The sequence below is a fragment of the Rhinolophus ferrumequinum genome, chromosome 18 (genome assembly GCF_004115265.2).
Source record: "Rhinolophus ferrumequinum isolate MPI-CBG mRhiFer1 chromosome 18, mRhiFer1_v1.p, whole genome shotgun sequence".
Taxonomy (NCBI): Eukaryota; Metazoa; Chordata; class Mammalia; order Chiroptera; family Rhinolophidae; genus Rhinolophus; species Rhinolophus ferrumequinum.
The window spans coordinates 8,694,947-8,839,125 of NC_046301.1; the positions used below are offsets into that span (position 1 = coordinate 8,694,947).

The 144,179-nt window shown below is 36.0% G+C and overlaps 3 protein-coding genes across 7 annotated transcripts; 2 read left to right on the top strand and 1 right to left on the bottom strand.

Moving 5' to 3' along the window:
* The first annotated feature begins 324 nt into the window (after positions 1–324).
* On the top strand, positions 325–96,390 carry LARP1B (La ribonucleoprotein 1B). 5 transcript variants are annotated; one of them, XM_033134139.1, is made up of 19 exons: positions 325–948; positions 9,015–9,073; positions 9,454–9,513; positions 11,287–11,461; positions 14,306–14,446; positions 16,914–17,060; positions 17,288–17,453; positions 25,209–25,353; positions 31,715–31,889; positions 36,679–36,851; positions 38,364–38,726; positions 61,144–61,267; positions 76,435–76,604; positions 77,061–77,167; positions 86,733–86,893; positions 87,281–87,425; positions 92,238–92,347; positions 93,443–93,570; positions 95,132–96,390. In XM_033134139.1, the coding sequence occupies exons 1-19, from the start codon at positions 468–470 to the stop codon at positions 95,375–95,377; spliced, it is 3,276 nt and encodes a 1,091-aa protein (XP_032990030.1). In that variant the 5' UTR covers positions 325–467; the 3' UTR covers positions 95,378–96,390. The 5 variants fall into 5 exon arrangements, 4 of the variants coding, with proteins under 4 accessions (XP_032990030.1, XP_032990032.1, XP_032990033.1 ...); XR_004425582.1 differs by lacking the exon at positions 92,238–92,347 and having other exon boundaries at positions 95,132–95,269; XM_033134141.1 differs by lacking the exon at positions 9,454–9,513.
* LOC117037752 (glutaredoxin-2, mitochondrial-like) lies at positions 79,560–80,936 on the top strand. Its single transcript, XM_033134144.1, has one exon. The coding sequence runs from the start codon at positions 80,200–80,202 to the stop codon at positions 80,578–80,580; it is 381 nt and encodes a 126-aa protein (XP_032990035.1). The 5' UTR covers positions 79,560–80,199; the 3' UTR covers positions 80,581–80,936.
* A 21,052-nt stretch (positions 96,391–117,442) lies between the features above and the next one.
* On the bottom strand, positions 117,443–132,386 carry PGRMC2 (progesterone receptor membrane component 2). The gene is made up of 3 exons (XM_033134985.1): positions 131,921–132,386; positions 120,057–120,212; positions 117,443–118,673 (listed from the first exon to the last, which is right to left on the bottom strand). The coding sequence occupies exons 1-3, from the start codon at positions 132,336–132,338 to the stop codon at positions 118,576–118,578; spliced, it is 672 nt and encodes a 223-aa protein (XP_032990876.1). The 5' UTR covers positions 132,339–132,386; the 3' UTR covers positions 117,443–118,575.
* Between the last annotated feature and the right edge of the window lie 11,793 nt (positions 132,387–144,179).

The window sequence follows — 144,179 nt, forward strand, 5'->3', positions numbered from 1 at the left end:
CGTCACGCTCCTCCGGGAGGCCCCGCCCCCGCCGCCAAGCCGTCCCCCGCGGACCTCCCCTCCACGCCCCCGCGAGCAGTTACCCGCTCTCGGGGCGCGCGCCTCTCGGACTCCGCTAGAGGTCCTCCAGCCCGCCTCGCTGCACCTCCGTCGTCGCCCGCGCCAGGTGAGGGCTCGCGGCTCCCGGCTGCGGCGCCCGGCACGGGTTGGCTGGCTCGCGGCGTGTGTCGCTGAGGCGGCGGCGCTGGCGGGCGGTTAGCGCTCCGTTCGACGCGGGGAGGGGCGGCACGCCGGGCGCTGCACGGCCTCGGCCAACGCGGGCGGCGGTGGCGACGGCGGCCGGGCTCTCGGGCTCCCTGCCTCAGGCCGGAGCCAGTCGGTGCCCGGGCGGAGAGACGGGCAGCCGGGCTTCCTGGCCCCGGGCTTCCCCCGGCTGTGGCGGCTGTGGCGGCTGGGGCAAGGGGACGATGTCTGCTCGCGCCCCGGTGCCCGCCGCTCACTCTCGGGATGAGCCGCCCGCGGCGGCTGCTGAGGAGTCGCTGTTGCCCGCGGCGAGCCGGCAGGCCGGGCAGCTGCCCCCGCCCGAACGGGAAGGCAAAGAGGCAGCGAGGGACGAGAGGGCGGCGACCGCTACCAGCGCGGGGGCGCGGGGAGAGCCGTCCCCCGCGCCAGTCCTGGGACACAGTGTACCCCAGGCGGCGGTGCCCGTGAGGCCTCTTGCGCTGCACCTGGCGCACAAGGCGCGCGGACAAGGGGGCCCCTTCGGCGGGGAGCCGCTGCCGCCGCGGGACCCGGCAGCGGATGACGCCCCGGAGGAGGAGGCGGCGGCCGGCCCTGAGGAAAAGCCGCGGCCGCCGCTGCCACCTAAGGAGAACCCCTGGACCAGAAAGCCTCCTCAGCACCTGTCCCCCGCCGCGTCGGGGCTGCTGCCGCCCCCGCTTGAATCAGGTCTGTGGCTTTTCTGTGGTGGGCACCGGGGGGCGGGGTGTGCACGGGCGACGCGCGTGGCGCCGGGGCTGCCGCGGGGCGGGGGGAGGGGCAGGTCTCCTTTCCCTGTCAGTCAGAGGTATTTTGTTCCAAGGTGTCATTCCCTCTGCCAATTTACATAAATGGGCATCTGGGACGGGAGCGGCAGGAAGAGGTGGGACCTCTTGACGGGTGGGTGAACGTAACTCTGGCTCTGCGGGCGCCGCCTCGATTGTGTTTTGCCCCCACGTGTTGAGTGCCTTGGGAAAGCTAACTTTAGGGAGCTAGCTATTGCAGTTCACCCTGTAGAAGGGCTTTTTCAACAGAGGTGTGAAGCAAGGGATTTATTTGTGTGTGGAAGCGCAGTAGTGATTTTTTGTTAATTGTGAAATAATTGATAAGGTTAAAATTTCACTGTTTTCAAAACACCAAGTAGTCATTAAAAATGAGACTTAATGTTATACTTGCTACTAAAATGCCTTGAGTTATGACTGTGGTGGAAAATAATTGAAGTAGGATGGTTGACGTGAGAGTGGATTGCACAGTAGGTAAAAATGGTAGTCTTCTCACATGCAGTTAGTCCTCCTTCCCTTAGAGATTAGATTATGTCACTGCCTTTGCGTGCTGACCAATACCGGATAGCCCTTGGTGCTTTCTTTTCGTTATAGCAACAGCGTGTTGTTTTGTCTTTTTTTTTTTTTTAAGTTTACATGGAAATAGTAAATGGAAGCAAGACAAAAAGTAATGTCTTCTAGTTTTTTCTTTTTTTGTGGAAAGAAAAGCAGGTTCATTCAGAATGCCAGCATTCTGTGATGGTGGAATCCTGTCCCAAATCCATCCTTTTCCTAGTTTGTCTTTCTAAAATTAAGTTGTAGTAAATTAATTGAACTTTTTCATATAGACATTACAGCTGTTTACTTGTAATTCTTCACTTTTTTAAAAATTAAACGTTAACAGTGGGATAAGAAAATTTGAGCCTATTTACAGGATTGTGAAGATAATTGAGATGAAGTGTATGGTATAAATGTAAGGTGATAGCATTCGCACAATTAATACTCATTCTTGATAAATTTTGACACTTGGCAGAAAAAACTACTGAAAAATTTGTTCAACATTTAATGTTGCAACTATTCTCTTCTGCAAAGATGTTTGTTTACTACTATATTACTACTACTGTTACTAACTGAAGAGAACAAAAATCTTAAAGCAAAATCTCCATAAAATTTAGAGAAGAGAAGGAAAGCCCTGGTGATTTTTTTTAACAGGACTTTATTGGGGAACAGTGTGTATTTCCAGGACTTTTTTCCAAGTCAAGTTGTTGTCCTTTCTTCAATCTTAGTTGTGGAGGGTGCAGCTCAGTTCCAGGTCCAGTTGCCAATTGCTAGTTGCAGGGGTCGCAGCCCACCATCCCTTGCGTGAGTCGAGGAATGGAACTGGCAACCTTGTGGTTGAGAGCCCACTGGCCCATGTGGCAATCGAACCCGCAGCTTTCAGAGTTAGGAGCATGGAGCTCTAACCACCTGAGCCACTGGTTCAGCCAGCCCCGTGATCTTAATGGCTGACTCACCTCCCTACTTACAGACCTACACAATTATACATTATATTCAGTGAACTACCAAAAACATTGAACTCTTTGTAGATTGTAAAATCAATTTGACAGGTTTTTAAATCATTAAGGTAAAACCATTTTAATTGCAAATGACCTTGTGAAAAATATTTAACAGTTTAATATAAATTAACCTACAAGTGCCTTCATTGAGGATCTTAATCTTTGTTGGAAATTAAGAACAAGCTGATGCTGGATGTATTTATGATGTGGTTCATGAGAATTTTAGTTTTGCTGATGTCTCTCTGTAGGCAACCCTTCTGTTCTTGGCATCTGTTCTGTTCCCGCAAGTATTCTGTTCTTCAGACTTGGAGTTGTATAGTAACTTAAAGTCTCTCTTCTGTACTGACTCTACACTGTCTACTACAACTTCTGTTTGCAGTTGATGAAAAACTTAGGTACTGTAAGTAAGGGATAGTGCTGTAGAAATTCATTGTCCGAGACACTTGGGGTTCTAGTCCAGATATTGTTAATACCTAGCTAGTTGACTTCTGGCAAGATTTCTGAGCCTTGTAAATGAATGGAGTGGATGAATTCATCTCTTCCTATTCTTAATAACAGAGTGCCATATATAACTGGGTGCCTTGGATTCCTATTTTCCTAAGTGAATTTACAACTTCTAGAATAATGAAATAGGAGCAGAGGACCTTTAGGGTCCAAAATAGGTAAAAACTAGGGAATGTAAAATTAATACAATTATCTGTTAGTAGGAGGCCTGTATAATTTATCCTATAGACGAGCATATTCTTGAGGGAAAGAGAAGTGTATTAATTAGGCTGGTATAATACACTTAAACCCTGTCTATCCAGGCCAAACGTGGATTTATTGTGACTCTCTTAATGAGGTACAAGGATTCCCTCCACCAAACTTCTCCAGAGAGTTTATTACCACAGAAGCATTATAGGAAATGTAGAGGAGTATTTCAGATTCTGTAATCATGCGTTTTCAGGTGAGGCATTCTTGCTTCTTCAGCCCTTGTGAGATGCTTTTGGGATGGTTCTGGCTTATGCATAGCTGTTTTTGGTATTCCAGATAACTGCCTACCTCTTTCAACCAAAGCCTGGCCCACCCAAGAGGCCTAAAATAGTTTCACTGCAGTTTTTAATTATAAGAAGTCCAGAAAGTATTGTTCCTCAATCTGTCCTAACCTTGTTTAAAGTAGTTTTATTTATTTGGGGGCACCTTTATTAAAATCACAAAATGAAATTTATTAATTGCTTACCTGTAGCCATGATTACATTTTACATATTAAAATTAGCTTTCTAATATTTTAATTCTTTTACAGAAACGTGGTGTATAAAAATAGATTTTTCCCCCACCTTTTTTATCCTTAGTCTATCTCTGACTCCATCAATCCTTTCTCCCAGTGTCTGCTCTACAGCTGTTATTACCCTAGTAACATTTTAAGTAAGTTATATAAATGATACCTAAATATTTTCTCCTTGTAAAAACTGAGCTTTTGATGTCCCTTTCAAAAAAAGATAATCATTTTACCAGTTTACTGAATATCCTTCTAGATCTGTGCCATTATTTACAAATATAGTGTTTTGTATATGCCTTTAGAACATACTGTCCTCTGTTTTTAATTTTTTTATTAGTTTCAGGTGTGCAAAACAAGATAATGATTAGACATTTATACCACAACAAAGTGATAACCCCGCCAAATCTATTATCCATCTGACATCCTCCATAAAACTATTAAAATGCCATTGACTATATTCCCTATCCTGTACTTTACATCTTGTGACCATATATATGTATATGTATATGACATTCTGTATTTTATTAGTTTCAGGTATACAGCGCAGTGGTTAGGCATTTATATAATCCATGAAGTGATCCCCCTGATAAGTCCAGTACCCATCTGACATCCTACATAGTCTCTACAACATTATTGATTATATTTTCCATACTGTGTTTCACATCCCCGTGACTATCTTGTGACTACCAATTTATATTTCCTAATTTCTTCACCTTTCTCACCCATCCTCCCACACCCTCCCATCTAGCAACCATCAATTTGTTCTCTATTTGTAAGTCTATTTCTGTTTTGCTTGCTCGTTTGTTCTGTTTAGATTAGACATGTAAGTGAAATCATATGGTATTTGTCTTTCTCAGCATCCTCTGTTTTTCATTTAGAGTATTGGTTGATCCTTTTTTCTTATTACCATTAATGAGGTTTTTAAAATTATTTTTATTGAGGTATAATTGACACAACATTTTTAGGTATATAACATATGATTCAATATTTGTATATATTTCAAAATGATCACCACAATAAATCTAGTTAACATCTTTCCCCATACATATGTAGTTACTTTTAATTTTTTCTTGTGATAAGGTTAGGCCTTTTTAAACCCCTTTAAAAATTTGCTGAGTAGTAGTCCATAAATACCGTGTTTCCCTGAAAATAGGACCTAGCCGGACAGTCAGCTCTAATGTGTCTTTTGGAACAAAAGTTAATGTAAGACCGGTATTATATTTATTATGTTAGATTATATTTATTATATTTGTATATTATAGTATAGTATAGTATAGTTTATATTATATTTATATATTATAGTATATTTTATATTATGTTATATTTATATATTATGTTATAATGTTATATTATAGACCCGGTCTTATATTATAGTAAAATAAGACCGGGTCTTATATTAATTTTTGCTCCAAAAGACGCATTAGAGCTGATTGTCCGGGTAGGTCTTATTTTTGGGGAAACACGGTAGTTAATTTAGCCATTTATCTGTTGATCAGCATCTTGGTTGTTTCAAAAATTTTTGTACGTACCTCTTGTATGTCTGACTTTCTCTAGAATAGATGATAAGTGGAATCGTTAGGTCATGGGTATTTGTTAATTGATAAGCTGCTCTCTAAAGTGATTGTACAAATGGATGCTCCCACTGTTAAAGTATGAGAATTAAGTATTTTTTTTACTTTTTTAAAGCACTGATTTGCTGTAGAAACATAATATTTTTCTCTTAAACATAGATTTCTCTCTTAAATATAATAAAATATGAAATACTTATTGCTGTCAATGAATTTTATTATTTAAGACTACTAAAGGTTATGGTCATGAAAATTAAAGTGAGTAAAATCGCTCGTTATGTTGCAGTTGTTGTTTGTATTATTCAAGTTCCTGAAATGAATTGTTTTCCTGATCTATTTAGAATTATTTCCTTATAGATTCTTAGGGTTAAAGAGTAGTATTTTAAATAGTAAATACTGGAATATTGGGGTGAATATTGGAATATGACTCAAAAAAGTTGTGCTAGTACAGTGTTTCACTAGTGATGTTATATAAATGGAGATAGGAAGATCACACACTCGTTTATGTATATTTATATATACTTGAAGTAGCTAGCTTAAATTTGTTTCTTAGGTTTCCTCTGAAAAGATATACATATTTTTTAATGTTAAATTTTATAGGTTGGCTTTTTCAGTCTTAGGTTTTCTCTAATGACATGCAGGGCAGTTTCCTCCCTGTTAGTTAAAACATGGAAAAGTAAAAAAATTTCTTTGTTAGGCTTGTTTTCCCTGTTTTCTGTGTGAATATAAAGTTATATTTAAAATCTGGTGTACAACTTTCCATATCAATACGTAACAGTTATCTTATTTATAAAAGTTTTACATTATTTTGTATGGATGTGCCATAATATAACTTTCCCATATTAATGAATATAGAAGTTATTTAAATATAATTACCAATTTCTGTGTGAATATAAAGTTATATTTTTAAAACCTGATGGACAACTTTCCATATCAATACATAACAGTTATCTTATTTATAAAAGTTTTGCATTATTTTGTATAGCTGTGCCATAATATAACTTTCCCATATTAATGAATGTAGAAGTTATTTAAATATAGTTACCAGCAAAGCTGCAGTGAACATCTTATATAGACATCTTTGTACCTTGTCTTGATTCCCAGATAATTTCCCAGGAATGAAATTGCTTTATTAAAAAGTATATACATTTTAAATGATAGATTATTCTTGAAAGATTACATTACTACACATGAGAGAAATGTCCATTTTTTTATAGGCTGGCTGGCGAACGCAGGGCATTCCCTTTTTTCCTCAATGTGATAGGTGAAAAATGTTTTGTTTTAGTTTGCATTTCTTTATTAGTGCAGTTGAGTATCATTTCATGTTTGACCATTTGTATTTCTTTTTTGAATCACATTAATCTTTTACTCAGATTTATTAATTAATTAATGTATTTATAAAAGCTCATCATCCTTTTAACGGAAAAAGACTGAGTTGATGAGGTGGTCTTCTTCATGTTAAACTTGGAATTAGACAAACATGTTCACACAGTTGGCATCGCACAACTGTAGATCCCCCTTCTACCTCTGCTGGGGAGCCGGCCCCTGTGAAGTTGAGAGCACAAAGGAGCAGATCAGAATGCTTGTTTTTTTTGTGGACTAGCTCCCCAAGAAAAAGAAAAAGTGCTGGCTTTCCAAGTTCAATTTTCCTAAACTCATTAATCAGGAAACATTGTTTCCGTGGAAGGAAGTGGACCTTGGAATGGGAATGCTTTCAGGAAAGTCTTCCTCTTGGAAAAGTAAATTAACTCGAATGGCCATTTAGTAACCAATGGTAACAAATCACTCTTATTTCCTATCTCAGAGTATCTTACCACATTGGCCGAAATAGTTTATCAAAATCCTCTGTGGTGAAATTAAATTATGTAAGGATAAAACATACATAAACATCCCAACTACAGTGTATACATAAAGCTAGTCCATTAATAAAATGTCAGCATTATAGAAAACACAGAATTAAATGTAAATTTGTTTACATTATATTTGCTGAGGAATTAAAATTTTTTAAAAATCCAAAAATTTTGAGTCCAAAATAATTGACTGAAATCAGAATCTCTTCCTTGTATTTTTAAACATGTGTGGAAATAAAGTTCAACATTCTTCTTCCCCAACTTTTTTGCTGACTTCTACCTAGAGGTTGTAATCATTGTCTGGATAGAGTTTAAAGCTGTATTAATTTTTAAATCAATAGAACGATTATTAATTCAGTCACATTCAAATTTTTTTCTTCTAGTTTATTAATAACTTAATTGTGTCATGAAGTATTGAAGTTAAAAAGTTTGTTTTTATTTACATATGGTCAGAATAATTTTTATCTGTAATTTCTGACCTTAATTTTGTGATTATTTATGTCTAATTCGTCATAAAGCTGTGTAAAACTTGCTTGTGTGGCCTACCCCTTATTACTTTCCATTATATCAAATATTTTGTATAAGGATGTATTTTGTAACTTAATTTACTTAGCTTAGCAATAGTTGGGGGCATGTTTTGAATTTTGTTGAGAGAAAAGTTATACAGTTTTGTACTGTATAACTTGCATAAAATATACATAGTATTCACAGGACATACTTCACAGTCAAATTCTAGATAATGTTCAGGCAAATATTGTTCTTTAGGTTTTCTTTTTCCTGTACCCATTTTTTGTCCTATTTGTCTATATATTTTTACTACCATCTCTATTTTTTCTTAATGAAATACTTTATTCTTATGCACATTTAAACATGTATGCACATACACATATATGTATGCCTAAGTATGAAGGAGAAATAAATACCTGTGTACTCACTATTTGTATTTTATTCAAATTTGCGTCTGGATTTTTAACTCCTATTGTTTTATTCTATGAATTGGTCATTACCATAATTTTTGGGATTCATATTTTGCTGGATTATTGTGTTTTCTGTAGATGTAGATCCCAAGTATATTCTACTCTTTAATATTTATTTTAGATCTTGTTTAGTTAGATGGTAAACCATCGGTTATCTTGCTAGGTGATAAAGCAAACTAAAAGACAATGTAAAGCTTCATTTGGAGACAGCATAACATTTTATTTATTTATTTATTTATTTATTTATTTATTTATTTATTTCACCCACTGTTATTTAAGATAGGGACAAGTGGTGATTCCATGACAGTCTTATACAAACTTTTACAGAGACCTGTTTTTTATGGCTTGAACCTAGTTACAACTCATGGTTGCCAAACTTGTTTGTTTTCAAGGACAAATAGTTTGAAGTCTTCTGACTTGTTTTCTGAATGCTCCTTGATGAGTGTATATTGTATAGAAAAATGTATCCCATTGGGAATTGTGTTTCTAACTTTAGTGTATGGAAACATACTTCTAATTTTTCATGTTCTGTTAGTGAAAGGATTGCTCTATCATTGTAAGTAAACTGTTAATATTTACCACTTCTTTATTTGAACACTGAAAACCAGTTTGAATCTACCTTTGAAATGTAGTTGATTTCTTGTTAGGAATTTGAGTCTTAGAATTTTGGATTTTTTTGGTAATGTTGACTACACTGACTTACTAAAATTGGTACTATAGTAGTGATTTTGTTAAATAATATTGAATGAAGTGGTTGTAACAACAATTTTTTCTTTTTTTTTTAAGAGCTTAGTTCCCCCAAAATTATAAAAGCAGGAAAACTCAAGACAAATAAATCCGACAAGGTATGTCTTTACGTGAAGTAGTTCTTAATTACTGTATGTTCATTTTGAAAATCACTGTGTTCCTAGGTTATTGTGTATTTTTCTTGTAGTTGTATCATTGATGTTAAAGTCAATATACTAGAGAATTGTAGCCTTTATGCAAATCCGCATATGCCTCCATTTCTCCGTATCAATTCTATCAGTGTCATTAAATAGCGCTAGAAATTGGATTATAAAACCAAAGCATTCAATGTTCCGTTGTTTGGAGAAACTTTTAATTTGGCAAATGCCTGCATATAATTGAATGTAGGTGATTTTTTAAAATTGCTTTCACTTTCAGAAAATTTCTTCTATTTAAAATTTCTAATTTGCAGACATAACACTTATTTATTACTTCTTAGGCTAGTGATTTCAGCGATATGGCGAATTGGCCAACACCAAGTGAATTAGTGAACACTGGAGTGAGTACTGTTTTAAGGCTTTTTATATATATGTAGGGAAAATTTTAACATGTAGAATTTATTTTAATATGCAGAATTTTAATAGTCTCATTTTAATATGCAGAATTTACTTCAAATTTTAGAGAATTACACTAATAAAGAGGTGCTGAAAACTCAGCAGCTACCCTTTTTATAGTTTTACCCATTTTTCAGGTATCTGATTTCATTCATCACACTATCATCTGGTTGTATTCTTAGGAGGTAAAGTTATATTTGTAAGGGGTGGGTACCATGCTATTGCATATAATGGCTACAAATAAAGAGAATAATGTTTATTGTATTGTGTCCAATTGAAGGCCATTTTATGTTTCAGAATTTATACTGTTTTTCTGATTTATAATCTTTTCAGTGTGTTGAAGTGCTAACTATATACAGATGGTGCCAAAAAAATGTATACACATTTTAAGAAAGGAAAAAACTGTATTAAAATTGTAATACTCAATATATACCGATACAAAAGATGACTGCAAGTCATGTGTATACATTTTTTTTGGCACCCCCAGTGTGTACACACACATACGTATTTATTATGTATGCATATCATATTAAGAAGTGTTCAATGAATGAATTTTTTGTTTAATTTTAACTATGAAAGAAGCTCTAAAAGATGGGTGAGATTCTATTACAGGACTGTTGAGAGGAGTAGCATGTGAGGTTTTCTGGTTACATGTTTTCATTTGACACTGTACGTACACTTTGTTATTTGTAATTTGTGCAATATTATCAACGTATAGTTGTAGACAATATATATTAATTTCAACAGCTTAATTGGCATATAAATGGCATATAATGAACTACAAATATATAAAATGTGAAATTTGAAAATTTTGACCTGTGAAATCATCACCACAGTCAAGAAAATAGACTTAACTATCACCCCAAAAGTTTCCTCACACTCCTTTGTAGTTCTCTCCCTGTCATATTCCCCCCATCATCCCTGGCGACTTTCTGCCACTTAGAGTTAATTTGCTTTTTCTACATTTTTATGTAAGTGGAGACACACAGTGTATGCTCTCTTTTTCTTTCACTCAGCTTAGTTATTTGGAGATTTATTTGTGTTATGTGTATCTGTATTTCATTTCTTATTGCTGAATAGTATTCCATGTATGGATGTAATGCTATTTGTCCATTCACCTACTGATCTACATTTGTGTTGATTCTACTTACTTTTTGACTGTTAGAAATAAAACTGTTATATAAACTTATGTGTGTACCAAATTTTGCATGGATGTATGCTTTCGTTTTTCTTGGGTAAATACCTGGGAGCAGAATGGCTGGGTCCTGTGGTAGCTATGCATTTAGCTTTTTAAGAAACGACTAAAGTTTTCATTCTCACCAGCAGTGCATGAGAATTCTAGTTATTCCACATCCTCATAGGTATGTGGTGGTATCACATTGTAATTTTAATTTGCATTTCTCTGACTAAAGATAGCAAACACCTTTTCATATACATTTGCCATCAATTTATCTTTTTAATGAAGTGTTTTTAAATTTTTTTAAAAAATTGAGTTGTTTTCCTGTTACTGCATTTTGAGAGTTCATTATATATTTTGGATACAAGCAAGTCCTTTATCAAAATACTTAGGAAATATTTTCTCCCAGTCTGGCTTAAGTGTCTTTTGAAAGCAATTTTTTTTGAGATGTTGTCCTTCGTTTTGCAATGCTTAAGGTGTATTACCACAGATTTTTGGATATGTTAATGAAAACCATTTCATTCAGAAATACTTTTTGCAGTATCAGAGTGTCATCAACCAAGGAAATAAGAAGACACAAAATAAAAAAGAAAGAGAAGACAAAGTTGAAAAGAGAAGTAACAGTGAGAGCAAAGAAGGCCGGGAAACAAAATTAGACGGTCCTGTTGAAAATGTCAGCGAGGATGAGGCTCACTCAAGTAATCAACGAAAGAGAGGTTTGTTCATCTATAACTTCATTCTCCCCCAGTTTCATTGCATTATAATTGACATATAACATGGTATTAGTTTAAGGTATAGAACTCAGTGATTTGATGTATGTTGTATATATTGCAAAATGATTACCACAATGTTTAGTTGACATCCAGCACCTCACAGTCACAATTTTTTTCTTGTGATGAGAACTTTTAAGATCTACTCTCAGCAACTTTCAAATATATACTATAATATTTTTTAACTGTTGTCACCATGCTGTACATTATACCCCCAGGACGTATTTGTCTTGTAGTTGTAAGTTTGTACCTTTTGACCACCTTCATTCATTTCTGCCACCCCCCAACCCCCACCTCTGGCAACCAACGATCTGTTTTTTTCTTTGAGTTTGGTTTTTTAGATTTCACGTATAAGGGAGTTCATACAGTATTTGTCTTTCTCTGTCTGACCTATATCATAGTATATAATCCCCTTGAGGTTTATGTTGTTGCAAATGGTGGGATTTCCTTCTTTCTCATAGCTGAATAATATTCCATTTTGTGTGTGTGTGTGTGTGTGTGTGCGTGTGTGTGTGTGTGTATAGTTTTGTTATCCATTTATCTGTCAGTGGCCACTTAGATTGATTATTTCCATGTCTTGGCTATTGTACATTAAATGGCCCTAGTGAAAATGTCAGTGAGGATTAGGCTCAGTCAAAAGTAATCAACGAAAGAGAGGTTAGTTTATCTGTATCTTTATTTTGATTTTGTTTTTTGGAAGAAAGCTGTAGTGATGAAGAATTGTATTTAATCAATTGATTTTTGATAGTCACCAATAAGTATTTTTGGATTCTTCAGGAAACCACTTGCAATGGTAACTGATCTACTCTTGTAACATTTCTAACTATTAGGCTTTCCTTTTTGCGTTTGGCTTGTTTTTTTATGTAAGAATGGAATGAAGTTGCACTTATAGAGATCGGTGTAGATACGTGATTGGAAAGTTGTGTGATAACTATTGTTTTTTAAATCTGCATTGGAACTGCTCCTTATCTTTCAGGGAGTTCTGAGAAAATATTTTTCTAAGAGAAAAGTGAGAACAATTTTGGTCACTGTTTTTCCTCATAGCATTCCCCCATTAAATTACACTTTGAAGAAAAAAATATTGTCTCTGCGTTCTTTTCCATAGTGTTTTCAGAACTTTTCATGTGTCTAGGAACAGGTTACCATTTAACTGCTTTGTAAAAACATATATTCATCTGTGTTCTGAGCCTTAGTAAAAGTGTCTTAGGGGCCTTTAGGCAGAAACATTCTTTAAACTGTCAGAAAGTCAGTAGCTGAGGTGAGGTGAACATTGGGAGAGTGGCAGGAGATGCTGTTAGAGAGGTAGGCAAGGACCCCGTCATTCGGGGTCCAAACTTGGAATTCACATTTTATTTTGAGTGCCATGGGAGGCATTGAAGCATTTCAATTCATGGAGGTGATACAGCGTGAGAAGGGGACATTTCATGAAACAGTAGTTGCCAGCCAACTTCTTCAGCAATGGAAGTAACAATCTACCATGTATTGAGCACTTACTTGATTTTTTTTTTTTTAAATGTGTATCTAATCCTTAGGTGCAGGGTGAGCATTCAGCTCACTTGGTATAATGAGTCAAGGTTAATTGCGCAAAAGTAGTGTCAACAGGACAACCATGTGGTTATTAGAGAAAAAAAAAATTCCCCATTTCTTAAACACTTTATCATCACTTAGCTTTTTCATCCTTCTTAGATACACAGTAGTCTTTCTGATTGTCTAAAATTCATACAGATAACAGACCTGTTGTCCTCCTCTAAAGTTTGTCTTCCTTGGTAATTGCTTCAATTAAAACTGGTCAGCACTAAAATCCAGGTGTTTATATAGTTAGAGTAATTCATATAATCATGTCATGAATTGACTCTCATCAGAGCACACATCTTTATCTTCAAATGAGAGGCTTGTTTGTGCCAAAGAATCTCTTGATAGAATTTATAGTACAGACTTTGAAGAGTTTTTAGATCTTTTCCTGTTCTCTTTTTCTCATCTGTCCATATTTTGCAGGATTTGTAGGAACTCGTTACTATAGTTGCAAACTAATATTTCCTTTTCCGTTAGTTACCTTAGTAATGTTTCCCTTGCTCATGAGTCTTTTTGTTTTAGTTTAAAAAAATATATTGGGCAGAAGACTGAACAATTTGAAACCTTAACTGTGGAATCCATGAATAGGTAATCTTTAGAATTACACTGTAACAATTAATTACACTATCTTTTAGTCAACGAGTTAAATTGCTTGTATCTCTTAAGTTAGGAAATGTATAGTAGGTATAAAAAGATTTATCAAATGCAGTTAGACGGATTTTACATTTAAATTTAATTTTGAGAAACCTCTTTTAAGAAACCTGGATAAATCAATATTTTAGACAGTGATTTGAATCTGAAAGTGTTTTGAATCATTAGCCAAGCTCTCTAATGTGTGCATTATAATGTCTTATCACGTATACTCCATTCTAGAGCCTAAGAATCAGGTATTAGACAGCAGTAGTGTCTACACATACTTTTTTTGAATAACTTATCCATCAGAATTAAAATGAAGAGTGAACATTTCACTTAAAAGCAAAGAATTCCTATGATACTTTTATCACTGGCTTTCCACTTGATTTTTAGAAATATTGTTTGCATAAAAAAGTTTATTAAGGAGCTGTGTGAGAAGAAAATTATTTTGATAGTATACAAATAATCCCTTTAAGGACAAAGTAAATCTCTCATTTAATTAAAATTTAGAGTCCTTTCAAAATTGCAAAGCTTTAATGAAAATTATGCATTGTTATTAAATGTTTTTATTTTGTTTTCTTCAAGCTAATAAGCACAAGTGGGTACCACTCCACTTAGATGATGTAAGACCAGACAGTCAAGAAAGACCAGGATCCCGGAACAGCTCAAGATGTCAACCTGAGGCAAATAAAGCATCACATAACAATAGGAGAAATGATACACGAAGTAAGTTACATTCTATGAGAAAAAGGACTAAAGAACTTTGTCTTAATAACCATGTATAGTGTGAACTATTTGAGAGTAAGTTGCATACATTGTGCCCCTTTAACCCTAAATACTTTCAGAGTATATATTGTAAGAACAGTAATACGATATGGCTATCCACGGCAGATTTTCCCAATAACGTTCTTCAGTCCCCCCCTGCCCCCTTTCCAGGATCTAATCAGGGATCACACATTGCTTTTAGTTGTTTTTTTTCTTTTGTTTCCATCAGTCTTGAACAGTTCTTTTGCTTCTGTCTTAGAGCATCACATGGAAATACACATGATCTTGTTTTATCTCACTATTGGTGGTATTAACTTTGGGCACTTGGTTAAGTTGCTGTACTCCAAGTTTTTTTTATTGTAAAGATACTCTCTTCTTCTAATTAATATGTAATTTGTGGGGAGAGACTGTGAGATGTGTGAATCCCCAGTTTCTCATAAGACTTTTCACATGAGCTTTAGTTGCCATTGGTGATTCTTACCTGATTCAGTTATTACCATGATGGCTGCAAATACTGATTTTTCTTACTGTGTCATTCCTTCTGTATTTATTACTTGGCATTCCACTGTAAAAAGCAACTTCCCATCATTATCAGTGTGGACGTCAGGCCTCTTATTTTTTTCAATGGGTTGTGATTTGTTACCATGATTATTTAATTTGATGCTCAAATTATCCCAGATTTGGACCCAGATTTCTAAGTCCTTTTTTAAAAAGTCAACTTACTGAGTTATAAATTATTTATATTAAAATACACTTATATTACTGTCACTTCCCCCAACCATGAATCTTTCTGTCAGATTAGATTTACCCTTTGTAGAATTTCATATGAATTGAACTGTACAATATGTATTATGTAAATATTTTATGACAATTGTGTTTAAATTACAAAAATTTTTTTGCTTGTATATTAGTGTAACATAAAAAAAGGATTACTGTGGATTCAGGCAGAAATATTGGGAAAAAACGATTACTGGGAGGAATTGCAGTGTCTAGGTCAGTGATTATCAATGAGAGTGTTTGTTTTTTTCTTCCCAAGTGGACATTTGGCATTGTCTGGCGATAATATTGGTTTTCACAATCTGAGCAGGGAATGGTGAGTGAGTGCTACTGGCATCTAGTAAGTAGAGGTCATGGATGATGTTTAACATCCTATAGTACACAGGACAGCCCTTCCACACACACTCAAGAGTTATCTGTCAATAGTGTCAAGGTTGAAAAACCCTGGTCTTTAGGAGGTAATAACCTTTAAATATATTAATTATTCCAATTTTTTTTTTTTTGAAAGTGATGTGCCTGTTTTGGCTCTTAGTAGCAGTATACAAGTGTTCTACCTTTTCTGTCTTGGTCCACATTTCGTATTGCAGGACCTTAAAATGTTTGTCAGAGTGGGGCAGATGAAATGCTCTTTCATTATCTTAGTTCGTATTTCTCATGGCCACTAAAGCTGAGCACTGTTTTCTGTATTTATTGTTTATTTGCATTTCCTAGTTTGCCCTACCTGTCTCTTAGCCATTTGCTATTGAGTTGCCATGTATGCACATACGTGCTTTTGTGGGTTTGTAAGAAATTGTTTGAGTTGCATATGAATTCTGGATATAATTCCTATATTGTGTTGCAGATATCTTTTCCCAGATACCTTCTTACATTTATTTTTCAAATGTATTGTTTTATTTTTTTTCTAAGTCAGTAACTGTGTGAAGGGTGAAACAGAATACCTGATTTTAACAAACTGCTGTTCATGAAAATAAGAAGTCATTTATATTTAGCAGTCATAATGAAAAAAGCAGTTGATGCTTTGTTCCATTTTGTTTCTGGTAGTGTTTCTATTTCAGGTTTTAACATCAGGAAATGATAATGAAACATTGTTGAAACATCTATTAGAGGTTACCTCCAAATGAATAAGTACTTTTTCTATCTAATACGACATTTTGTTGTGCTGCATATCTAATTTACTCAAAATTAAAATCAGATAATTGACATTTACATTAATTCAATATATAGCCCCTATGCTTTTAAAAACGTGTATGTTACTGTAATCAAAATACTTTGTAATGTGTTTTCATTTCTTCTTTAGAAGAAATGTCTTTTACTTAAGTAGAAATATCCTTCCCTTAAACAGTTCATGAAAATAAGTGTTCTGTATGAGTTTTATATCTAGTGCAAACTTGGCTGTCTTGGAATTTCTTCTATCTTTAACAGTGCAATCTTAGCAAAGGACTTATTTATCATTTTAGTATGTTATTTTTACTTATTAGAATGTCTTTTTATATATGCAGTACTTTTGTGGGCTCAGGAGACATTTTGACAAATTTCTGTGAGCTCTGTTAAATTTGCGTCTATGTACTAACAACTAGTTACAAAGTGGGGAGGCGTGATTACGATTTTTTAATATGTTATTCATAGCTGCGAATATTTTTATTTTAAATAGGTTGGAGGCGTGAGAGAGAAAAGAGAGATGATCAAGATGAAGTTTCCAGTGTGAGAAGTGAGGGTGGTAACATACGAGGTTCCTTTAGAGGCCGAGGAAGAGGCCGAGGACGGGGCAGAGGAAGAGGCAGAGGAGGAAATCTTCGATGTATGACATTTTTTATTTGTTAAATTAGATGAACTTTGAAAAAAGTGTGCAAGCCCTCTGTTAGTTTTCCCCACTATCTCATAAAATGATTTAATTGATTTATTTGATAATAGTTGTATATTTGTCATTCCTTGAAATATTTTACTTTGGATTTTTCTTTATAGTAATGATTTTTTCTGTTTTTTATCAAATCTGTGATCACTTTTCTTTTTCTTATTCACATCAAGTAAATTTTGATTATTCATATGGTTATCGAGAACATGGTGAAAGGACTGATCAACCATTTCAAACAGAACTCACTACCAGTATGATGTATTACTATGATGATGGAACAGGAGTACAGGTGTATCCTGTGGAAGAAGCATTGCTTAAAGAGTATATTAAGCGCCAAATGTAAGTGGATCAGATATAAGCAGATGGATAGTAAAATCTATTGCAATATCAAATTTTAACATCACTGATAGTGAATATGTTCTAACACATTTTCAAAGTTGTTTTTTAGTAAACTTGGAGGATCTTAATAGTATTTTGTATTACATTTTTTTCTAGGAAATGTTAGTAAAGTGTGTAAAGTATTTAAAAATTTATGTTATTTATATGACTACTGCTTTCTCTACTGTTGAGGTATTTCTCTGCTTAAAGGATATTAGTTATAATGTCATGGCATAATGAGTGATTAAATATAAGAATATAAAACTGCAATATATGTATTTGAACTTGAGGACATGAAACTTGGCTTATTTGCAAATAAATGAGTCTATTGAAATTTGCGAATAAATATAAAATGGCAAAAAAGGAGTGTCTTCTGACTTTGCTAGCAGTTGATTTGAAAATTCTAAGTTTTCTTTAACTTTTTTGATATCTTTGTTATTTAAAAAATTGTTTTTAATTATAGTTGCTTACAATATTATATTAGTTTCAGGTATACAACATAGTGATTGGACATTTATGAGGTGTAACAATATAGTGAATGTTTAAATTAAAAATAATTATTACAGTAAAAGACACATTGGCATTAATCCCCCTCAAAATACTCCCCCTTGCTTAGAACACACTTATTCCATTATTCTTGTCACTTTCTGAAGCAGTTCTGGAAGTCCTCTTTCGGAGTGTCTTTAGTTGCGCTGTCATGGCTGCCTCAATGTCCTGAATCAATTCAAAACGTTTACCTTTCATGGTTATTTTGATTTTGGGGAACAGCCAGAAGTCACATGGTGCCAGATCTGGTGAATAAGGTGGATGAGGACACACCGTAATGTTTTTATTTGATAGAAATTGCCGTATCAGAAGCAATGTGTGACATGGAGCCTTTCTGTTGGGATCAAAAAATATGGTGAATGCTGCTTCTGAGTTCCATCCAATGGAAAGGCAGGGATCTTCAATATAGGAAGCGGCACATCGAACCTTAGTAACAGTGTGTGACAAGTTTCAACTTGTTTGGTGCGTTCAGTTGGATGTGAACTGCGATTGAGAGAAGGTGTATTTTAAAGTGCAGTAAATCATCCTCAGTCATGAGTACACTCCCTGTCACACATCACTTCTGGTATACAGCAATTTTTGTCAAATAAAAACATTAAACTGTTTCAGGAAGTGACAAGAATGATGGGATGAGTGTTCGAAGCGAGATGGAGTATTTTGAGGGGGATTAATGGCAATGTGTCTTTTACTGTAATAAATTTCTTTTATTTAAACATTCACTGTATTGTTTAATCACACCTCGTATATAACTTATAAAGTGATCACCTGATAAATCTAGTACCCATCTGACACGATACATAGTTATTACAATATTATTCCTTATGCTATACCTCCCTGTGATTATTTTGTAACTACTAAATTGTACTTCTAATAATCCCTTCCCATTTTTCACTGATCTCCCCAAACCCCTTTACATCTGGCAACATTCAAAATGTTCTCTGTATCTATGAGTTTGTTTCTGTTTTATTCATTTATTTTGTTCTTAAGATACCACATATAAGTCAAATCATGGCATTTGTCTTACTCCACTCAGCACAGTACCTTCTAGGTCCATCCATGTTGTTGCAGATGGCAAGATTTCATTCTTTTTTATGGTTGAGTAATAGTCCATTGTATATATGTACACCTCATTATCCATTCATCCAGCGATGGACATCCATGTTGCCTCCGTATCTTGCATATTGTAAAACATACGGATGCACATGTCCCTTTGAAGTAGTGTTTTGGGTTTCTTCAGATAAATACCCAAAAGTGGGATTACTGGGTCCTTCTTTGTCCCTTGTTATAGCCTTTGTTTCAAAGTCTATTTTGTCTGGTATAAGTATTGCTACCCGAGCTTTTTGTTTGTTTGTTTCTATTTTCATGAAATATCTTTTTGCATCCTTTTACTTGTAGTGTGTGTATCTTTAGATTTGACTTGATTCTCTTGTAGGCAGCATATGTAAGGGTCTTGTTTTTCTTATCCATTCAGTCTGTTGATTGGAGCTTTTAATCCACTTGCATTTTGTAGTTCTTGATACATATGTAGTTATTGCCATTTTATTACTCATATTTTAGTCTTTTTTCCTTCTTAAAGAAGTTCTCCTAACATTTCCTGTAATGCTATTTGGTGATGATGAACTCCTTTAGCTTTTTCTTGTCTGTGAAGCTCTTTATCTGTCCTTCGATTCTCAATGATAGCTTTGCTGGGTAGAGTAATCTTGGTTGTATGTCCTTTTCATCACCTTTAATATTTCACGCCAACCCTTTCTGGCCTTCAAATTTCTGTTGAGAAATCAGCTGACAGTCTTATAGGAGCTCCCTTGTAGGTAACTAACTACTTTTCTCTTGCTTCTTTTAAGATTCTCTCTTTGTCTTTAACCTTTGGCATTTTAATTATGATGTATCTTCATGTGGGCCTCTTTGGGTTCATCTTGTTTGGGACTCTCTATGCTTCCTGGGCTTGTATGTCTATTTCGTTTGCCAGGTTAAGGAAGTTTTCCATCATTATTTCTTCAAGTAGGTTTTCAATTCCTTGCTCTCTCTCTTCTTATGGTACCTCTATGATGCAAATGTTGGTACACTTGATGTTGTTCCAGAGGCCCTTTAAACTCTCCTCATTTTTTAGATTTGTTTTTGTTTTTGCTGTTCTTATTGGGTGTCTTCTGCTACCTTGTCTTCCAAATCACAGGTTTGATCCTGTGCTTCATCTAATCTATTGATTCTCTCTAATGTGTTCTTTATTTCAGTTATTGTATTCTTCATTTCTGACTGGTTCTTTTTTATGTTACCTATCTCCATTTTTATGTTTCCTATCTCTTTGTTGAAGTTCTACCTGAAACCATTGAACATCCTTATAACCAGTGTTTTGAATTCTGGTAGACCGCTTGTCTCCATCTTGTTTAGTTCTTTTTTTTTTTTCCTCTTCTTCTGACTTCCCCCCTACTCCCCACTCTGGTTCAAGCCGTTGTTTCTCAGTCTAGTTGTGTAGGGCACAGTTCCTTGGCCCATTGTGGCATTATGAGCCTTGTGCTTTCCCCAGCTGAGGCAGTCAGTTGCCTGTCATTGGTCGGCTGTAAACAGCAGCTCACAGCAGCTCTTGCCAGCCGCTGGACACTCACGGTAGCCCAACTCACGGGAGAGCCATTGTTCATGAGAGAGCCATAGTTCACAGTCTTACTGTAGAGGGCTCAGCTCACTGACCCATGTGGGAATCGAACCAGCGACCTCGGTATTAGGAGCACGGCGCTCCAACCACCTGAGCCACCGGACCAGCCCTATTTAGTTCTTTTTCTGGAGCTTTGTTCTGATCTTTCATTTGGAACATGTTTCTTTGTCTCATCTTGGCTGCCTCCCTGTATTTGTTTTTATGTAGTGGGTATAGCTGCTATGTCTCCCAGTCTTGGTAGAATGGCCTTACGTAGTAGGTGTCCTTTGAGGCCCGGTGGTACAGTCTCCCTGGTCACCTGAACCGGGTGTTTCAGGTGTGTCCCTTGTGTGGGTTGTGTGTGCTCTCGCTGTAGTTGGGCCTTGATTGCTGTTTGCACATCAGAGGGAGGGGTTGACCCTCCGGATAATTGGTTGTGAGGACTGTTTGTGACTATAGTGGAGGAACTATTGAGCAGGAGCTGACCGTACACAGTAGGATTCACTTTAGTGGGGCTCTGGTGCCTTGCTGAGTATGCCCTTTGGATGTGTCATTTGTGGAGATCGTTGGATGGTATTCTGGTGTGGTCTGAAGCTGGTCACTGGCTGTGATGGTTCTGGGGCTTCTTGGAAGGGACTTTGGTGCAGGCCAAGGTCAGCTGCTGCCTATGCCCTGCTCAGGGCTGCTTGGTATGAGCTGTATTTGCAGATAGTTACCACTTGTGCTGGGCTTGGAAGTGCCTGGAAAAGGACAAGCTGGGAATTGAGGCTGACTGTCACTAGTGCCAGGCTTGGGGCTGCTTAGCAAGAGGTAGGGACATGCCGAGGCCAGATACTGCTTGTCTGGGGTTTGTGAAGCTTTGAGAGATTGTAGGAAAATCTGCAGCATGAGCCAAGACAGGCCGTTTGTATGGAAAAGCCACTGGAAGTGGTTTGTGTAGGCCCAGCCTGCAAGTTGGAAGAGGCAGGGTTTCAGGGAATTATTAGGGCATGGAAACTGGTGTTAGTTAGGTTGATGGAGACTCAGATTTGTTATCCCCTATGTGCTGGGTTGGGAGAGAGCTTGACAAAAGAACAGTGGCTTCTGCCAGCACTTCTGTCTGGGAGGAAGGTGCCCCTCAGCCCTCGTCCTAAAGCCAGACAATATCCTCCCTGTATGTCCCTGGCACCTTTTGAGCTGCTGCCCCAGTGCTAGAGCTCAGAGCAAGTGAGTCTGTGCTCGGGCCCTTTAAGAGGAAAACCTGAGACTCCCATCACCCCACCTGTTGACTCATCCACAGTCTCCTCTGGTTTTCACAGCTAGAAGTTGCAGGGACTTTTCTCTCTGGCACTGGAACCCTGGGCTGGGGAGCCTGCTTGGGGGGTGGGACCCCTCCTCAGGGAGTACCTCAGCAGCCAAGATCCCTCCTGATTTATATCTGCCACACGTGGCTGTGGAACCAGCATGTTCTGCATCTCTGCCCCTCCTACTAGTCTCAAGATGGCTTCTTCTATATTTCCTTAGTTATAGGACTTCTGTTCAGCTAGACTTCACTGATGGTTGTTCTGTAGTTTCATTGTAAATTTGAGGTGGTCATGGGAGGAGGCAGGCACAGTGTTTACTTACTCAGCCATGTTGATTGGAATCCAAGCTCTTCTTTAACTTTTAAGTTGTCTTTCTTTGTGACATAGTAAATGGGTTACTTAATCATTTTTCAGTTCAGACTCCTTAGTCATCTAGTTCTCAAAATAGTTACTTTCTGAATACTGAAGTTGAAGTTAGGCGAATATTCATTTGTTCTATTATCTTTAAGAAAAAATAACCCCTCTGCATATTAGTATTATATAGGTGTTTTGCATATTTATATAGTGTTTATATAGTGGTGAGAAAAATGTTTCCAAGTGATTTGCATAACTTATTTTCTGAAAGTTGACATTTTTCATCCTTACAGTGTGAAGGCAGAAGACTATTTTTGAAAGGGCATAACATTGTTAAACATTTATCTTTATTTAAGAAATAAAATGGACCCTACTCCATTAATAGAAAATAATTTCTTCACCAGCATCAGCAGGCATCCTCCTGGGATGCTTTCATGGTAGTTTTGATTGGCTTACAATATGAAGCACCTTGTTTATTTTGTTCTTGCTTCTTTTGTTACAGTTGACGTAAACACTGAAGAAAAGGGCCTTTTTAAGGGCAGAAAGTGCCTGGCACGTGGCCATCAACTTCAAATCACTATTCCTGTCTCTCCCTCTCTCTTTTTTTTTTTTTTTTAAATCTTGCTACTGGGTCCCTTCTGAGACCTGGCAGTGGACATGCAACTCTGTGTCAGGATAAGCGGCCTCAAATGTGCTCAAACAAGTGAGGGAGGAGCAGAGCTACTTCAGTGTTGACAAAATTTCTGATCATGCAGTATAGAATCCAGAACTTCTAAGGTAGGACATGATAGTGTCCCCTAGGACACTGTACAAAATGTCAGACACTGTACTGGGCATGGCTCCTTTTGTTGCTATTTTGGCAGTAGGGTTTCAGCAGATGTTAGAGCACCAGATTTAGAATGGATTTTTACTGTTACCGTTCTTTGATTAGTGGACCTCTGGATTTGAGGAGTCCTGCTTTTGACTTTGTGTCTTTGAGGTTTCTAATACATAGGTAGGCTCATTGATTAAGGTTTAGATTTTTCTCTTTGAGAAGTTAACCGAAAAACTGCCTTGTACTTGTGGACAATTATGCTAAATGTATTTTGAACTAAAATGCTTAGCTGATTATGGATGGTTGAGTTTTAAAAATCATTTTAACCGAAAATGTATGTTAATTTTTTGTTTGTGATTTCAGAATATTAAAAATTTTCGGTCTTGATTGTTTCTAGGTAAGACAGTCTTTTCGTGGCATTCATACTTATAGATGAGTGTGTTTGTACCCCATTAGAAGTTTTAAAATATATATACTATAGGTAATAAGGTGATTTATGAATTTATTTAGATATCATGGTTTTCAAAAAGTACTAAGTTGAAAGTTGTCTTAATGATTCTGAGAAGTTTTTTTCTAAGAACAGTTTTAACTTGTGACTAAATGAAATGTATTAATGTCTGAAAATTTAGAATTTAAGCATATGTATCATGTGCCCACCACATCAGGTATTGAAAAGGGCGTTTCAAGTGTAACAAAAACTCGAATGTTTTATTTTTTCAAGACTTAGATTTTTTTCTTCCTTGTTAAAGAAGAGTAAATGATTTACTAGTGTTACTGAAATGTCAGTAGTATTTCACTGACTTAAGGGAGCTTTGCATTTTGGTAATTGGATAAATATCAGAGTATAAAGAAACAACTTGGGTATTTACCTTTCTAAAATAAGATATTTTTTCACCCAGTACAATAGGTCAAAGCCAGTTTTCATTTATAGGTGATTATTTCTTCAAAGTTAGAATTTCGCCTAAATGCTTCAAGAGTATCTTTAGTCACCAGCCTTACACCCAAATATATGAGCTGGTGTGCTTTCTCATAATTTGGCCCCGTCTTTGAAAAATTTCTCTGTAATTTGGAAACAGTATAGGATTACTAAAGTGTAGGACATATGTATTGTCACTGATGTCATGTATGTCTTTTGTATTCTACATTTTCCTCCATTTACCTTGTTCTGTCTTTCTAGAATCCTATTTTCATTATATGGAGGCTATAATTTAAACAGGTGTTTCTCAAATGCCGTTATTAAATGTATTCTTCATATTTGTATCTTGGAACTTGCAGTTATTGGTTATACATTTTGTCCATTTACTTCCTTTCTATACTTTCCTAGAGAAGATTAAAGTGCCTAAGCTTTTTCTGTATTTTTTGCCCCATGTACCTTGTGGTGTTGTAAATATTCTTTGATTATTGACTGTTAACTCTTAATGTTTTTTATAGTTCTATCAAAGAAAGGGGGAAGATCTTGAATTGTTCAAATATATAATTGTATGTGTGCACCTGTGTCCCTGTATTCACTAAAGTTTTACTAAGCATTGTGCTGATTAGAAGTGCTAAACAATGTCAGTACTGTGTCAGTTTAGAAAACAGAACAAACTGTAAAATCTACTCTGTCAACTTAACAAAGAATACTTCCAATATACCATTCTTTTCAGTGATGGGAAAATGTTGGAAGGCACTTCGTTGACATATGTTTAACTTTGTTATTTAGTGCTTAAATTAAGCAAGTAAAAGTAACTGTAATGAAAACTTGCACTTAATTAACTCATTTAAAAAAATCAGTTATTGAACTCTTAAAATAAAATGCTGGTTACTTCTTTATACTTAGATAAAGGTGACCTAAATAGAAGTTAGTGTTGGTTTTTGGAAGATAATCACTGTTCTAAATTTATTTCTACTCGTGGATGAGAGAAATTAACTCAATAGGATTTTGCTGTTGTTTCTTATATTTGCCCTATCAGTGTTGTATTAAATATGTATACTAGTGTTATTAACAGATTTAAATAGTGTTTAGCTGTTGATATCATAAGCAATAGATATTTTTATTTCCTATTGAAAAAAATGGATGAAATTTATATTTATTTTCTTATTTCTTTTTTCAGTGAATATTACTTCAGTATAGAAAATTTGGAACGGGACTTCTTTCTTAGGAGAAAGATGGATGAACAAGGTTTCTTGCCTATTTCCCTGATTGCTGGTTTCCACCGTGTTCAGGCTCTCACTACAAACCTTAGTCTCATTTTAGAGGTAATTATTCATTTACAAAACAGTTACAAAGCAATCTGCACTTTTTGTTTATGCTATGAATCTTAAAACTTCTCTATAAAATAAAGTCTATTTAAAAATGTAAGGAAAAAAATTTGAAAAGAATTTGTAGTTGACTAAGGCTTAGACTGCATCTCATGGCTTTTTTCCATTTTATAGAACTCAAAATATGTGTAACCTTTGAAAACCCTCAAAAATTACTAGTAATATTTCCATGTATTGCCTTTTCCAGAATATCATGTTAATAAATTATAGTCTTTAGCCTTTTGTTTCTGATTTCTTTCACTTAGCATAGTGCTTTTGAGGTTTCATTCATGTAGTTTGTTATTGTTGATTAGTATTCCACAGTACAGATGTATTGCAGTCTATCCATTCTCTTGTAGACATTTAGATTGTTTCCAGGTTTTGGAGATTATGAACAAAGCATAAAGGTCTTTGTGTGGACATATGTTTTTACTTTGTTGGGTAAATATTGACGATTGTGATTGCTTGAATGTATCTATTGTCCAAAGTGGATTTGACCATTTTGCATTCCACTGTTTTGTATGAGGGTTCCATTTGAACCATGGCCTCGTCAGCACTAGGTATTGTCAGAGTTTTTGAATAATTGGTGTGTAGTGGTTTGTCATTGTGGTTTTAATTTGCATTTCCTAATGACTAATATGTTGAGTATATTTTCATGTGTTTATTTGCCATTGGTATACCTTACTGAAACATCTGTTCAAATCTTTTGCGTATTTTTATTGCAGTGTTTGGTGTTTTTTAATAATAGAATTGTAGGAGTTCTTTATTCTGGCTACACATCCTTTATGTGTATTTTAGAAATTTTTTTCCCCCAATCTTTGGCTCATCTTTTCCTTAACATACTTTAGCAAATTTTTTGAAAACATGTACTCCATGCTTTAAAAACTGGCTATAAGGAAGTCTAGGTTTTCAAAACACTATAAACTAGTAATTTGTTATTTGTTGATACATATTTAATTAATGATTTTTGTTTTATGAAAAAAATTACTTCAAGCAATGCTGTTATTGCATGTTTATAAATACTATTTAAATAAAAGTTTCTGTATACTGTAATTTGAAGAAAAGTTTGGTATTTTTCCTGCAGTGCTTATTTTTAGAAGCAAAATATTATTACGTTCATAGTAGAATGAGTTTATTAACTACTGCCATTGTCTGTGCCATAGTAAAGACCAACTAAGCTGTCATTTTCATTGACATTGATACCTATTTCTCCCACTCTCTCTGTACTTCTGTAGGAATCCAGTTGTAATTTCATTATTGTATGGTTTTTGGTCTGTTCTTATTCCCATTAAATCCTCAGGCACAATTTTCAGATCATTGATTACTGCCTTCAAAAACTTACTGTATTTTGCCATGTATAATGTGCTCCTATGTATAACGTGCACCCACATTTTTGGTCCAAACTTTCAGGGAAAAAAATCTTCTGCTTTAATTCAAATTTTTATTTGTTTACTTTTATGTACTTGTTTTTTATAAAAGGAATTTTAACATTTATTTTTTCACATTATGGCACAAGAAATTTTATGTAACAAATAATTGAACACAAGAACAGATACAAGGTATAAGAAATTTTATGTACTGGTAACAAATTTAAGATATTTACACATTGTAGAATGCCAGGAACTCTTCGGCATAAGTTCAACAAAACTGATTATCATATTCCACAGTATTATTTTGCATACAGATATCATTATTGATTTCTAGAGTTACACTTTTAACTCATAAACATAAATAAAAGAATTAAAAACATTTATATAGATACAGAATTAGTACTACCCATGTATAATATGCATCCTTATTTTTCCCCTCACAAATTTGGGCAAAAAAGTACGCATTATACTCAGCAAAATACGGTAATAGCAGTAGAGAAGGAATATTAAAAGACTTTGTGTTACTAATATGATTTGCATTTTTGATATAGTAGGTGATGATACAGTAAGAAATAATACTGTTGTGAAATACAGAAACGCATAAGCATAGTGATTTAGAAGAACGTAGGCCTATATTCACTGAACATTCATCACGCACCTACCATTTGTTAGATTGGGAAAGGGGTCCTTTTACTGTTAAGAATGTAAAACTTCATTAGGCTTTGCAATATATACACTGATTTAGAGCGTGGACTTGAAAACGTGCATTTCATCTTTGTAGGTCTGTGACCTTGGAGAGTGTCACACTTCAGAGAGAATTCTCTAAAGTGGAAATTTTGACAACATACTTCATAGGGTTGTCATGAAGATGAAATGTGTAATGACATTATCTGGTACACACATGAAAGCTCTGAATAAGAATTTGCTATTATTGTTAGTCTTTGAAGATGTACTTCTATTGATCACTTTCTTTTATCTTTATTTCATTTCAATCAGCTCTATTGATCACTTTCTTTTATCTTTATTTCATTTCAATCAGCTTTTTCTTATATGCGTTTGAATATGCTCAAGTTGTTACTTAAAAAATATCAAAAGCCAAATATACGTTAGCTAACCCCTGTATCTGCCCTGGTTGAATTTGTCTATACAGCCAAACTTATTGAATCCATTTCCTTCTATTTAGCTTATTTTTTTTTCTTTTTTGCTTTGATACATATATTTTGTCATATGATTACTGTTGTAGCAACATTTATCTATCACATTACATATAGTACCATATAGTTGCATATAGTCGTTACACTGTTCATTGGAGCTGTATAGTTTGTTTAGTACTTGCTGCAAGTTTGTACCCTTAAACATCAATCTTGTTTCTCCCACATTCTGTCCCCTGGTAATCACCATTCTACTCTGTTTATGAGTTTGACTTCTTTAACTTCCACATATAAATGATTATCATACAGTACTTATCTTTCTCTGTCTGTCTTATCTCAGCATAATGTGCTCAAGGTCCATCCATGTAATCCCAAATGGCAGGAAGAATATCATGGCTGAATAATATGCCATTGTGTATACATACCACATGTTTAAAATCTGTCTATTGATGAGCATTTAAGTTGTTTCTGTATCTGCTACTGTAAACATGAGAGTACATATATTTCTTCAAAATCCTATTTTCATCTCCTTTGAGTATATACCCAGAAGTGGATAGTATGGTAGATCCTGCTTACTGCATTCTTGACTTTTGTTCTAGTACTATTTTGAGTCTTCCTTTTTTTGTTAGATCCAATTTATCCTGGCTCTGTAGCTAATTAGTTGTGTAACTGTTCAAATTACTTAACGTCTTCATGCTTCAATTTTCTCGTTATTTAAGTAGGGTACATAATAAGTTACCATAGAGTATGAGAACTTAGAGAAATAATGAATATAATTCCTGTAAATTCTTTAGAACTCTGCCTGCTACTCTGATTTGAACCTTATTTTCCAAATTGGCTTACCTTGTGATTCCTTAGAATTTGTGCTATTTTCTCACATCTAGGTCTTTTGCACGTGCAAGTCTTTCTCTTAGTTCCAGGGGATACATCTATGTAGTCTAGCATTAGTAGTTATTCATAATAAATATCATTAAGAAAAGGACCAAAATTAATACCTAGTCTGTAAAAATCTCAGATACCCAGAAATATTGATTATACACTATAACTGATTGTTTAGGAGTTTAGAATTACCAAAGTTTTGTTTTGATTAAAATATATCTCTTATCTCAATGCTTTCCTTATATTTGTGTATCATGCAGTTTGTGTAAGAATCCTGTTAAGTCCTGAATCATGACTTTCACTTTCTGTTCTTTTTTCTTCTTGAATTAGTTTCCCCCCCCCCCCCAATAGGGAATAAATACCCTGTGATTCAAAAGATACATAGTGAAACATTTCCTTTCTATCTTTCACCAATAGTCAACTACTTAAACCGTCCTTGGTGGCAATCAGTGTTACTTCTTTTTTGTGTATTCTTCCTGGGGTAGTTCATATTATACTACATACACTATTATACCCCTTCCTTTTTAAAAAACAGCATGTTTTGAAAGAGCATTCAATAGCTATATATATATAAAACTTTGAGTTATCCCCGCCCCCAGTTTTTTCTTTTAAATTGAAGCATAGTTTATACACTGTATATTAGAAATCATATAATTACAGATGACTTTCCCTGTGTATATACCTGTGTGGTGTCACCTAGATTAAGATACAAAACATTTTCAAATTCCCACGAAGCTCTCTTGTGGCCCCTTCTAGTCAGTACCACTGCTCTCCTCAAGTTCAATTGCTTTTCAAAGCTTTCTCACCTGTTTTTTAAACTTTACATAATGAGAGTTATGTGTATTCTTTTATATATGACATTTGATCATCACCGTTTCTGTTAGGTTTATCCATTGTTGGTGTGTAGCAGTTCATTACCATTTTGGGGTAGTATTCCATTGTCTAAATATAACACAGTATATTTTCCATGCTTCGATTTGGGTTCTTTTGAGTCTGATACTGTTGTGAACCTCATTGTACACATTTTTTTGGATGGCTACATGTACTTTTTTCCTGTGAAATTGATGGGTAAGTATATATATATGTGTATATATATATGCATATATATATATACACGCATATATATGTGTATATATATATACACACACACACACACACATATATACATACATATATATGCATATATATATATGCTTAGCTTTTATAGTCACTGCTGGACATTTTTCCAAAGTATTGAACCAGTTAAAATTACCACTGCTGAGAGTTTGACTTGCCTCACATTCTGTCCAACACACTATTGGCAGTCTTTTTCCAACACATTATTTTGAAATATTTAAACTCATTGGACGTTTCAAGGAGTTTCAAAATTCAGGTGTAAATGTGATGTAAAATGAAGAGATCTTAGGTTTTCAGTTTTGAGTTTTGAAAATTGTATAAGTCTGCTCAAAACAAGACATAGTCTTTTACTCTTAAGATTTTCTTAGTGGCCCTTTCCAGTCAATCTGCCCCACCCTACCTCACCCCATCCCAAACCAAACCACTTTTCTGATTCTATTAGCATTGACTGATTTTTGCCTGTTGTTGACATTTGTGTAAATGGAATTCTTCTGTTTCCTGGCTCTTTCAGTTGTAGTTTTTCAAATTCATCCATGTTGTTGCAAAATCTGGATGCTAGGTATACTGGTTTGCTACTGGGGTGCCATTGCTTCTAGAATGTTCAGTGGACAAAACTAGAATATGTTATTAATAGAAAAATAGATCACCAATTCAAACCCCTTACTGTAGGATTCTTCCTTATTTACTTTTGTATTTCAGACTCTTCTCTTTCAGTGAATATCCTGATTCAAATCAAAAGATTCTGTTTTTAAATAATTTTTAATACTAATTATAAAGTAATGGCTGATTATGGAATATATCACTTGAGAAGTTAGTACTATACTAATACTAAGGGCATACAATGTAATATTCTTAAAGTAATACATATATGTTCTCCCACAAAAATATAACAAGCTTTAATTTTTTTAAAGTAGTGTTATATAGAATTTTTTATATTTGTATTTTTAATTTCTAAAAGGTAAGTACCCTTGAATTTTAGTTAAAATTCAGATCAGTAAGGCTTTAATTTCTACTTTGAAGACATTTTGTTCTAGTTTTGTTTTATTTTATCCTTAAATTACAACACGGGTATTTTGGGGAAGCACCATAGGCCATTGACTAAGACTTTTATTGGGGGACAGATAATAAATTATTTGAGTTCTGATACTGACTCATACTGAGTCTGTGCTCTTTATCAACTTACCGTAGTCCCCCCTTTGGGGGATGTCGACCAAGGCCCCAGTTGATGTCCAAAACTACGGATAGTACCGAAACATATATATTGTATGTACTATGATTTTTCACACTTAAAGGAAGCACTTTACAGTTTCTCTTTGTATCCGAATTGCAGCCTCACTACTCTTGTGCTTTGGGGTCATTATTAAGTAAAATAGGGGTTACCTGCAACAAGCACTGTGATACTGTGACAGTAGATCTGATAACCCAGACGGCTAACAAGTGACTAATGGTCAGGGTGCATACGCTGGACAAAAGGACGATTTATGTCCTGGATGGGACAGAGCTGGCTAGTGTGAGATTTCACACTACAGAACAGCATGCACAATTTAAAATTTATGAATTGTTTATTGCTGGAATTTTTCATTTAATATTTTCAGATCACAGTTGACTGTAGATAACTGAAACTGTGGTGGAAAGCAAAACCACAGATAAAGAGTGGACTGCTGTACTTTCTTTTTTTGAGCTTCAGGGTCTTCAGCTATGAAATGGGTAATTTTTACAATTTTTAGGTTATGGAAGTATAGGATGTGCAATTAAAATTTTTTCAATGAAAGTTCTTTAATAGCTCAAAATTCCTATTTATAGGCACTGAAAGATAGCACAGAAGTGGAAATTGTGGATGAGAAAATGAGAAAAAAGATAGAACCAGAAAAATGGCCAATTCCCGGCCCTCCTCCGCGTAGGGTGCCACAAACAGACTTCTCTCAATTGATTGATTGCCCAGAGTTCATACCAGGCCAAGCCTTTTATTCACATACAGGTAACAGCTTTTCTTCTAGAGCAAACAGCATAACAGTGGGTTATTTGGTGCAACTTACCTATTCTTTTCTTTAAGTTTATTAAGATCAATAGGAAAATTAAAGCTAATTAAATGACTTTTGATGCTCTAAATTCTATTCATATTGCCTTCCACACAGAGCTATAAATCAAATAGGGATTTAAGATTTACGAATGAAGCTCTGCTCTGTTTATTCTTAAATTGTTTGTATATTTTGTCATGTGTGGAATTTCTACCTATATTCTCATAATTTTACTAAATGATTATAGATACATTGTGCTAGTTTTCCCCTTGTAAGCTTGGAATAGTCTAGTAGGATTGGAATAGTCTTAAAAGTCTTATACATAAGCATGGGGTAAGCATCCTTTAATTTTGTTACTGATGTGCTTCAAGCTTGTCTTGAAAAAAAATGAGATGACTTACATTCTAATGTTTAATTGGGTTTCTCTTATGAAGTTATAATTACAGATTAAAGAATTGGTATTTAGAATTTCCAAAAACTGCTTTAATGTTAGATTTTCTTTCCTGGATCATTTTTAAGACATTCCCTCTTGGGAAAAAATGTGTGCTTAAACTTTTTTCAGTCAGGGTGATGATCTTCTGATGCTCTTGGATGTCCTATGATCGGAATATGCAGAGGAATAGGTGACTCACTGAAATATCATTATAAATATTGGAACAAATCGTGCTGCAGAAATGAAAGCAACCAGACTTCCTTCTGTGCAAGAATGTCTACTCCCAATTCCTTGTGGAGGAGGTTGGGCCAACACTACCGTGGAGAGAAACGCCTTTGTGATCGTGGACATAAACACCTTTGTGAGGATGATGAGAGACAGACCAGAGGACTGCTGTTTTTATATAGTAGCTGCCCATTTGTGTGTATCATGTGCCCATGTTTGATTTTATCTATTAGATTAATTAGCCTGGGCTGCATGTGCTACTTTTATTCACGGTGGGAAAGTTAATTATCATTTGGGAAATATTAAAAGATTCTGTCTTTTCCTTCCAGACTTATGTATGAACTTGTGTCCAGATAAGTAAAGCAGAAATAGAGTGGCTTGAGTGGTGTTTCCCAGATTGTTAGGTCCTTTGCTATTTGATTTGCATTAGTGTACATTGTATAACTCACATGTTGTCATCAAAATTCACATAGAGTATAAGATTTATTAATGTGGACACTAAGGGATAAGAAATTTAAAAAATGAACAAGAGTATTTTTTCTTTTTAAAATGTATTTTTGATACACTAGTATGAGACACCTGCCATCAATAAAGCACTGATGGACAGTCTCAGATATTTTTATTTAGCATTTGATTGTCAGCTCACTGTGCTTCGCCTAGAAAGCAACTTGAGCAGGTGTTTTAAAATTTGAAAATAAATTGACTTTCAGGTTTTTAAATATATATATTATGTTTGATTGTATCTATTAGATTAATTTATAGTGTAAACTTAGGGTTCAGTGTAACATTTTTAACTTGCTTATGAACAGGCATTAGGTGAGTTAAGATAAAATAGAAACTACTTTTCCCACAAGGTATGTAAGATAGGTCAGTAAGATTGGTGATGCCTGTCCGTTAGCCATTTATGCATTGTTAATGAAATTACAGGAATAAAATCACAACGTTTTGTACATTTTTGTGTTTTTTTAATATACACTCATTTACATGCACATACATATTGCCTGAAATAAATCAACGTATATTTAATGTTAAAAAGTTTACATTATTTAGATTTCTTTAGATTACACATTAGAAACTAGATGGATAATGAAAGGCATATAGAAAGATGGAATGTTCTTAGAGTTAGGCTGATTCACATTACATCATAGGAATAATTATGTAAACTAAGTCTTTTCCTGTGAAGACCAAAATTTCTGACATTAATAATCCCATCTGATAGGAAAGCCTTAGTTCCCTAAATTCAGAGAACAGTATGTGACCAAATATTTTTAACAGAAATAAGGCATAGGAAATGGAGATTATTTATCTGTACCTATGTGTAGAGAAAAGTAGTGAAATTTTTATCTGTATCCTTTTTATTCAAATTAGAAGACCTTAAATTTCAAATCATAACCCTTCATGTATACTTTCTGAGGGATTTGTGTGGTAAAATATTTAAACATTTGGTCCTTTTCATCAAAGAAATTAAAATTTCTATTTTTCCTTCTATGGAGCTTGAATTGTCTAACATGAGTTGACCTTTCTGCTGAATGGAGGACCTTAATGCACCAGAAAAGGTTGATTATGTAATGGTAAGGTGTTAGTTTTGAAATTTAAGTTTTGCAATTCTATGGATATAGTATTGCACTATCAATCATAAAAGGATTTCATTCACCAAAATTGAGAAGTCAGATCTCTGATAATCTTAATGTTTTTGTTTGTTTGGGGCTTTAAAAAATGTATAGGGCCCCTAATGATTGTTAAATAAGCTGTGGGATTTCCTTTGAAAAGTTGATCTGTAGAAGTATTCTTGAATGTACCATACTTAAAGTATATAATCCTTTTAAAGCAATCTACATAATTACCCAGAGCTGTGATTCAGGGTGGATGAAAAAGTCATACTAGGTAGATATCGTGGAATGTATATATGGTGATTTATCTCTGGGGAGTCATTTTGATAACGTTCAATTAATGAAACAGCAGAAAGAATTTTTTTTCTATGTAAGCACAAACTAGAAACCGTGTCAAAGTATGTGTCTTAATTTTTTTGGGGTTTTTTTTGTCTATAAGTTTAATGTGGAGTAATCCAATCCCTATTTAAACTCATTTGGTCTTGGAAGGTTAGTGCTTTAGTAAAGTTTGAAATTTTTTTATTGTAAAACAAGATAGAAAATCATATAAAGTGTATGTATAGCCTAATTATAAGGTGAACAACCTTTAAAAACTCCAAGGCTTCAAAATTTTCTTGTCTTACCGAAATTCTTTGGTATTTTTATGTCATTTAATTTATAAGCACGTGTTGTAAATATAGTGAAACACTTCATGGTAGAAACATTCGAGCTTAAAGAGCATTTAGAGATGATTATCTAATAAACTTAAGTAGGTATTTAAAGATTAAATTTCTGTGTTAAAAATAGTAGCAACTGATTTCCCTAGCATGTGCCAGCTGTTCTAATCATTTATACATGCACTGTGCATAATGGTAACTTATTTAACTCTCACAGTTTCTTGGGTGGTGGTTCTGAGTCTACTTTTAAAGCTTTATTCACTGTATGAACATAGATGATTCAAAGTATTAGGAATAGGGTTGTTTATAACTAATAATACAGCCCAACCTAGTATTTTACTCATGCTCCTTTTTGGATCAAGTGATTGTACCATTAATTAAGGAAGTGGTAGAGCAGCAGTATTCAGTAGAAATATGTTTGCTACACTTGTAGTCCTAGTAATTTCAATATTTTTATTATTTATTTATATTTTTTTTCAATATTTTTAAAAGCTACAAAATAACCTGAAACTAATATTCTATGTCAATGGTAATTAAAAAATACATTTTTAAAAATAAAAAAACCAAATGAAATTAATTTTAATATAAGTATTACTGTAACATTAGTGTAAAAATTATAGATGTTTTACTTTTCTTGTACCGTGTCTTTGAAATCTGATGTGTGTTTTACACTCATCCTGAGCACATTTCAGGACTAGCTACATTTCAAGTGCTTAGTAGCTCCATTTGGGTAGTGGCTGCTGTATTGTACAGCATAGTTAGGACTTTTTTGGTTATGAAACTGCATTCTTTTAAAGTAACATAGTAATCTGGTGGTTGAATCCTGGATCTAATTATACCTCCATGGAGAAAATATTCATCTGATTCTAGCATATAGTAGGTGAAAGTAAAATCTTGGAATATTCTCAAATCCAAACTCCTGGAATGTGACTTTACATTTTCATTTAGTAAATAAAAGGATTCTTGTCGTTTATTTCAGCTTTCCTTATGTAATAGTCAACTTTGCAAAATTTCTAAGCAATTGGCTTTGAGGAGCAAATAATGATGATTAGAATTTTACAGTATACATTTGTTTTCAAGATACTTTTTTGTCCAAAGCAAGTCCATATTGCATTATAACTTAAATATTCTGTGAGTTTTGGAAACCTATAAAGGGATCAATTTGGAGTTTACTCAAACAGTATATGATTACTTTGATTAAAAGATAGTGTGGAGAAAGGCATTTTTAATTCCAACAGTCTTGAAATGTTTTAAATGTTATTGTCAGGGCAGTGCCCTTTAATGATAGGACATTCTATTCTTTATTCAGTATAAGCTAAGTGGGAACACTGCATTTAGGTAAACCTTGTTAAATAAGCAAAGGGAATGTGAAAAGTAAGAGCAATGTCTGCCTTAGTATAAATCCTAGCAGAACAATGGAGAACGATTTTTGCTTTGAATAGAATAGGCATTTAATCTAACTGTAGTTTAATAGCATTTGAGATTCCATAATTTCATTATAATAGATTTAAATCTAAGATTTCATAGAGAATTGACTCCCAAATATATGTATTGTCATAATTAGTAAGTGACTCACGTTGATATTTGAGAAGTTTGAATGGATGGTCTATGGTAAGGGTTGGTGACATTGCTTGTTTTTATTCTTTGGTTTCACTTGAATACATCTTACCAAGGTAAGGTCTTCAGGTTTGAAAATCATTGGAAAGGTTATAATTGAGATTGATTTATTAGGTTTTTGTGGAAAATAATCAAGCCCACGGGGGGAAAAGTGTTTTGTAAGTAACAAAACCATTATTTTAACTATAGAACTAATTTAAAATTTTAGAGTCTGCCCCAAATTCTCCAAGATTTGGAAGTCCACTGAACCCAAAGGAAAATACTGACACAAGTAATCTTCAAGCAATGTCTAGAGGTTTGTCTACCAGTTTGCCTGACTTGGACTCAGAACCTTGGATAGAAGTGAAAAAGAGACATCGTCCATCCCCAGTGAAATTGAAGGTAAATTGTTATAAACCAAGTGAAGTGATAAATTCTAGTTGGAGAATACTGTGTTTCCCCGAAAATAAGACTGGGTCTTACGTTAATTTTTGCTTCAAAAGACGCATTAGGGCTTATGTTTGGGACGTCACCCTGAAAAATCATGCTAGGGCTTATTTTCCTGTTAGTCTTGTTTTCGGGGAAACACGGTAAGATCAGTGTCTTTCCTGCTTGTCAGATACATATATAAAAGTTTTTAAAAACTGTAACCATTGGCCTTCAGTAAGAGCTTTTGGGTTATTCAGTAGTTGAAAATTATATGGTGTCAGGTTTTTGTATTATTTATTTCTGACTCTGATTTAAGACTCTTTTGACTTGGCCTTTTTACTTCTGACTAAATTTGAATAATTCAGTTTATTAAAAGCTGGCAGTCTTTCTAAATTTTGAATTTATAACCCTGTTATGTTATTTGTAATCTTGTAATTATATGTAAAGTTCTAATACAAGTAACTATTTGTAAAGGGTACGTACCAGGTTTATATATGTTTTGGTGGTCTAAAAATAAACTTAGAAACAATGCCCCTCAAATGATTCTAATGTTGAAATAAGTTCTGTAAGGAAAAAGTCACTAAAAATAATTGGGCCTAGATGTGGGAAAGATGAAGAAGGCTATGAGAATGAGGATTATGAGGAACAGGGCTCTTTATCCCTAAGATCAAAGCATGGAGGATTTAAGAGTTATTTTCCTCTGAGAGTACGCGGGATACTGATGTTTTGCCTCACAAGTAGGCATTTGGCTGCGTCTGGAGACATTTTGGGTTGTTAAAACTAGGAGAGTGCTACTGCGTCTTGTGATTGGAGCCCAGGGAACATCCGGCAGTGCAGAGAACACCCCTTTCCCCCACGCGCGACACCCCCCCCAAGTTATCAAGCCCCACATGTCAGTAGTGCTGACTTTAAGAAACCCTGAGCAAAGGTAACTTTAATTAGCAATGGTAGTTAAATGTAGCATCCTTAATTGTTACAGGAGTTTTTCTTTCTCCCCTTGAGGTCGTTTTAAAAACCTAAAGCAGTTTTCTGAGACAAGATTTTCTGAAGATCCTGATTAATTTTTATACTTGTCATGGCAAACCTGGATAACTAGGGAGGACAGTGTCCCAGACTCGCAAAAATTTGTACCATATTTCATTTATTTCAAGAGCTACATTTTTCCTCCATAAAGTCTCCACATTTAAACATCTATTTTAAAATAATGGTTTGTCTTCATATTGATAGGATAAGTACCATTCTAACTCTAACGTAGTCTTTAATTCTTTGTTTACTCAACTTTTTTTTCTTCAGTGTTAAACTTAGTGTTTATCAATTACTTTACCTTTTTGTTTCAGAATAATACTGGCTTTGTATTCTTTTACAATTTGGCTGCTAAACTAGCCATTGAGCATACAAGCTTGATATTACTTGTAACATCGTTATGTGACATTTATCTTAAAAGTGAAAGAAAAGTTATGTAAAATACCAATTTTTTTCATTTAGGAATCAGCATCTCTACCTGAAGAGGCATCAAATGAGCTGTATCCACAAGATGAACAAGAACAAGAAGAACTTGATTTTTTATTTGATGAAGAGATGGAACAAATAGGACAAAAAAACACATTTACTGATTGGACTGATAACGATTCAGATTATGAAATTGATGACCAGGATTTAAATAAGATTTTGATTGTAACTCAGACACCACCTTATATGAGAAAACATCCTGGAGGAGATCCAACAGGAAACCACATGTCTCGGGCAAAAATTACATCTGATCTTGCTAAGGTTATCAATGATGGCTTATATTATTATGAACAGGATCTGTGGATGGAAGAAGATGAAAACACACACAAAGCCGTAAAGGTAATTGTTTCTGGCCAGTGTCTTTCTGCTGATACTATGTTTTGATAATATGTTGTTGCTTATATTTTCCCAAACTTGAGGTTTTATTTTATGAAATTTTGAATATAAATAAATTATACTTCATTTTAAAAATTTCCAGAAGCATATCTGATAGTCAAAAACTGAGAAATTATTTTATTAAAATGGTAGTGAAATAAATACTTAAATTACAAAAAAAAAATAGCACTCACTGACTATAACCTTTGCTTTTTTCAGGTGAAAATAATAAGGTCCTTTCTCATAAGAAGGAATAAAATTGAAGTTATGGACAGGCTTAGTTTATATGCTCATTCCTTACCTGGCGATAATCAATCACTTCAGCTATAAGAGTGGGACTTCAGAGTGGGGTTACTTTTGTTGCCTCCTTCCAGCCTTCTAACCTTAGTATAAACTAAGCTTGTGCATGCTCTATGGTAGTGGAACTGGTTGTGGACACGTATAACATTAAACTGGCTGATTGTTTCACGTTGGGCAGTAATTACTATAGTGCTAGGGTGCTATTTGAAATCTTGTTCTAATTTTTTTTTTAATCTTGCATTTTACCCCACATCCCGGTACCTACAAGTTATTAAAGTAAAATATGAGAGTGCCAGGGTAGTCTACTGGCCGTCTGCATTCTTTTGATCAAATTTTAATGGTACAAGTAGGGATTAAAAGGGATTCTTTTCTGCCATTCAATTGATTAGAAAACCCCCAAAATACTTGTTTTTGAGGATAGAATAACGAGGGGAAAGTTATATAACTATAATATGCCACATACGAAAGAGATCTTGGTCAGAAGTACAGTTGTAGAAAGAAAACCTGGGCACCTAGTGGTTGAATAGAGAGGACTAGCTGTCCATTGGGGTTCATGTCATCAATAAAAGAAGTAGCTTTCCTTTTTGGCTCTTCATTTTTTTTTCCCCCTTCCTGGAATTTCCATCATGATTTCACCTTCTTACCTTCTGTAGTGTTTTTTGGAGACCCTGCCTCACGGTATGGTAGCTTGGCAGTGACTTAGAGTCTGAGCAGTTCTGTGTCCTGCTGTGGGATAGGAAGTATTTTTGTAGTTTCTTGGTTGAAAGTCTTTCCTTGTATAAGATTTGTCACTTTATTTGTGATACTTGGGTTTCATAAATCATATCTAACTTAAATCTGTTTTGGAACAGAAAGAAAGAGATGGAACTAAATATAACTAATACTAGGTTAAAATTTCACTCCATTCCCTATCCCTCTACCATACTTTGTTCTTTACCATCTATCATTATGTATATTGCACTTCTTTTCTGTTTTTATCACGTGGATATAAGGTCTATGAAGATAGGAATTTTTGTCTTCTTTGTACACGATTGTGTCTCCAATGTTAAAGCAGTTCTTGGCATGAAGTAGTATTCAATTCATATTTTTAAAAAGGTATAAATGAATTACGAATTAAACATTATGAACTAACCGAAGTAACTTGACCACTGTGTATAATATTGGTTCTGTGAGAAAATGTTTCTAGAATTCCAAATAATGATCTTTCAAACCACCTTGAGAAACATGCTATTTGTAGGTGATTATTTATTTGCTTTAACAAAAATATAGACAATAATTAAAAGCTGTGAATTGACTTAATTAAAATCCAGCATCTATTTTATCAATTAAATATTAGGGGAAAGTAATCTTGGGTGTATGACTGTAAGCATTATGGGTGTGTTCGTATGTCTTATTTAACCTAATCCCTACGTACATTCCTACGATCTAACTTATTCCTCTTATTTCTAATTCTGTACTCAACATGTATCTGATTAGAATTTTATTTTTCCTGTGCGTCTGCTTAAAGGGAGAGAAATCAATCATTTAATATATGTTTATTAAACTCCTACTTATGTGCCAGACACTGTGCTAAGTCCTGGGCATGGAATTGGAAGATGACAATAGTGTCTCTACATGCCTGGTTCTTACAAATAATTGGCAAGGCAGACATTAAAATAAACCCACAGTAAGTACTTAATCACAAAGTATGAAAAATGTTCTAAAGGAAAAGAACAAGATGTTTTTGGATTGTGTTGTCAGGAAATGCCTGTGAGAAAGTCACAAATACAATGAGATCTGAAGTGCGAGTAAGGCTGAACCATGCAGAAAGTGGATAAGTCATACTCAAGGCAGGGAAGAGCAAGGGTGAAGGATCTCATGTGGGAAAGAGTTTGGTATATTTGAGGAATTGAAAAATAGTGTGAACTTACAGTATTATATAAAAGGAAAGATATGGATGTATAGGCAGGAGTCTGATGATAAGGTGTTATGGGCCATGTTAAATAGTTTGGAATTTATCTCAAGTCCAAATTCAGTACCTTGAAGGGTTTTACACAGGCAATAGGACATGATCTAACATTTATTTTTAAAAGATCACTTTGGTTAGTATGGCAGTGAATGGATTTGTTGGGGAGAAGAGTGGCGAAGAAAACAAATCAGGAGGCTGTAAAAGTGATCCAGGAGATGGACATTGGTGATTTAAGGTAGCAGAGGAAATACAGAAATGGGAAGACCTAGATCTGAGCCTTGAGGAGTGATCATCAGGAGTTGTATAGGAAGGTGGTGGTGTGGAAGCCAAGAACTGGCTTCAAGAGGAGAAAATACTCAGATGTGTCTGAAACAGAACAGATCAAGTGAGATATAAACAAAAAGAATGCCAAATTGATAGGATAGTTTGGTGATCATTTCTGACTTTGTGAAGGAGTTTTGCTAGATCCAGAAGCTATGTTGAGTTGCACCAAAGAATGAGTATAGGTTATTTCTGGCATGTCCTTACTGCTGAAGACAACTAAAATGACCCTTTAATAGATGAGGAAACATCTACTTAAAATCTGTGAAGGATCTGCAAGGTAAGTTGTTATCAGAATAAAACCTTAGAGAAGTGAAATATTGAAACCAGTTTTTTCCTGGAGACCATTTTGGAATTTGGGGAATTTGAGGAGTTCATGTTTGCAAAAACCTCCCAAAATATAGGGGTAAAAGACACAAACATCGGGCACAGCCACAGTTGGGGATTCCAAAAGAAGTCATTTTCCCATTAAACTGGTACCCGAAAGAAATAGTCCCTCAGTGAAAGAGATCTTACTTTCTCATCTGTTCTTCTAGGGGACTACAAAGAATATTTCCCTAGTTGTGCTGAGTAGAATAAGGAGGGGAAAAAAATGGCTTACAAGTTTTAATCATGCACCCAAATTCACACTTTCTGAGTGACTAAAATAACCACTAGTCATAAATTTGAAGTGATTGTGGCCTGTTAATTTCCCAGAAACCTAGCAGAAACAAATGTAGCTTTTTTATGAAGACACTCACTGTTATCCTTGATCTCAAAGAATTTACTCAAAGTATTTTATAAGGGAAGCCAGCAACTCACACAATTAATAATCAAACAAGGAAATAAGGTACCACGTGTGAGAATGAGCAAAAGTAACAGCCAAACCACACCCTGAAATAATTTAGATAGAATCGTTAAACTGAATGTGGAGTAACAATGCTTACTAAAGAAGGGAAAAATATGTGCAGAGAAGAAGAAATTCTAAAGGATAACCTTCCTAGAACTTATGTAAGTAAAAACAGTTAAACTTAAGAAGTCAATTAACTGAAGAAATCAACAGCAAATTAGATATAATTAGAGAATCTGTGAATTGGAAGATAGTTTACAAGAAACTATTCAGAAATCAGAGGCAAAGAGAGAGAATATATGAAAAAGTATGGAATGATATTTTAGATAGTCTTTGCTTTTATTTGGTACATTTCAAATCAAGTTGTAAAATGTAACATCTAATGAATTTTATTATAAAGCTTTGTTTTTTTCTGAAAAAGAAAGGTAAAAAGCAAGGAATAAGAAATACAGAGTGATAAGCATGGTCTATGGTAGACATTTAATTGGAGTTCAAGAAGAAAAGGGGAAAGAAAATGGGGCAAAATAAGCAAAGAGGTAATAAGTAGGACCTTTTCTGAACTGAGGAGAGGTATCAGAGTAGAGCAGCCAGGGATAAAAGGCATATTCCTTTCACAGATGGAAGAGTAGATAGCTAAGTGACTGCTGACTTCCCACCAGTAGCAGATGAATGCAGCAATGGAATGATAGTGTTATTATACCAAGTATTTTTGCTTTGCAAAAATTAAGAGGGTAAAATACAGTGAGAGAGCTCCATCAGGGGAAATTGCAAAGATAGAATAAAAGTGATTCCATGTGCCAAAGATGCAGAAGGAGAACAATAAATGAATAGTATTTAAAGGTACTTTTTAGTCTAGAAAGAAGATTGATTAGTTTTTAAAGTTTTCATGTTGCAGTTTGAAAGATAACTATTTAAAAATAAAATTAGAGGGAGTAACTTAAACTAGGAGAAAGGGAAAATGTGGAATAAGACGAGAAAAAGGGAAAAGGGGCCTCCAGCACGAAAATAAGGTGGTAGATTTAAATTCAAATATTGAAATAGCAAAAATGAATAAATATTGTCAAAGTGTATGTAAGTACAACCAGTTATGTTATTTATATATGACACATCAAAAAAAAAGGAAAAAAAAGGAAGCAATAAGGTTGAAAGGAAAAGATTAGAAAAAATACGTATCATAAAGTAGTAACCAACCAAAATCAATCTGCATATTCAGTGTAATCCCTATCAATATCCTAACTGGCATCTTTGCAGAAATTGACAAGCTGATCTGAAATTCATATAGAAATTCAAGAAGGAACCCAGAATAACCAAACTATCTTGAAAAAGAAAGTTGAAGGATTCATGCACTGACCTTATTTATATACTAGCCCTAGTATTAAGGATAGACATCCAGATCAATGGAAGAGAATTGAGAGTACAGAAATAAAACCCTGTGTCTGTGGTCAACTGACTTTTGGCAGAAATGCCTTAAACCTTTTAATAGGGAAAGAACAGTCGTGGCACAAGTAAATATCCACATGCTAAAGTAAGTCAGAGGCCCCTCTGACTTACAATGTACAAAAATTGACTCAAACACTCAAATATAAGAGCAAAAACTATAGAATTTCTGCAAGAAAACATGGAAGAAAATCTTTATGACTTTGTATTTGACAGTAGTTTCTTAGATGACAATGATAGCACAAGCAACAAAAGGAAAAAATAAATACAATCAAAACTTTTAAATTTTGTACTTCAAATATACCACAAAGACAAAGGACAATAAAAGCAATACCGTTTACATTACCACCCCCAGAAATGAAATACTGAGATATAAACCTAAGAGAACATGTACAAGATCTATGTGAGGAATACTAAAACTCTGATGAAAGAAATCAAAGAACTAAATAAAGAGCTGTTTCACTTAGGAATGCTCAGTGTTATCATTTTCCCCAACTTGATCTATAGATTCACTGCAATCCCTATCAAGATTCCAGGAATTTATTTTGAGATATCAACCAACTGATTCTAAAATTTATAGGGAGAGACAAAAGACCCAGAATAGCCAATACAATATTGATGGAGAAGAAAAGAGGACTGATACTATCCAACTTTGAGAGCTACTGTAAAACCACAGTGATCAAGACAGTATGATACTGGTAAAAAAAAATAGACAAATAGATCGATGGAACAAACAGCCCAGAAATAGACTGCCGAAGATACAGTAAACTGATCTTTGACAAAGGATCAAAGGTAATACAATGGAGAAAATACAATCTTTTCAACAAAGGGTGATGCAACAACTGGACATCCACATGCCAAAAAAAAAAAAAAAAATCTAGACACAGACCTTAGATTTTTTCACAAAAATTTACTTAAAATGGATAACAAAACTAAATGTAAAACACAAAACTGTTAAAACTCCTACAAAATAACAGGAGAAAAATCTAGATGGACATGGGTTGGCTGATGACTTCAGATATAACACCAAAAGTACAATTCATAAAGGAAAAAATTGGTAAGTTGGCTTTCATTAAAATAAAATTTTTTGCTCTGCAAATGACACTTGAAACTGAGAAGACAAGCCACAGAATGGCAGAAAGACACATAAGACTATTATCCAAAATATACAAAGAACTCTTAAAAGTCAACAGTATCAAAACAACCTGATTAGGGGCAGCCGGATGGCTCAGCTGGTTAGAGCGCAAGCTCTCAACAAGGTTGCTGGTTTGATTCCCGCTATGGGATGGTGGGCTGCACCCTCTGCAATTAAAGATTGAAAAACAGCGACTGGACTTGGAGCTGATCTGCATCTCCACAACTAGATTGAAGGACAACGACTTGAAGCTGATGGGCCCTGGAGAAGCACACTAGTCCCCAATATTTCCCAATAAAATTAAAATAAAAAAGAAAAGAAAAACATTAAAAAATGGGCTAAAGACCTCAACAAACACCAAAAAAAAAAATATACAGAAGGCAGATACATTCAACTATGTTGAATGAAATGACATTATTTGAGGACCTGCTGTATATTGCAACTCATATGAAATCAGGGATATAAGGAATATTCATTAATGACTGCTTAAAACCATTTGGTAAAATGTTGAAGGGAGATTCAACACCAAGGACATGATCCATGAAAGAGATAACTGATAAGCTGGACTTAATTTAAATGAAAAATATTTGCTCTGCAAATGACGATGTTGAGAGGATGAGAAGACACGACACAGCCTGGGAGAATATATTTGCAAAAGATACATCAAATCAAGGTCTGTTATCCAAAATGAACAAAGAACCCTTAGAACTCAGCAATAAGAAAACAAGCACCCCCAATTAAAAAAATGAACCAAAGATCTGAACAGATAGTTTAAAGAAGATAATACAGATGGCAAATAAGCAAATAGAAAGATGCTCCACCCATCATATGTCATCAGGGAAATGTAAATCAAAATGAAATACCACAACACACCTATTAGAATGGCCAAAATCCAGAACACTGACAACACCAAATGCTGGAGAGGATGTGGAAACATGGGAACTCTTCATTCATTGGTGGGAATGCAGAATGGTACAGCCACATTGGAAAACACTTAGGCAGGTTCTTACAAAACTAAACATACTCCTACCATTCGATCTAGTAATTGCCCTCCTTAGTACTTACCCAAAGGTGCTAAAAACTTGTGTCCACACAGAAACCTACACATGGATGTTTATAGTGGCTTCATTCATATTTGACAAAACTCAGAAGCAACCAAGATGTCCTTCAGTAGGTGAGTGCATAAACTGTAGAACATCTAGACAATGGAGTATTCTACAGTGCTAAAATGAAACGAGTTGTCAAGCCATGAAAAGACATGGAGAAGCCTTAAATGCATGTTATTAAATGAAAATCCAATCTGAGAAGGCTACAGACTGTATGATTCCAACTCTTCAACGTTGTGGAAACGGAAAACTATGGAGACAGTAAAAAGATCAGTGATTGACGGGTTTGGGGAGGGAGGGGATGAATTGGCAGAACAGAGGATTTTTAGGGCAATGAAACTATTCTGTATGATAGTAACGTGGTGGATACAGGTCATTATACATATATGAAAACCTGTGGGACATACAACAAAAGTGAAACTTCTGTAAACTGCATTTTTATTGATAATGATGTGTCAGTGTAGGTTCACTGATTGTAAGAAAAGTTACATTTGAATAGATAAAAGGTGGTATAACCATATAATGAAGTATTGGGCATATAATGAAATATTTCATACATACTATAATATGAAAACATTACGAGGTCTGACAATTAAGATCGTGGACTTGTTGCAACTATGTTGCTAACCTTTTTTCATATCAGAGGGATTATTCATTATGAATTTGTACCAACTGGACAAACAGTTAACCAAGTTTACTATTTGGAAGTACTGAAAAGGCTGTGTGAAAAAGTTAAGACGACCTGAACTTTTTGCCAACAGTTCATGGCTCTTGCATTACAACAATGCACCAGCTCACACGGCACTGTCTGTGAGGGAGTTTTCAGCCAGTAAACAAATAACTATTGGAACACCCTCCCTACTCACCTGATCTGGCCTCCAGTGACTTCTTTCTTTACCTGAAGATAAATATTGAAAGGAAAACACTTTGATGACATTTAGGACATTAAAGGTAATATGATGACAGCTCTGATGGCCATTCCAGAAAAAGAGTTCCAAAATTGCTTTGACAGGTGGACTAGGCACTGGTATGGGTGTAGAGCTTCCCAAAGGGGGGGAGTACTTTGAAGGTGACCATAGAGATATTCAGCAGTGAAGTATGTAGCACTTTTTCTAGGATGAATTCTTGAACATAATTGTCCGACTTCATATGTTAAGGAAGGCAGTCAAAAAGTACCACATATTGTATGATTCTGTTTATATGAAATACCCAGAAAAGACAGAATAAATTGGTGATTTCCTGTGGGGGAGTAGTGGTTGGGAGGTGCTTGAGGGTGGGTGGTTGGGAGGAAGGAGTGACTGGTAATTGGTACTTGGTTTCTTTTTGGAGTGATGAAGATGTACTGTTGATTGTGATGATGGTTGCAAAACTGTGTATGCTAAAAACACCTGAATTGTACATTGAGGTGCGTTGTAGTATATGTGGATTATATCTTAATGAAGCTGTTTTTAAAAAAAAAGTAAAAAGAAAGACATCCTGTGTACATGGATAGGAAGTCAATACTACCCAATGGGATCTACAGATTCAGTGCAATCTCTATCAAAATACCAATGGCATTTTTTTTGCAGAAATAGGAAAACCAATACTAAAATTCATGTGAAATCTCATGGGAACCCGAAGAGCCAAAAATGATCTTTAAAAAGAACAATGTCGGAAATCTCATACTTCTTATTTTAAAACATATTATAAAACTATATAATTAAAACAATGTGGTCATGGCATAAAGACAGACGTAGAAAAAGGGAATGGAATAGAGAGCCCAGAAATAAACCCTTGAGTTGACTTTTTTTTATAGTTGAATGATTTTTAATGTGTGCCAAGACCACTCAAAGGGGAAAAGACAATCTTATCAACAAATGGTGATAGGGAAACTAGTATCTACATGCAAAAGAATGAAGTTGGACCCTTAACACTATATGTAAAAAAAAAAAAAAAAAAACCTAAGACCTGAAACTGTAGAAGTCCTAGAGGAAATCATAGAGGTGAAGATTCAAGACATTTGATTTGACAGCTCTTTCTTGGCTCTGACACCAAAAGCACATGCCATAAAACAAGAATGGATAATGAAAATGGAGTACATGAAAATGAAAAACATGTATGTATTGATAGACACAATCAACAGAATGAAAGGCAGCCTATAGAGCACAAGAAAATATTTGTGTATCATCTGACAAGAGGTCACTATTCTTGAATTGTGTAAAGAAATCCAACACCTCAACAACAAAAATAACTCAGTTTTTTTAAAAAAATGGGCAAACAATTCACACGTTTCTTCAGAGATAATATACAAATGACTATTTAAGAATTACCATATGACACAGCAGTCGCTCTCCTGGGTATCTACCCAAAAAATCTGAAAACATTTATACATGAAGACACGTGTGCTCCAATGTTCATTGAAGCTTTGTTTACAGTGGCCAAGACATGGAAACAACCAAAATGTCCTTCACAACCAAAATGTCCTTCGATAGATGAATGGGTAAAGAAGTTGTGGTATATATACACAATGGAATACTATTTGGCGGTAAGAAAAGGTGATATAGGAACATTTGTGACAACATGGATGTATCTTGAGAGTATAATGCTAAGTGAAAGAAGTCAGACAGAAAAAGCAGAGAACCATATGATTTCACTGATATGTGGTATATAAACCAAAAACAACAAAAGAACAAGACAAACAAATGAGAAACAAAAACTCATAGACACAGACAATAGTTTAGTGGTTACCAGAGGGTAAGGGGGGATAAGGGTGGGAGATGAGGGTAAGAGGGATCAAATATTTGGTGATGGAAGGAGAACTGTCTCTGGTTGGTGAACACTCAATGGGATTTATAGATGATGTCACACAGAATTGTACACCTGAAATCTATGTAATTTTACTAACAATTGTCACCCCAATAAATTTAAAAAAAGAAAGAATGACATCATAAGTTTCATATAAGGATGACTTTAATTTTTAATACTTTTCAAATTCAAGAAAAATGACTATTTAGCACATGAAAGTACATTCAACATCACTGCTCGTTAGAGAAATGTAAATCAATTGCAGTGAGATATTAACTCACACTCATTAGGATGGTTATTTTAAAAATAAAAGGCAAAACCCAGAAAATAATAGTTGTTGGAAAAAATGTGGAGAAGTTGGTACCCTTGTGCATTGTTGGAGGAAACATAAAATGGTATAGCTGCTACCGAAAACAATATGGGAGTTCCTCAAAAAACTAGAGCTGTTTGTACACCCATGTTCATAGCAGCAGTAATTCACAACAGCCAAAAAATGGAAACAGCCCAAATGTCCATCATCAGATGAGTGGATAAACAAAACATGACGTTGGTGTATACATATAATGGAATATCATTCAACCTTAAAAAGAAGGAAATCTGTCATATACGTCAGTGGTGATATTTGAGGATATGCTCAATGAAATAAGCAACTCACAAGGACATGTATGATTCCACTTACATGAGGTAATAAAGTAGTTAAATTCATGGAAACAAAGAAGAGTGGTGGTTGATGGTTGGAGGGGGAAATGGGTGTTTAATAGATACAAAGTTTGTTTTGCTGAATGAAAAAAATTTGGGTATCTGTTACACAGCAATGAATATACTTAATGTTATAGAACTGTGCACTTGTGGTGAATTTTGTTCTGTATATTTTTACGAAATAAAGTAACCAAAACTGTTGTTTGTATGTTAATATCAGACACTTACACGGTCAACTTTAAGACAAAAAGCATTACTAGTACTAAAGAGTGTCCTTTTATAATGATTAAAAGTGAAGAAATCCATCAGAAAAGTATAACTTAAAATTTAATGTACTTAATATCAAATGTTCAAATATGAAACAAGAATCCAGAACAAATCCAGATGTAACGAGTGATTTAGTTTACCCCCAAGGAAACAAAAAATTAGAATAATTTGAGAATCAACTTTGCATCTAACAACTGCATAGTACACATTCTTTTTGAGCCTGTTGGTACTTTGACCAACAGTGGTTTATAAAGCAAATTTCAATGTACTGATATTACATAAAACAAATTATTAGTGGAATTAAGTTAGTGTTTAATAATAAAAGTTAAAAAGCACAGTAATAAAACCCTGTATGTTTTGAAACAAAGGTGTATTTTAAATAATTCATCAAAGAAGAAGCCATAGTGCAAATTAGAAAATCTAAGTGGAATGATAATTGCATTTAAGAGGTGCACTTGAAGAGATAGGATTAAATGCAAATATATTAGGAAAAATGCTTGAAATTAATAAGCCAACCCCTAATATTACCTTTGCTGTATAAAAACTTCCCCCCAAATCTTAAAGGCTTAAAGTAAAAATGTTTCACGTTGCTTAACAGTGGCTATGGGTTGGCTGTTGAGCAATGTGTGTGTGTGTGTTTCTCTTCTAAGTGTCTTTTCATTTGGGGAATCATGCTGAAAGAGTAGTCCCTGTTCAGCAGTGGTTTATTCACAGAAAGGGGACGGACAAGAGACTGCTAACGTGTATACAATTGCAGTTAGAGGTGCTGCTTAGCTGTTCCTTGTGTACACTTGCTCACGTTCCTTTGGATAAAGCAAGTCACATGGCTATGCCTGTTGGCATGTATATTCTCAAAAGGCATGAAAGGTAGTTACATGAAAATGGGATGTAATTACTGATCATGAAGAAAATTTAAAAGGTATTTTAGGCCAATAACTTGGACATTTAGATAGGACATTTTTCTCGAAAAATATATGACTTAGAAAAACTGACTGGAAAAGAAAGTTGCTTGAAACCATTTTTTTTAATCTTTAAACTTGAAGACAACTTGGCTTTATTAGCAAGTTCTTCTAAAATTGGAATAATGGATATTTTCAGTGAATAAAGTTAATAGGACTCAAGAATTTGTTGAATTAGTGGGGATAAAAGAGGGAATACTTCACTAATTTTATGAGAACAACATAACCTTAATACTGATACATGAAGAGCACATGAATGAGAATTTGAGAATATGAATGAGAATCAAACATTACAGGTAATCTAGGTATAAATATTCTGAAACGATCTTTTCACAACCAGGTCAGTATTTTTTTTAAAGATGTAGCCAAGTTTTCATTTCAATAGTGCAAGTTGTGCATTAGAAAAATCACTTCTCATGAATAGAAGAAAGGTTGTGATCACTTCAATAAATACAGGAAATGCATTTGATAAAGTCAGCATGTTTATGTGAGATATTTTTAGCCACAGGAATAAAAGAATATCTGTAGCCTAATAAAGGGTTTCTGCAAAGTCCCATACAAAACAAACATCTCACTCTGAATGGTGAAACGTTGAAGCTAATCTCTTGTAATCAGAATTAGAAAACGAAGGTCACTGTCAAATCTATCAACTATATTGGCTATCTTAGACCAGTGAGGCAAACAAATAAAAAAGGATAAGGGCCAGAAAGGCAGAAGTGAAAACTTAACATTATGTAAATAGAAAACCCAAAAGTATCTTATGCGTGAGTGATTAGAATTAGTAAGTGCTTAAATTTTCTAGGTAATTTTTTTAATCCAGAGAATTTCCACATAACAGTAGGTAGTTGGGAATAGTAACATTTAAGATTTTATTCTCTAATAATACAAAACAATCTTAAAAATCTCTGTTTTCTGTGGCTGCCATAAGAAATTATCACAAATTTGGCAACTTAAAACAACACAAATTTGTTATTTTGTACATCAGAAGGCCTGGTAAACCCAGCTGGTTTCTCTATTCCAGGTTTACAGGACTGAAATGCAGGTGTTCCTGCCTGGGCTCTTATTTGTAGGTTTTAAAAATCATTTCCAAATTCATTCAGATTGTTTGCAGAATTCAGTTCTTTGTGGCTCCCGGGTGGAGCTGAGGTTCCTTATTTCCTGCTTGGCTATCTGGAGCCTCTCAGCTCCTTTAGGCCACCTGCATTCTTGGTCAAATTGCAGTAAGTCACAAGTCAGCTGGTGAAGGAGCCCTGCTTTGCATCTTTTTCTTCTGCTGCATCTCTTCTGCCTGTGGTTGGAGAAAGTTCTCTGCATAATCCATAGTAAGATCCCTATTTTAAGGTCATTTAATAGAAATCTTACATCTGCAAAGTCCTTTATACCACATATTTAACATAATCACATGTTACAAAGATTGGGATCTGGACATCTTTGGGGGGCTCTTCTGCCTACCTTAGGGTAGATTTTTAAAAGGATGGACACAGCAGACTTTTTAAGAAGAGTATTATAATAATTGAAAGGTGTTAATGAAGACAAATAGGGAGAGACATACCAAAATTCATGTTTGAAAGATTCAATGTGGTAAATAAGGTAATTTTCACCAGTTGATTCAAAAGTCAATTCCAATTTCAACGGATTCTTTTTAGGAATTTGATCAGCTGATTTCTAAAATTTATATGGAAATGTAAGAGACAAGAAACTCATCACACTCATAAAGGCATAGCAACTTTTTTTGTTCGTTTTTTTAGCAAATAACAGGTATAAGGTAGACCATAAGAATGGAATAAGGAATCCAGAAACACTTGTGTGCATATATATGCACACTTGGTAAGTGACAGGCGTGGTTACTGATCAAAGGGAAGACCTGATTTTTAATATGTGGTGCTGGAAAAGGGGTGAAAAAGTGAGATTATAGATCTCTGTCTGGTAGTGTCATTCAGATCTGTTCCAGTGAATGGCAAAAGCATAAAGCTGTTAAAGGATAAGGATCTTTATGACCTTAGAGTGGGGAAAGGTTTCTTAAGTGGACATAAAAAGCATCTTAAAGGACAAGCTCACAAAGAATTTTTCATTAAACATGAAAAAGAGTGCATACATAGTCTACAAAGTGAGAAAAAGATGGTTTCCATTCATGATTTGATAGGTATTGTAAAACTAATGTATGAAGTATAAATCAATAAAGATTCACTAAAAAAAACTGGTGATAAGGCATGAACAAGCATTTCACATAAGCAGAAATCAAAATGATTGAAATCTTGAAAAGATTTTCAACATTATTAAGAAAATGCAAACTAAAGTTTCAATGGAATATTTCATAAAACCCACTAAAGTTAAAACATCAGACAGAAAAGTGTTTGGGAGTATTGGAACAAGAACTTCATTAGTCTGTGTGGGAGTAAAAAGTAAAACCATACATTGCGCTCACCATCTCTTCTCAGGAATATGCTCTTGAGTTGCATGTTTCAAATATGGTAGCCATCATTGAGCCCTAAAAATGTGGCTACTCCAAAATGAGATGTCCTCTGTTGTACAATAGAGGTTTTGAAGAGTTAGTAAGGAAAAAAAGAATATAAAATAGCTCAATGATTTTTTAATTATTGCAATTGAAATATTTGGTTAAATAAAATATTTAAAATTTCACTTTTTTTAACCTTATTAGTGTGGCTACTGGAAAATTTATATATATATTTAGTTTGTCAAACATAAATATGTAACAGTTGTTTTAAAGTCTTGTCTTAAAATTCAACATTTGAGACATCCAGAAGACAGTTTCTATTGACTGCCTTTTTTCTTGACTATGGGTTACATTTTTGTGTTTCTTTTCACATCTAAATATCTTAAGTGTGTATGTACACACACACACACACTCACACATATACACAGGGTGCCAAAAAAAAATGTATACACATTTTAAGAAAGGGAAAAACTATTAAAATTGTAATACTCAATATATGCTGATAACAAAAGATGATTACAAGTCACATTTGACTTCTGCAATTACAAGAGGTGCTCAAAGTGGTTACCATCAGTATAATTTTAATGCAGTTTTTTCCCTTTTTTAAAATGTGCATACATTTTGGCACCCTCTGTATAATTTTTTTTGTACTGTACATTGTAGCAATTATACTGCAGAGATTATAGATTATGTCATCTTCCTCTGAGGAATGTTGACTTTTTTATTCTATTGGTTGGCCAATTTGGAATTGTGTTGGCTTGATTTTATTCTTTGGTCAGATCTGTGGAAAGCCTTTCTAACTTGACAGAACTTAACTTTCAAACTCTGTCCCTCTCAAAATCCTGTCATGTTTTGTGTTAGGTTCTCCTATGGAATCTAAAGTAGGTCTTAGTTGTAGGGTGAGGGCCTTGTTCTATAGTATGGCCTGATTTTTAAAGCATATCTGGGTGTTATTGAGTGGTTAACAAGTGGTGTCTCTTTTCTTCTGGGTCTGTATGCTCACTATCTCCCAACATTGTTGGACTTTTAGTATATTCAGCTCAACCCCGTAGCAGCCACTTTTGGAAATGTCTCAGGGAGTCTTGTCCTCCACGTATGTAGCTCAGCCTTCAGTCAAGGACTCAAGTCGCTGTGCTCCACAGATTCCACTGCTTCAATTGTTACAGTCATCTTTTAAAACTGTTTCATATTATTAAACTTGATCATTTATGTATCCTAGGAAATCAGTACATACAATTTAATTTGCCACTAACAGTGCCATTTGAGTTTCTGTTACACCATTCTTCACAAAGATTTAATAGTCAGACTTTTTAATTTTATGATGTAACAGTTAAGAAATGATCTTGTGTGTACAAGTGATATGTCCCTATATGTTCAGCACTTTACTTCATGACACAAGATGGTCTGCTTGCCATTGTGTGTGTGTGTGTGTGTGTGTGTGTCTTTTTTTACTATGGTAAAATGTATATACAAAAAAAAGTCATTTTAATCATGTTGTAAGTGTATAGTTTCTGTTTGCCTTTGAAACGTGATCTTCCCTGGTTCAATCTTTGAGCTGCTTCTCTTACTATTTTGTTGTCTTGTCCACAAGTGAGAGAATCTATTCCCAGGTCTTTAATCATTAACTGTATGCTAGTGTCTTTGTGGGCTCTAGAACTCTGTAACCAGTAGCCTATTAGATTTTCCAGCTGTCTGTCTCGTGTTCCACAGGCATCTCATTATATTCTGTCTCCATTAAGAAAAATTCAAGGAAATCTACCCCAAACCTCCTGTATTTTTATTTTGGTTGGATGCCTTAGGAATCCTCATCAACTTCTAAGCATTTTCTCACTAGGTCCTATTCATTCTTTCCTATGCATTCTTACTGCCATGCATTAATTCTGACTTACCTCATCTCTCCGTGGGGTTTGGATGCTAGGTTCTTGGCTCTAGTTCATTCTCGTTCTAGCTTTCCTCTTGTCAGAGTAGTAGTCCTCCTTCCTTTATCCTTTCCTTCTTTCTTCCTAGCAAGTAAGGGAATTTACTACCAGAAGTCCAAGTATGAGTGCTCGCTTGCAGGCAAATCTTTATCTAAGACTGCATAGAATAATTTTGATTTCTTTATCCTATACTTGGTCTGCTTTCATCTGTGTTAGCTTCATTTTCAGTCAAGACTTTCACCATGTGATGGCAATGAAGGCTACAGACAGTTTCAGGCTTACATTATTTTCAAAGTAAGTGATCCTGAGGAAAATATGCACATCTCTCAACTTTCTAAATATACATCTGACCATTTTCCTATTTCTTAATATTACTCAATACTTCTTTACCCCACTGAAGATAAAGTTCGAATTCCTTGGCAAACAAGAATTCCTGATTTGGCTTTTACGTATGTACCTATCTTCATTGTACTATGGCTTTCAGTTTTAAAGTTCATACTTTTAGATACCTAGTGGCATGTGTTGTTTCCTTTGCCTGCAATATCTTTTCACATTGTTTACTTGCAAAACTCCTTATCATTGTTTAGATTGAAAAATCCAGTTTGGGTATTACTCTACCAGGAAATATTTATTTGATAGCTTTTACCTGTTCCACCCAGAAAAGTCACTCTTCTGTTCTACCTTTGAACTACATAGCTGTGAATCTTACTGTTGATGCTTCTAAAGTAATCTGTCCTTTGCCTTTGGCTTTTGTTATTTCTTTTCAGCAGTTTTACAATGATGGCCTGTTCTGGTTGTCTTTGCATTTATATTCTTTAGAGTTCATAGGACTTCCTGAATTTATCCCTTGCTATCTATCTTTCATCAGTGTTGGTAAAATATCAGCCACAATCTCTTCAAATAGTACTTTTGCCTTTCAGTTTTACCTATTTTTAACTCTTAGGCTGAAACATAATTGTTTATAAGTGTTTTGTTATCCACTAGATAATTAAACCTCTTTGGTCCCTTTTTTGAGCAAGGCAAGGTATAAATTTTATAAAAACAGCAACAAATTAGACTTTGGTTGTATATCCACTTGTGGTAGACTAGGTAATTCATATCAGCCCTCCTGCTGAGAACAATTAGAAAAGTAGGTTCAAAAAAATCTGTAGAGCTAACAGACATTAAAAAATCATGTGGTCAAAATCTGGAAGAAGGAACTCTGAAGAAGTATGATTGGCATTAGGGTCTGCGTTTCCCTTATAGGTATCTGCCAGTTCCAGAAGAAGCAACTGAGAAGCTGAAAAAAGATTTCTTTAAAAACTTACGGTACTAGGGTAACAAAAATCAAAGTTCAGAAACCAGAGGAGGATTTCCAGTAAACCTTAGAAAAGGTTGACATCCTAGAAATTAAGGTGAACTAGAAAAGGTTTGCTTTCAAAAAGGCCATCTTCTAATCATTTTATTCCCTTATTAGATAGATCAGCATGCTCGTGCCTCTAGCCATGTGACTGAAGCAAACACAAGTTCTTTCTAGAGGAAATACCATCCTAGGCTTCAATTTTTCAATAGTAACGTCTGGCCATCAAAAAATAATTAGGTACACAAGAAGGTGTGATAGAAAGAAAGAAAAAGGAAACAACAGAAGATGGAGACAGACCCATAGAGATCCAGATAATAGAGTTATCAAACAGACTTTAAATTAGCTATTGTTAAATGTTAAAAAAAATAAAAAACATAAGATGGAGAATTTCAGCAGAGAACTAGAAACTTTAAAAAGACATCAAATGGAAATTCCAGAAATGAAAAATATAATACTGAGTGGAATGGATTGGCTTAAGAGTAGATAAGTACAGCTAGAGACAGAATTACTAAACTACTATGTGTGTCAAAAGAAAAATCCAGCATGAAACATGGAGCAAAAAAAGATGAAAAATACAGAAAAGAGTGTAAGCAATATAGGAAATACAGTCAAAAGGTCTAACATGTATTTGATTGGGTTCTTAGAAGAGAGGAGTGAAAGAATAAGGCAAAAGTACTATTTGAAGAGATTGTGGCTGATATTTTACCAACACTGATGAAAGATAGATAGCAATGGATAAATACAGGAAGTCCTATGAACTCTAAAGAATACAAATGCAAAGACAACCAGAACAGGCCATCATTGTAAAACTGCTGAAAAGAAATAACAAAAGCCAAAGGCAAAGGACAGATTACTTTAGAAGCATCAACAGTAAGATTCACAGCTAACCTCTCATCAGAAACAGTGGAAGCTAGGAGACAATTGGATGATACACAGTATATAAAGGGAATTAGTGTTCAAGAATAAAAGTAAATTGTTGAATTGTAAACTTAAAATAGGTGAATTTTATGGTATGTAAATTATATCTCAGAGAAGCTGTTTAAAGATGAAGGTGAAATAATTATCAGACATATGAAAACAAAATTTGTTTTCAGCAGATCTGCTTTAAAGAAAATAGTTTTTTAGGCAGAAGAAAATGATTCCAGAAAGAAGCTTGAAGATACAGAATGAAGAGCAATGGAAAAGGTAAATATGTATGTAGATTTTAAAATACATTGACACTAAGCACAACAAAGCTGGTGTAACTCTATTAATAAAGTGGATTTTAAAGGCAAGAAGAATTATTCAGGATAAAGGACATTTCATAATCATAAAAGGCTTATTAGTTGCCCCAGAAAATATTACAGTTCTAAATTTGTATGTATCTAATAACAGCCTCAAACTAAATAAAACAAAAATTGACAGGTACAAATAGACAAATTTATAATCATAGTGGAAAATTTTAATATACCTTTCTAATCAAAGTTGCAAGATGTAGCAAACAGATCAGAAAATCAGCAGGGATGTGGAAAATGTGAACAGCACAGTTCAGGAACTTGGCTTAATTTGACATAAGTGAAATACTGCATCCAACATCTGCAGAGTGCACGTTCTTTTCAAGTGCACATTGACCCTTATGCCGTACACGAAAAATCAATTCTAGATGTAGTTCTAAATGTGAAAGGCAAACTAATAAAAGTAGAAAATAAGGTACTATCTCCATGATCTTTGGGAGGGGAAAGATTATTAAACAGGAAATAACACAATGAAGGAACTGATGGATAAAATGTACTACATTAAAAAGAACTTTTTTCACCAAAAGACACAGTAAGAGATTGAAAAGGCAAGTACAGAATGGAAGATCTTACCTACAAATCAATAAGAGAAAAAAAAAAAACTAGAAAAATGAGCAATGGTATTGAACTACCTCACAAAAGAAACTATCCAAGTAAAATATATTAAAGGTTTTCAGCATTATTAGTACTCAGAGATACAAATTAAAACCACAGTGAGATAACACATACACCTACCAGAGTGGCTGCATATTTAAAATTTCTGAATTTTTATTTTGAGATAGGTTCACAGGAAGTTGGAAAAATAGTCCAGAGAAACCCAGTGTACCTTTCACCCAGTTCCCGCCAAAGGTTATTCTCTCACATAACTAAAATAAAACACAATATTAAAACCAGGAAATTGACATTTCTTATCACAAATGTGTGTGTATAGTTCTGTGTCATTTTATCACGTGTGTAGATTCATGTAACTACCATCACTGTCAAGATTAACTGTTTTATCACCACAAAGATCTTCCTTGTGCTATTAGACTCCCACCCACCTGCCTCGCCTCCACTATTTTTAACCCCTGATAACCACTAATCTGTTCTTCACCTCTATAATTTTGTCATTTTCAGAATGTTATATAAATGGAGTCATATTTTGATAGATGTATATTTTTAAATCAAATGCCCTTGAAATCCATCCAAGTTGTGGGTATTTTCAGAATGGCTGCATTTTTAAAAACACAATACCAAGTGTTGTTGATTGACAATGTTGAGCAATAGGTACTTCAGTGTGCGGCTAATGGGAATGTAAATAGATACGACTGTGAAAAACTGTTTGGCACTTTCTACTAAAGTTGAAATGTACTATCTGATCCATTCCTAGTAAATACTCAGTAAAAATGTGGGTTTCTGTTCACCAAAAGAAGTGTTTTGTAAAAACATATTTATGGCAACATCATTTGTAATAGCTGTAATCTGGAAAGGACCTGAAAGCTCATCAGCGGTAGAATGGAGTCTTAAAAATTGTGATCATTCAATAGAACACCGTAGAGCAGGGATGGGCAGATGTTTTCTGTAAAGAACTACATGATAAATATTTCAGGTTTTGTCCAGTACATTGTGGCAACTACTCAACTCTCCAGTTATGGTAATGAATAGCCATGTGCAGTGTGTAAACAGATGTGTGTGGCGACGTTTCAGTACTTTTTACAAAAATAGAACTTGACCTTTGGGAGCTGTAGTTTGCTGACCTCTACTGTAGAGCTACAAACTATAGCTGAATCTCACAAAGACAATTTTGTATCAAAAAAGCCATACATCCTGATTCCATTTTTATAAATTTCAAAAGCATGCAAAGTGAATCTATAGTATTGAAGTCAGCATATTGCTTATATTTAGGGAGAGAGGGACGGCAGTGATGGTAAGGGACGTGAAGTGTACTTCTAGGATGCTAGTAATATCTTTATCTGAGTGGTGGTTACACAGGTCTGTTCAATTTTGACTACTCATTGAGATGTATACTTAACAATTTAATGCACTTCCCTAGTGTTTGTGTGTGTGTGTGTGTGTGTGTGTGTTACATAAATGAATTAGTTTTAAAAGTTAAAAACAAAACAAACATACTGTTTGTGTTCCCATTAAGGTTACTCATCTTTGGCATGTGATAAACATAATAAATGTTTTTTGAATTGGGAGCTGCTGATAGCAAGCTCTGTAGCAAGATGAGGGCCAGGGAAGAGTAATGACTGAATTAGCTTGAAGAGCTTACTGAAGGCTTTTGGGAAAGCAATTTTAGTAATCCGGTAAGAACTGAAGTAATCATTTAAGGCATTTTCATGAAAAGAAGACAGCTCCTCGTTTAAAAGCTAACAGGATCTAATTAATGGTATGAGCTGAAAAGTAACTCTTGATGTTTGACAGAAGGAAATGGTGGTTTGGAAAGCTATTAAGAGCAAGGTACTACAACTATTGTAATGATGATATTTAATTTGGTTCCCCTAACAACTTTTGTTACAGTTTTTTACCTGCTTAAACCTTCAGTCTTTGGATGTTACTCTGTAAAGAGTGGTGTACCTATTAGCACTGAATGGTGTAGATGGGATGTAGGGTTCACTGGGGAAAACTTACAAAAAAGTAGTGAGTGCCAGCAGTCTTCTCACTCTTTTTTTTATCCCACAGTTTAGGCCAGGGATGGATGGTCTTCACAATCCATGGCCAAATGGCCTTACAGTAGAGAATGGCCGCCACCTCTCTAATGCTCTACACATATGTACGGCAGGGAACATTTAAGTGACCGTCTAACAGTAGTTAGAAAGGGGAAGCTTCTGGAGCCCCAGGGGCAGTGATTCTTCCTTGGAGCTAATAACTCAGACCTACTGAGCCTCCTTGCTACTAACTTTATAAAAGGGTTTGGAATTGAACCTCCAGGGCCACTTAGATTTATCTTTCGTCACGTTTTCCATTACTAGAAAATAAAGTGAAACCTCTTGGTGATATTAAAGGTCTAGTAGCTTTCTCTAACTTGTCAGGCCTTTTTGCCACTGGTTCTACACAGACTTTCTCATTCACTGGATTATTTTCTAATAAATGGTTGCTCATTTCAAGCTTGTCATCTTTGCTCCCATTACCTAAATTAGAATGCTTTTCTCTTTCTCTAAATTCTCTTCAAGAGCTGCTTTTGTACCATCTCTTCTGTGATGATCTCAGTTCTACCAAATATTACCACTTTTCATACACTGCCTCATGCTAGTTTTTATGTGTACATTTCCTTCTTTCAGTCCTAACTTGTAAATTCCTTAAGGGTAGGGAACATGTATTAGATTACTTAGTAACCTCTATAATACCATAGTGGTCTTGTGGGTAAATGCTGAGCAAATAATGATTAGAATGTATGTTCTTACAATGTATTTTAATTATAAAATAATCATAGGTCAGGGTTCTATATGCCTCTTTAGACTGAATATTAATTGTTAAGTAGAATACTTGATTCTTTACTACAATATCTTTTTCTGTTGCAATTAAGCCGTTTTAAAAATTCATTTTTTGAGGTTGATATCAATTATTGTCTGTTGGTTACTCTGTTAGTCAGTTTAGTAATTAGATTCCTCCATTCTACTTCAGCAAGAAGTTGAGAACTTTAAGAAGCTAAATCTCATTAGTAAAGAGCAGTTTGAAAACCTAACACCTGAACTTCCTTTTGAGCCAAACCAAGAAGTTCCTGTAGCACCTTCACAGTCCAGGCAAGGTATGTAAATCTGCTATTGTGTAAGTGTCTGAGAACTATTAAAGCAGTTCTAAATTGTTTTTAAAGTTTGCTATTTCTTTTTTTTTTTTAATTTGTGGAAAACATTTAGATATCTGGTAAAAGACTAGAATTTTAAAACTCTTATTTACCTTTTGGTGTACTTTAAAACATTTTAGAGATTTAAAAATACAAGCCTTGTACTAAATGGACAGAGTGTGAATCCCACCTTATTCTTGGTAAATAGGAGGTAATCATCACAAAGGTGACATAGGAGTCATCTATCAAACCTGGATGCTTACTTAAAAGTAGGCAAAATTGGTTGGTTCTTTATGTGTCTCATTGGATTTTGAGATTGTGGGAATATTTCTCTAAATAAAGAAACATTTTCACTGACTTGCTGATTTTTAAAAATTCACCACTAGCTCATTCTTTTGTTTTAAGTCCTTTGTATGAAAATGTACATACATTTGGGGTAGTCATTAAAAATGATTTTGTTACAGTATTTTATGAAGTTAGGGTAACAACAAACTTTTAATTTGGAAAACTTCAAACATATACAAAAATAGAGCAAATTGTATGCCCCCCCCGTGTGACTATTACCTACCCATTAATTATTTAATCATCGCCGATTTTTTTTTCAATTTGACTCCACTCGTTCTCTTTACCTCCCATTCGATTCTTTTGAAGCAAACTTCCAATCATATTATTCATATTTTTTCATCCCTAAATATTTCTGTATATGTGTTTTAAAAAAAGACTCTCTTAACACATAAGTAACACAGTACCATTATCACATCTAAAATTAACATTGTTTCCTTCATATCAAATACTCAGGTGTTCAAATTTCCTCATTCACATTAAAAAAAAGAGACAGAATCGATATAAGTTCCAAACGTTGCAATAGGTTGATAACATCTCTTTTAGTCTATAGGTTCATACTGTTTTTTTCCTTGCAATTTATTGTTGGAAAAACTGGATCGTTGATCCTGTAGAATTTGTCACATTCTGGATTTTGCTGAATTATCCTCATGGGTTCATTCAAACTGTTTTCTGGTCCTGAATTTTCTATAAATATTATTTTGATACAGAGACTTGAAAAGACTGAGGCTCAAATTTTTGTAAGAATATGTCATATGTAGTATTGAATACCAGAAGGCAGTAATCTTGATTGTCTCTCTTTTTGTGGTGTTAGTAGCCACTGATAATCATTGCTTGTAGGGGCTGTAAAATGGTGATAATCCTGATTTTATCATTGCTTTTTAATTTAGTAGAATACTTCCATAAAGAGAACGTCCTTTAATTGACTGTTTGTTTATTTTGAGATAGAGTTCTCACAGGAAAAGGAATGAAAGCTTAATTCTTTCCCTTTAGTAGTTTTCAAAGTTATGAGCTGCCTTACATCCTTCATTGGTGAACAATGAGGTTTAATTTTTTTGTTTGTTTGTTTTTAAATTATCATTATCTCATAAATACCTTAGATGGCTTTCACTCTAGTGTGGTTATTTTTCCTATTGATACTTGTGGTAGTTATCAGTTTATTGACTTTGAGCGCCAAATCCACCTTGTTGCGTTAACTTGCTAGTTTACCAGCTAGCAGGATGTTAACCTTTGTCAGTACTCAGATTGCGACTGAGTTGGTAATTGTTTCTAGGCCCTTTCAACTGAAAGAACTTAGTAGTTTTTTTAAGAAAAAATACGTTATGAATTCATGTTGCTATTTTCTGCTCAAATTTAGAAATAAAGGTTTTAATTCGTTTGATTTTGTATTTGTATAGCTTTTTACTTACATTTTAAAATCTTTGTTTCTAACCACAAACAGAATTATGTATTTATCCTATGATATTATAGTTTTATTAATAGAACAACAATAGTATTAAATAATTATATTACTATGAACACTAAAAAAGTTCCTTTTAAAGTTCTTTATATTTTTAAACTGTAAACTTTTTCAAACTTTATACTTTTAAACATTTTTTTAAGTTCTTAGGATATTCCAGTAAGGATGTTCAGTCTAATTACAAACTTTTTTTGTCTTGTTTAATTTGAATACATTGATAATTTATGCTCCTCAGCACATCGTATAGAGAATGAAAGCCCCAAATTAAAAGGTGAATTTTGCAATGCATAAAAGCAACAAAGAATTAGTATAAAAATCTAAAACCTGAAAAATCAATAAGAAAAAAGTTTACATCAGTTGAAAAAGTAGGAAACAAAGCATGAAGTGGAGCTTCACATAGAGGAAAACCAAATAAATATAAAAAGATGCTATCCTCTTTAGTTTGCTGAGCTTTGCAATTAAAACCACAATGACATACCATGTTATAACCCAACAGTTTCACTTCAAGAGATACTGTCACAAATGTTTTTCTGTCTCTTGCTTGAGATAGAAAAAGCAATTTAAAACTAAAAAATGCTGATTTATAGTAGAATATATTGTAAGATGTATATTCACATAAAGGAAAAATATACAGCAGTGGAAAATGAAAGAACTAAAGCTATATGTGACAAAGTAGGTTACTCTTAAAAATAAAGGATATATGAAATGAACCAGACACAAAGGAGTTTACTCAATATAATGCCATCATATAAAATACACAATTCGTGGATATGTACGTGGCATATAGAAACCATGAAGAGCAGCAGGAATTGTTACTACAAAAATTTAATATAATGGTTTACTCCTGACAGAATGAGGTAATCCCATTTGGAAAGTGTACATGGGTTTGCCTGTTTCTGGAATGTATGTATTGGTCTGGTTGTTGGTATTTGGCCATCAACTCTGTGTGTCTAAAATTTTGCCTTCCTAAACTCTTCAAGTAAAAAGTCTCAGATATTTACCAAAATGTTTTTTTGAATACTGTGTTTTTGGAAAGCTTGAATTTTTTTCCAGACCTAATTTCTTATTTTCAATTTAGTTGCTAAATCAATGCAATTTTTCCATTTATATATATTTATTAATCTTCCTTTATGTATTATAATGTTCAATGAAAAAAAATATTAAGAAGATAAAAGCCCAATATATTCCTATGATAAGAAATGTTGACTAGATTAAGTTTGAAAGACAGTTACTGATTGGATTTAAAGAAAATTCAGCTCTATACTGTTTGGATGTCATAAGTAGACAGAAAGATTGAAAGGTAAAAGGCTGGGAAATTCTATAAAATATGATACTAATAAAAAGAACTGGTATTGCTGTTACAGAATAAAATTTAAGGCATAAAGGTGTTTATTTCACTGTCTTTAATATCTATCTTTCTATTTATATCCTACATGCGATCCAAACAGACCTCTGCCCCTACACCCCACACCAGCTTTGCTAGTGCCTCCGGAGATTTCTATGTTTAAGACAAGTCATATCAATCCTTATTTTACCTACTACCTCGTTAGATCAATCACTCTCTGTCTTCTTCCTGTTTACTTAGTTCTTCTATTTCCTGGAGACTTAGTTGCTAGTTCTTCATTTCTCCAAGCTTTGGATGCTTTCTAAATTGTACAGGTGGTAAAAAAATAAATAAATAAATAAAAATCTTCGTTTCATCCTTTATCCCTTTCTTTTTCAACCTCCATATCTTATTTATTGGCAGATTATATCCATTACCTTTTAAAAAATACCAAGAACCTACCCACTTCTCACCTTCTCTACTTCTGTCACCTGGCAAAAGCCACCATCATTTTCTCATTCATTAATTATAATAGTTCCTAACCTGCTTCCCTCCCTTCATTCTAACCATCTTATAAGGATTGAGTTATTTTTTTTTAGTTCCTTTTCTTAAGTAAAGTATTATTTATATTCAGTAAATTTCGTATTTTTTGTGTGTACCGTTTGGGAATTTTGACAGATGCATATAGTCTTGTAAATACCACAATTAAATTATTCATAAGCTCAGAATTCTCCCATGCCTCTTTGTAGTCAATCCCATGGCTACATTTGGCTGTTTTCTATTTTTGATCCCTATAGTTTTGCCTTTACCAGAATATTATATAAATGGAATCATATAGAATGTAGCCTTTTGAGTCTGGCTTCTTTCATTTAGTATAGTGAATTTGAGATTCATCTATATTTTTGTTTGTTGTTTGTCCCTTTTACTGGTAAGTAGTATTCCATTACATGGATGTAAGTGGTTGGTTTATTGTTAGTTGAGGGACATATAGGTTGTTTTTAATTTGAGGTGATTATGAATAAAGCCACTATAAATATTTGCTTACTAGTTTCTATGTGAATGTAAGTTTTCATTTCACATGGGTAAATACTTTGTAGTGGGATTGCTGGATCATGTAAGTGTATGTTTAAGAAACTGTTTTCTGAAGTGGCTGTGCCATTTTGCGTTCTACCAGCAATACATGAGGGTTCCAGTTTCTCTGCATCCTCACCAGCATTTGATATTGTTAGTTTAGTTTTGTTTTTTAATTTTGCCATTCTAATAGGTACGTAGTAGTATTTCATAGAACAAAAAAGGTAGAAGAAGGAGGAATTTGCCCTTTTTGCTGCTTCATTGTTTGAGCTGGGACATCACATCTCTGGCCTCAGACTGGTATTCATATCATTGACTCCCCTAGTTTCAGGTCTTTGGACTCAGGCCACTGGCTTTCCTGAGTCTTCAGTTTACAGATGGCAGGATTTGGGGCTGCTTATCCTCCAGAAGCTCATGAGCCAATTCCTCGTAGTAAATCTCCTTTTATATCCTCTTAGTTCTTTTACTCTGGAGAATCCTAATACAACCTAATATCCCGTGATGTTGTTAAACTTACTAGTAGTAGTTCTAGTCGCTTTTTAATAAATTCTTTGACATTTTCTACATAGACAGTTATCTTGTCTATGAATAGATGTAGTTCTCTTACTTTTCTATCTGTATTTCTTTTTCTTTCCTCTCTTTTTTAAATTTTTTTCTTCCTACCCTAGTTAGGACCTCCAACATGATGTTGAATGGGAGTGATAAGATGTGACATCCTTGTCTTGTTCCTGATTTTAGGGGGGAAGCATTCAGTTTTTCATCATTAAGTATGATAGTCATTGAGGTTCTCCACAGAGGCCCTTTATTAGGTTGAGGAAGTTTCCTTTGTTTTCTATTGTCCTGAGAGTTTTTAACCATGAATGGATTTTGATTTTTTTTGGTCCTGCTGAGTCTTTAAAATGATTGCGTGGTTTGTCTTAGTTTACTGATGATGTAAATTACATTGATTTGTTTTCAAATGTTGAACTAGTGTAGGATTTCTGGGATAAACCTCATTTGGTTGTGATAGATCCTCCTCCTTATTCATTAGGAATATTGGTTTGTATTTTTTTGGATTATCTTTGTCTAGTTTTGGTATCAATGGAATGCAGGCCTCATAAAATCAGTTGGTAACTGTTTGTTCCTCTTCTACGTGTTTCCCCCAAAATAAGACCTAGCCGGACCATCAGCTCTAATGCGTCTTTTGGAGCAAAAATTAATAAAAGACTCGGTCTTATATAAGACCCAGTCTTATATTATATTAAGACCGAGTCTTATTTTACTTATTTTATATAAGACCCAGTCTTATTTTACTTATTTTATAGTCAAATAAAATTTTTGCTCCAAAAGACACATTAGAGCTCATTGTCCGGCTAAGTCTTATTTTCAGGGAAACAAAGTATATTTTTGAAGAGTTTGTATACAATTATTATTTTTTTTTATTTTTATTAAATTTGAGGTGATACTGGTTAGTAAAATCATAAAGGTTTCAAGTGTACATTTCTATAATACATCATCTATACATTGCATTGTGTGTTCACCACCCAGATTCCTTAAAGAATTGGTAGAATTTGCCAGTGAAGCCATCTGGACCTAGAATTGTTGGAATGTTTTAAACAACAGATTAATTTATTTAGTAGATATAAGGCTATTTAGGTAATCTTCATTTTCTTGAATAAGCTTTTGTAGTTTGTATATAAAGAATTTGTCAATTTTGTGTAAGTTGAATATAATACTCCCTTTTTGTTCTTTTAATGTTTCTAGGGTCTGTGAAGGATATCTCTTCTCTAGTTTTTTAAGGTGGAAGCTTTGATAATTGATTTGAGGACTTTATTCTATTATAAGCACTTACAGCTATAAATTTTAAGCACTCTTTTATATGCATCTCAAATTTTGAATATGTTGTGCTTTCATTTTCAATCATTTCCAAATATTTTCTAATTTCTTTTGTAGTTTGTCTTTGACCCATCAATTATTTGAAAGTGTTTTTGTTTATTTTCTTCATGCTTGGATATTTTCCTGTATCTTATTTTTAAGAGGGAAATTTAAATTATTGATTTGAGACTTTTTCTTCTAATATAGGCATTTAATCATAAATATTTTCCTCTAAGCACTGTTTCAACTGCTTCACAAATTTTATTTTTATTTCAACTGTTCCACAAATTTTAATGTTGTATTTTAATTTTCCTTCCCTTTAAAACATTCTCTCATTTTTCTTGACACTTTCTCTTTGATCCATGGATTATTTAAGAATGTTTTGTTTAATTTTCAAGTGATTGGTAATTTTCTTTTTTGTTATCAATCTTAATGATATATAGTTTAATTTCATTGCTATTAGAGAACATGCTGTGTATGATTTCAATTCATTTTAATATGTTGAGGTTTATTTTATGACTCAACATTCTTGATGAGTGTTTCGTGTACATTTAACGAGAATATTTATTATGCTGTTTTGAAGGGTGTTCTATGAATGTCTATTAGATACAGTTGATTAGTGGTGTTGATGAGTTCTATATCCTTGCTGATTTATTGTCCACTAATTATATTACTGAGAGAGAACTGTTGAAGTCTCCAAATGTAATTGTAGATTTGTCTAATTTTCCTTTAAGTTCAGTCAGTTTTTGCTTCATTTATTTTGAAGCTCTTTTGTTAGGTGTACTACACCCTTAGTTTTATGGTGTCCTTTTAGTGAGTTTACCTTTTTATCAATATGTATTGTTCTTTTTTATCCCTGGTCATTTTCTTTGCTGTGAAATCTACTTTTATCTTATTTTGATATAGCCATTCCAGGTTTCTCTTGATCACTCTTTGCATAGTATGCAGTGTGTGTTTCTCCATCCTTTTACTTGTAACCTACCCATTTCATAATATTTGAAGTGAGTTTGTTATAGAGAACATATAGTTGGGTCATTTTTTTTTTTTTTTAGTTTGACAGTTTGTCTTTTAATTGTTGTATTTAAACTGTGAACACATAAGGTAATCATTGATATGTCTGGATTTAGATCCACCATTTACTATTCATTTTCTGTTTATTCTCTGCATTTTGTTTCTGTTTCCCTTTTTCTGTTCCCTTTGGGTAATTTGTAATTTTTTTGTATTTTAAGTTTTTTGGCCATATGTATCCTTTTTTGTATAGTTTATTTAGTGGGTGCTGTAGGGATTGCAAAATATTTAACTTTTCACAGTTTGTTTAAAATCAGTATTTTACTACTTCAGTAGGAATGTAGAAACCTTAGGTGTATATAGGTTTTTTTGTGTGTGTGCTGTAGTCATACATGTGTTCTTCATACATTGAAAACCCCATCAGACAGTGTTTCATATTTTACTTTTAACTACCTTGTATGTTTTAAAGAACTTAAAAGTAGTGTATGTAATATCGATACACACACACACACACACACAGAAGATGCCAAAACAATGTATACACATTTTAAGAAAGGAAAAAACTGTATTAAAATTGTAATAATATATACCAATAACAAAAGATGAATACAAGTCATGTGTATACATTTTTTGGCACCCCCTATATGTGTCTGTGTGTGTGTGTATGTATGTATGTATATCAAGACTTTTTTTTTACCATTTTCTCATTTGTCCTCTATTTGTGATATTCCAAGTTTCCTTCTGCTATAATTTCCTTCAGTCTGAAGTATATTCCTTAGCAATTTTTTAAAGCAATTCTGCTGTGATTTATCTTTTCCTTCCTCTGATGAGGTCTTTATTTCACCTTTGTTTCTAAAGGGTGTTTTCACTAGATATAGAATTATGGAGTGACATTTTTTCCTTCAGGACTTTAAAATTCATGCCACTTATTTCTGGCCTTCATAGTTTCTACTTAAAAAAATAAAAATGTAGTCATTCAGATTGCTCTTTTACATGTAATAAGTTCTTTTTCTCTAGCTATTTTCAAGAATTTTTATTTATTTTAAGTTTTCAGCATGAGAATGTGATACATCTGGATATGGATATTAATTGGGTTTATCATTGATGGAGTTCTCTTCCCTCTATAGGTTTGTGCCTTTAGCCAAACTTGGGAAATTTTTAACTATTATTTCTTCAAAAAATTTATCTCTGCATTCTTTCTCCTCTCCTAGACCTTTTGCTGTTGTCCTACAGGTTCCTGAGTCTGTTAATCTTTTTCTAATTGTTTTTCTTTGTTGTTCAGATTGAATAAATGCTACAGATTCTTGCTGCTTTTAATAGTTCCTCTTTATTTCCATTGTAAGCAATTTAATTGTGGTTGTCTCAGTGAAATTTTCTTCATGTTCTTGTGCTTGAGACTTCTTGAGTTTTGGATGTATGTGTTTATATATTTTAAATCAAATTTGGAAAATTTTCAGCCGTTGTATTAACATTAAATTTTTAAAAAATTCATACTGTTTTTTTTTTCTGTCTTTAAGACTCTAATTATATGTATCTTAGACTATGTAAAGTTGTCCCATGGCTCACTAACACTCTTCATTTTTTGGGGGGGTGGTCTCTTTTTCTCTGATTTGGGTAATTTCTACTCTTGTGTTTTCAAGTTCATTAATCTTTTTTTCTGCAATGTCTAATCTTATTTTTAAACACGTCTAGTGTGGTTTTCATTTCATCTGTTGTATTTTTCTTCTCTAGAAGTTCTATTGGGTTCTATTTATTGTCTGGATCTCTTTTTGATATGTTCATACTTTCTTCCACCTTACCAAATACATGAAATATAATTAAAATCCCTTCCTTCCTCCCTCCTTCCATCCCTCCCTCCCTTCTTTCCTTTTTGCAAATAAAGTGTAAATTCAGTATTTAGATCCATAGCTATCTAACCACTCTGGTTCAGTTGTTGGCAAATTAAGACCCATAGTCCAAAACTGGCACATCATCGTGTCCACACCGTTCATTTACATATGATCTATGGCTGTGGTACAGTGGCAGGATTGAGTAGTTTCAACAGAGACTATGCGACCTGAAAAGCCAGAAATGTTAATACCTAGCAATTACAGAAAATGATTTCCGGAGTCCTACTTCAGTGGCATTTTATTTATAAGAAAGAAATAAAGTGCCAGTTCTCATGTAGCATTTTTTATTATCAGCCTTTACTGAACACCAACAGAATAATATTAAGTTCTGTTTTTATAATGGCAATTCCTGTCTATAGAAATAATGAAGACTATGGACAAGGTTCATTTGGTTCAGGTATACAGCTGTGCAATGATTTGTTTTGGTAGCAGTAAAATCTGGAAAATCTTAGGTAGTATAATAGTTAGCACGCCCTTTAGTCCAGTGGTTCTGAAAGTTTAGCAAGTATCTGACTCACCTGGAGCTTGTTAAAAAAAAGTTAAAAGATTCTGTACCCAGTATTTCTGGTTTAGTAAATTGAGGTGGGACCTAAAAATATGCATTTCTAACAAGTTCCCAGGTCATGCTGATGCTGCTGGTCGGGAATAAACTTTGAAAATCAGTGCTTTAGCCTAGTGCTCTGAAATACCAGTCTTCTCTAACAAACTTTTAGCAGAAATTGTATGCTGAGCAATCACAATTGAGGTTCTCTGAAGAGCAGATGACCTTTTGTTTTTGTGTGTTTTACAGCTATTTGAGGTATAATTTACATACCATAAAATTAACTCAGGTTAAATGTATAGTTTGATGCATTTCAGTAAATTTGTATAGTTGTACACCAAAACCACAATTCAGTTTAAGAACAGTTCCATCATGCTAAAAAGTTCCCCTGTCATTATTTGCAGTCAGTCTCAACAACTCAACTTCATTCTGAAGTAACCAGTAATCTGTTTTCTGTCTATGTTTTTGTACTTTCTAGAAATTTTATATGAATGGAATAGTGTGTCTGGTTTCTTTCAATTAATGTAAAATTTTTGATGTTAATCTATGTTGTGGCTTATATTAGTACCTTGTTCTTTGTTATTGCTAAGTAGTATTCTATAGATAGACATAACACATTTTGTTTATCCATTTGACAGTTGATGAATATTTGGATTTTTTTCCAGTTTTGGCTATTATGAAAAATGCAATTTTGAACATTCGTGTACAAGAGATGGCCCATGATTTTGATTAAAAACAAGTTACAATATCTAGATGATATTCATATATCATCTCAGTCTTGTAGTTGATTAAAAACTAATCCCGTATTCTTGTTCCATAATTGTATTTCTAGTAATAAAAATTTTTATCTACTATAAATATTTTATATACTATTGTCTTAACTATTTTTGATAATTTTATGTCAAACTGTTATAAATCAGTGTATGGTATCCTATAAAAATTTTCTAAAATATTTCTTTTGAGATAACAAAAGTATACAATAGGTCTTATTCTCGCTATTGTGTACTTTTGTTATCTCTTAGTCTTCAAAAAATGTATACATCTGCTCTTACTGATGGGTAAAATTCACACTGAATTAAACGTGGAATAAAATAAATTAAAACTGAAATAAAACTTAACTTTTTAATAGGAAAATGTTTGGTATAAGTAAAAGCAGGGAGAAGTGTTTAATGAACCCCCCTGTTTACCTGTCTCACCTAATTTCAACAGTTGTTAATAGTTTGCTATTCTTTTTTCATCTGTTCTTTGTTCCCCATCTTGAACAAGATATTTCATATTGAATCTCAAACATCATATCATTTCTTCTGTAAATATTCATTGTATATTGCAAACTGTTAGATACAAATTTTCATGATACTATTTTATGTAAAATTAGCATTAATTTCTTAATATTATCTACTACCCAGTTTATGTTTGGTTGTCCCTGATTGTATGAAATATATCTTTTCTACATTGGTTGTTTGAATCAGTACCAAACAATGCATTTGATCAATAGGACTGTTAAGTCACTCTTAATCTGTAATCATTTCTCTTCTCTTGTTTTTCCATGCTAGTGATTTGTCAAAGAAACTGGTTAGTTTGTCATAGGATTTCTTGTGATTTACTTGATTGTATTTTCATATCATTTAATATGTTCATTTATCTCCTTTATTTCTTAGGAACTGGTATTTAGATATAGAAGATTTAATATATTCAGGATTTTTACTTTTCTGGTGGTAAGACTGTTTCTTGGGAAGAGTTGTTTACTTTCTGTTGCATCATGTAATGTCTCAGCCTAATCCATTCATCATAAAGTTTCCCTTCCACTTTTTAAATTTTTTTAAGACTTCTTTTTAGTTTTAGATTCACAGCAAAATTAAGAGGAAGGTACAGAGATTTCCCATGTACCTCAAGCCCCCAATTCAAATAGCCATCACCCATCTGGTGAAGAATGTTGCTTCCCATAGCAATATTTCACCCCAGAGTGGTATTGGTTATAATTGATGAATCTACATTGATACATCATAATCACTCTAAATCCATAGTTTACATTAGGGTTAACTCTTGGTGGTGTACATTCTGTGTGGGTTTGGACAAGTGTACAGTGACATATATCCATCATTATAGTATCATACGTAGCATTTTTTTCACTGCTTTAAATATCACCTAAAGTCTGTAGTTTACATAGGTTTCATTCTTAGTGGTGTGTGTCCCATGGGTTTTGATATACGCGTATGTATAATAACAGGTATCCACCATGTTACTATCATACAGAATAGTTTCACTGCCCTAAAAGTCCTCTGTTCTGCCTATTAATTCCCTCCCAACCCCAACCTCTGAAGATCACTGATCTTTTTACTGTCTCCATAGTTTTCCATTTCCACAATGTTTAATAGTTGGTTCATACAGTATGTAACCTTTTTAGATTGGATACTTTAATTCAGTAATTGCATTTGAGGTTCCTCCATGTGTTTTCATGGCTTGATAGCTTGTTTCTTTTTAGCACTGCATAATATTCCATTTTCTAGATGCAGTACCACAGTTTATTTATCCACTCACGTACTGAAGGACATACTGGTTGCTTTCAAGTTTTGGCAATTATGAATGAAGCCATTATAAATATCCATGTGTAGGTTTTTGTGGGAACACAAGTTTTCAGTTTAGTAACTGCTAAGGAGGAAAATTACTAGACTGTATGGTAAAAGTGTGTTTAGTTTTGTAAGAAACTGCCAAAGTATCTTCCAAGGTAGCTATACCGTTCTGCAATCCCACCAGTGAACGAGAGTTCCTGTATCTCCACATCCTCACCAGCATTTGGTGTTGTCAGTGTTCTGGATTTTGGCCATTCTAATAGGTGTGTTGTGGTATCTCATTTTGATTTACATTTCCCTGATGACATATGATGTGTGGAGCATCTTTTCTATTTGCTTATTTGCCATCTGTATTATCTTATTTAAACTTATTCAGATCTTTGGCTCATTTTTTAAATTTGGGGTCTTTGTTTTCTTATTATTGGCTTTTAAGAGTTTTTTGTTCATTTTGGATAACAGACTTTTATCAGATGTGTCTTTTGCAAACATGTTCTCCCAGGCTGTGTCGTATCTTTAAATCCTCTTGACAGTGTCATTTGCAGAGCAAACCTTTTTCATTTTAACTAAGTCCAGCTTGTCAGTTATTTGTTTCATGGATCATGTCTTTGGTGTTGAGTCTCCCTTCAACATTTTAACAAATAGTTTAAAGCAGTCACTTACGGGAAGGTGAATATTCCCTATATCCCTGATTACATTAGAGTTGCAATATATACAGCAAGTCCTCAAAGAATGTCATTTCATTCAACATTTTTTTGCTGTAATGTTGAGGAGATGCTGTAGGGACTTAACTCTTGTTTGTATCTATTAGCCTGTGGTAACATTAGTTTCCTTAGATGTTATTTTGCTTAAAGTCACAAAACCTGTAGATGATGTTGAGGACTTACTCTAGTGATTTTCTAATTTTGTCATTCCTTTTGTATTTCTTGCCTTCAGTTCCTTAAAGAATATTCTTGTATTGACTCTGGTTACCCTGAAATTTAATTTTTATAGGAAAAGAAGGATACATACTTGTTTCTTTCTTTGTATTCAGTTTATCAGTTTTCAGAATAATGAGTTGGCACTCCAGCAACTTAAAAATATGATCAAGGTTTAAAATGCCATTATGAATTCATGGAGCTTATTTACTTGATGTGTTCAATTAATTTCAGTTATTATTTTGAGTGGTCTGATTACTTCATTTTACTGGTGGGTTCCCCTAAAGTTTGCTGTTGTGTCCTCATGGCCTACACTAGTATTTTCTTTATTAACTTCATTGCTTTCTGGATCAAGATTTCCTATGCTTATGTTATAGTTTGTGCTCCAGACTTTATGTTTGTTTGGAGACTGGGTCAGCAGAAAATGGAATTTAGAGACCATAGTCTGGTTGCTAGGAAGCTTACTGTTTCTGGGTTATGATTGCTCCTAGATCTTTTACAAAGGCACTGGATTTTCCATAAGTTTTATTGTAGCGTCATATTTTTATCCTTGAGATTGTATATTTTTTTAGTACAAGGAAAAACAACATTAACACAATTCAGTTAAGTTTATCAGTCGTTTGGTCGGGATATACTTTTTCCTGGGTGTTATTGTAGGCACTGGCATACTAATACAAGGTTGTGGCCCTTGCTTTCACGGAAGCACTGGGACTTGGTCTTGGCATCTAATGGGATGATATGTAAAAAAATAAATTTTAATTAAATAAACAATATAAACAGATAAAATGCAGAAATACAAAAACAGGAAAGTCTTATGTTTCATGATAAAGAACGTAGACTTCTGCTAGAGGCAAAAGGGAAACACTGGAAGATTTTATGCAGAAATATGAAATGACCTAATTTGCTCTTCAGAATAATTATTCTGGTAACAGTAAAGAAAATAGATTGGGAGGAGAGATGGCAGGTAATTGAGAAACTAGGTAATTGAGGGTGTGAGATAGAAACTTGTGTCTAGAGTAGTGCTTGGAATATAGTGAGCACTCAATAATGGTTGAATGATTGAACAGAGGTTATTGCATGAATCAAAAAAGTTGATAAGTCTGAAGGAAAACCATATAGATATAGAAATGGAGCCTACATTTTTGACACTGCTGTTAGTCATGTGCTTGCTTACCATAGGATTTTCACTACCTAATTGATAATTAGGAGAACCCAGTAGAAAAATAGTCAAAGGATATGAATGGTAAGCTCACGAAAGGGGAAATCTGAGCAATGACTATACATATGAAAATATGCTCAACTAGTAACCAAGGGATTTCAAATGCCATTTAAATCTCGTGAGATGGAGAAATATTTAAAAGTCTGAACAAAACCCAGTCTTAACCAAGATGTGCTGGGATTTTTACATGCTGCTGGTGGGATTATAAGTGAGTGAAGCCACTATAGCAAGCAGCTTGGCAGTCAGTATTCAGTAAGTCACAAGATGCATATGCCATTGAGCCAGCATTTCCATTTCAGATATAAATCCTAGAGAAATGCTCACACCTCTACAAAGAGACGTGTTCAACAATGTTCATTGCAGCATTGTTGATTATATAAAAAAAAATGGAAATAACATAAATGTGGATCTTTAGGAGAATGGATACATTTTGATATGTTTGTATAACCGCATGATATTCTGCAGTGATAGGAATAAAGCAAAGTATGCAAATAGAACTTGAATATTCAAGTCACAAAACAATTGACTCAAAATGATCCATGTAATAAGGTTAATTATGCAAAACATTATTACATGTGTAATAGATAAAAATAACAAAAATGTCAGCTTAAGAGCCTAGTTATTTCTGAGGAGGAAAGGTGATATGTGATTAGGGGAGGTTACAAAGTGGGCTTCAAACCTATGTTTCTTTTTAAAAAGTCAAACAGATAACAGCAAAATTAAAATTTAGTAAGTCTAGGTGATGTGTAGACAAATGTTTGTTATTTTTTATTCGTTCTTATATATTTGAAATGTTTCTAATGAAAAAAATCCTTTGAAACTAGAGTTTCAGAATTATCTTTTCTAAGTAACATATTTTCCTAGCATCTAGACACTTTTAACAACTTTTTATTTTGCAGGTTTTACTGATGAATTAATTCATAAATTGTTTGTTTTTCAGAAACATCTTCGGCAACAATGGCCTGTTCATTGCCAACAGCAGTTCCAGAATCTCCTAGAATTTATCCTCCAAGGATACCCAAAACACCTCGAACACCCAGATTACAAGATCCAAACAAAACACCAAGATTTTATCCTGTTGTCAAAGAACCAAAAGCCATTGATGTTAAGGTACACAGAACAACCAGGAATATAAAGCCTTCGTTTTGTACCCTCTACAACATTACAAAATGAGACTTTTTAGTTTCTGCCACTTTAAAAAATGTATATTTTAAATTGTAAGAATTCATTTAAAAATGGTGTTTTACCATCGTGATGTTTTCTCAAGTTGAGGTATAACTTCTTTACAATTGGGTAGTGTAATTAAAGATGATTAGGAGGTGTAATAAAGAATTTCAGTAAGTTGTAGTTCCTTTCATCTTTGTGTTGAAACCTAGCCACGGGCCTTGTTTGTAAGTTTTGTAGCTTGTATGTGATATGTTTGAGTTTTATGACTTCATATGATTTCATAATGTGTCATCCTCAGTAAGAAAATATTTGAGTTGGTTTACAGTCAGAGGGTTTTACTTTACTTGTGAGGTTCATACTACTGGAAGTGATTGCAATGTTTAACTTCTTTCCTTTTAGAGTCCAAGAAAGAGAAAAACAAGACATAGTACAAATCCCCCTGTAGAGTGTCATGTAGGCTGGGTAATGGATTCCAGAGATCACAGGCCAAGAACATCCTCTGGCAGGTACCGTACTTGTAAAACACTGCTTTGTTCTTGATTTTAAGTTTGTTGAAAACAGTTATTAATTAGATATTTGGAAATATTTAAAATTAATATGTAAGCAAATTATAGAACAATGAAAATAATAAAAAGGAACCAAAGGAAGGGAAGTAAGTACTCTTGGATAATCTGATCTTTTTTTCTCCTCTTTTTCTGAAATTTTGATTGACCTATAGTAAAGTTTACTGATTCTTCCCTCAGCTGCATCCAGTCTGCTGATGAGCCCATTCAAGGAGTTCTTCATTTCTGATACTTTGTCATCCATAATTTTTTCTCTAATCTCTAATTGACTTCCTCACAGGAGGGATGCTCTCGAGCCCTATCTGTACCCCGTATTTCTCAGCAGATGACTTTGGTTTCTATCGCATTGCAGGGAATTCTTTACCTCTCACTGCCCCTTCTGTTGAAAGTTCTTTATTTTTGTGGTTCTTTGTGGTAAGTGTGTCAGTGATAGCATAGATATCGGGGTGAGATTATTTAATGCTAGCTAATACCACATTCTTTCAGTAATGCTCTAGGCTCTCTGCTAAATGTTTTACATGCATTATTTAAATTTTTGTATGTGTCTTCTTCAGAAAGTAAATTCACGGATGACAGAACTTTAGTGCCTGGCATAGTTGGTACTCAGTAAATGGCCACATGACTGAAACTGCCTTCCCCATGTGGACGCCGTTATGTAACCTTGTGTGAACAGATGGTATTGAGTATAGAACTACTCTGTATAACTTAATGTTTCTAATTTTTCCCTGGTTTATGTTGGAGGCATGAATATGCACTGATTATTTGGTTTAAATGGTTCTAATCTTATGGAAACATTTCAAAGCAGGCTTATCCTTTATCAAGAGATTCCTGGCAGATAAATTTCAACTGGTTTTGCTTGGTCAGCAAAGTGACATTAGCCTAGGAAATTTACATGTAAAATAATTAACCACATAGGGAAAAGGGGTTTTTCCTGCGGTTTGGTGATTAAGTACGCCACTGCTAACTCATAGGCAGGTTAAACTTTTAATTCATGTTTCTACAGAACATTTTTTGAATACCTACTATATGAAAAGCTCTGTGTTTGGTGGAATGGTTAATTAAGATGTAAGAGATGTATTTTATGCCTTGCGTGAGATTACAGTCTAGTGCAAGAGATATTTCTGATTGAGATATAATTATAGTGTACATATGTTCAAAACAGTTATTATGAGAAAGGCAAGAAGATTCATCCCAACTGGGGGTGTCGTGAGAAACTTCACTGGGCTTGGACAAGTAATATTGACCTTGATAGATGAGGAACATATCAGTAGGCCAAAGTGGGAAATAGGAAGGTAGAGGGTTTGTGATGGAGGAAATAGCAAAGTTACCAGAAATATAAAAAATATACGATGGTGTAGCACAAGGCAAAAAAGTTATATGTACATGGAGCCTAAGATATAAGAATATCAGAAATGATTTTTGTAAAAAGTCAGTCAGTAATGGGATGTAAAGTACAGCATAGGGAGTGTAGTCAGTGATGTATTGTGATAGCTTTGTGCATAGCAGATGGGTAGTAGACTTGTCGGGGTTATCACTTTGTGAGGGGTGTAAATGTCTAATTATGTTTTGTACACCTGAAACTGAAAAAAGAAAATAAAAATAAGTCAGGGTTTGATTAGGCCCTTGACTGTTGTGCTAGGACAATTGGGCTTATTCTGTAGGTAATGAATTTTGAGCAGCAGAAGTGATATGATTTAGTTAAATGGTTCTCAAACTTTTTGGTCTAAGGACCCCTTTATACTTTTAAAAATTATTGAAGACCTCAAAGAGCTTTTGTTTATGGGAGTTGTATAATTTACTGAATTAAACAGTGAAACTGAAAAAATTTAAATATTCATTTAAAAATAACAATAATAAACCATTATATGTTAACATAAATAACTTTTATAAAATGTTATATTTTTAGGAAATACAGTTTTTCAGTGAAATATGTATTTTTCAAAGCATATTGCCTGAATAGTGTTAATAATTAAAAATACTGTAAATTTATTAAATGTTTGGCTTAGTGTAAGATAACTGGATTCTCATATCTATTTCTACATTGAATCTTTTTATAATTTGTTATTTTTGTTGAAGTCCAGGAATAACATCCAGGGAAGGGAGGAGTATTTTGCGGCTTTTCAGATAATTTTAGGTATTCTGCTTTGATATTATACCAAAGCCAAACAGGTGGTAGTTTTTTAAAAGTTAGTTGCAATGTAGAATCTGAAACCATATCAATGACGTTTTTATACTCAATGAATTTTTCATATTCATACATTGGACTATCTCATACTTTGAATGGATCTTTGCTTATGCATACTTTTGTAAAACCATATATTGATCATTTGGAAAAATTGATTCACTAGGTTATGCAGACTTGTAAATGTTGACATATTTTAATATACAGTTTTAAAAAGTCACATTAAAAAAGAAAACCACTCAAGAGTAACGTCAGGGAAGACAGCAGAATGAGAAGGACCAGGAATCTGTGTCTCCACTTAGACAACAATTATATTGGCAGAAACTGTCTGCATTGACTATTTTGGAACCATAGAATCTATTTTAACATTTAAAGCTTTCAGGGGAAAGCTTGTCTGGTAATTAAGGTTAATATTGGTCAGTGTAAACCTTTGGTGTGGTAGCAGCTACCCATATCCCTCCCCGCAGCTCTCTGACAGGCAATTAGGAGGTTGAGAATCCACATTTCTGGTGTAACTTTCTGGAGCCAGGATGGGCAATAAAGACCTTGTCCTCCAAATATTGAATGTGTTCTGGTTGCTAATGGCCTCTGATCAAAAAGGTGCAGAAACAGAGTCTGGTGGCCATTGTTTCATTCCCCACTGTCAGAATGTCCTATATATATTTTTTTTTTGGACTTTCAAAAACAACTGGTCAGACCAGGTACTGGTGCCACGTGGCGCTGGTGGGAACGCATCTCACCTGGGACAGGACCCGGAGCGGGAGTGTCTCAGTGGGCCGGCTTGGGGAACGGCATGTCATCATCTTTGGGAAAGCCAGTGACTCCTCCTGTGAATCAGATCCAAGAAACAATTTCTGATAATTGTGTGGTGATTTTCTTGAAAACATCTTATTCTTACTATACGGTGGCAAAAAAGCTTTTCCATGACATCAATGTTAACTGCAAAGTGGTGGAACTGGACATGGTTGAATACGGATGCCAGTTCCAAGACGCTCTTTACAGAATGACTGGTGAAAGAACTGTGCCAAGAATATTTGTCAATGGAACTTTTATTGGAGGTGCAACTGACACTCATAGGCTTCACGAAGAAGGGAAATTGCTGCCATTGGTTCATCAGTGTTATTTAAAGAAAAGCAACAAGAATTTTAGTGATAGTAAAATGCCAGTTATTTAAAGTGATAATGCCTGATGATGCCTTTTGAATATTTGAGGATCTTTAAATATGAGAATTACCTTTATGAAAACATTATAAAAACAATGAACAATAAATCACTGTGGAAACCTCAAAAAAAAAAACAACAACAAACAACAACAACTGGAGACACCAAGACGGCGCAGTAGGTAGACGCTGTGTTTACCTTCTCTCACAACCACATCAAAATTACAACTAATCTACAAAACAACCATTCTTGAGACTCGCCTAAAAATCAAGCTGAACTGAAGTCTTTAAACTTCAGTTCAGCTTGGACATGCAGAAGAAGCTACCTCTAGACTGGTAGGAAGGGCAGAGACATGGAACAGTCTGGTCCCACATCCCTGTGTGACCATTAAAGATCGGGAGGGATATTTTGACTGGGGGGGTTCCTCCATCCCCTAGAGAAGTGAGAGATCCCAGTCCCACCCCAGCCCAGGGTTCCAGTGCTGGGGAGAGAAGTCCCCATAATTTTTGGTTGTGAAAACCAGTGGAGATTATGACTGAGACAGTGCAGCTGCACTCCCAGGCACTCCTCTTAAAGGGACTGTGTGTGGACTTACCCACTAATGGAATCACTCGCTCTGAGCTCCAGCGCTGGGGCAGCAGCTGAAGGGGTGTCAGGGACAAATGGTGAGGAATTGAGTTGTCTGGCTTGGGACGGGAGCTGGCGACGCGGCTTTCTCCTGGTTGGCGGTGCTGGTGGAGGCCATTGTTTCTCTGTTGAGCCTCCCCCTTTTCTGTGCGCAAACACAGACAGCTGTCATTTCTGAGTCTCCACTGTTCATTCGCCACGCCCTGGCAATTTGAGACCTGGCCCCACCCAACTTTCGGGCACACCCAGGCTGCTTTCAGTGGCCACTTGCCTTGGCTCAAGCTGCACTTTCCTAGGGTCTTTCAAAGGTTCGCAGAATCCAGACAAGCAGCATCTGCCTTGAGCTTGTCCTGTACCTCTGGCTGAGCAGCTATAAGCCGGCAGTAGTGGCAGTGGCCTTGGTTCACAGGTTGGCCTCTCAAAGGTGCTTCCAAACACAGCACCAGCAGTGGCAGACATCTGTGGATTTCTTTCTGGCTCCCGCTAGGTGGTGGCCCTGGGTGGAGCACGGTCTGTGGCTGAAGAAGACCTACAGTGAATCCCTTTCAAGGTGCTCTTGGGGCTGGCACCCCCAGTGGCCAGCTTCAAAACGAGCTGGAGCATCACCTGGCTGTCTCCAAGTACTACACACCCAAAGGGCGGATTGGGCAGGCACCAGAGTCCTGCTGAGGCAGATCATGCCCCTGCACAACAACTCTTCCACTGTAGTCAAGGCCAGTCCTCACAACCAGTGAGCCAAAGGGTCAGTCCCTCACAATGATGTGCAATTATCAACCAAGGCTCAACTACAAGAGGAGGGCACACACAACCCACACAAGGGACACACCTGGAACGTGTGGCTCAGGTGACCAGAAAGACTGCGCCACTGAACCCCACAGCACACCTACTACATAAGGCCACTCTACTAAGACCGGAAGACATAGCAGCCCTACCTAGTACATAGAAACAAACACTGGGAGGCAGCCAACATGGGGAGACAAAGAAACATGTCCAAAATGAAAGAACAGAACAAAGATCTAGAAAAAGAAATAAGCAAAACAGAGATAAGCAATCTATCAGGTGCAGAGTTCCAAACACTGGTTATAAGAATGCTCAATGATCTCATAAAAATGGAGATGGAAACCATGAAAAAGAACCAGTCAGCAATAAAGGATACAATAATGGAAATGAAGAATATATTACAGGGAATCAACAGTAGATTGGATGAAGCAGGGGATCCAACCAGCAATGTAGACGATAAAGTAGCAAAGAACAGACAACCAGAACAGCAAAAAGAAAAAAGAACCCAAAGAGTTGAGGAGAGTTTAAGGGACCTCCAGGACAATATCAAGCCCATCAACATTCACGTTGTAGAGCTACCAGAAGGAGAAGAAAGAGAGCAAGTAATTGAAAACCTATTTGAAGAAATAATGACAGAAAACTTCCCTAACCTGGTGAAGGATATAGACATACAAGCCCAGGAAGCACAGAGTCCCAAACAAGATAAACCCAAAGAGACCCACACTAAGACACATCATAATTAAAATGCCAAAGGTTAAATACAAAGAGAGAATCTTAAAAGCAGCGAGAGAAAAGCAGTTAGTTACCTACAAGGGAGCCCCCATAAGACTGTTAGCTGTTTTCTCCACAGAAACTTTGCAGGCAAGAAGGCTGTGGCAGGAAATGTTCCAGGTGATGAAAAGCAATGACATACAAGCAAGATTTTTCTACCCAGCAAGGCTGTCATTTAGAATTGAAGGACAGATAAGGAGCTTCCCAGACAATATAAAGATGAAGGAATTTGTCACCACCAAATCAGTATTACAAGGACTCTTAGAAGGACTTCTTTAAGATGGGAGGGGGGTTAAGGACAGGTGAAAGGGGAAGGGATTAAGAAGAACAAATTGCAGGGCGGCTGGATGGCTCAGTTGGTTAGAGCATGAGCTCTGAACAACAGGGTTGCTGGTTCAATTCCCAAGTGGGCCAGTGAGCTGCACCCTCCACAACTTGATTAAAGACAATGAGCAGCCACTGAGCTTCCAGAGGGGCGGCCGGATGGCTCAGTTGATTAGAGTGTGAGCTCTGAACAATATGGTGCAATTCCCGCATGGGATAATGGGCTGTGCCCCCTGCAACTAAAGGTTGAAATCGGCGACTGGACTTGGAGCTTAGCTGTGCCCTGTACAACTATATTGAAGGACAATGACTTGGAGCTGATGGGCCCTGGAGAAACACACTGTTCCCCAATCTTCCCCAATAAAATAAAAATTTAAAAATTGGGTGTTACACAGTAGTAATGGGGATGTAGCTTATAGCATAAGGATATAGTCAACAATATTGTAATAACTAGGTATGGTGCCTGATAGGTACTAGATCTATCAGGGTGATAGATGGGAATGGGGTTGGGGTCAGGGTGAAAAGGTGAAGGCATTAAGAAATATAAATTGATAGTTAATACAGTATGGGGAATATAATAAACAATGTTAAGATCATGTAAGGTGCCAGATGGACACTGGACTTATCAGGGGGATCATGTCATAGACTGTGTAGATGCCTGACCACTGCGCTATATGCCTGAAGAGCTGAAGTAGAATAATACTGAAGGTCAACTATAACTAAATATATATACTGTGTTCCCCCGAAAATAAGACCTAGCCGGACAATCAGCTCTAACGTGTCTTCTGGAGCAAAAATTAATACAAGTTTTTTATATTAATTTTTGCTCCAGAAGACACGTTAGAGCTGATTGTCCGGCTAGATCTTATTTTTTCAGTGAAACACAGTAGGTATATATATAGTCACAGGATGTAAAGAACAGCATAGGGAAGATAGTTGATGGTACTGTAACAGCTATATAAGTATCAGAGGATTAGTAGCTTGAGGGTTGGGTTATCACTTAAAGAGGGGTTTAAATGTCTAATTATTACGTTGCTTTGTACACCTAAAACTAATTAAAAATTCATTTAAAAAAGTGATTATTGATCAATAAATAATAAAATAATAAATAAAATAATAAAATAAAATAATAAAAATAAATAAAATAAAGTAATAAAATAAATAAAATAATAAAAGAATTCTATCTTTAAAAAAAAAACAGAAACAACCACTTATAGAGGGAAACTTAGAAAACTATCGTGCATGCCCAAGGAAAGATTCAGGCTCAGAAAAGACCTAAGGAGACTATAAACTTTACCCTTAGCTCATCCCCAGCATAGAAACACCCTACAACAAGAAAACAAAACAAAAAACCCCAAAACACCAAAACATGGGGAGAGGGAGAACCTGATTTGCAGAGTTACTGTATTAATGTATTTTACCACACATACAGACTTGGACACACAATCTCCTAAAAAAAAAAATCACCACTGATTTCATTAAATAAGACTTTAGGTATTAGTGGGAAATACAAGGTTTTAAAAATTCTAATTTTCACCTGAATACTCAAATTTTTCCTTGACATTGCAGACTTATTTTGCTCCTTTTCAAGCAATTGTCTGACACAAAATGATATCTGAATAACCATAATTTATTGATGGTTCTTCTAATTAAAAATGGTATTCCTTGAAAAAAATCAGTGCAATTCACAAGTGTATCGTAGAAGTCCTTTACTGAAGACAACTGTCTTAGTTCAAGCTGTTACAACAAATATGCCATAGCCTGGGTTGTTCAAACCACATTTATTGCTCACAGTTTCAAGATTAAGGTGCCAACAAGTCTAGTGTCTGGTGAAGGCCCACCTCCAAGTTTGCAGATGACTACCTTCTTATATCTTTACATGGAGATCATAGAGAGGATGCAACCTTTCTCATGTCTCTTTTTATAAGAAGGGCACTGTCATGCAGGAGACCCTGCTCGTTGCGCCATTTGTCACGTGGGGCGGCCTTGGGGCTCTCTGCTCCCGCTCCCCACACAAGAATGCAGGACATGGTGAGGCCAAAAAGGAACACCCACGGAGCCATAGGTAGGGGAGTTATACCACTATAGTCTCACTGGAGGCTGGATTCACAGGACGTGCGACCTGCCGTCCACTTCTCTCTGGCAGCCGACCGACTCGCTAACTGCATTCTGCGCTTGCTAGCTCAGCCACCATCTTCTTGCCAGCCCCCATTTTTTTGCTAGCTTAGCCACGGCAGTTATATTAATGGCCAATGGCTCACTGGTTACAGCTGACGGCCAACTAGCCACAGCTGATGGCCATCCAATCACAGTTGATGGCCATTTACTACCTGAGCCAGCACCTTTCCACGTGAGGCTGAGAGCCTGGAAACTGCACTCCTGGCTCTGTCCCCACAGGCACTTACCACGCTCATGAGAGCTCTACCCTCATGACTGTCTGACTTCCGAATACCATCACATTGGAAGTCCGGAATTCAACATTCATTCCATAACAACAGCCATTTGACTTTGATATGCCACAAAAGTACTTTATGCTTCCCTTCCATTTTTTTCTAACTGTGATAAAAAACATAACAAAATTTACTGCCTTGACCACTTTTAAGTGTACAGTTCAGTAGTGTTAAGTGTATTCAGATTGTTGTGAAATCTTTAGAACTTGTTCATTTTTGTAAAACTAAAGCTTCTGTCCCATTTTGTCACACACAGTAAGACGTGTAAACAAGGGTTGAGATTTCATTAAGATATTTTTTTTCTTCATCAAGGACATCTTAAGTTGAAACTGGCATTTAAAAAAAATTACAAGTGCACAGTAGTGAATAATACAATCACTAGTAAGTAAAGTTTGGTGCCACAGTCTCAATTTGCATCAGCAATTTTATATACCGTTGCTTTAGTACTCTCAGGACAAATGTTAACTTAGTGGAAGGACAAGCAGTATCTTAGTATTATTTTCAAAATAGTTTTGACGTTGTAGACTTTCTGAAAGGTTCTTGAGGACCCCTTCAAACATCCATAGAACACACATTGAGTACCACCAGTTTAGATCAATGTCTTAGGAAGATCACTTTGGTTGCAAGATAGAGGAGGGAAATGGAAAAACAAGGAGACCAGTTAGTTCAAGTGAAAGAAGAGGAAAGCCTAAATTTGAATAATGGAATGAAAATGAAAAGGAAGAGACAGGTTTAGGAAATAGTTCAGAAGTGGAATTGATTTACAGAATTGCAGTTCTCTCTTTGGGATAATGAAAGTATTGCTTTTGTGCCAGATTTTATTCCTTATTTCCACATATTCAATTTACATCATTAGCCAGTTACTCATGAAAATTGAAAATTTCTCCAGTACCATAAGAAAAAAATGAACTGATCTAAACTAAATTAATAATGAATCTGGAAGAAGAATAAGCTAGCTATTCAGTTATCTGCTTCTATTTTTTGTTTTAGTTTGATAATTTGTGACCATATTCTTTGTTTACTTTTGGTTTTGCCTGCGTGTTGAACATAAATGGCAATTCATGTGTAGATCCGTATGTCATTAGTTGAGAGTTTTGGGGACTAATGTCTTTTCCACTGCTCAGCCTCTCAAATGAATAAATAGTGCAAATTGGTGTGAACACTTGGTTCTTGATATTTCAGTCTGAAGCCTTTTTTCCCCCGTCCTCAAACAGTAGTTCAAGTGCTTCACCTTCAGAAGGTGCACAACTAGCAGGAAGTTCTGGATGTATTCCTCATTCCTTCCCAAAGTTCCAGCACCCTTCTCATGAACTTTTGAAGGAAAATGGCTTCACCCAACAAGTGTATCACAAGTATCGTCGAAGATGCCTAAGTGGTAAGATGCTTCTCCTTCACGTAACTATATGTAAAATTAAAATATAATTCCAAAAATCCAAATTGTGACATTTACTAACCAGGTTAAGATATTCTTTTATTTGTTATAATTACCTCAGGTAAATGTGTTTATATATATTCTTTACTCGTGTGTTTTGTAGTTTTGACATATTAGGAAACAAAGTTTACTTGTCACTACTGACAAATGCTTAAATTTAAACAGTGAGTCAGAAAATGGATTAATATATGTCCTTTGTTTAGAAGAGACCCAAATACGTTTTGAGGATTAATATGTTTCAGATTTCTTTAAGTTATGTAAAACATGTGTTGTTTTGACTTTAATAAATACCTTTAGTAAAACATGTTGTATTATTTTAACTTTTTCCAGAGAGAAAACGCTTGGGAATTGGCCAGTCCCAAGAAATGAATACCCTCTTTCGTTTCTGGTCATTTTTCCTCAGAGATCACTTCAATAAAAAAATGTATGAGGAATTTAAACAACTTGCTTGGGAAGATGCAAAAGAAAATTACAGGTCAAACATTTTCTCATATTTTTACACTAAAGGGAGTTTTTTATTTTTATTTTTTATTTTTCAATTACAGTTGACATTCAGTACTATTTTATATTAGTTTCAAGTATACAGCACATTGGTTAGACATTTATATAATTTACGAAGTGATCCCCCTGACTGGTACCCACCAGGTACCATACATATTTAATACAGTATTACAGACTGTATTCCCTATGCTGTATTTTACATCCCTGTGACTATTTTGTAACAACTAATTTGTACTTATTGATCCCTTCATCTTTTTTATTCTGCCCTCCACCCTCCTCCCATCCATCTGGCAACCATCAGTTTGTTCTCTCTATCTATGACTCTGTCTCTGTTGTTTTTGGTTTTTTTTATTTTTATTCTTTAGATTCCACATATAAGTGAGATCATATGGTATTTATCCTCTCTGTCTGACTTATTTCACTTAGGATAATACCCTCTAAGTCCATTCATGTCACAGATGGTAAGATTTCATTCTTTTTTATGGCTGAGGGACATTCCATTATGTATATGTACCACATCTTCTTTATCTAATTATCTGTTGATGGGCACTTAGGTTGCTTCCATGTCTTGGCTATTGTAAATAATGCAGTGAATATAGGGGTGCAGATACCTTTTCAAATTAGTGTTTTGGATTTCTTTGGATAAATACTCAGAAGTGGAATTGCAGGATCATAAGGTAGTTCTATTTTTAATTTTTTAAGGAACCTCCAAACTGTTTCACTTGGAGTTTTTAAAAAACAATTTAAAAACTAGTATTGAAAAGTAGCCCAATTTTGAACTTTGAAAGTAGGACAACATAACCGGAGGGAAAGCTGTACTAGTTTTCTGTTGCTGCATACCAAATCACCCCAAAACTCAGAAGCTTAAGAAAAACAGACATTTATTAGTCCACAGTTTCAAAGGGTCAAGGCTCCAGGAGCAGCTTAGCTGGGTGGTTCTTGCTCCGTCTCTCATGAAACTTCAGTCAAGGTATTGGACAGGGCTGCAGTGTCTGAAGACCTGACTCAGGCTGGAAGATCCTCTTCACGCTCATTTACATAGCTATTGACAGGAGGCCTCAATTCCTCACCACATAGGGCATCGCACAGCATGACTTCACTCAGAGCTAGTGTTCTCAGAAAGAGGGAACTTCTAAGAGGGAAGCCTTAGTGTCTTGTATAATCTATATTTGAAAGTGACATACTATCACTTCTGCCATATTGCATTGTTCATAGACCCACCCTGGTTCAGTGTAGGAGGGGCCTGTACAAGGTGGTGAATACCAGGAAGTGGGATCATTTGGGACCATTTTAGGGGCTGGCACAAAGGCCAAATGAAATCTACAAGAGATTTTTCTCTTTCTTGCCCCCACCATTACAGACTTCCCTTGCATGTGCATATGCATCCCCATATTGATACATGATTGGAGCCAAACCAGTTGTTAAGACTCCTTGAACCAAGAAAAAGTAAGGCCTCTCATGCTATGTCCTGACTTACCTCTCCAATCTCATTTTTCCCTACTCTTAGTCCCCTAGGCAGCTGGTACTGGACTACGTGTTCTCTGAGTGAACTGAGCTCTCCAAACGTCTGTACGTGTTCTTACCTCTGCTTGTTCTTATTCCTCCCTCTAACTTATTCTTTTTGTCCAGGTTAGACCTTGCTTCCTTGAAGAGTGTTTAGAGGGATTTTCAAGAGTGCCAGTAGGCTGAGACCCAAACAAGAGGGTGAGAGGAACCTAGAGTGAACTTATGCAGGTTGTTTATTCCTGGGTAAAGGGAGAAAGAAAGGAGAAACAGTAGAAAGAAGAAAAATCATTTCTCTCTCAGTATTTCCTAACTTTACCCCTTCAAGTTCTTACAAGACTTACTCTTGTAAGTCTCAAATAAGAATACGTTGTTAATCAGATATTGGGATCTTCAAGAGGTAAAAAGATGCTGCCAGTAAATTTTTCTGAAAAAAAATTACATTTGCCTTGATTTGTGTAAAAATAAAGCCCATTTTCATCTAGAATCTTTATCTTGATGAGGAACAACAGACACATGGCATGTGTGCCCCTATTTTCCTCTCCTCTGTCTCTTACTGACATTTCTAATCCCAGCATTGTTTAATATTGTTCTTAAATTCAGATTTATAGTCTTTCTTATCACAGCTTTAATAGCTACTGCCAGGTTACCAGAGTTGGCACAAAAGGCAGACTTTGCCTTTTCTGATCTTGTTTTCGTCCACCTGTGGTTTACTACCCATTGGTGAGTTGTGAAATCAACTTAGTGGCTCTGACTTGCTTTAAAAAATACAGTAGAAAATACAGTAAGACTGTACTGAATAGAGTAAGGTCAAATTGTTTTACAATTCATACATACATAAAAATTTAAGAATAGTTTGAAAAGCTTACATATGCTCTTATGTGTTTACATAATATATATGAGTAATGTGTTGACTTGGTCACATAATATTTTCTTTACTATTGAACTTAGAGAAGTTTGAAAGCCATTGTTATAATTAATTTCAGCATATTTTGCTGTTTAAGCAAAAAATTTATTTGTTGTTCTGGACTTTCTAAAAACTTTTCTGATCCCATTCCTACCCAAGTCTAGGTTGGGAGTTCCTCTTCTGTGTTCCTGTATGTATGTTTCTAATAGATTTTTAATACCATTTTATAATTTGGGGGTTGTTTCTTCAATGTTCATGACTAGACCGGAGTAGCTATCCCTTAGGAAGTGTATATAGCACAGTGGTTAAGCACCTTAAAGCTTTGAAATCAGACCTAGATTTGAGTTGTAGCCCATTAATTTACTGTAATCTTGGCAAATTATAATCCCTGTAAGTTTTAGGTTCTTCACAGAGTGGGAGAAATTACGGTAGGTATCCTCATAAAGTTATTGTAAAGATTAAACAAAACAAAACATGTAAAGGGGGTAACATATTACCTAATATATAGGAAGTCCTCAATGAATGGTTATTGTTATTAGGAAGAAGATCATTACTAAATATATCCATTAACTAAAAGTAGCAGTAAGATGGTTTCAAAAAGGAAGGAAAGAAATAACATTTATTACATATCTTCAATGTGCCAATTATAGTCTAAATGCTTTACAAATATTATTTCATCTGTTCTTGAAAACGATATTATTATCCCCATTTATAGGGATATACTTACAAGCCTACAACTCAAATATAGTTCTTCCTGGTTCTCAGCCTTGAGTATTTCTCACAGTGAAGTGAGTAAATGACAACTAAGAGGCTGGTCATTTGTCTCCTCTCTTCACCCCAGCAGTTATGCTGCATATTTGAGTTGTGTTATTAATGTCATAATTTTTGTAGAAATGTAAAGAATTTTTATGAGTTTGTTTGAGCCAGACTGATGACGTATGCTTGGGAACAAGGTCTCAAATGCTCCTGTTAATGTCATGCTTTTGGTCTTTAGTTTGCTAAACAGTAAGAGTAAAAATCCCAAAGTTGTAGTAGTCTATTGGCCTTTACCAATCTAAGAATTTTAACATTCCTCTAACGTGTCATTAACTTGATAAAACCAAAAGTTCTCAATTCGGCTTTCCGGAAAGAAAGGGGCCTAGGCTTCACCCTCAAAAGATTCTGATTTCATTGCTTTGCAGTGGGGCCTGGGCATCAGTATTTTTTAAAAGCTCCACAGGTGAGTCTTATATGTAGCCAAGGTTGAGAACCACTGATACCCATGTGATATGGTCCCGTAAAAGGAGTATCAAGGCAGATTTGTTATTCTGATCTGGTGTTCTTTTAGTCCTTAGTCATACAAGCTCAAAGGACAGCACTTACAGCTACAAGAGCAAAGCGCTCTGGCTGGTGTATAGGTATGTAGTCGGTAGTCCTACATTTCTCTCGGCAGCTTGCTCTTTTTCTGGACTGTCACTCTTCATCTAAATAAGCTGGTGTATACACACACGTACACACATACCTTCCTGTAAATAACAGCTAGGCAACAATACAGTATGAAGACATTGCAGCCTCTGTCCCACTGAGGCACACAGAATGCCTTAAGGATTCTAACTGAGGAATCTTGTGACACGTTATAGTTGAGGGAGCTAGAGATGGTCCTTTTACTGCTGTCCTATTGGCCCTGTCCACTTTCACGGCTTCTGCTCATCACCGTTAGTTGAAGGCTGAGCCACTGTCCCCAACTTGTCTCAGTTTTCCTAAGTAGTTATAGGAGGAAACAAGGAAATTTATTTTTATGTAGTGATTACAATTCTTTTAGCAAAATGTGTTTTATTAAATGTACTTTATAACTAAAGCAGGGAGGATCTCTTAGGAACCATTTAATTAGGTTTGTCCCTTTATAGTTGAATGTGTCAACCACACCTAGGGTTTAAGGCACAAGACTGGTCTTCATCTCTCTAGAGTAAAGATTATGTTCAAGAGTATTTAATACCATGCGCAAATACACATTATAAGCCTTGGTTTGGAAAAATCTAAAATATTCCCAATTTGTCATTAAATCTTTTGACCAGTTATTCAGAAATACCAGGGAGAGATCCTCTGTCTGTCCAAGGAACCATATTCCAGTTGTCCAAGGTCCCCCTCTCATTCTGTGGATTCCCAGTCTGCCTCCAGGAGGTGCTATGGCTGAGCCACCAAAAATAGTGAAGCCAAGTATGGGTTACTAATCACCACTTCAGCTAAACCTCTGCATATGAAAAATGACATACATTTAAACATTTATTTTTTGTTTGGGATTATGTATGCCATGTTTGCTTGTATCGATGCTGCTAAATATGAGATGTTGGCATTGTCATAGCAAAAATTTTATTATAAACATTTTATTTTCCACAGGTATGGATTAGAATGTCTGTTCAGGTTTTACAGTTATGGACTGGAAAAAAAATTCAGACGAGAAATTTTTAAGGATTTCCAAGAAGAAACCAAAAAAGACTATGAATCTGGTAAAGCAAAACAAAACAAAACAGTAACTTAATTTGGAAATTGTAAATCTGAACCTGTCAATAAATAGGGAATTCATAACTTTTTTCTTCAGGGCAGACCATTGAAAAAAACTTCTTTATGGAGTTGTATTTTGTCATTATTCCCTTGATGTTCCCTTACATGAAAATTCTGTGTAGCATCAGACGGTATGCTTGGAATGGTGGAGTAGCGCTGTGGGTAACAGTGCAGGCTCTGGGCTAGCTCCCAAGGTCTGAATCCCATTTCTTGTTTTTTTTTTTCAATTAAAGTTTATTGAGGTGACAGTTGTTAGTAAAGTTACATAGATTTCAGGTGTACAATTCTGTATTACATCATCTATAAATCCCATTGTGTGTTCACCACCCGGAGTCAGTTCTCCTTGCATCACCATATATTTGATCCCCCTTACCCTCATCTCCCACCCACCCCTTACCCTCTGGTAACCACTAAACTGTTGTCTGTGTCTATGAGTTTTTGTTTCTCATTTGTTTCTCTTGTTCTTTTGTTGTTTTTGGTTTATATACCACATACCAGTGAAATCATATGGTTCTCTGCTTTTTCTGTCTGACTTATTTCACTTAGTATTATAATCTCAAGATCCATCCATGTTGTCACAAATGGCCCTATTTCATCTTTTCTTACCGCTGAATAGTATTCCATTGTGTATATATACCACAACTTCTTTATCCATTCATCTATCGAAGGACATTTTGGTTGTTTCCATGTCTTGGCCACCGTTGAATCCCATTTCTACCCCTTAGTAGCTGTGTGACCTTGGGGAGGTTACTTAACCTTGTTAGTTTCATTTTACTCATCAGTAATATATACAAAAGCACAGGGTTGTATATATGCTTCAAATTAGTTTCATACATTATAAACGACTTAAATAATACCTGTCACATAACAAATGCTCAATAAATGTTAGCTGCCATTATTCATTACAATATCTTATTGTCAAAATCTAAATAATGTGTATACTGGCAGATAAATGGTTTACTGCTGGTAGGATCATGTTCAATATGAATCATTTTTTTAAAATTCTGCATAATTTATCATGTATGTTCTTTGTTTATTAGGTCAGCTGTATGGATTAGAGAAGTTTTGGGCTTATCTAAAATATTCTAAATCTAAGACACAGTCTATTGACTCAGAACTTCAGGAATACCTCTGTAGCTTTAAGAGATTAGAAGACTTCCGCGTTGATGTAAGTTTTTTCTTTCCTCTGTATTCTTTGTATTACCCTTATATTTTGAGCTATCAGTGACTTCCTTTAATTTTACAATTTTCAGTTTTTATTTTGAACATTTAACTTTCTAGTTTTGAAATCAAACTTTAAAGCATGTGCAAAAATAGTACAGAGACTTCCCATATACTCTTTTACCTAGAATTCCCAAATGTTAACATATTACATAACCACTGTGTAATTGTCAGTTTACTTTAATTTTGACATGTCCCTATAGTTAAGCATATTATGGATTTAGTAACTTTTATGTGGATATGTTACCAACCTCTCACTAGCGGTTTAATAATTATTCACCTTCTGTATACTTTTATCCTATAGTGTTTGTAAGATATGCTGATGCAGGGGTTTAGGGGTCCCTGGAAATAAATTAGAGCACGAATGTTACGTGCATATGTTACATGCATATGTAGAGACAGCAGAGTAGGCTTTGAACAATTTGATTTCAAGAGGAAAAGGAAAGCATTAAGAAAAAAGAATGGGATGAACACAAGAAGATAAAGAAAAAGGAGGAAGAAAAGAAAAATAAGGAAACAAGAAGAGTCAAAAAGAGCAGGAGAGAGGTGAGCAGAAGGAAGGCTAGGTCCATCTCTGCTTAGTACTGTAATTTGTTTGTCCTGAAGTTTTATGTAAATGGATTTGATGGCCCAGGGATGGAGTTAATACAAGTGCCTATGTCTCTGGAGTTAAGAACTATGATTCAAGAGTGGCCTAGCCAGTTCTATCACAAAGATGTCCCTGCTCTATAACAGTGACTTTTGCCCTATCTGAGTGGAAGCTAAGAATTCAGGAATATTGGAGAGGGAGGTTACAGTCTTACCTTAAATAAAAATAACAGTCTGATGGTGCATTGTTCTGGGCTCTCTCTCTAACTGGAAGGCCTACAAGTAAGAAGCTGACTTTTTTGAATACAGGATGCCTTTCCACTGCCTGCCTTCTCTTTGCTTGCAGCCTGAGGGGATTTGGGAGCTTTGTGGATATTTAAAGTTTGAAAGTGTTTAAATTTAGTGCCATCAATAATGCCCTCCAGTCTCCTTATCCCAGATCAACCTTTAAACTTGCTAAAGGTTATTTGACTTGGTGTCTCTTTTTCCTCCCTGCTGCTTTCATTTATCTGTTAAACATTACCAGTTAAGCAAGCTTAGGATAGGAGTTCAGGCTGAGGAAGTGACTAGAGTTATAAATGCTTTGCAGGTGACAGAAGTTGAATAAAGAAGGAAAACAGCCTTTTTGAAACATTTTCCTGGAGGCTAGGAACCCAGCATTACGTTTATACCCTACTATGTGGTTCAAGCCCATTTGTTGAATTGAAAGAACGAAAAAAATACTAGTAAGCTGATTTAGTTGGAGGGAGCATTTAAGTTTAATACCTTAAATTGCTCTTAAGTTTTTGTTATACTAATAAAATCTACTGAAGTGCCAACAGTTTTTCTCTTTGTTGGAAAAGTCTGGCCTTGGATTTTAAAGGGAGGAAAAATAGTATAATCATCACTATGTTGTCTTTTATGTCTTTCATAATTTGCAGCCCCCTATTTGTGAGGAATTTGGAAGAAAAAGACATTCATCTACTTCTGGTTCGGAGAGTAATCGTCACCGAGGTCCATCTAATTCCTCCACAAAGTCACCAAATGCTGCTAAGCCTGCATCTGCCAATCAGCTTCAGGTCCCAATAAATTCTCCCAGAAGGAATATGGCACAGGAGTCCAGTGACAATTCACACCGGAATATTGCTGCCTCAGTCTCCACAAATGGTGAAATGTCTGAGAAATAGATGCTTATGAAAGTTGTTTGTCCTTGAAATCAACATTTACATCAGTATTTATTTGGGAAAAATCTTGTGATGTTTGTGATAATCAGAAAAAAGAAAAAGGAAGAAAAGTGGTAGCATTTTTTTTTCTAGCAAGATAAATTCTAAAAATGATTTCCTTGATTTCACAAACAAGGATAGTGTTGGTGACTGACCTTTTATAGAGCTCCTGTAGTAATGTATTTTGGTCTCAATATTTCTTTTTCAAAGCCATTGTTTACAAGAACAGCATTCCTTAAATACAAAAACAACAAGGAATGCCTAACATTTCAGCTCATACTTCTTAAAGAAGATATAGTATGTTGTATTTCTCTCTTCTATAGAGCTTTCTTAAAGAATTCAATTACCCAACAACTATCAATTCATATTTGAACTTCTCAAAAACAAAGGAAGATTATGTATGTATATTTTTAACTCAAAAAATGAATATGAAATGATACATTTGCTTTTCTTTTAGACGTATAGTTTACAGGAAATTTTTTTTACAACAGTAGAAATACATTGCAGTTATATTGAAGCATATACACTTTGGATGCTGGATTTTGCTTTTTCCTCGCTAGATATACCTCAGGATTTCCATAGTTATTGTTGTGTTGGTGTAGAGTGTTCTGAATTGACATCAGCTGGTTTCATGTTAGGAGTGATTTACTTTTTGTGACTGTATATAAACCTGCACAAGTAATTGAAAGTCATGAAAAGTGGGTTGGGATTCGTGGGAATATTGTCCTAAATTAATTAAATCTTGCACTGCTTTGAATGCATCTGCTGTTTGTACATCTATAGGTGGGTATGTCACAGATTATCTTCAATTTTAAAGGTATATTTAGTTTTTCCTTTTTGTTTCTTTTAGTTTTGTTTTATGCTCATAAGTATTTTCAAGAGTTATAGCAAATTGATTTCTAATTTTTATTGCTGTTGAAACTGGTGTAAATGATAGTTTCAGTTTTTTTGGGAATTAAAAAAATAAAGTTTATTCTAAATTATTTGAATGGATTTTTAATTATTTTTGTTTAGAATATAGTTAAAAAGCTGTAATATTTAAATTTTGCTGGTAGAAAACCATTCCATTCTATGAATGAAGTTTCAATTATAAACATATCCATTTTTGTTATAGCATATACATTTTCTTGTATTGGCAATAGCAGCTGGTTTAATACACTAAATTAATTTATTATTTTCTTTTTGGTGTCTTATTCTTATAGAATGACAACATTGTTATCTGGATAAATGGGCTATTTAATAAAAAATTTTCATTACGTTATTTCCCATGCATAAGTGATCATTTGCAGTTTTATAATATTTAATACTTGGGGAGGTCATTTTCATGTTTTAATTTTAAACAGTCAAATTTGAACATGTAGAAAATAAATTTTACTTAGATATCTTGGAAAAATAATGCAAAACAGCTATGCATTAGAATGACAAATTATAAAATGTTTTTTTAAGTGGATATGTAGTTCTGTCTTTTCAGTGGGAAATTTCCAAACTGTGCTTAGTTCCTTTAAGTTGTCTCTTGAAATGCTCCAAAATATTTTTCCAGTATTGTGTTGAATACTTTTTGTGTTGAACACATACATCTGAAACCTGCATTTAATCTAAAATTATTTCTACTTCCTGCATATGCAAGTGTAAATTTGAATGGAAAATTGTATATTTTATATGAAATACAGTAATCAAGAGTTTTGTGGTGTTTAACAAATTAGTAATTTTATCATCTTACTTAGATTGTAAAAGTGATATGTGTACATTGGGAAATTTAGAAAAGCACAAAGAAGAAAATAAAGTACCTTTTAAAAAAGAAAAAAACAAAATTGGTATCATGCTATACATATAGCATTATAACCTGCTTTTTCACAGGATAGAGATGAGAATTTTCTGGTGTCATTAGTATTTCTGTACCATGATTTTTACAAATTACATAGTATTCCAGCATACAGATGAATATTTGTGGTTAAATAGTTTTTTTTAGCTAATCATCAATTGTTAAACTTTTAGCTAATCCTCTATTATGGCCAAGTTTGGGCTCTTATAAAGAACAATTTAATCTATAATATCCCTACAGATAAATTTTTGTGCACAGACTTTGAGTTATTATTGTCTGGCATAAATTTTTAGAAGTTGAAATACTAAGTAAAATATATTCTCATTTAAAAGACTTAACATGGTCACACAGTTTATATTTTTACCAACACCATCTGCTTTCCTACGTCCTCACCAACAATACCATTTATTAGAAATCTTTCTCTTTGATAAATTGAGCAGCAAAAAGTACTGTGTTAATATCATTATTACTGGCATTGTCATCAGTTTACTAATGAGTAATTTTATTGTTTATTAACTTTATTATTTGTAGATGGCTTGATCATATCCTTTATGTTTTCCTTTTGGAGTGATTATCTTTTTCTGACTGATTTATAGAGCTTTTTTTATTTATCAAGAATATTAACCCTTTGTTTTCTAATTTTGTTTTGTATATTTGACATAGTATGTACAATTTTTGGTAAAATTTTTAAAAAGTATGCCTTCTAAAGAAATTCCAAATGTAAAACTCAAGCAAATAAAAACAGTGTTATTCAATGAAAATAAAAACATTATTGACTATAAATCTAAGCATCCTTACCCCAAATTTAGATGTGTCCCTAGAGAACTTAGATGCTTCCTTCCTTATGATTTTGTAGTTTCATTAATTTTATTATATACAAAAGCAATGTTAAAATGTCTAAATCCAAACCACTTGTCCTTTTAAAGGAATAGTTGAAACTGTCTTTCGAATTCTTTGTACTAAAAGGAACTAAGAACAAAAGTTGTATTTTAAAATAGATATCATTTTAGTTTTCAAATAGATTTTTAGTTTTTAAATTTGTTTTGCCAGTTTGGGACTCCACTCTGATATTCCTTCGTGCTTCTCCTTGCCATTATACTAAACAATATTACCACTTTCCTTTCTGTACTTAATCTTGCCTTGTAACTAATTTCTTAGCTCTTGTGAACTGCTTTATTTTATTCTTGCCTAGAAGACTGATTCAATAGAGTAATACCTAATTATATCACCACTAGATGGCAGAGTGAAATAAGTTAGCTCTAGTCTTTTGAAAGGGGAGAGAGAGGAGAGAGAGTGTTTTGGAGAACTTTCACTCCATCTTGTAATATATAATTATATCAATTATTCTTGCATTCCTAACAATTCACGATTACCTTGTTAGGGCAATGCTAACTTGTGCTTAGTTATTATTAGTAAATGAATACAGTAACAACATTAAGATTTGTGTTATGGTTAAAGATTAAAAAAATACTATTGCTTTGGTATTTTGTCCTTTCACTTAAAAGTTTAAAGTATTTCATTAGCATTATTTGTGATGAACTCTCGAAATGTAAACAAGGCAAGAAAATTGTAAGATATATCTGTTTGGATATCTGGCTAACGTAAGCTCTGCCGCCACATCACACAGCAGTTGGTGAATGGCTCCTGTCTGAGACTTAAAACTAAATGTTACTCTTATAAATGTTTTCCCACAATTAAATAAGGTAAAATAAAAACTAAACTAAACATTTTATTTAAAATATGCTTAGAAGTGTTGCATTACTTTAGGGTTATTATTGTCAACTGAAAATAACTATAGTACTGTTCAGAAATAATGATAATTCTAGTCTTAAAAAAGCTTGAAGAAAATAGGCCACACAGTTAATTAACAGGAAGAAACTCTAGCTTTATACTGTTTTACCAGTTTTCTGAATTCTTTGCAATGAGTGTGTTTTTACCTAGGCCAATTAAGACATGATTTGGTTAACAGAATGGTTTTTATCAATGTACATATTTGCTTCAGTTAAAAAAAGGCAGAATTTTTGTTGTTTGTTGTTTTGATTTTGTTTTTTTTCCAGGTAATGTTCCAAGTCTACAAAATTGAATACTTTTCTCAGGGTACTTGAAGGTACATTAGACATTCATCACAACATGAACATAATCACAGTACTATGATGTTTACCGTTAAACTTTTCTGGTTTCCAGTTGAATGCCCTTGAGTATATTAATAATAATTTTAAGGTAAGGCTGACTTTTAATGAGTCAATAGAAGGGCTTTGAGCGGGAGGGTCTGTGAGACCCCAAAATTTAGTATGTAGAATTTTATATATGTGTGGGTTCTTTTGGGGAGCTAATCCTTAGCTTTTATCAGATACCTACCAGGATTTATGATCCCAAATAAGTTTAAGAACCACTCCTCTAGAGACAACTGATTCAACATGAATTGAATCCAGGCTCCCCTCACATAAGTTATGGTCCTTTATCTACAAAATTGCTCTTATATGTCCGTGTTCTAAAGATTACACGTAAAGTGGTTAACACAATGTCTGGCATGCAGTAAGCAGTAAACACCAGCTGTTATGTGGACTAAGTACTGGACAAGTTTTCTTTAGATACATAAAGATATTTTCTTCAATAGGCTATGAATATCATTTTAAATCTTCATGCGAAATTAATCCACTTAAAACATTTTAATTTGTAAAGAAAATTTAGATTCCTTGTAATTGTTTCGTTGTACTAGAATAGTAAAATCACACTTTTCTGCCCTTGTGGTGACTCACTCACCTCCACATGAGAAATAGTAGGGCACTTAGATCCTGCTGTTTCTACTGAGTCCAACCCACTGACTGGTACGAATTCCATGAAACAGTCACCAAGTCATGGATCTGACATATCTTAATGTCTCACTTTCAATTCTTTCCTCTTGTTTATTCAGCTAACAATTACGTTTCCCCAGCAGCACTAGGATCTGTGACTTTTGCCTCATCATAAATATCAAATCCACAAATATGACATGAGAATTTGCCTTTCCAGGACCCAATGCCTCTCCCAGGCTCAAGTGGCACTGCAGTGACCTCCCCACTGCCACTCACTTCCTTTTTCCATGAACCAGAATATATAGTCTAAGGACCAAGGGAGGCATCTAAATATCCTACGAGTTTGTAAAAAACCACATTTTGGAAACTGCTTGGGTAGTCAAGGTGCTGTGGCATAATGCAGTGTACGCCCGGAATACATACGGTCAGAGGAGTTGATATAGGCACAGATCGTTTTAAAGGACTTCACTTCCAGATTCTCAACTTCCGTAAGTATTCTTTCCTAAAATTGATTTATCTTCTAATATGCTCGAGTTCCTAACGGCCTTTTTCCCCACTTAATAAAGGCATTGCCCTTATCCATCCCAAATATCACTCTAGAAATGAAAGCCACACAAAGGTGAAAACTTGAACAATTCATTGAGCTCTCATAAATGCATAAGACTTGCTGAATTTCTGTTTATAAATATTTCTGTTAAGGGTCAGGCTTTGGGTATTTTTTGTTGGTGTTTAGTGTGTTACTCAATGAGAGAACATGTTTTTCTCAAATCATACAAAAGACAGCAATAACTGAGTCTCATTTCATCTAATAAAATGTTTAAAATTTTCTATTTCCTATTTACATGAGATTTTATTTTTTTAAATAGCTGCCAGACAGATGTTTTTAGCAGACTAAAACATTCCATTTCATTAGATTTCTTTAAAAAGTTGAATCACGATTCTTCTCAAGACGCATATTTCCAGTAGAACTTGCGGTGGAGACTGTCAGGCAGTATATCCAGTCCACACCTCCCCGCCACTGGTGCTCACTGCCGAGCTTCACGCCCGTCCTCCCGCTGCCTTAGGTTTGCCAGTGTGGCTGGTCTGGGCAGTAGAAGGCAGAGGACCTAAGGGCCACCACTTCACATGCCCACATGCCCTCTCCGTCCTTTCCTTTTCTGGCTCTGTGCAAGCCACATGTTGAAGACAGCAGAGCCCAAATATGGGAGGGACCTGTGTCCCTGAATCACCACCTAGTCCCTTTTGGAACTCTTATTATCAAAAAATAGTCTTTTATTGTATTAAGCCATCAAGAATTTGAAGTTTATCTGTTACAGTAGCTGGTATTACTTTATAAAAAATTTACTATCTGTATTTAATAAGTATCAAAATGTGCATATGTTATTTTGATCAATTATGTATTAGTAATAGTAATAACTCAATCCAGAAGAAAAAAAAATTATCAATTAGAACCACTTACGGTGGTCAGGAAAATAAATAAAATTTTAAATTATATATTTATTTTTGTTGCAGATGCATATCTGGTGATCAATAAGACTTTCAAACATTAAAATGTATTAGGATAAAAACCTGGAAAAAATGGAATGGAAATACAAGTTCAAGGAGAAAAGGGAAAGGTATAAGTTTTCTAAATGTTAATGTAGAGCTTGCACATACATTTTAAAAAATGGATTTAAAAAAATGTATTTGAGTTTTACTAGATTCACTTAAAAATGGTGTTCATATTTATAATTTTATATATCAGTGTTTATAATATGCTGGAAATTATGACCTTTGCAACTATTAAAATAGAAAATATCAACTTAAAATGTTGGGATACATAAGTTTATTGAAATAATTTTAGGGCTTTACAAGCAAAAATATTTGAAGACTGATGGGAGTGGGGAGAGTGCAGACTTGAGTTCAGTAGCTCTGCATCCAAATTCTGGTTCTGCTCTGTCACTAGGCAAATTAGGTCAAGCTATGGGCCTTTATTCCACTCTAATGTTTAAATGCAAATACATGTAAATTACTTACTATCAGGCATTAATCTGCTCTTGCTATTAAAAATCTTAAGTACTACTAGGAGGGGAAAATATTAGCCACTTAGGTAAAAATTCATTAAGACCCTTATTGCTGAGAGAGAGTGAAAAATTAGGTAAAGAGAGGGAAGAACTTTATTTGTGAGAGAAGGGATAATTTTAGAACATGTGGCATGGACCAAGGGAAGAAGTTGTGTTACGTGGTGTAATGGTGTGAGAAGGGACCTTGTTCAGGAGAACGCTAGGAAGCACTGCAAGGCTGTGTGCAGAGGAAAAATGAGAAGGGAGCATCAATTTACTTTTAACTCACAGTAGTTCTAGCTCTCAAATTTTAAAGTTACTCAAAAGATTGCTTTTAAGTTGGTGTAATTATTTTATATGGGCCATAAATAGCATGTACTTTATGAATCTCCTCCCTTGTATTCCATGTGACTTCTATTTTAAGTAGCTCCAAAGTGACACCAGAGAGTTAACTAGGTCAACTGCCACCTGTGTTTGTTTCCTTTATAATTCTTTTCAATCTCTAAGAGAATTCAGGACATTAAGTGTGGCAATTTCCTTACCTAACACCTCTGATTACAGTGTGGACCAGCAGATGAATGCTAGTGACCACACCGGGAAGAGAAGCTGGGGAGGGCTGTGGAGTTGCTGGTAAACAGGGCAAATGCAGTTTAAACAGTACCTGGGGTCACCTGACCTTTTTATTACTTCATTACTTACCTTACAGTTCAGATTTACCACTAGAGTCGTTGTATTTAGAGGGATGGGAGAAAGTCACAAGAAAACAGTATTTTGAAAAACAGCCAATGTTGTTGGGAGTATAAATTGGTACAAAAGCTCTATGATTGAAAATTTAGTAATAGCTCTGAAAATTTTAAGTAAATTTACCATTCGACCTAGCAATTCCACTTCCAGGAATTTACCCTACGCATATAAGCTTTGTACGAGTGTGCAGAGATGTGCATACCAGTGTAATCAGGAAAGCACTTGAATATCCATCCATAAGGGACTGACTGTTACAGTGTGGCTATAAAATGGGACTCCATGAAGAATGGCAACTTAACCGTTGATAAGGAATAATGGGATATTCTTTAAGGAATATGAAACAAGGGATAATCTGCAAGATACGTCAAATGAAAAAAGCAAGGCACACAGCATTGTGTCTAGAATTCCACCTTTGGGTTAAAAAATATCCGTATCTGCTTGTATATGAATAAAATAGCCCTGGAAGGAAAATTAAGAACGTGATAACGTGCTCCATAAGGAGGAGAACTGGGTAACTGGAGGGTTAGGTGGGAGGAAGACTTTCTACCCTATTCCTTTTGAATTTTGTACTAATGTATATTTTTTAAAAGACTTTTAAAAAAAAGTTCCTAAGCTTCATAAGGCTGACAAGCTATATTACCAGTGACTCATCTTAACATCCCTTTGGTTTTGCTGTAAAGACGAATAATATAGCAGCTCAGTGTTGGGATTTTAAGCAGGACATAAAAAATTATGCTTCTTTCTTCCCCTCCAGTGCTCCAAACCAACTTACATACTCCCCCGGAGTCAGAAGTGGAGCAGAAGGCTCATTACCACCAGTAATGCTGTGTCTGATAACTGGGTTTAATACTCACCCCTTTGCTCAGAAAGTTAAGCTTGCCCCTCTGGAGACACCTGGACAAACGCAGGGCTCTCCTCAGAGATGAGCAGCTCCCACGTAGCACGGGAAGAGGACATGAAGAGGGAACACTGGTCAGGTCTGCAGGGAGTTCAGCCTGGTGAGGAAGGAGAAGGGGAGCTGGGGAGGGCAGCGCAGTTCTTTTGCAGGTGTCACCAGTCACATGGGGGGAAGAGTGGAGAGCAGAGAGGAGGGAGCAAACTGCTTTCCCAACAGAGTGTAAACTCCTGGAGGGTTTTTAGTTTCTATTTTGTGGACTCGGGCAGGAATGCTGGGAAGAAGAAAGACTGGTTTCTCCTATAAGGGCCCCACTGATCTCTCCTGATTCCCAGGTGTCACCTGGTCCTACAGGCTTGATTGCCTTCCCTTGCATGCCTTGCACAGCTTCCTGCCTTTTGCACATGGTTTTCCCGCTCCTTCCTCCAGTTGCTACTTGCCTTCTCAGGTCCATATCTAGCTCTGCTTCAGGCAGCCCTTGCTCCTGGGAGCCCTTTCAGACCTTGTTCTCCAGCTCGTCCTTTGGCCCCCCAGCATGTGCAGCCTGTCTTGTTACATTTTTCTTTATGGCTGTGGGCTCTTCTACCTTTGCTTTTCAGTCCTAACATGATCAACTAAGGAAAGCTTAACTGCAAAAGAGAAAGAGGGAGAGACCCTTTGGGTTGTAGTTACACAGTTGATAGGTAGGAAACTGAGATGTGCAACTTTGGACTCATTTTAATTTCCCTGATACAATATAGAAGACACTGTGTGCTGGAGGGACTGGCATGCCCCCTCCCAGGCTGTGCAGTGTCGTGTGCAATGAGGGAAATTGAATCTCTCTCCCTGCTCCCATCTCCTGTTTCCCAGGCTACTATGGCAATTGTTTGTTCATAGGTGCCCCATAAGCTCTTGCAGGCAGCTCAGAATTAAGTTGCTTATTAATTCATTTAGTCTTGACCTACATATGGTTGAATAATCACAGGGCCATCTGTCCTCCTTAATTAACATGCAGAGATGAGAAGATTTCTCTCTACCTTCTGTGGATCGCGAGTGAATCTTGACAAAAAGGCCCCCAAACAACTTGCTTCCAGAGCCCTGGCAATTGCTTCTAAGTGAAACCAACAGCTGATGGGCAGGGCTTTTGTTGTTTTTGCTTGTTTTGTCATTTTTTAAAGGCCTCCTGTGGTGACTAGCCCTTGCTATTTCACCAGCCAAAGGCAATCTCATAAATGAATAAGCAATAGTATGTTTCCTTTCAGGTGCAGGAGACAGAATGAGAGATTTTCCCCAGATGCCTGTGAGTTTCGTTTCCCACAGGCTTACACGTTTCACCAGGGTCCTCACACTTGCCTGTATGAAATAGACGGACTAAAGCAGGGTATCACAGAGAACAGCTTCCTCCTCGTTTTGACACAAAATGTGATGGGTTAAAAAGCTGTCAACCAAAACTAGACAAACGCTCACTCTGAACTTTTGGAGTCCCTGTGAACTTTTATGACCAGAAAATTTTCCTTAATAGTTATCAAGGACCTGACCAAATGCTCAGTTTCATCGCTCTGGCGAGATGGCTGACCAGTAGTCATGTGGATGAAACAGTTTCCGTGTCGGAGTGTGGACCAAGGACTGCCGCACACTTTATGTCCCTTGCGCCCAGTATATCCGCACAGGGCAGGAGTATAATCTTCATTTTCTAGATCAATGAAAATAAGTGAACGGAGCCCTAGAGAGGTAAGATACTTGTTCAGGATCACTGCTTCAAGTCAGAGCCGGAATGAGAACCCCGCTTTGGGTCTTCTCAGGAAGTGCTATTTCCAATACCGTACCCTAACAGGGTTTCCATACACCCCGTAATTACAGTGGCATATGCCATGCCTATCTTCCATTTGCTCACAGGCTCTCTGGGTTGGCCGTGACCAGGGCTTAGCTGGAGTGGCTCTTTGGGGTTCTTGTCTGGGGTTGCTCCGACAGCTGCAGTTATCTGGGGATTGCTGGGGCTGCACCATCTAAGATGGCCTCACTCATGGCAGGTGCCTCAGAGGGTGTGGCTGGGCCTCTCTCCCCACAAGCCTTCTTCACAAGATAGTGGAAGCTTTCCAAGAGGATAATACCGAAGCTGTGAGGCCTGTCGAGGCTGGGTTCAGAAGTCACATGGCACTTGTGGTACGTTCTGTTGGTCAAAGCACGTCACAGGCTCAGTCCAGATGCAAGAGGTGGGGAAGTGGATTTCATGTCTTGATGTGAGGAGCAACAAAGAATTTGGGGCCATTTTACGTCCATCACAAAGGGAAATGTAGGTTCCAAGTAGAGATTAAGTTGGTTTATAGGGAACCAGAAGAAGTTCCATATATTGTATTCTTGAGTCCGTCGTCTGAATATGTGCCTGCTCCATATGTTGGCAAAGAGACTGCTGTGTTGAACAAAGTTTTCATGTCCTTGTGAGGGACGTTACAAAAGGACTGAGAGCTTCTGGAGAGGTTGTTTGCCTGACTCTTTCCAGTGAGTGATTTCTTGGCTGCTTCAACATCCTGGTGAAGGTAAGAAACCCAGTTTCAGAGCCCCGTAAACTTCGCCCATTCTTTGTATAAGGAGACATAGAAAGAGTATGACTTTTGAATAGTCTAGGGCCGTAATTTAAGTCCTAAATAGGTAAGACTTTTGTGACATCATCCGTTCTTTATGTGAAGTGCAGGGTACATGATTTGTTTCAGCAAGATAAAGCCTTGGCTGAACTTAACTGTGAGGGAAGTCCTGCTGATTGCAGAGTTAGGTTCAGAAACAAAGCCCGTTTGGAGGAATATTTTGAATGCCCTTGTTCTAAATGCCTCATGCAGAATGAAGTGGGGTAGGAGAGAGTTGGATGGAGTTTGTAATGTCTGAAGCATCAGTGCCTGAGAGTTTGGAGTTCACACACTTAGTTTTTGTGATCTCACCGGGAAAGTAAGAGTCTCTGCTCCAAGGAATGCAGGCCCGAGAAGACTTCTTCCTTTGAAAAATGCTCTTCTGGCCCCATTTTTCTCTCTTGGAGTTGCCCCACTCTCTGTCCTAACAGATCAGCCCTTTGGTCCCCAGGATTTCCTAGGGACTCCGATCTGGTGGATGGGATGGACCTGGGTCCCCTAATCTGCAACTGACTTCCTCTCTGCCAACTGAGTTTAACAAACGTGAGCACTGCAAGGTATCTGAGCGGAGGAAGCAATTGTTTGATAGTAAGTACACCTTTTTAACTTCCGTCCTGACTTTTTTTTTTTAATTAAAGTTTATTGGGGTGACAATTGTTAGTAAAGTTACATAGATTTCAGGTGTACAATTCTGTATTACATCATCTATAAATCCCATTGTGTGTTCACCACCCGGAGTCAGTTCTCCTTCCATCACCATATATTTGATCCCCTTTACCCTCATCTCCCACCCCCCTCCCCCCTTACCCTCTGGTAACCACTAAACTATTGTCTGTATCTATGAGTTTTTGTTTCTCATTTGATTGTCTTGTTCTTTTGTTGTTTTTGATTTATATACCACATATCAGTGAAATCATACGGTTCTCTGCTTTTTTTGTCTGACTTATTTCGCTTAACATTATAATCTCAAGATCCATCCATGTTGTCACACATGGTCCTATTTCATCTTGTCTTACCGCCAAATAGTATTCCATTGTGTATATATACCACAACTTCTTTATCCATTCGTCTATCGAAGGACATTTTGGTTGTTTCCATGTCTTGGCCACCGTAAATAAAGCTGCAATGAACAGTGGAACATATATGTCTTTATGGATAAATGTTTTCAGATGTATTGGATAGATACCCAGGAGAGGGATTGCTGGGTCATATGGTAATTCTATTCGTAATTTTTTGAGGAACCTCCACACTGCCTTCCATAGCACCTGCACCAATCTGCATTCCCACCAACAGTGTATGAGGGTTCCTTTTTCTCCACAGCCTCTCCAACACTTGTTACTATTTGTCTTGTTGATGATAGCCATTCTGACTGGGGTGAGGTGATATCTCATTGTGGTTTTTATTTACATTTCTCTGATGATTAGTGATGTTGAGCATTTTTTCATATGTCTATTTGCCATTTGTATGTCCTCTTTGGAGAAATGTCTCTTCAGGTCCTCTGTCCATTTTTCAATTGGGTTGTTTGTTTTTTTGTTGTTGAGTGTATGACTTCCTTGTATATTTTGGATATTAGCCTTTTATTGGAGGCACTGTTTGCAAAAATCTTCTCCCATTCAGTTGGTTGCCTCTTTATTTTGTCATGGTTTGTTTTGCTGTGCAGAAGCTTTTAAGTTTGATATATAGTCCCATTCATTTATTTTCACTTTTATTTCCATTGCTTTTGAAGTCAAATTCACAGAATGCTCTTTGAACCCAAGGTCCATAAGTTTAGTACCTATGTTTTCTTCTATGCAGTTTATTGTTTCAGGTCTTATGCTTAAGTTTTTGATCCATTTTGAATTAATTTTGGTACATGGTGACAGATAGCAGTCCAGTTTCATTCTTTTGCACGTGGCTTTCCAATTCTGCCAGCACCATTTATTGAAGAGGCTGTCTTTTTTCCATTGTATGTTTTTTGCTTCTTTGTCAAAAATTATCTGTCCATATTTATGTGGTTTTATATCTGGGTTCTCAGTTCTATTCCATTGGTCTATATGTCTGTTCTTCTGCCAATACCATGCTGTTTTGATTATTGTAGCCTTGTAGTACAAGCTAAAGTCAGGGAGTGTGATACCTCCAGTATTGTTCTTTTTTCTTAGGATTGCTTTGGCTATTTGGGGTCTTTTGTGGTTCCAAACAAATCTGATGATTTTTTTGTTCTATTTCTTTAAAAAATGCCATTGGGATTTTGATGGGGATCGATTAAATCTGTATATTGCTTTGGGTAATATGGCCATTTTAACTGTGTTGATTCTTCCAATCCATGAGCACGGAATGTCTTTCCATTTCTTTGTGTCTTCTTCAGTTTCTTTTAAAAATGTCTTCTAGTTTTCAGCATATAGGTCTTTCACATCCTTGGTTAAGTTTATTCCGAAGTATTTTATTATTTTTGCTGCAATTGCAAAAGGAATTGTTTTTTGTATTTCTTTTTCTGAGATTTCATTGTTAGTATATAGGAATGCAGTGGACTTTTGTACGTTGATTTTGTAGCCGGCAACTTTACTGTATTCGTTGATTGTTTCTAATAGCTTTTTGGTGCAGTCTTTAGGGTTTTCTATATATAGCACCTGCAAAGAGTGACAATTTAACTTCTTCATTCCCAATTTGGATGCCTTTTATTTCTTTCTCTTGCCTGATTGCTCTGGCGAGGACTTCCAACACTATGTTGAAAAGCAGAGGTGATAGAGGACAGCCCTGTCTGTTCCTGAACGTAGAGCAAAGGGCTTCAGTTTTTCACCATTAATTATGAGATAAGCAGAGGGTTTGTCATATATGGCCTTTATTATGTTAAGGTATTTTCCTTCTATACCTATTTTATTAAGTGTTTTTTTAATCATAAATGGATGTTGCATCTTGTCAAATGCTTTTTTCTGCATCAATTTATATAATCATATGATTTTTGTTGTCCTGACTCATAACGGACACATTTATAGTGCTATTTGTAAACATGACAAGTTCAGTGTCTTTGCTGGGCCTGTTCCTTTGCTAGCTACAGTTGGATGAAGAGACACACCTTTCATTTAGCCTTGGGATCCACTCTCACCAGCCAGGACTCAGGTTTCTGTTCTCCCATGTAAGGTGCAGTGTATGTGTGTCATCTGCTGAGCACCCCGGCAAGTGTGCTGACTGGTGTTCTTCCCTCAGAGTGCAGACTGTGTTCCGCCTGACCACAGCTCGTGCTGTCTCCCCTGGGGCCTGCTCAGGCAAGCTGTGTGTACACTTCTGGAGAAGGCGGCTTGTTGTGAAAACGTTTCCCATATAAACAGGAACAAGGCATTGGCTCTTTCAGATAGGATTGCCAGCAACTTTTCTCTTCTAACCTCTGGAACACAATTGCATCAGCTCAAAGACCATTTGATTAAGAATGCGTACTTCCCAGCTTGCTGGATGGCAGAATGCCCAAATGCCCCAGGCATATCTGCCTTGGACTCCAGTTCCTAAAGGATTCACAAGCTGACCAGTTGTAAGCCAGCCTCATAAAGGTGGATTTGCCCTGGAGGAAGCTGGAGTGATCCTCTCCTTAGATCCTCTGGAGTGCCTTTCAGGGCAGCCTCAGGGCCTGTGTTTCTGGAGCTAAGCTATGGGGTAAGTGTTGCTTAGGACACTCATGGTTTAGCAGAATTCATTCATTCATTCATCCATCCATTCATATTTATAAGCAGATAATGTCCTAGGGCAAGAGACACAAAGGTAAGATTTAATTTCTACTCCCAAGAGCTCATGCAACAGGGTGAGGAGGATCTAAGTAAGCGAGGGAGGGAACAGAGACATATAAATAGATGCTGAAAATACAGAACACCTTCTTCTACCTTTTTAAAATGGGAAATAGGCTTTGGCAAGTAAAGGTTTAATCCTTTCATGTATTTAGTCAGCAAACATTTGCTGCGTGCCTGCTTCTTGCCAGGCCCGCTTCCAGGTGCTGTGTCTACAAAGGCCTACACTTCAGCAGCAGCCTGGGGGGAATGCCAGGAGGTCAGAGAAGCACCCGCCCTCATTCTCCCTCTGCCCCTCTCCGATTGCCCCTTCACCCTGGGGTTGGATGCCAACAACAGGAGAGGAGGGGGCAGCAGTCCTAATCCCTTTAATGTCCTAAGGAGAACACGCACTGGAAAGGGCGCTTCAAAGACAGCAGATCTGCAATGTGAATATCACCTTCAGCCAGGCCGGTCATTTGTCATTTGCCTCCCTTTTTCTTTAAATGCGGCAGTGAGGCAGCAACTGCAGTTACTGGAAGAAGGGTCTTATCTCCTTCCCCATCTGATGTCCAGTGAAGACATCTGTACACATATTTCCCTGCCTTTTAGTTTACCAAGCACTTTTTCCTCCAATCCTTTAGTTTAATGAATCATGTAGAAAAAGGAATGAACTATTTGGGTAAATGTAGATATTCTAAGGACTAAGGAGCTCTTTGAAATCATATGGAAAATGAGACTCGTAGTTAAAAAAAAGGTAGAGTTTGTCTGTAATATTATGTAAATATTTCCAAAATACATGAATGTGTTAAGCAAGTTTACAAAATAACATACATTTATGTTTTAAAGGGGGAGGGGATGATAGTAGCATACTTTCGTAGTAGTCACTATGTACCAGGCGCTGTGCTGAGTACTTTGCATAGATGAGCCCATTTGACCTTCAAAACAACCCAAAGCACTGGGTACTATCATTATCTCTTAAAGGTTTCAGAACTGGGGCATAGAAAAGTTGAGTCTCTTGCCTGAAGTCACAGCTAGGATTTAAAATCCAGGCAGTTTGTCTGCAGATTCTGGAACTTAAACTTTGCAATATTCCCATAGGTACAGCTATATAAATATAAATGCTTAGAAAAAAGGTCAGAAAGATGCACACTAAACTGAAAATCATGGTTGTCGGAGAAAAACCAGGAATTGAAGGTGGGGCAGGGTCAGTTCAACATTCCATTAACTGCAATGTTTGAGGGGTTTTTTTTTCCCCCCAGAGAGAATGATTTTATGTTACTTCTGTTAAATTTGTAATTTAACAAGTAGTTGACAAAATAAATCTTGGGGTCAATTTTTGTGATTTTCAATACAGTTACTAGATTATGTTCTCCTAAATTTCACACTGACTTTGGTATCGAGAGCAGGATTGTGTTCATCTTTCCTCTTGAGCAGTCTCATGACCTCTGATGAAATCTTATTTCAGAGATTAGATGAAAAGTTATCTCAGATTGTATCTGAAACAATGAGAGGCATATTGCTGAAAGTATTACATTTCATTTCAGAAATGTCTTTCAGAGTTCAGAAACTGAAGCCCAGGTGGCCATATCAGATCAAGTATTATGTACTGAATAAATGAAGGAATTCGTCATTTAATTATAAAAACGAAGCAAAACTTTAAAAATCTCATATGCATTAATAATTAGGAAATAGTAGTGTATTAGGGGTCTCCAGAGACACAGACCAATAGGAGATTAGCTAGCTAGCTAGCTAGCTAGCTAGATACCTAAATCTTGAGTATCTATCTATAGATATATACAGATATATTTAAATCTTTAAAGATAGATCTAAATCTTTGTATAGATAGGTAAGTTAGATGGTGAGGCAGTAGTTTAAGGAATTGGATCACACAATTGTGCTGACAAGTCCGTAGGACTGGCCAGCTGAAAATTCATGTAAGATTTGATGTGGCAGTCTCGAATCCAAAATCTACAGGGCATGTCAGCAGGCTGAAAACTTAGGCAGCATTTCTGTGTTGCAGTCTTGAGGCAGAATTGCTTCTTTTTTGGAAAACCTGTTTTTGCTCTTCAGGTCTTCAACTGATTGGATGAGACCCATCCACAGATGGAGAGTAATCTGCTTTACTGAAAGTCAACTGATTATAAATTAATCACATATACAAATACCTTCACAGCAACATCTGGACTAGCATTTGACCAAACAACTGGGCACCATGGACTAGCCAAGTTGACATATAGTTAACTGTCCTAAGTGAATTCTGGTTTGAACTAAATTCTGACTGGTCAACCATATGTGAGAGATAGATGAGTCTAGTGATCTTTTCATTTAGGATGACTGAAGTTTTAATTTGCTGTAAGAGACTTAATCATGTAAGGAAAACGTTTGAACAGTACATTTACAATACAGTTAGCCATTCTAGTCACTAGTTTTCCTTAATACAAGTTGGGTTGTGAGATGATTCATGGCAGTTGAAATAAGATTCCTTAAAACAATGCACACAAATCTGTGACGCTAAATGGCAAACATGCTGAACTCGTTGCTGCAATGTAGCATTTTCAGTTTTACCCTAGCTAGAGTTAACTTGCAAAGGTGGTCAGTAATGAGGTGTTTTCAATGCAATATAATCTCACATCCATCTCTTCATCTCATCTACAGATTGTACAAATGATTTCAGGACAGCCTCCATCCCACTAGTCTGTTTTCTAAATAAATTATGAGTTGCGCCTATGAGAATATTAATAAATGTGATCTATGACTCCTGGCATTATAGCTGAACTTTAATATTGCATTGATGCTGTTCGTAAACATATCATTACTGTCACTGATAAACTAGGAACGCTAGTAAACATTTTTCAGATTTAGGACTATCGGTTTAATTAACAAAAGGTTATTCAGATTGTTATTTTAAATAAGAAGAAAATTACACACCACCTATAAAGATCCTTATTAAAATGTCTTTCTACCATTGCAAAACAGAGGAAGGAATAGTGTTGTGATGTCATGGAGTTGGTGGCCTTTATATTATAATATCAATGAGGTAGATATTGTTAGTTCCCTTCAACAAATGAGGAAAATTAGGCTCAGCAAAGTTCAGAAACTTGCTCAAGTTCACCAGAAAGCGGCAGACTCCATTGAAGACTTAAACTTTTTCCACTACAGATATATCTGAAACACAGAAGGAATTAAAATGTTTGCTGTTTCATTTCTCACGTAAGAAAGGTGATTCTTTTTATCTTGCTTTTCTCTTTTAGCACAGTTGTAAGGGCAAAGGTCTCCCCCACTAGTAAAGCATTTCTTCCCAGGCAAGTGCTGCTGCACTATTTTCATTAGTTTTATTACACTGCAGTTTGTCTTTGGCAACATCAAACTTGCTTCTCACTTTGTCGTTTTCTAACCACTGGAACAGTTGTTTAGAAAATAGTTAATTTTAATTACCACTGGAATAGACTAGGGACTGCAGTGAGTGCCTCTGTGATGGGAGGGGTGGGACGGAGGGTGGGGCAACATAGTGGGGTTTCAAAGGCATTGATGAGTGGTTTTAGTTACAAGAAAAACAATGGGAGTCCTCCTCGCCTTTGCTCAGTCTTTCCTATGGTCGGCCCTTTGATGCAGCCTGTGAGCTGTAGTTGCTGCAAAACCATTTTGATTAGCGAGGCACTGGGTCAGGTGGCACTGTGGTGCTTACGCCTTCATCCAGTTGTGTCATGAGGACAGGTCGGTAGTTTGCAGTCATACAGCATTACAGATGTTTATAAGACTGCATAGTTCTACCCTGAATTGTATTCATAAACGAAAAGCGTACTAGAGATCATCTAACCCAGTGGTTTTCCAACTTCCTGTTTTTTGTAGCACACACTTTCAAATTTTTACTTGCAAGCCCAACAAACACAAGAGGCCGTACTCTGATGCAGCTCCGAGGCTCTCTCCTCAGTCCTTGGAGCCCCCCATTTAAAACTAATGATACTAGTCTACTCTCATTTTACAAATTTATGTAATAAAACCATTTTGAGCAAATACTAAGTGTCTAACACTGTACTAACTTTAGGAAAAATATTAGGTTCTAAAACATGAGTATGCTGTAGCCCCTGGCTTATCGGGGAGATTGATGATTACAACACGACAGTAAATTCAGTACAACAGAACCTGTGGTAATTATGGGGCCATGGAATCCGTCTGAGCCTGGTCTCTAAAACTGGGCGAATTAGCTAACTTGGGAAAGTGCTGGGAAGAGTATACCCAGACTGAAGAATTGAGTGGGTAAGTAGCTAGGGGTAAATTCTGGAAGGCACAAGTCGTTTTCTGTAACAGATAGTGCAGTGGGAAGGGAGGAAGATGGCCTACGCTTTGTCTTGTTCGGGAAATGGGGAGACACCAGAGACTGTCAAGTAGAGAAACGAGGTCTAACTTGTTTTAGATTGCCAAAAGGGATTACAAATTTGATGGGAAGGGAGGTAGGAAGACCTACCTGTAGCTCACTGACAGAATAGAAGAACAGGAGCAAATTTGGAGGGAGGAATAATGCATTCATTTTGAGGTTCCCGGTAGAGATGTCCCACATGACTGGATAGCTAGCTAACTCTGAAGCCTTGGAGAAAACACTGATCCTGTATGCATAGAGGGACTGGAGAGATGTAGGAAAAGGTTTACCTAACTCTTGATTTTTGATTAATCCTTTGCTGTACATTGAGCATTACTACTTTTATAACTATGCAAAGGCATCGTTATTTTAGTTTTTAAATTCTGTTGATTTATCTTCCAAACTTTGCTTTCCCTCTATTTTCTTTAACCAAATTGGCACCATATCATGTATGGAATTTCCTACATTTTCACTAAAAATTGTATTTGGAAACAATACTATGTAGCCATTAAAATCATGCTTTCAAAAGAAATATGAAATATTTACCAGTCTTCTTACACCAGAGTGCATGATTTGGTGTAGCTGGGTCCTACACAGATACAGTAGGATAGAAAAATCTCTTGAGAATGAACCAATGTTCACAGCATGTCAAGTGCTCTCTTGAATGGAATAATCATGGGCAACCCAACGTTCTCAGTCACTAGTGATGGCAGAACAAATGCAAAGCTGAAATCTAGCCCAGGGTCCCTTCAATGTCCAACTCACAGGAATGTGCTGAGGACACACAGGCTTTTCTGACATTGCCTAGGGTTGAGTCTTGTCTAAAAACAGTAAAGGTGAGTGGTCTTTATTTGAACTTTCTCACCACAACAAATACATCATAATCTGTGATTAATATCACCTACTAAATTGACAGCTGACAATGAAACATATGTACTCAAAAGCTATCTTTGAGCATTTGCTCTTAATTCCTTAAAGAACCATCACTATAATAGCCAATAACTTATTTCCACTATGCTCAAAGCAACTTAAAAATTTTATAAATTCCTTATTACCAGCTTATTCTGATCCGTAACGGCTATGTAAGGTTATATACTGTGTAAACATACCAGTGGCATATACTTCTAGCCATTTGCTGCACTTTCAGTTATCAAGAAGGAAATGGAATACGTGGATAGTTTGATTTAATGCCAAGTTTTCTAGACAATTTTCTCCAGTACTAGTTCAATATATTAATTTTAGCTTTCTAGATTTTGGTTAGAAGTGTAGTTTTGGATTATGCAGTTTTCAAAAAAGGCACATAGAATTACTGTCAGGGAAAACATAAGCAGCCTTAGCACCACAGTCAAGGCTTAAAAAACTTGATCTGTATCTGAACGGGTTCATTTCCCAGTGGAGAGAAACTGACTATTACACACAGTATAGATTGTATTTGGGAAACATATGCCAAACTGGAGATGGTATCAAAATATAAAAATCTGAATGGAAATGTATTTTTAATCATCATATATTAGACTTTTATATGAAACTCCTGATTTTTAACTCAAACTCTAAGGAAGTTTAGGGAATGATACAAAATGAAATACATGGAATCAAACCCAAATTATCCAAGAGTAAGTTCCATTTCTCTTTCAAGTGGATGACAGAGAGGGACAATATAACTTAAAAAGATTAGTGTGTGCCTGATCATAAGAATTACCCAAGGCACTTCTTACAGAGTCTGAGATCCATTCTCTTTCAGTTTTAGCTCAGTGGGTGGTAGGTTTGGACTGGGGACCAAGAATTTGTATTTTTAGTACCTCAAGTGGTTCTAATAATCAGGCAAGTTAAGGAAATAATGTCTAAGGGGGAAAACAGCAGTAATACCATAGCTCGTCTCCTTATTCAAGCTTTGCACAACAAACTGCCTGAGAATGAGAAACACTCAACTGAAATTGAGGAATTGTCTATAGAACACAGTTTATTTCAAGTCCAAAACACAAAATTACTCATTTTTCTTAACATACTGTATAATTTTTACTGAATGAATATGTAGGGTTTCTCTATTCACAAGTGTAGATTTATTTCTGAACTTTAGGCTCAAATGATTCATATATATGTATATATTATATATATATATATACATATATATATATCAGTTTAACACAGAGGACATGTACTTTAACAAATTTGTTAAAATATTTTACATAAAAACACAAAGCATTTACTAACACTCTTTACAACCAGTCTTCAGCTAAGATTTGGTTGAAGTTCATCATTTTCTGCAAAACATTCCAAGACTGAATATAACAGAATGTAGTACAGTAAGTCCTCACTTAACATCGTCAACAGATTCTGCAACTATAAGTGAAACAACATATAACCGAAACCATCATACCAGGGGCTGATTGATACAAACAAGAGTTAAGTTCCTACAGCACCTTCTCAACTTTCTAATGAAACGACATCGAATAAAAGGATGTTATTTGAGGACCTGCTGTATTTTACATACTTTAGCTTATTATTGCAGTTAAAAGTTCCCCTTTCTTTGATGGCTTCTGCATGTATTATAAAGCAGAACTTTTTCTTGAAATTGATGACTTGTTAAAATACAATTTGTTGTTTTTGGTATAACTTGTCCCCAACCAAATAGTCATGATGAAATCAAATAACTGACACATAAGGGATTTTGCAAACTAACAATATAAGAATTTAATACCTAATGGTATATTATCCTTTATTGTTTTGTGCCCAATAACTACAACCTAGAGTGTTATTACTTCTAGTATAATCAGTTGGCATCAAAATATAAAGTAAAATATGTACATTTTTATATATCAATTCTTACCTGAATAATCTCAGATTTCTTGAGAATGTTCCACAAAATGGAATTTCTTCCTAAAGTAATAGTGAATGTGGTACAATGTGTACAACTTGGTTAACCAGTGTCCGCTTTTTCATTTCCAAGATTTTCCCTTATCTTGAATCAAATGCACAATCTTGACTCCCGTATCATAATGCACTGGCTTACAGTTTGTATATAAAGTCCAACTCAAGCTTCTTTTGGTTTATTGTACATGCTTTATTAAAACGGTACTGGTATTTACAGTATCTGCAGAGTCCCTTCCAAGGCGCTCTCACACATTCAAACACACCCATACGACATCCATACTACAACCCCATGCACCCACACCAGTGAGCTGTGAGGGTCTGACTCCTAAAATTAGGCAGCTGTTGGGGGACAGAGTTGTTGATTTGTTTTTCAATTTTTTTGAAGAGAAAAGCATGGGGGAATGCATTTGGCCATTACAATGCTAATTAAGTTTGTGTATATTAACATATATGGCAGTAACACTGAATATTCCTTTTACATTCTATATACACAGAATGACATCAAGGTTTTGCGGTCAACAGAATATTCCAACTTCCGTCTTAATGCTGCTTGTAGTGACTTCTGAATTCACATATGGGCTTTCCCTAAAAATAATTCAAGTCTATGTAAGTGAAATAAGGCACAAGTAATATTGATTTGACCTAGGGGAAGGGAAGGAATGCAAACTAGTTTCAAATGATCTTACTGTTGGGGATTTAGCTTTGACTTAAATCCACTTGAAATCCCATCTAATTTCCAAAGATTTGGTAGAAATAAAGGTTTTTTTCCCCCTAATTCCTGACAAAACCCAAAAAGAAAAGTTGGGGAATTCACATTTTAATGTTTCAGTAGCCTAAACTACCCAATTAACGTGCAACCCCACCTCTCTGTCCAGGTCTCCTCCCTCCCTCGATGCTAAAACAAAGGCAGAGCACATGAAATAGGAATCCCTTGCTGTTTCTGAGATGTGTGCACTCAAGCAGCAAATACATATCTGGTTGTCTTTGATTTAAAGAAAAATAAAAGAAAAAAGGAAAAAGTAACCTCGTAACTTTCTTACTCTTTAAAAAAAATCCCTGTCTCTTTTCTTTTCAGGATGATGAAGCCCCACCAGACATTACAAACAACTGCAACTAATGAGTTTGGCAGCATAAAGAATGTCTAGTATTCAAATCTTCATAGTGAGACTCATTTAGCTTGTACACAATCTGTTGAATGATTTTTTTGCAGCAGGTGAACCAAACCCAAAGACTCTAGACATTCTGTGAAAGGGAGTAAGAATTGCAGTTCTGAAGGCCCCTGACTTTGGTTGTTTACAAAGTTCAATCCTGTTTATTGTGGTCCTTGGTATCTTCTTCATCTGTATATTCTGATGGTTCTTCGCCTGGTTTTAGCAGTCTGCCTACATAATCATATTTTTCTGAAAGATACATCAAAAGAAAATCAGTAGCAATCAAATTTGTTTCACTATTCTGTTATACAGAAGGGAAGGCGCTTGCTGCTTCTTCTAGAATCATATAGAATAAGCTAAATCTTTCCTACTGCTCACCTTGGCTGGTCTTTGTACTCATGTAAGGCTTGAACAAAAGAAAACAGGGTTAGGGAATTTAGAAAGCTTGGGAATTGTGCTTTGCAGGACAGTTTTCTATACTACCAGTTCTTAATCAAGGACTCTGCATCAGATCGCTTAGAGATCTTTTCAAAAAACTGCACGTCCAGGACCCATCTCAGAGCTGCCAATCCCAGGCTCTAGGGTTAGGTCTGGGGACACAAAGTCTGACCCTGTCTAACTGATGTGCATTGTGAGTCTCAATAGTTTTGTTGTTGTTTTTTTGACATACAGAACTGAGATGAAATAAAATGTAGCATTAATAGTTTGGACTAGAGAATAGAATAAAAAAGGAAATGGTGACCTTCTTGGGGCTGAGGAATGGGGAGAAAAGTACATGAGTTGGAAAACTACATGGTAAGTAGATCCAACCAGGAAATATTCTTGGGGAGAAAATGTGACATATGCTAGTAGTCCCCAAGAAAATAAACCAAATGAGACGAAAATTCATTTGTTAACTATCATCCTGTGTTCTTTGAGGTCTCAGTTTGTGGCTCCTGTCACACTGTTATTCTTTCTTCTATCATTTCTTTTTTTAGATCTCTGTTGCACTGCTTGTTTTTATATTCCAGGTATTTAATTCAGAACATTGCTATGTTCACTACCTGTTTAGTCATTTCTTGGTCAGGAATTTGAACCTAGGTTAACTGAATTAACTGACGAGACAAGAGGATAAGATAGGAAGAGCTTTATACAGCAGAACCAGTACAAGTGCCAGAAGAACTGTCCTAAGGGGTCCAGAGGTCACACAGGTCCAGAGTGTCACATAGGTGATGGTAACTGATGTCACGAGGGTGTAATAAAGGGGAATGATATTTTTTCTTTATGGTTCAAGGGTGAGATCAATAAAATCATTTAGAATTACTATTATACTATTATTATCCGTAGTATCAGCAATTAGTTCAGTTTTAAATAAAAGCCTGTATTATAAAAAAACTATAACTTAATAAACAAGCCTTATGTGACTAAAGGTGTCAAAATTTTTGTTAAAGACTTATATTTGGAACAAGTCAATTTTTAAATATGGATTTTATAAATCACATGTAATAATCAAATTGCTATTTAGCTACGTTTATCATGAAATGATGACAATGAAAACATACAACATCCTTAGACTCTTAAAGAAGGTGAAATAGTATACACTTTTTGGCCATAAATTTAATATTTCCAAAGAACCCAGCAACATGAAGGTACCTTTAAACTGCATTTCCCATTCTCGAACACTCTCCATCTGTACAGCATTCAAATCTGAGAGATCATCATATTCATCTCTAAGTGCGTCTTTATCTAGGCAAAACGTCGCCAGTCCTCTGGAGGCGTCCCTACCAGCAAATATTCCGTATGGACCCGCTGGGGGAAAAAAAGGAAATTATTTAGATGATCTAAGACTATTTTAGATTGTCTCAAATGCAAAAGTCAAATAACAGAAACTCACACTGACTCATATTTGGTACACAGCCTTATTTTCAAAATATGCACAGATACTAGATGGGATAATGAGAAGAAATTTCTTGGAAATCTGCCTTTTGACCAAAAGTAAACCTTTTCAATGAAAATGTAAACCTTAAATTTCAATTATTTCAGATACTCCAAAATTTATATTCAAAGATGAAGACTGAGAGATATTAGGGAGAATAGGAAACTTTAAAGCAGGTAGGGTTGGAAGCCTGTGTGCGTGAGGAAAAATAATGCTTTCCTGATTGCTGTTAATCAATTGTGGCATCTAAAAATAATCAACAGGACATCCACTGGATGCAAAGATACATACAAGTGAATTGTGGATCTAAAACATTTTTCTTTCTCCTACTCAATGTAGGCTACACATTTCTGAGAGCAGAGATTGACTCGCTGTGTCCCCCAGTGATTGCTTCAGTGCCCAGCACATGTAAATGTGCAGCAAATCTGCTGAATACATGGTCTGATCAGAAATATGACCCATTTTTAAAATAAGTATCACGTGATTACCATGACATACTCAAAATTAAACTATGAAAAGTCATTAAAGAAAATAATGGTTTTCATATGGGAAACAGGAGAAGTGGTATAAACTACTCAGTTCTTCTGATTGACACACAATTATTAGCATTTTGTCCAAGGAGTTAGAAACTACCCTCTCTAGGGAGGAATGGCATGGTTTACACACCGACAGAAATGAGCCATTCCCAAAGCTTGTCCTTGAGAGCAGCAACTGTCTTACTCATCCCTGTATCCTCAACGCCTAACAATGCCTGGCATGAAGTAGGAACATAATGAATTTCTTCCAAATGAATTAGCTGCAATTCCTAATAAAGAGAAATTCTAGATTTTGACCCATTACTTTAAACACATTTCACTATGGTAAGCAAAATATCCATCTAAATATAGATTAAAAAAATACTTCAGTTGTTTAAAACATGTACTAATAAACAAAACTGAAACAGCCTTATTTTCTATATCAAGAAATTGATTATAGTACATTAATGGGATAATATACAGCTATTAAAGAAGATAAGGTAACTCTATGTAGAGACATGGAAAGAAGTCTATGATACAGTAACTGAAAAAGGCAATTCACAAGAGTATATATGTACATACACACATACACAGAGTGTGATTTACTCTGAATTAAAGAATATACAAATGCACATTTTACACTCTGAATATGCATGAAAAACACCAGGAAGAATACAGATCAAACACTTAACAGTGGCAGTATTTCTGGGGAATGGAGGGGAAATTTTTAACTCAGATATTTGGTAAAGTCTGGCTTTTGAAAAAGTGATTTTTTATAATAAAAATCTATTAAGAGTTAATTCTGTCTTCATCTTAGGCTGCAGAGCACATAGATTTTTCTGTTTAAAATGTTGTTTTAAGAATTATGTGCCAATAATATTTCCAAAATATATAATTTTACAAAAAAAACAACATTTCTTCCCGCAGTCTGAAAGTTATCCATACATGACAAAGTTAATTTAGAGAAAATAATTTTAAAACCAGAATTATTGGCTTAACTGAGCAATAGAGTGGTAAGAGAGCTATTGGCCAGTTAACAGAGTAAAGTACTTTCTAATGAGAAGAAGTAGAAAAAACTGGAAATTCCTTGACTTTTAAGTTAGCAGAATGATTATATCCATGTTCATACTTAAAGCATTTAGGAGATTAAAGGTTATGTGTCAGTAAATATCTGTACCTTTAAGAGTAGAATTCAAAATTTTACTTAGACAGAAATCTAAACATTTATGAATAGTAACTTGAATTACAGAAAGCATTGCACCATCAAGTTCATCGAATATAAGAAATTCATTTTCTGAAAAGGTTACTGTATGCAACCAGAAGTGGCATTAGCAATAATTTTTTAAAAGTAACATTATTAGTTATTGATACTTTAATATGAAAATATATGATACTTCCAGTAAAGTACTGTATTTTTTATCCTGCTTTTCCCATTCTTAAATATTTTCCATATTGCTACTTATATTAGGTGATTATCACAATTACTTAATGGTTATATATTTTCCCATTGAATAGACATAATTATATTTAATCAGTCTATTAATATAAACTCAGGCTACTGTTTTATACTTTTAAATTTATCTTCTATATAAGAAAATGGAACACTTTACAATTGGCCGATATTTATAACTTTCAAACTTTGCCCATTATCTTAACTGACATTCAAAAGGATATTAGGCATTTAAGAAGAAGAAATTCAATATTGTTTCTATTTTTAGAGTAAAATCTCAAATTCATTAAATTGGAGTTAATTATTTTAGAGAAATGTTAATTTTTTCAAACTAAGCAAGAACAGTCCCTGGGCAAAACAGGAGTAGCCCACCTGAAAGTAGTTGTGTCTTTTTTTTGCATAACTGCACATGCTTTGTAGCAATGGATGTTATCAGGACATGGAGGCCATATATATACTGAGCTAGCTTTTGTTTCTTTTTCCTTGAGAAAAAACAACAGCCAAAAAGTCTATAAACATTTTATAGCGTCTCAATAGTGACTGGATCGATGCTTACAAACTTAAAATAGTGATAAGTCAAACACAAAAGGAAAAGGAAACTGATCAGGGCTATAAACACCTACAAATGTAAAATGATAGCTTCAACTTTTTAAAGAATTTTCTAGCAGTCTTACTTTTCTTTCTCACAATCTTGCAAAGTGGAAGGGTTCTGCAGTGCCCCCTCCCCCTGCAACTGGCAGATGAACAGGAACAGAGGCAGTGACTTGCCTAAAAATTAATGACAGAACTGGGGAGTACTGCTTCCACTTTTCTAACTACCCCAAATACAGTATTACACCTTGAGAAAACAGAGAGGACTCATAAACCCAAAGATGGAATGACAACCCTTAAAACGAGCATTTCACTAATTATAAAATTTCATGGCAATGGGTATTTAAGAATAGTTGTTAAACCAAAATGGAAGAGAATTAACAAAAAAGCTGTCAACAGCTTTTCATAGTACTTTGTTACAGTATTTCCCTCTCTGGCCTGCAAATCAATCTACTTCAGGATATAAACCATAAAATACATCTAAATGGTAAAAAGGAGAGAAGATGAGCATTACAAAAATAGCAATTAGAAAACCCTCCACCTTTGAATATATTAATCTATACCAGTGCATTCTTGAGTAAAATTCTCTGCCAACTTCCCTAAAGAGGCCTTAACATTGAATGAATGTAATAACAAAACTTCATAAAACGTTCTCTTTTTTTGATTTTATATGGCTGACTTAGAGTGAAAGGTCAGTAGGATTATTAATAATAATCCAAGCCTAATTCTAGACAAAATGTTTTGTTAGCTCTTAAACATAAAATAATGATTCAGTGACTAACGTATTTCCTCACTGTCTAAACTTTATTAAGTCTTCTCCACAAGTTTTATTTCCCACAGGAAACATTTAACTTTTGAAAAGGCGTTTTGGTAAGTTTTCTTTACTTTTTCCTTAAGACCATAAAAAACATAAGATTAAGAACTAGAGTTGGAACTGGATAGGTTGCTCAGAGAAAGCAAGGTTTGATATCTAAAATACATTTCTCCATTCCACTACACCCTTACATAACAAACCTGTATGTTTCTGATCCCAACAGTTTGGTAACTAACCAGTTTACATAGTCCCTGTAGAATGAGAATTCTAAGGTGAAAAAAATAGAATGGACTTAAATATCATCTATTGGAACTTAATAACAGTAAAGGTAATAATACTGCAAGTGTTGAAGGAAAAAAGTATAAATGGTGTTGGGATAACTAAATAGCCTTCTATAAAAAAGACAAAAACAAAAGTTGGATCCTTATTTCACAAAAGCTGGATTCCTTAAATAAATTACAAATGGAACTAAAAAGCTGAAACCATAAAAGTATTAGAGACTACAGATTATAAAAAATTATCTTTAAGTGCAAAAAGTCTTTAAGTCTGATACAAAACTCAGCAGCCACAAAAAGAAGATAAATTTGAATAACACCAAAAATTTCTATGTGGTTTATAAAACACCATAAAAAAAGTAAAAAGGCAAACAAACCAGGAAAAATATTTGTAGCAAAGGCTGATTTACTTTTTAAAGAATACCTAAAATCTGTAAGACCAGTATTATGAAAGAAAAACTGTGGCAAAGAATATATGAACAGATGATCTGCAGGAAAGAAAACATAAAAGACTGAAAATTTTCAAGATGTCCAACCTCTCTAAGAAAAAGACAAATTTGAATTAAAAAAAATATTGAGATACCATTTGATCTTCTCAGACTTACAAAGACCAAGAAGTTTAATATCATATTTTTAGCAAGGAGGTGAAAAATAGGTATTTTCATGTAAGTGTAAATGGTCCAACTTCTCCAGAGGGCAATTTAGAAATAAGTACCCAAATAAAAAACGGCCATACTCTAAAACTCAGTAATTTTACTTGTAGGAATTCATAGATCATTGTAACTTTACTCACATGCATAAAATGACATATACATGAATACAGTAGCATCAAGCAGTAAGACTAGATTGAGAAGAATTTAAATGATCATTAATAATAGACTGTTAAGTTATGATACATTCATATAATAGATTATATATTCAAAAGAATGAGGTGGCTTTATATTGATATGAAAGGCCTTCAAGATATGAAAATATTGTTAGTGGTTTGTATAATATGCTACAATTAGTGTGGGGAAGAAAAGTACATAGCCACATGCTTGCACTTGCAGAGAAAGTTCTGGAACAATACTCACATTGGTTCCTCACCTCTGGGAAGGGGAATATGATGGCTGGGTTGTGGGAAGGAGACTTATTTTTTACCACCTGTCCTTTTAAATGTTCTATCGTGAGTATGTATTACCCAACAAAAAATAGTGTTTTATCTTTCACTAGGCCCTATGTTGAAATGTACCCCAAATCACTCTACAGGAAGACTTCCACAATGCAGGGCTCAGCTCCTGGACCATCACAAAAAATACCCCAAGAAACAAAAAGTCAGTAATTGCTGAAGGTAAGTTTGCAATGAAAATTATAAACTATATGAAGAAACAAACCATCGTGGAAGAGTGAGCACATATAACAGATATGAGAACTGGCACCCCAAGAATAAGATAATAGAAGCAGATTAAAGAACTATAGTATGTTTGCTTAAAATTATTAAGAAGTTAAGAGATGGGACATAAGGTAAGATTAAGAGACATGAAGGACAGAATGAAAAGCTAATGTTAAATTTATCAAGAGTTCCAAAGGAAGGAATAAGAAGAATGGAGGAGGCAATAATTGAAGAGATAATGGGTCCAAATTTTCTAAAATAAACGAATGAATGACACACACCCTCAGATTTTAGTAGAACCGCTTCTCAGCCTTTTGTCTAAGATCAAGTGTAGATTTCCAGTAGAGTCTGGTCATGTTTAAAAAAAAAAAAAAATCAAATCCCCACCTGGACAAATCCTAGTAAAAGAGCAGAACTCCAAAGACAAAGGGAAAAAAGTCTCAACTACAGCAAGTCGTCACTTAATGTTCTTGACAGTTCTTGGAAACTGTGACTTTAAGTGAAATGATGTATAACAAAACCAGTTTTACCATAAGTTAATTAATAGAAACAAGATGGCCATCCTATGGCATATTTCTGGTCCTAAAAACATCACCAAACTTCTAAAGACCCAAAGCACTTATAATGTAAAACACTGAAATAAATGTGAGCTATACAGACATATAGGAAAGATGAATACAAACAAGTAAGAGAATTCCTTTCCAACCCACTTACTCCAGTTCAGGGTCGAGGGTGGCCAGAGCCTACATGAGAGTTCAGGGTCCTTCCATCGAAGGGCCACTCACACCCACACTCACTCACTCAGACCGGGACGATGTAGACAGGCCAGTTCACCAATGTGCACGTCTTTGGGATGTGGGGGGAAACCGGAGTATCCTGAGAAAACCCATGTAGACACCGGGGGAGAGTGTGCAAACTCCACACCAACAGTGGCCCCAGCCAGGAATCAAATTTTTTATCAACTTTATAATGCAATGACATTAAATGAAAAAGTTCTTCAAGGACCTACTATACAACCAAAAGGAAAAAGCACATTAATCAAAGGAATGACAGATAAACCAAAAGACTTAAAGACTAGTAGTAGCATAATACCACTGAACATTTTAGGTACAATAACAACCTATAATTTTGTATCCTAAAACTATACTATTATTCCTGAGGGAAGATAGTCTCAGAATTCTTTCTACCAATGAAAAAACTATAGGATGTACCTCACTAAAATGAAAACTGAACCCTGAACAAAGGAATGAGATGTAAGAAACGGCAGTGAATAAAGAAAAAATGGTAACTATTTTGGCAAATTTTAGTGAGGACTACTGAAAAAAAGGAAATAGTAATTTAATTTGGAGGTGGAGTTTTAAAAAATACAGTGAAACTAAAAGTCTAATAGCAATAACATACGTAGAAAATAGGATGGGGGAGGGAGAAGAGTTAAAGCTTTCTAACCATGGCTGTGTGTATTACATTAACTCCAAAGGACACCATCCATTTGCATACATGGTAGTTTTGTATATTTATTAAGAAATATTCTATCAAATGGCACTAAAGTGTCTTAAATAGTTTTTCCTAATCTACACAAAAATGCTTGGCTAAAATTCTTATATTATTCAGAAGGGTAGTGTCCGTAACAAAAACTTAAGGAAATCACCAAAATAGAAACAGAATGCATCCAAATCAGTAGGGGAGAAAAGTGAAAGGGATTTTAAAACATCAATCTGAGAAGGAAAAAAAGATGGAGAAAAGAGGCAAAGAAATGTATGACAGAGAAATTACTAAATAAGATGGTAGAAAATAAATCTAAATATACTAGTAATGACAAAACATACAAACTGATTAAACTAAGATGTTAAGAGAGATTGTTTATTAATAGACTTCATGAAACAAATCCAACTATAGATTATTTATAAAGGAAAAAACAGATTGAAAGTAAAAGGATGGAAAAAGAAACACTGAGGTAATACAAATCAAAGGATACAAATCAAAGGCTGGAGTCAAGCTGAAAATCAATGAAGATGGCAAGAATGTTTCTCTGCTAAATAACAGGATCAGTTCTAGATCCAGTTTTTGCTTAAATAACAACCCCCTTTTCTTGACAAACTAATGTAAGTAAGATGTTTCTTAACCACCTATTCTACATTGTCTTCTGTTACCCTCTATTATGTATCCTAGTCATTTCTTTCATAGAATAATTACAGATTATTATTGAATGTTTAATTATCTGTCTTCCTCAATAAACCATAAACTCTTGAGGGTAGGGATTCATATGTTTTTGAAAACTGTTAACTCTCATTTTTCACAACATATTAATTAAGTAACACTGTAATGAATCCAGGAAACTCCTTCTTACTATTTAAAAATGGAGCTGAAATCCTATATTAAAGATCTTGAGACAGGACGCAGGTTCTGAGAGTATAGCAGTTCTTTAGTGATGCCGGTCAGGGTGTGGGGGGAGGGGCGGGCTCTGTCACAGATTGCTGAAGGAACTATTCAAAGAATGTGAGCGGCTACTCCAGATGTTACCAAGTCTACTCTTTTCTTCCAGCTTGAATTACATCTTTTGGTCTCATTCTCATATGCTTTAAGCTATACTTTTATACTTTGTGACAGTATGTAACACAAATACAATCTCTCAAATTTTAAGAACAATGGAATGATGTTGAACTCAGAGGAGCCAACCAAGTTGGTATTGTAGAAAAAACTAGTATACATTTGAGCAGACTGTCAAAATTCATCAGAAAACTAAGTTGATCCTTGTATCTTACTGGTAGGTAATGGATGTGAATGGGCATTAAACCTCACAACAGACCCAGTTGGCTTCAAAGCAAGACGCCAGGATGACAGCTGGGTAGTTTCAATAGGACATCCATGAAGGAACAGGTTATACCTGGTCTATATGATGCAACCCTTGCTTCAACTGCAATTTTGCAAACTATAAGTGAACATACTGAAGACAAAGTTAAAAAAAAAAAAAAAAGAAAACACTTGAAAGGCACGTGTTCTTCAACCTCCCAAATATTAGACGTCTCATGGGGTACTTCTTATGTATGACTTCTTTTTCTTCCCAGTGTAACTTAAAAGATGGAGAAAACAGCTTTGGTATGTATCACAATACATGGAACAAGGGGGAAGCAATATATCTAAATTTCAGAAACGTGGGATAAACTATTAGAAAGGTAAATTGTATACTTTCTTGCCATCCTAAAAAATACATAAAAACAGTTTTGGGTAGAGTTCCATTGCAATAGTATTAAATCAAATTATTTAAAACAATACTATCTTTCTGAGTCTTCCTAAGCTATTACTTCTGAAAACGTGTGAAATTATGTTGTGATACAATGGGAAGGGATGGCTTATGAAGCCAGTTACACTGGGTTTGATTTCTAGCTTTGCTACTTATTAAATATGTGACTTTGGGCAAAACCTCTCTGAGTTTATTTCCATATTTGTAAAACGGGAACACTTTCATAGGTGTAAATACACTATAGAGTGCACTAATATGGTAGCCACGTGGCTACTGAGCACCTGGTATGTGGCTAGTGTGACTGAGGAGCTCAATTTATCATTATATTAAATTTAAAAAGCTACATGTGACTTGTGGCTACCACACTGGACAGCACAACATACAGCCATGAAAGTGTGTTTCTTTCAGGCTTTAAATTCTTACAGGAACCAGAAGGTATAAAAAAACAACAGTAACATTCTCTACAAGTTTAACCCAAAAAGCAGTTAACTGAACTACTGTAGATGGCCTTTGTGGTCAAATATATCTGGGTCTGAATGTTCTTTCTGTGTGACCCAAGCCAATTTCCCCCAAATACTGAAAACTTAGACTCCCTATCTGAAGGACAGGAACGCCTACTTAGCTCACTGAAGCACTGTGGAGACGACCAATTAATGGGTCTGATGTAGCAGGTGCTTAACAAATCTGGTCTCTTCTCCTCCTACATTCACTGTTTCTTAAGATGAACCACTTTCCTCATATGCTGGCCAAGTGCTTGAACCGTTACTAAATTTAATATTGACAAATGTAGTTAATGCCAACTGCTTGCCAACATGTGTTTATCCACTAAATTGTCAATATTTTTTTAAAAACCTGAACTTTAAAAATGACCAAAAAAGTATCTTCAACATAGGAAGAAACCTCAAAAAACAATCTTTAACTCTAAAACCATTATTGAAAAATGACAGTAGATATTGGCTAGGCATAGAAACTAGGTTTTCTGGTTCCCTTAGCTTATTCTTTCAAGCTACTAAGATTCTCAGATAAGGATTACTGCTTCTGAATTATTCTGCTTAATTGATTTGATGAAAATAAAAACTAAAACCAAAACTGAATTTATGTATGTTTCATAGCCAGAAATTTGAATTCAAGACTTTTGAAAGAGCTACATCTTTTACATATTTCAAGCCCATAAGATGATCCGTCTACCTTTATGGTACCTTTCAATAATAAAACATTCCACATATTTCTATTAGGTTGTTGATCGGTAGTTACCTAGAATAAAATAACTGACTGTCACTCTTCGGCTGTTACCAGGACCTGGGAACTGGTGGAAGCTAACCTAAAACTGACTTCATTATCTGAGGAGCCCCCTCACTGCTCAGGCACACAAAAGCTATCTACATTACACCTATGACTCTTATCTTAATTTTTAATTTCTGTTGCAGAACATTTGCCAATGGAGGCTGCCAAACTGTTGTCTATGACTGTCTCTCCTAGCTATTTTCAGATAGTGGCAAGGCATAACGTGTGAGGACAAATATGCCTCTTCACAGTAAAACTCTGCTTCACTGTCAGTTTTAATTGGGGTGACAAAGACAGATCTTTTAGTTGGGTAGCTCTATATGAAAAATTTAAACCTGCACACAATTTCTAATTACTGAACACACATTTTTAATATCAATGGGGAAAAAAACTTTAGGTACAAAATACTGTGTAAATCCTGACTAAAAAAAAATTTTTAAAAATTTACTGTATTTAATTTCGTCTGCGCATTTAAATACTTTGGCCCTATTCTCATCTCACATACTCTTAAGTACACAAAAAATGTATTAACCATTTCAGCTGATATAAATAGGCAGCCATCTATTTTTCATATTCATATAACTGAAAGTAAATACTTTATAAGCTACCTACAACTTATGTTGAATGTAGACATACAAAAATATAAGCAATTAAAATAAATACTTCAATAAGTAAAATCTCCAATTTCTTATCTCTATTCCAATTAACAAATACAACAAAGCTCTTCTAAACTACCTTCCAGCCACCAAGCACTGAAATCAGAAGTATTTGTTTGCAAGTGTCAATAAATCTCATGCACTAACAGATTAAATCAAAGAGGAAACCAACTTGTTTTAAAGACTTGCCCAACCCCTTACCTTGAAGACTTGGATGTACTCTTTGAAAAAGTCATGGTAGGTCCCTAATTTTATTCCTTATTTCTAATTGTAGTCAGTTTTTTAAAACTTAGCATTACTACATAACCAGGATGTACAATGTTGCTCAATTTTATGGTATACCAACAGGATCCATGAGTCTGAACTATAAAGTGTGTTAGCATAATCTGAAATGTATGCCATAACTACATTATAAAAGAAGGGTTTTGTGAAAGCAGTGCTAAAAATCTTGCAGAACTAGTGCATGCGGATATGAATTTACAGCTTTTTAAAGTTTTTTTTCTCCTCAGTGAAAACACTATTATTTATCAATGTATATTTGAATACTTGCCTACAAAAGAAAGACAGAAAAGAAGAGAAAGAAGAAAGGATGAACGAAGGAAGGAAAGAAAGGAGAGAAAGAGAGAAACAGAGAAAGAAAAAAAAAAGGAAAGAAAAAAGGAAAGAAAAGGAAAAAAAGAGCAGCAGACAGGCACAAGCAGACAGGCACGCCAGCTGGGTATATGAGCTCCACCCCCAAAACTCAGGGCGAATACCCGCGCCAGTCTTTCTTAAGATCTGCATTCTTGTCTGTCCTCATCCCACATACACTGTTAATTTTGGGAAGCATCTTTATACTAAAACTGGTTTTAAAAAAAAGTATGAGGCGACTTCACAGGCTAGTGGGTTCGGACTCGGACTACGTGTACCTAAACGTGGCCTTATGGGGAGTAGTAGTGGGAAAAGCGAGATCAATGGCAAAAAGAGTAAAGAAAAGCTGTGAATTACGGGGCATAAAACTTTAGGTCCCTCCTTTAGAAGCCTCCCGCTTGCCCCCACCAATCCCAGGAATCAGAAAGCTCAGCAAAGCTTGAGGGTAAGTCACGACTGGTTACAACCAAAAGATTTTGAAAAATTCAGCACAAGAAGAAATGGGATGGGATTAAGATGAAAGCTGAGCGACGCTTCCTGGGACCCCGACTTAAAGGGAAAAGCTGGAGGTGCCCGCCGCTGGGGGTGTGTGGGGGGCGGGCCATCCCAGGTGCGGCAGTCAAGGCGCTGGGGTCCAGACTTCAATAAGACTGGGCCAACTAGCACAGTGCCCAAGGACCTCCCCATCAAAATGGGGGTCGCGCTGGAGCTGCAGGGGGTCCTCCTCCCCCTCCCCTTCCAACTCTTCCTCACCAGGGCCGTAGAATTTGCTGCCTTTGGTCACGTCGAATACTTTCCCATTGACCGCGAGCAGGATGCGCGGGGTGCGGGACCCGTCGTACTGACGCAGCTGCTCCAAGCTGAAGTCCCGCTTCTTCATGCGAGGCAGAGAGCCGGCGGGGTTCTCCTCGCCTTCCCCGGCCCCGGCGCCCAGACCCCGTCGCCCCCAGCGAACCCACAGCCGGTAGGCCCCCAGCAGCACCAGCGCCACTAGCGCCACGTTCAGCAGCATCTCCCCGCCCCCCGTCAAAAGCGTCAACGCCGCTGCTGCCCAGCCACCCCCTTCTGCTGTCGCTTCCGCGCCGCCCGGGCTCTCGCTGCTGCCGTCGCTGCTGCTCTCACTGCCACTCCCCAAGGTGCCTAGCTTCACGTTCCCATCACCCGCCGCCATCACTGCCCGCCAGCGCCTTCCTCCTCCTCCCCGCCCCCTGCCCTCCCCAACCCACGTCTAACTCCGCCCACCTTGGGGCCACCAACCAATAACGTGAGGATAGGGGGCGGGGTCAGGCTGGCTCCCGATTGGGTGTTGACGGGGTAACGTTGTCTAGGATCTCTCCCTCCCCCTCCCTTCTTTGGCTGGCCGCGCTCGCTTGCGACGTCCCGCCCACCTCGCCCCACACTTCCCTTCTCCGATCATCGCCTCCACTCGCCGAAGTAGAAGAGTGGGGCGGGCCTGAGGAAAAGATACGGCGCCGGCCGCGCGCGCGTATGGGCGGGGCGAGGCTACAGCGCGTGCGCGGGGTTCGGAGTGCCACGCGCTCTCCTTTCCTTCGCAACCCCTCCGGGAGACACGCTCCGCCCAGTCCCCTCGCTGTGCGCGTGCGCCCCGGAATCGCTTCCCTTCCCAGCTTTGGGTTCGGGGTCCGCGAACTCCCGCCTCTTCGCTGTCGCCCCGCCCGAGAGCTTCACGTGCGCCAAAGCGGCCGCGGAGGCGGGGCCCGACCGGAACGCCCTTCTGAGGGCGCGGGCTGGTGGCCTGTGGGAGGCTATGACAGCGTTGTAACTGCTGGCAGAAACTGGTGAGGGGCGTCTTTCTCTCCTGGGCGCCGTTGCGCCTGTCCGGAAGCTGGGAAAGTGGGCACGCAGACAAAGCTACACCCCAGAAGTTTTGGCGACGAGCTGGAGTCTTCCTGGCGCGGAGAAAGTGCACGGATTCCGCACCAGGGTAGTTTGGCAACAGGAATATTGGTGCCGTCTGCGCTGGCACGGAGCAGCCAGCCCTTGGTGGTTTTAGCCAAGGCTGCTCTTGTAGAATTTTCTCTCAGGTGTTAAACTAAAGGTGTCCTTGTTGCTTAAATCATATATCTACGGTGATAGGAAAGTGGGTAGGATGAAGTCCTTCTCTAGTCTTTAAAAGTCCTTTCATGTCACCTTTGACGCCTCATTATGGATGGGCCTTTCACCTCAGGCAATCAACTCGTTTGACTTACTCTCTGCTGCCCTAGTCTGTTTTCTTTGTGTCGCTGAGTCATCCCCACCCCCCACCCCAGGACGACCTGCTGTGAACTACCTACCGGTGTGATGAATAAAGGAAGGTATACCAACGGAGTAACAGTTTTCCTTTAATCTGAGAAACGAACGGGATGGAGAAGAGATCTGGGCCAGCAATGGGGGCGTATGGTAGGAGCTAAAGGTGCTTGCTTATAAGGGAAACAGCAAGTGGTTCATTTTGGCTTAAGTAGTGAAGAGGAGCAAAGTCTGGAAAACTAGGTTGCAGTCGTGAATATCAGGGATGGGCTTGGACCTCGTATTGATTGCCCTGTTTGGAGGGGCAGATGACCGATCAAAACTCCTCTGGAGAGATTATCTACCCGGCGTATGAAGGATTGGAGTGGGGGAAAGAATGGGGAACCAGTTAGTAGGGTACCATATTTGTGAGGAAGTGAAGAAAATCAGAACTAATGGTGTCATTAGAGCAGAGGTCTGCAGGCTTTTATGTAAAGGGCCAAACATGAATATTGTAGGTGTTGCATGTCACAATTACTTAATTCTGCCTAATGAGAAAGCAGCCATAGACTATATACATAAAGGAATGAGCATGGCTGTGTTCCAATAAAACTTTATGGACAGTGAAATTTTAATATAATTTTAGGTATCAAAATATTCTTTTGATTTTTTTCCAATGATTTGACATGCAAAAACTATTTGTTCTCTGGAGGTACAAAAACAGCCCATGGGCCATAGTTTGCGGACCCCTGCTTTAGAGGTACTTTCTGGAGGCTGAGTGAACAGGATTTAATTGAGAATAAGTAAGTGACCATATAATCTGTCCTCTTCCAATGTTGAGTACTTTGGAAGTGAAAGGGGGCAGTGTTAATCACACTGGGAGATTAAAGTCACGTTGTTATCCCAGGCAAATCTGAATGAATGGTCATCCTAAGGTTAAGGGTTAGAAATCAAAACTGCATTAGGACTTGGTAACAGGAAATGGAGGTGCCAATGATGGGCGATTGGGAAGAAACTGGTTTTGGGGAGAAGATGGGCGTAGCAGTCTCAGGTGCCATACAGTTGGGACAACATCAGCTGACAGAAAGAAACCACCCCAGAGGCTTCATAGCAGGCACTCTATATCTTACTGACTAGAACTAGGTCACTAGTTGTTCCCTAAAGCAGTAACTGACAAAGAGCAGGATTGGTTAATGTTGACCTGGCTCTTGGCAGTACTCATGCAGGACTGTGCATTGCCTGACCTTTACCATCATTGGTCCCTTCCCACTAAATGTCAGTAGCGTGCCCCAGGCATTGTGACACCAAAAAAAAAACAATCCTCTTCTCCTCCACCCCACACATACTCCCTAGAGAGATGATACTGCTTGAGAACCACTGGTTTAGACCAATCAGGATTTACCTTGGAGCTGGATTATGTATGTGTAGGGTTTTCCCTTATTGGTTTGGAGGGAAGAGAGGAATTGAATTGTATTGAAGTTCTGTTGTCAAGGAAGCGAGTAGGGTGGGGAATGTTGGGTAGGTAACCAACGTTGCCCTGTGACGTAAAAAATTTTTTCCACTCTTGATAAAATATCGCAACTTTTCCACACTTGACCCCCTTCTCATTTAATTTTTTTTTTCTTTTTTTTAGTCCTCTAAAAAGCTTATTCTCAGCCCCCAGAACTGGTCTCGAGCTGGGGGTGGGGGGTGCTTCTTTCTTTGTTTCCCCCCTAAGTAGCAATCTTTTCCCATAAGTAGTCCTGCTTTGAATGTTGCAATAACTTTCCAACTGATGGCCTACTCATTCTTGCCTTCCTTCATTCCTATATGAAGGGACTAGTCCTGTATATTGATTTCCTTTACTCAGTGATGATCAGCTATTTAAAGGAAAGAACTCAGAAATCTCAGTTGGCTCTCAAAGCCCTCATAAATCCACAAACGGCTTCCCTGCCCTCTCCTTCCACAGCAAACCTAATCTACTTTTTCTGTCTTCTTGACATACCCTCCATTACAGTGACACATTTCTCTTTACAATGCATAGTCCTATTCTCCTCAATTGCTGAATTCATTCCCCACTCCAAGAATTCACTCAGACTATTTCCTCACCGAGAGAACCCTTCTCTTTCCTTCCCAACCATCCAAATTCTGTTAGCTTCTCTAATTCTACCTTTGTCCCACACCTGTGACTACATCAGCCCAACTGATCTGTTTCTTCTTTGAATGTGTATGCATTCCTTGCCTATACCACCAATTTTGGCCTTTTATGCTCTTCTTGACTATTCTGTTCTTGAAGCTCTCCTTTGGATCCTAAGATTTCTCCTTCTGCTTCTGTAGATGTTCCATTTCTGTCTCTTTTCCACCCTCTTTTTCCTCTTCAGATTCATCCCTCCCTTGCCTGGAGGTCATCGACAAACATCTGTCATCATCTACATTCTTTCCTCCTCTTGTTACTCTTTTTTTCCTTAGATTTCATCTACAAATGACTTACTTGTCGTGTCTATGTAAGATAGATGTCTCTAGCCCTGACCTCTCTCTGGGGGATACTAGTACTAGTCATCAAATATTTTCATCACTTTTCCCACTCACACAGTAGACTTGCATTTCCCTACTCCTTTGAACTGAATTCATCATGGCCAATGAAATGGAAGTGATCTGTGTCACTTCCAAGCAAAAGCTTTAAGAATCCATGCACAATTTCTCATGGTCACTTTCCTTTTAGCGCAGTGATGGCATGTTTTAGTTATCTATTGCAGCACAGCAAACCACCCCAAATCTCAGTGACTTAAAACCATTTTATTATCTCCAATGTTTTTGTGCATTGAATGGTCTCTTGGGCAGTTGCCTCATCTTGTTGGGGTTTCTCGTGTGGTTCTAGCCCGGTATTGTCTGGGGCTAGAGTAATTTGGAGGCTTCACTAGGATGCTAGAATGGCTGAGCCTTCTTCCTAGTGTTATTCCAGGGCCTCACTTCACATGGATTCTCCTGTAGAGTAGCCTGACTTCTTACACGGTGGCTCAGGAGTCTCAAAAGTGCAAAAGCAAAAGCTTCCAGGCCTTGGGCATGGAAATGACACATTCTATTGGTTACAGCAGTCACAGGGCCAGCTCACTTTCAAGGGGAGGGGACCTCCAGCTCTTGATGAGAATTGGGGAGAAGAGTGACAATTTGTGGCCCTCTTTACCATACCAACAGTGTTTCACATGGTGGCTGCTTCCATTAGCTAGGGTCTTAGAGTCAGAACAAAGTTGGAAAGAGACCTTGGCTAGCACACGTGATGGTATGAATGAGAAATATTTTTATGCAATCTAAGTCACTAAGATATTTAGGGTTGTTTGGTCGTAAATAAAGCCTAATGTATACTCACACAAAAATTAGTACCGGAAGCAAGGCACTGCTGTAACAAAAACAAAATATGTTGCATTGATATACGTGGATATGTTAAGATGTTAGTGGTTGTTAGGCAGCAACCAGCTCTGATTCATTTATGAATCTTCCAGCAAATCTCGCTCAGGAATGTGAGCACAATAAATATTTCTCAAATAAGAGAGACCGTTGCTTATAATTCTGTTTTATTTCTTTATTTTAGGGAAAAACACTTCTTTGCCATATCAGATGTTTCTTGAAGTATGGAGGGGGTGCCACTAACATAACACTGGATACTCTATTCCAGAGCTGCTAGCAAGTTTCCTGATGTGTAAGTTTGGCGTGTACGGCCCACCTTCTTCCTCTCCCCTTTCTAATGGGAGTCAGGCCACTCAGAGAAAGTGCCCTTTCTGTTCAGCTGCTTCATACCACAAGTTTCACAGGGGCCTGCCACTGCCACGGGAGGCCTGCAATGAGCTTAACACGTAACAAGACAGGGCCTCTGGGGGAAGGCTTCAGTTTTAGGAGCTAAGTTCACTGCCAGGGAGTGACAAAACCTGTTGTTTGAACTTTAATTCACAAGAGCAAGAGAGTTCAATGTTGGCCATTACAATTTTGGACTTTAACACGAAGTTGGCATTGATTACTTGGGGCTATAATTAGGAACATGATAATTTACTCTCTGAACTTTTTCTTTCTCTCTGGAAAATTTATATTGGGAGGGGTCATAATCAAATTGAGGCCATCTTTTTGGATCTTAATTTCTAGAGTATGTTTTCGTTTGATCTTCTTTTAGAACTTCTGATTATATTGAATAAGGTAGTGGGACATAATTTGAGATGGCTGTCAGACAAGTTGTAAATTATAGCCTTGGGTTCAGAATAACATTGGAGCTGATTTAATTGATGTATTGTTCTGACCTATTCAGGGCATTCTGAGAAGAAAATCTACCTTACCAGTGGCCCCAGGAAATCCCACAAAAGCAGTGAAATCAATACTGGAGAAATGGCCTTACGAAGATGGGAGCAGGGCTCCCCTAACTGACTGCTGACTTACCCAAGAGGGATAAGCATATCCCAAGTTGATCTCAGTGAGTAAGCCAAAAGGGTTAAGGCAATGGTCTGCATACATTTTGCTAACATACCTCCCCAAAATAATTTGTAAGTTGACATGTAAAATTTTTTTCCTTAGTTGGCAAATGACATGATTTCTGGTGTAATATGAATATTTTCAAATAAAAAGGGCTGTGTCACTTAAAATGCATTTAATGAAATTAAATCCCATAGAAACTGAATACTCATCATCACTGATATGGAAATTGTACATTACTCTTTTTTCCCTTTGAATTTGTATTTTCATCTACTTCCCCATAGAAATTTTAAAAATATATTTTATGCTCAAATGTATTTTATTGCTTACCTTATTATTCTTTTCTGCAATAAACATTTATTTATAATTTTAAAAATTTCCTATGAGCTAAAGGTTCTAAATGTCAAAAATTTTTGGATTGAGTTATTGCAATTATTAGTACATAAATGGCTCATAACTTCACTACAAATTTTTATAATTAATTCTTAAAGAGAACTAAAATTTTATTGGAAATATGCCTCTGAATTAAATGGATTGAGCTCCCCTTCCCCAATTAGTTCATAAATCTATAGGTGAATGTAATTTTTTGATAGGCGACAGAAGAGTGAAACAGTTGGAGGACTATTAGGTGCATAGCTTACAAAAGATGAATACATGATTATTGTTAAATGCTTTATTTACAGTAGAAGACTATATATCTAAATCTAAGTTTTTCACATAAAAGATAGGGATGAATAATGAGGTAAAAAAATGGTTAACAGGTGACAAGGAGCACAAGTGTTTGGGTAAAATGAATACAAATTTACTGTATTCAGTAATGTTTAGGCAAAAAATTAATGAAAATATTTTCTCCCATGAGTCTGAATAATTATTCAAGAAAATATAAAACACTAACTAACCTCTGATATATGTTCCTTTTACTTGTAACATTTATCTGTCAGAAGGAAATTTGGAATTTTTAAACTCCCTTTTCTTTGAGATCTTCTGAAATTTGCAACTGAGACACAGGAGAATGAGGTTTTACAATTATTTTTCATTACTGAGCTAGTGTGCCTTCTAGCTGACTGGTATTCCCCAGAATGTTTTCCACAAATCTTCCATATTTGAATTATGAGATAGATACAGGGAGGATGAAACCTTGCTGTGGGGTTTGTTACCCGGATGAAGTAGGGCTCAACCTCCTTCAGCATTTCTCATTATCTCAGCAGTATTCTTTGACATCATCAGGGAATGGAAGAACAAGTGGTATTGGACAAACATGATCATAACTTCTGCTACCCCACTCTGAACTCATAACACCCCAACACAGACCAAAATACCTACTTTCTAGCACCATGATTTTCTTTTAACAGAAATATGTATAAGATAAGGAAAGCCAGGAAATCCTGTAGGCTTATCATGCCTTGATTAAATTAAAAATCGACATCAATATTCCTTTGTATGGTGTCTTAGAAGATTGTTGCACATGGGAAGAATCTGCCGTAGTAAGATCTGAGATGGCTGAGAGGATGTCTGTCTTTTCTAAATGGGAAAAGAATGATTTTAAAGGCAGTTGGAAAAATGAAATTGTTGTGACATCTCAGTCATATTTCAGCAGCTCAATTTTAGGAAAGAGTAGGTGAGAGTTGAATAGATGGAATTTATTTCCTTAAAATTATCTGTGCCTGTGTTCTCCTCGGAAAGGACTTGTAGACTCGCCCGATAGATTTATTCTAGTTTGAGGACTCCAAGGTTAAAAGAATAAAATTAGGTGGAGAATGTGATGTAGCTGCAGAGGGTTCTATTGACATTCCTGCATCTTGGGTCATCCCTTCCTTTTACCTATCAGGTAAAGTGCTGGATGGTGAGAAACTGGGTAAGAAAACTCACTGTTGGGCAGTCCTGCTCTTGGAGTCAGACTGCTGGTAAGGAATCATGCCTTCTGGTCTGCTCCTTTATGTTGCAGATGTGACAGGGGAAGGTGTTTGAAGTGGGTGGAGGGGAGCCTTGATTGTCCTGCTCTGCCAGCGAGCCACTCAGTGTGTCTGCCTATCCCAGGGTTCAGTGCTGGGATGCCCCTTGGTGCCACCTTGTCTCAGCATCAGCTTTATCAGGAAGAGTGGGAGTTCTCAGCTCTCTACTCCTCTGCCTATTTTTCCGTTGGTTCACAACTTGGTAGGAAGAGGGGTGTAGTTTATTGAGTCTCTTAATCCTTAACAAGTGCTGTGCATATTAGCACAGCAAATACTGTGAATTTTCTTAAGTTCTTTTAAGTCATGAAATTATATTCAACCCTACTTGCTTTGTCCTAATAATATTTTGTATACCTTTTATAGATGAATGCATAATAATAAGCACAGTTTGTTTTCAAAATGTTATTTTCTGAGGGACTATCACTGGACAATATATATATATATATATAAAATACCACAAGAGTTGAGTTGAGTAGAAAGTAATTGCTCTATAGCCTTAAACAGTTCTTCAAGACACACTATCTTCAGAGTTTTACAGAAGGTGAATGAATATAAGAAGGGGTTGACTATGGAAATCAGGCTTGCCATTCTGTTTCTTCCTATGCTATAGGTTACCTGGCTTGCTAAGCCTTGGTTTTAACATTCATAAAACAATAATATAAAATATGGCCATCATATGTGAAAATAAGTCAACAATATAAAGCAAAATAAAGAAGTGACAGTTGTAATATAAGCTCTGGGTCTATATATCTCTAATAGTTCAAGGAAATGGTACTTTTTAAGGGGACACAAACCTATGTTTTGTAAGCACTTGTGTCTTTAGAAAATGAACTGCTTTTTAGATAGCCAAAACAACAACAACAACAAACAAACCCCTGAAGCTTAAAGCTTTAGTTTCACACAGAATAAACTATTCTTGAATCGTCTACAAGAAGTTGGCGTGGATAATTCAAGTATTGTCACACACTAGGAGAAAGTTTGACTGGCTTTGATTTTGTCATGGTTACTGAAAAGGAGGTCTCCAACAAAACATTGATATTTAGCAGCAAGCAGGTGCAGAAATTTCCAGTGAGAACTGAAAGGTCACAACTTTGATTATTCTTTTTCTCTTGCCTCCAACGTCCAATCTAACATCAACTACTATTGACCCTACCTCCAAAATATGATACCAGGTCTGACCCATCACTTTCACCATGTCCATGGCTGCCTTCCTCGCGCAAGCCATCAATGGCTCCTCTTTGGACGACGACAGTAGCCTCTTCTATGGCCTATCAGTTTCCACTGCGGCTTTCCTAGAGTTCCTTCTGTCATTCGCCATTTAACAATATAAGTGAGACTCTATCACTTCCCTATCTATACCTCACTAATGTCTTTCCTTTGCAACAAGAATGAAATCCAAACTCCTCCTCATGGCCTGTATAGTCTATTTTATGCTGACCTCTGATCGCTCTCAAATCACCTTCCTTGCTCATCCTGCTTCCGCCATATTGATTTTCTATCTTTGCTTGAGTACTCAAAGCTCTTTCTACCTAAGACATGTTCCATTTGGTCTTTTCTAGGCCTGGAGTTCTCTGCGCCCAGATTTTCTCATGGATGACTCATTCTCATTATTTAAGTCTCAGCTCAAATGTCCGCCCCTCAGAGAAGCCTTATCCTGACCATTGTCTAAAGAGTTCTCACAAACTCTCCCCTAACTTGAATCACTCCCTGTCCTCCCTAATTTTCTTCTCAGCATTTAGCACTACCTGAAATTACCTTATTTTTGCATGTGTATTATCTGTCCTCCTGCTTACCCTCAGTGGAATGTCATTCCATGATGGTAGGGCTCATCTGTCTTATTCCCCGCTGCATCCGCAAAGGTTAGAAGGAAGGCTGCCTTGCAGTGGGCGGCTATTAAGTATTTGCTCAATGAATCAAGGTTCAGATGTAGCCAGAAAAGGTCTCCTGTAGTCATTTGCCATAGTTCAGAGCTGTGGCCCTTCATTGTGAGTTTTCAGACATGTGCTCAGACATGTGCTTTTGCCAGCACATGGAGGTTTTCTTTCTCCAGGGCAGAACTTACATTAACCAAGATACAAGATTGACATATAGAATCCCTATGCCAATTTATTAGTTTCCAGTGAGCAATATAACTGTCACATGGACCCCACTTCTACTGATACGATCACTGCTGTAGGTTTTCTGCCTATGGGCTGACACACATAGGGCAGGGAATTACATCAGAAACTTTTTGGGAAAACATGGAATATAAAAAAGGGAAATTAGTTAGATGGCTTGTGTAGTTAAGGAGATTCATTTATTTAACAAATACTTATAGATCTCTGTGTTTTGTGTTCTGTGTTAGGTACTGAAGAATCAACAAGGAATGATATTAAGCACCAGTACTTATGTATTTGCAGTCTAGTTGGGGAGGCAGACCACAAATTGACAATTACAAATCCAGGTCAAAAGTACTCTTTTTAGGTTGATGCCAGGGTGATATGGAGGGACCCAGGAGGGAAACTGAGCCTTGGGGGATTGCAGTGAGCTTTCCAGGAGGTGGGGGCAGAGGCAGAGAGGTTAGCTGAGCTCTGAGGAGTTAGGCAGGAAGAGCAAGGAGAGGCATGGGGGCAGGGTATTGCTGGCAGAGGCTGCAGCCTGAACAAAGCCTAGAAGCTGGACAGAGCAGAGCTTTCCAAGAACCCCCAGCAGTTCAGTGTGGCTGCAGTGAAGGGTTTGAGTTTAGCGTGGGGTGTGGTGAGAAGACTGCGGATAAGACTCATGGACTCAAGTTTGGACTTTATCCCTGTAAAGAGGAACAGGGAGCCACTGAAAGCTTTGGTTTTGATGGAGAGGCAGAGTTCACCTTTAAGATTGCCAGAGTGCAGCTGAGACTGTGCATTCCTTTCCTGCACAGAACTTTCCACAGACATGTGGATAAAGTCCACACTCCTTTCCCTTGAACACACAACCCTTCCTTTACCCCCTCCAGCCTCATATGTACCTCTCTCCATTGTGTGCTCTGTGCTCCAGACCAAGCACACTTCTCAGTTCCCAGATTCTCTCCCCAGTTTTTAATTATCCTGTGTGTCCCCGACTCTTGCTGTCAGCCTCACCCATCCCACTGCTGAAAAACAAATTTATTGCATTGTGCTTCCAAACTACAAAAGTAATCCATGTTCTTTGCAAGAAGCCAAACAGCACAGAGAGGCACAAAGAAAAAGTTCAAACTTTCTCCTTTCCTCTCACCACCACCCACACATACACACAGCAGTGTGCTTTAAAATATATATACTTTTAACTAAAATAGATGTATGCTATACGATGTGTACAGTCCTCCCCCTTCCCCCACCCCCAACAGTAGCATGCATCATCGTTTCAGTACCTGCTGGATGCCAGGCCCTATGCTTAGCTCATTTCTCCCACAACTACCGTGTAAGGTAGGTCTGTTAGCCCCAGTGGGTGAATGACAAATTGAGATGTGAAAAATTTGACCAAGGTCACACAGCTGGTGGTTGTGGGAGCAGCAGCTTGAACTTGGGCAACGTGGCTCTTAAGTCCACAGTGCTAGCCACTGCCTTTTACTTTTTACTATCTGCCAAATAATGCTTTTTTTTTCTTTTTAATAACTGCACAATATCTATATGGATATGCACACTGTATTCAATCAGTCCCCTGTTGATGAATGTTGAGAGTTTTTTTGTTTGTTAGTTTTTTGTTTGCCACTTCTTAAAATACCTCAATATGTAATTCTCCATAACAGGATTAGAGATCAGAGGGCACACTTTATTATATATGTCCAAATTATATTCCAAGGATTATGTAATATTCTTACACCCCCAAGAAACATGGGACAGTATCTTTTTCCCTATACCCTCACCAGTCTTATGAAACTGATATTTTTAGTTTTGTTTTTTTTTTCTTTTAGCACTGTGGTTGGTAAAAACAGTATACCTTTGATTTAATTTGCATGTTTCCTGACTATAGGTGAGATTGAGAATTTTTCTGTATGGTTTTGAGATATTTGCATTTCCGGTTCCATGATTTGTCTATGCATTTCCTCTCCTGTCCATTTTTTCTGTTGTCATTGATCATTGTTTTTTTTAGGGTGGGGAGGGTGTTTATAGTAGTAGTTGTATTAATCCCTTTTATGACATGTATTCAAATATTCACTTTTTGATTTTTTTTTAAGGGATCCTTTACCTCATAGAAATGTTTAATTTTTATGTGGTCAATCTTTTGCTCTTTCCCTTCATGGCTTTTGGTCTTCCTGAAATTGACTGACAGGTTCTAGACATCTCTCTTCATTAAGGATTGGACAGCAGGCCACGGCTCTCGCTGGAGGGGGCCTGATAATTTTTGTCTCAGACTTTTTCCTTTGCTGCTACTTCCTGCTGAGGGATGTGTTCTTTCTGTGTATA

Coding starts and splice junctions, on each gene's coding strand:
- LOC117037752 (XM_033134144.1), top strand. CDS start 80,200: ATGTCATCATCTTTGGGAAAGCCAGTGACTCCTCCTGTGAATCAGATC.
- PGRMC2 (XM_033134985.1), bottom strand. CDS start 132,338: ATGGCGGCGGGTGATGGGAACGTGAAGCTAGGCACCTTGGGGAGTGGC. Junction 120,213..131,920: donor CAGCAAATTCTACGGCCCTG/GTGAGGAAGAGT, acceptor TTTTTCCCCCAG/CGGGTCCATACGGAATATTT. Junction 118,674..120,056: donor ATGGGAAATGCAGTTTAAAG/GTACCTTCATGT, acceptor TGTATCTTTCAG/AAAAATATGATTATGTAGGC.
- LARP1B (XM_033134139.1), top strand. CDS start 468: ATGTCTGCTCGCGCCCCGGTGCCCGCCGCTCACTCTCGGGATGAGCCG. Junction 9,074..9,453: donor AGACAAATAAATCCGACAAG/GTATGTCTTTAC, acceptor ATTACTTCTTAG/GCTAGTGATTTCAGCGATAT. Junction 25,354..31,714: donor ACCTTAGTCTCATTTTAGAG/GTAATTATTCAT, acceptor TCCTATTTATAG/GCACTGAAAGATAGCACAGA.